The sequence below is a fragment of the Brachyistius frenatus genome, unplaced genomic scaffold (genome assembly GCF_029030835.1).
Source record: "Brachyistius frenatus isolate BFR_SWC_R1_liver_20210118 unplaced genomic scaffold, ASM2903083v1 Contig_91, whole genome shotgun sequence".
NCBI lineage: Eukaryota > Metazoa > Chordata > Actinopteri > Embiotocidae > Brachyistius > Brachyistius frenatus.
The window spans coordinates 131,382-262,500 of NW_027210690.1; the positions used below are offsets into that span (position 1 = coordinate 131,382).

Genomic DNA, 131,119 nt, shown 5'->3' on the forward strand with positions numbered 1-131,119 from the left:
TGCCAGGATTATGGTTTTCATAAAAAATCAAATTAATATGGAGCCATTTATACGAAACGTTTCAAACTGTCGGCTTCAACTTCAAAATGTATGGCGTCTGCAAAATATTAAATGTCACTGCTTTTCATTAGTTTTCCTTTAAATTTGCCCCAAACGTTCACGATTGGTCAAAAGCTCAAAGGTCACGGTGACCTCACAAAATAACTTTGTGGGCACAACTCAGGAATTTAACACAACTGTCAAATAGGCTGTAGTGATGGCATTTTGTATACAAAAGGTCAAAGGTCAGCTTCACTACGACATCTAAAATGTTCTGCGAAAAACAAATATTTTGGGGCCATTTTTCAGAACCGTAACAGATTTCACATTAAGTCAGATCCTGATTGTGTGACTCTGATCCAAACTGTGCTGTTTATAAAGATCTTCTGTGTTGTCATTTTAAAGATGTGTGTGAAGCATCCATCTTTTTAGAATTAGATTTGACGCGTCGTCTGTTGTCACATATACGCGAGGTAAACAGAAATGGATGTAAACTGCAACTCGACTGATTAGCAGAGATGGAGAACCACCGGGGAGTAATTCTAGTTGTTACATTGGTGAACTCGTATTTGAAGTTTGGATGCAAACCTCGATATTTTTAGGTTGTAGCGAAAGAAACTTGGAAACTAGTGTTGGAAACTTGCACCACAGCTACTATTACCACCGAGAAATGTCAAAAGAAAGACACTAAAGAAGCAAAAAGACAAAGATAACTGCAAAGTAAAGCAAGAAAATGTAGTAAAACAAAAGGAAAAATTAGCAAAATTCATATCAGAAAAATCTAAAGTGGAACTTTGTCTCAAACCAGAATAACGTTTTTGGCCACTTGGGGGCGGCGGACACAACGCTGACAATTCATCACCTTTTAGGTTGATATTGCAAACTTGTCCAGCTGATATGGCACAACTTTATCTTTAGAGTATTTGTGGTCAGTAGTTGCTCTCTTTTAGCTCCGTGTTTGGTCTCCACCAACTCCAGAAGGAAATATCAAGCTGCTAAATGCTACACGAAGCTCACCAGCAAGTGCCTGTCTGTCTGTCTGTCTGTCTGTCTGTCTGTCTGTCTGTCTGTCTGCTGCTGAGCAGGTAGTTTATGAAGGGGTTTTAGAGTTTTTATTTTTTGCTGACAGCAGCTGCCTGAATGATACCATCGGCGAGAGCGAACCAAAACAGTAAAGTTGTCGGCCGGACAGCGAAACAAGGAGCTGCAGGTTCATCAAATACATCTCTCACATTGTCACATTTTTGATTGATTGCTATTCAAATATTGACGATAGCAGCTCTAACAAGGCTACCATCAATCAAGATACACAAAATGAAACTGAGTGTTTCCATCATTGCTGTTCGGAGATGACTTTCACCAAGAGGAAATGACATAATCCTGAAAGATGCATCACACAAAAATCCTCTTTAAGTAAATTCTCTGCTTTGCAGGACTTCGTCAGAAAAACCTAAATTTCCCAATAAAAAGGCCTTTTGGTGCCAATTTCCTTCTCTTGCGTTTACTTTTTGGCAATGACGTTGTGCAGCCAGGAAGTTATAAAATTTAGGAATAACAGTGAAATAACAGTGAAATATTAGTGAAATAACAGTGAAACGGTTCTTCAAAACTCTAGAAATTCCTCATAAACAAAAACAAAAACAAAAACCCGTGAAAAGCGTCAGAAACAGAAGTGAGATTTCCTCCTGTTTCTGGTGTTTGAGCCACGTTGGGCTTTTGTTTACTCGTTTATCACTTTTGGTACATTTATTATCAATAGTCTGCTTCATTTGCACGCTTGATTTTGACATGTTTCCCAACCATGTTTTTTTTGTCTATTTTTATGTAAATCAAGACGCAAATAAGAACAACAAAGCGGAAAAGAGAAGATGATGATGTCAGAAAAAAGATTTTCTTCTTCTTGCCAATTTCCTCCTTGTGTAGTGTTCATTTTATTTCATATTTAGTTTTATTTGTGTGAACTAAATCTGATGAAACCAAAGAAGAAAGTGTGGTGAGGACATAACACTGTAAAGAGGAAGGAACCATTCAAATTTCTCAATTTGGTATTTTTCTGACCTTGCTACTCCTTTCTTTTAGAATTTATTTATTTATCATTTCTTTCATTCAGAATCAACTCGACAAAGGGGGGGGGGGGGGGGGCGGCCGTGGGCGTTGATGCTTGAACGGCTTGATGACTCAGGTGATGTGTCATACTCTACGCTATAAAAGGGAACTTTCACATTTTGGCCACACAAACACAATCACACGCACACACACACACACACATCCATCACACACACTGGACTCAGAAGGAGGTTTGTTTACTGCAGCAGCAGCACAAAGATGAAATGTAAGTTTGTTTATGTTACTTTGAGAGAATGAGGGAAGGTGTGTGAGTGTGTGAGTGTGAGTGTGAGTGTGAGTGAGTGTGAGTGTGAGTGTGAGTGAGTGTGTGTGAGTGTGAGGAGGAGTGGAGGGGGGAGTGTTACTACACGTGGTTTTTACTTTTACTCTAAGCCAGAAAGAGTTTGAAAATGAGTGAAAGTCAATGAGTGAATGAATGAATGATGACAATTCGTGGCTGAAACAAAATGTTTGCAGTGATTGAAAGTGTTGGCAATTTTTTTTTTTTTTTTTTTTTTTTTTACAAAATCTACAAATAAGCTGCTGTTTGGTTTCAGGTTGGGCTGTGATTGGCTGGTGTGTGTGTGTGTGTGTGTGTGTGTGTGTGTGTGTGTGTGTGTGTGTGTGTGTGTGTGTGTGTGTGTGTGTGTGTGTGTGTGTGTGTGTGTGTTAGGGGTTTCCCCGAGCAGTTTGAATTGGTCCATTGATCGTAGTAGCGCTCAGATCCTTTAGGTTAGGTTAGGTTAGGTTAGGTTAGGTTAGGTTAGGTAGTTACTTTATTAATCCCCAAGGGGACATTTTTTTGCTACAGCAGCATACAGGAAAACAATAAAATAATACAACTTTACTAAAAGTAGAGTATTTTAATATTGATGTTTCGCTACTTTTATTTAAGGTCAATTTTAAAGGCAGCACTTGTAATAAAGTACTTCAAGAAAGTATTTTACTCAAAGTTTTAGAAGAAAATAACCTTTTGTGATTAACATATTTTAGCAGCATTTTACTAGCTGCTCGTACTTAAGCTGGTTTGAACTGCTGTATATACAGTCAACTTTACTCCGAGGGTTCCCAACATGGGGATCGTGCTCCTCCAAAAGGTCACGGGAAGAGAAAAGATGAAAAAACCAAGACTCACACAGCTAGACACTGCTGTGAAGATAAATACAGTACAGTAAAAAGTCCTTGAATGTTGTAGTAGTAGTATAAGGTTGCACAAAATGAAAAGTAAAGTGCCTGAAGTTCTTAGTAAATGTAGTTCAAGTAAAATATAATATCTTGATTTGAACATTTGTGCTTATTTACAGTATCATTTTCTTCTTTTTTCTGAGCTCTGCTGGCACACGTCCATATTTACATGATGAAATGTTTTCACCATGAAAGTGTGGTCTTGTCATTTTGATGTCAGAGTACCACACAGTTGTCTTATGTTGCATCATTATAAGAGCAAAGAGTTCATAACTTCTCTCGGTTGGGAGACGTGTCAGATTACACATTGAACTCTGACTTCCTGGTTCCCTCTGACAGCAGCCGTGTCGGCTGCAGTTTTATGAATGAGAGTGAATCTTGAACGGTGTGTGGTCACCGGGCAGCGAAGGTTGGGCTTCGGGTTTTTCCTCTTTCCAGTCATCAGAAAAACTGCGATTGTGCACACAGACAGTCAAATTTTCAAATGTTCGCTGGCATGATAACAGTCGTGTGGAGGAGTGTTTATCAGCCTTACTGGAAGTTATCGCAGGAAGAGACAGTAACAACAGCAAAAATCAGAAACGCTGCTCTTTTTGTCGAGTCATCGCAGGTGTCCGAACAGGAAGATCACAGGTGTATTTAATAACACGGATGACAGCTGGAAGAACTCGCTGGGACGCTCGAATGAAACAAAGCCATTGTTAACTTTGGGTATTTTCTGGAGTTCAATTTTTCTATGAAATCATAGACAACGAGTCAGTTATTCAGTAAGAAAACACGATGACTAGTATGAAGTACAGGAGCTTTGGCACACCGTGTGTCTGAGAGACGTGAAACACACGAGTCAGGTCGGCAGACAGTGATGTCATCGTTGCACATCACCGAGGCACTTACAGTAATGTGATTTGCACACTTGCTGTGAGGGGCCAGATCACTGATGTATTAAGAGATAGAGTGAGTCAGGGATTCGACCAGTGGCCAAATGTGGTACTGCAAGTTAAAGACTGAATTTATAAAGAAAAATGTTCTCATTAAACTGGAATAATTAGGAACTATTTTTGGGATGCAGTTTCTTCCAATGAAGCCAATGAAGACGGTTGCATCCTGGAGTAATGTCACATCAGGAAACATGAAACTGCAGCAAGTTTACACAGTTTGTAAAGTCTGAGCTTAGTAAACAGATGTTGTGTTGATTTTACACTTATTAATGCACATTTTCTAAATAACATGCAAGATATGTTTTAGATTCTTGTATTTTATTGTGTTGTATTGAGTGGTTTCACGTCAGACTGAACAGTGAGGTGCTGCAAAACATTGCAAACGAGACAATTAGTCATGACAGGACAAAAGTTTAACACATCAGCGAGGAGCGATTTCGTAACAGAGCATGCTGCATTTAAATGTGACTGTAATGTAATCTGAAGTTATATAAAAATCCATGAAGTCACTTTCCAACGAGCCAAAACATGATCCAGGTTATATAATATTTGGATTTGCGCCTGCTCGCTTGTTGTTTGACGTTGTTTTCTTTGGCTTTACAGCAGTTTTAAGGAGATTTAAATCTATTTCTGTATCTAGTTAAACCTTTGGTTGTTATTTTTGTTGTTAGTGAAAATGTGAGGAAAACAGTTGCTTATTTGACACATCGGGAGTTGTGGTTGTGTCGGCCCGTTGAACGTAAGTCCAGTAATATATCGGCCTCTTTATCTGCTACATGCTCCTAAATATTCACCAGCTACTCTCTAATTGTGTTTGTCTGCTGTTTGCTGCTGAGTAGAGTTTATTGCTGAAAACAGTCGTCTGCTGCTGGTGGGAAAAAAAAAACAGGGATGGCAGCCAAACAATAAAGTTGCGTAACACCAAAACAGAGTCTTAAAGACTTAAAAAAAAAAAAAAAAAAAAACTTCCAGGGGATGAAAAGAACTGCACAGTCAGGTGATAACCCCCATCGCAATAATTTTGACCCATTGTTGATATAAAAATATTGTTTTCTAGCATTTTTCAGCTCCTAGACCAATTGAAATCTTTAAAATGAGAGAAACAGGGAATTTAAAGACACATTAGAAATATGTGTCCTTATGATATGATCCAAATATATCATGTTTGACATTCAAACCCAACTCTGGTGGCTCCTTCAAAGTTAAGAAAATGTGGTGGTTGGCTGTATCAGAGGGAATAAAAACAGGAAACTCCAATGTTTGTTTGGCTGACTCAGCCAAAAACGGGGGGCACGAACTCTGACGGAAACAGCGGAAGCGAGTGATTATGTGAGACCCTGCGTGCGTGTGTTGATGTTTTCGTGTGAAACACAACCTGTTAAACAGATCAAACACGGCCGGTTCACTCTGCTTCTTAAGCAACTTTTCTGTGAGCCGTAATGCTGTCATGGCGGTTTGATCTGCCAAAGACGTGACTGGACGCTGCTCTGCAGACGGAAGGCTTTTTAGCTGATGTCTTCTTCAGTAACTTTCCGATGTGAAGCTTTTTCCAAATTTCCAGTTGATGTCCTAATCTGACTGAAAAGGCTTTCAGTACGAGGCCTGTTGTTGCATGTGTCGAAGTCATGATAACAGACTGCTGCTGGCTGCTTTGAGAATCATGAAAAATGAGCTGTAATTGAACATCTGTTTTCGGTCATGTAGGGCTCTACTGGGACTACTTGTGTTAAGTGTTTAAAAGTGCAGAGACGTTTTTCTGACTGCTATTGAATCCGTTTTATACGTTACCAGTCGGGCGTAAAACTTCTCACCTCACCGGCAGTTCACCCCGATCCGTCTGTCCGACAGACAGACGCTGTCACTCATGTCTGGAAGTCGGTCTCTGACTCAGACTGAGAAATATATATGCTGGAATATTTCAGTTTTTCCTCTCTCGCGATAAGGGAATTATTTTTTCCAGACATGAAACTGTCAAAGTCTCGTAATAAGATCCAGACATGACTTTAAATAGGACGGGGGGAAAAAAAGATGATTTTGCAGCTGTTCATCTTTTCCGGTTTCCTAATTTAAAGCTGACGGTCTGCAGCTGCAACACGGACATGAACCGAGCAAAGAAACTGTTCGATCTTAGAAGGAGGAGTGCTTTTACAGTAAGTAATTAAAGAGGAAGGAGGGGAAACATGGTGTCGGCAAGGCTCACATCAACATCAGAAACGTTTGAAGACAGATTCAGTAGAAGGATAATGATGATGCTGGTTAATGATCTGTCAGATAAGCAACGAATACCTCCGGTGTGTGTCTTCTGCTTCCATCGGCACTGACAGACAAGCTACCGATTACACCGTTTTCAATTCAATTAAAAATAACTTTACACCCTAACTCGGGTGTAAAGTTAGTAGTTACATCGACACATTATGACACCAGCAGGTTATTTGGTGAGATATTAATATTTAAGGAGCAGCAGGAGCTGTTAAACACACCTGGGTTAATGATCAGCTTTGATGACAGCACTCCAGTTTTCTTTGTGAATGTTCACACACACACACACACACACACACACACACACACACACCCCGAATGCACTTCCGATACCTGACTGGAGGCCCACATGTGACTAACGTTAGCGGGCCAGCTAAGCATACAAAGCGTGTCAATATAAATATGACAAGCTTTGAAGTTTTTTGTTTTTTTTATGCGAGGAAGGGCAAAGTTTCCCGTCTTCGCCACACCTCCCACGCGCCAAACCGATCAAACGCCCCGTCAAGACACTGAAAACCGTGTTTATTGATCATAGTGAGAATAGTGATGGGAGATGAAAAGCGTTGCTCCAGTGGTTGCAACTTGTTAAGTAATTGCTGAACTTTAATTTGTAATGTTGTGCCGACTTTCCTACGTCGAGGTGTGAGTCACCGTCCATTCAGGAACCTGGACGCCCGTCTGGCTGCTGACGTCCTGCCGCTCCTATTGTCTTCCTGGTGAATTGGCGATATTTGATACTTGCACACTAAAAAGGTCACACTGGAAAACTGGGTCAAGGTTGAAACTTAACTTTTTGATTATGCGTCTTAAATAACCAAGAACATGTCCGCATGAATCTGCTGCCTTTCTAATAAATCCCATATAATAATTAGATAATAAACAACAACACAAAAATGAGCACATTTCAAAGCATAAAAAATTAAACGCATGAAATCAGACCTAGAATCAATAAAACATTAAACATAGGGAGGTAAAAGGGAAATCATGAATAAATTATGATTTAAAGGATATAAAATAAAATCCTTGATAGTCATCTATAGTGAACAGGAGATAAGTTTCTAAACATTAAATTGACATTACATGACAAATATATCTTTTATTCCAACAATAGTGTCCTTTTCCACATAGTTGACCTTTGAACTAAACATAAAAGTCTGAGATGGCAGTGAAAAGCGTTTAAAGCGCTCCGACACCCGTGACAAAGTGGATGTTTTCCCCCTGAAGACGGCAGCCGGAGGCGTCTGCCCGGTGATGTCAGCGCTCAGAGATTACTGAGTCACACTGGCTGCCCTCTCCGTTTCCAACAGGAGGCCCAGAGCAAGCTGGGGGAAAAAAAAGAAAAACGAAAAAGCCCACAGCAGCATACCTCTCATTCCTGATCCCTGATCTAACGCTAACGGACAGTTCGTCTCTTTGTTGCCTAGGGTTACAGGATTTTTGAAGTTGCATAGGTTTACAGACATGAACTAATCTTGTTATGTCCTTGAATGGAGATCGTCATTGATTAAGACGGCTTAAACAGACACAACAAAGGACGGAGGAGCGAAGGGAGTTATTCACTTTAAGATAGACTGAAGGAGTTCTGGATGAAAAGACAAATAACAGCTTGATGTTTTTTTTCTTTCTGTGGATTTTGTTAATTTCATTAATGCCAAACTTATATTTTATATCAACAATTAGTCCCTATAAAATGCCTTTAATGCTGAACTCATCAAAACTTCTCTAACAATAATGAGTCTCGTCAACACAAGCGACAAATCCACAAAGAATTATCTTTGAACTCCGCCGCTCCTTTCAGCCCTTTGTTTTGGTTTTTCCGCCCACAGTTTCCGCTTCATTAACCTCATTCCAGCTTCAGGCAGCTATTTTCAGTGAAAACCCCCTGATAGCTCCGCTGTACACAACTTACTCAGCACCAGATGCCAGACCGTTAGAAGGGGAGTTTGCAGCTAGATGGAGAATGTAGCAGCTGAACAGATTCATATTTTTCTCAGGGAAGTTGGCGGAGACCAAAAACAGAGCTTAAAGTAAACACGAATCGCAACCTCGAACGAAGGTTGTCTTCTGCCGGCTGCTAGGCAACCGTCCTCTCCTGCAAACAACATAACTTTAAGAAGGTGATACTTTAAAGTGTCTGCACAGCAATCAACCGTCCCACAAAAGTAAACTGGATGCTCGTTTCGTGCTCCATATGTTATTTGTGATTTTGCTGTGAACTCTGTTACAGCCATATTGATGTTGTTGTTGGGCAGCCAATCCTAAACAAAGCAGCTCGTCCTCTTGCCGTCATGTTGGTTCAATAGCTCCGTTGTGTGAGTCAGCTGTTTTGAGTTGAAGTCTGCAGACAATAAGTGTTTTGATGAATCCGTGTGGCCTCTACAGCTTCTTCTACTGCCCCCCAGTGGCAGAAAACATGCGTAATGCAGCTTTTAAAAGGACAAGTGGATGTTGAGAGTTCACAGGAGACGGGATACAAATGTTAAAAACTGAAATTACTGCAACCTGACAGGTTATAAAGAAGCCGACACTTTAGCCAGATTATAGAAATATATTTGGAAGTAAAAGGGAAAACAAAACACCCTGAAAAAAGGTCAAAGTTGAAGCAGGAAGTCAGTCTGACAGGACAGTTCCCAGAATAATTTGACAGTTTATACGTTTTCTCGTCCAGATAAATTTCGCTGTCCTGCAAATTTAAAGTCTTAATGCTCCTCGTCTGACTTTATTAGTGTCATTGCATTCACAGCTCTCCGCAATATTATTGTTGACAAATAGGAACAATGGGAAAAACTACAAACCAGGATTATCCTGTGATGTACTCATCTGTTCTATCAATACTTCCTCCTGAATAACAGCTGCTGTAAGACTACTGTAATCATTGGGAGCAGTCTGAAACAGTTGCTTTTGTTTTAAGTTTCACTTGAAATAAAATGACTCTACAGATCATTTCCCAGTGAAAAACGTTAGTCATAGATTATGTGATGCAAAATGTAAACTGACCTTTCATCTTGTTTATTTCCCAGAAATACCCGCCGTCACTGTACAGAAACTAATCCATTTCCTCGTCTCACACACTCCTGAGTTCAGCTTGTAAATAATCTACTAGTAAATCAGCATCTGACCTATTTTGGTGTCTGAACCTTCAAGCACAGACTTACCATCTTACATCTGAGCTGCTGATCTTATCTTATGTTTTAAATGACTGTAAATGTCTGGACCAGAGGATGTTCGGATATCCGAGTGTTGCACGGTAGCATTAACAGTTTTGGCAGCTTCTCAAGTGCACACGCATGTATTTCTGTTTGTTAGAAAGGAATTATAATGTTGTTTTGTGTTAACGTTCCTCTGGCAGGCAACAACAATTATGCCAATTATGTGATAAAGCGTTTAACATTTCCTTACTTGTCGTGACAAACACAGAGCTGCTCTTGTGGGTCGTGTGGTCTCGAATTAGGTTGGAAATTAAAAAAAAAAAAAAATAGAGTTTCCGTGCAGCTTTGTGGTTTTCTGTCTGATTCACACACAGCGGGTCATTGAAAGGGGAAGAAATAGAAGTTGTGATACTTTCCACTGCAACATGAAAACAGCCCAGTAGCTACCTGTCATGAGACTGTTGTGTATGCAGCTGAGAAACTACAGCTGATTGTTTTCTTCAAAATAACATGGATCTGATGCTTTATTTATATATATATTTTTTTTAAAGGATATAATATTGCATTTTTACAAATCAAAAATATTCCACTTAAAATCAGATTCTAAGTCCGTTTGTGCACCTTTTTTTTCTTGTCTTTGCAGTGATTCATGACTTCACCTCTTGTCTTCTCCACCTGCTGCTATTGGCCGAGCTGTTTGTCCACTCATCGTCTTATCCCACCCACAATTTCTCCTTCTGCGGCATGTTTGGCTCGATGAAGCATCAGCTGGACGGACTGATAAGCTCGTCCAAAAAGCTCCATGACTTGGTAAAGCAAAAAGGAATAGTGGCCCTGGGTACTGGAAAGGAGGCTGTAGGAGTACAACTATCAAAATGATTTTAAAAAAACTAAAGAATTGGACCCAAATAAAATCAAAGTTGGGGGTCTCTGGGATGGGGAAGAGTTTGAATTTGAGGAGGCTGAAGGGAGAAACTTTCCACACTTTTCCAGTAAAGGGAAAAAAAAAGGGAAAAAAAAGTCAACATTTCAAACATTTCAAACACACAAACACAGAAAACCACACAACCAACTGAAGGCGTTGACCGTGTGGAGACACTGAGCATCAAACCACGTCCTCATGTAACCTCCCAGTCAGGCTGATCACCTCCAGCTGAGGGAGAACAGCACAGGTGCAACTCATCCTCCTGATGAGAGAGCCTGTAACTGAGATCTGAGGAGCCCTCTGATCACAATAATATATAATCACAAACAGGAAGCACCTGACCAAAAGTTGGAGCGTCAGAGGAAAATTCTTTTGTCTGAATTCTTTTGTAAATGAGAGATTTTAGTTTTTGATCTTTGACAAATAAAAGAAAACACATTTTAACGTTGTCATTGTGGGTTATTGGTGGTAAACTGATGGGAAAACTTTACCAATTAAAATTGAAATCTACATAAAGTTTGTAAAAAGTGAAGGAGTTGAAATGCTTTGATGTGGTTGTAGTTTGCACATTAAAAAACATCTGGAAAACAAAAGCTGGTCAATACACAGGGAGAATAGAAAATAGAAATAAACAGACAAAAATCACCAACTGTTGCAGTAAACAGATGCTATTATGACTGTATTATATATTTCTGTATCATTTATATTCATCAAATAATTTAACAATATAAATAGTATGTTCATAGAAGCATTTAGGTCATTTCATTGTCTGGATATAACTTTCTTTAGATATTATATATATGTATTAGGCTTATTTTAATCCCAAAAGACCTCAAATATACTGAAGTTTGGGGTAAAAACTGTGGAAAATGAGTTTTTATTTATTTATCTGTCATTACTGTGTGGAAATATAACTGTTTTAACCTTCACTTCTCGTTTCCAACAGACAGATGAAGAGCTCGTAAACTTTGCTGCTATCGAACACAGACTGGACAGTCTTCTTCACATACAACACACCGTGACCGATTTCATGTCACTGAAGGTAAAAATCAACTTCCTGCAACATTTTGTTTGTAAAAATGACTTTTTATTTCTTCTTCAGTGTGTAAATCTGTGTATTTAATGTCCCTGCAGGCGAATGAGTCGCTGTCGCAGCTGTACGTGTACACTCAGTCCTTTAGGCTGCACGTCGACTGGTTGAAAACAGCAAAAGAAAACGTCAGTTTGTCCTCCCAGTCAGCAGAGAGCGCCAGCACTCACCTCCTGCAGCTGTCCAACCTCGTCAACATATCCCTCCACCAGGTGAGAGGACCAACGCCGTTTGCTTTATTTACATGAATTATTTGGGACATTTCAACCAAAAATGGAAATGAAAACCTACGAATGATAATGAAGACATTGATAAAAAAGACCACTTGCAATGGAAAATGTTATGTTAAATTGAAAATGTATTTAAAAAAAAAAAAAAATTTAAAAAAAATTCAGCTTAGAGAAAACGCTAACATTTGATCAAAAGCAAAGAATTTTAAATGCTAAAATATATTGCAAAATGTTTGTTGTCAAAAAAAAAATCGTTTACAAATTTTACGATGACACGTTACTGTGGTTGCTTACAATGATGGCCATCATTTACAATCATTACAAAAAGGGAAACATAAAAATGACGAAACTTTAAAATCCATTAATTTGTAAAGTAATTTATTTTTCACCTAAACGGTCTCATTTTCAGTCTGCTGTACGTCATTTGGCTCATTACTGTTTAATTTAGTCAAATATAAAGTAAACTTAATGGAATAAAGTGTGAAATACAGTAAATAATTATTCCTCTCCCCTCTAATAGTAGTAATCAACAAAATATATAGAATGAAAGACAAAGAACAAACCAAAACCAAACCAGATAAAAGTAAATAAATAAATGAGTCAGAATTGATAAAAGTATGCATTCATACAAAGAAGTGTTGAAACTAAAGCTGGGGAGCTAATTCTGTTCGCTGAGCTGCAGTTATTTCTATTAAAAGTGACCATAAGTTATAAGCTTTATAAATGAATAAATTAGATTTATAAATAATGAGCTCCTGTATTTTTTCACTTGTGTAACATCACTGTTGTTGTTTGCTGTCTGTCTTTAGATCAATGCGGATGTTCCTCAGTCGCCGTCTCCTTCCTTCCCCGTCGTCACGACAACCTTCGATGCTCTGAAGTTCTCCGTCGAGCTCTCCGAGCGGTTACAAGTCTTCTGTCACTGGTCGAAAAGAGTCCTGCGGCACCTCCAGAATCTTTCCAGCTGCTTGAGACATTAACCTTCAGCCTTCGACTCAGAAGCAGCTGCTATCGTCTTCCTACAAAACTACTGTTACCTTATTTAACTTACACAGCGACGACTTCTAGCCGGTGGAGACGGCGGTGGGTCCTCTGCTTCGGTCCAGACTGAAACTTCTCAACAACTACTGGATGGATTATACAGCTATGCAGGGGCCCGGGTTACATTTTTTGAATGCTGATCACCCCTTGATTTCTCCTGTGGCGCCACCTGTAGGTTAAATGTTTCACATACTGTATGAGATGTTTCAACGACGGATCGGGGCAAAATTTGGTTATCCTCTTGCACCGTCACATTTTTAGTTTTAAGAGAGATATATTAACAACTTTTAGGTACATTGCCATAAAATTCTGTGCAGACTTTCATGTCCCCATCTCGACGAACTGTAATAACTTTGATGATCCATTTAGGTTCATTGTTACATCATAATTTCCCTGAGTCTGGTACTTTAGTTCCTGACCAAAAACTTGCAAAACTAAAATATTCCATTTGTTAAAAGATTTTGTGTTTAGCGCTTACTAGTCGGTGTTAGCATGCTAACATGCTAAGCTAAGTTTGTGAGCAACAGTACATCTTAAACCTGCACAGCATCAGCATGTTGGCATTGTTACTGTGAGCCTTTTAGCCAGCAGACATTTGGCTTGAAGCCTCGATATAGATCAGACCGGCACATCCGGGAACTTTCAGAAACGTCCCCGCCCCCTTTTGGGTGAAAACAAACGACTCTCTCCGAAGACATCAATGTAAAACAGCGTTACAAAACCAATCCGTTGTAAATCACCGGATCAAAATGACTTTAAGAATGACGGATCACATTTCCACTCTGTCCGCCATAGAACACACTAGATGGATAAAAAAAGTTTCATTTGATCCCTCCCCCAAAAAGGGGCGTGGTTAGGATAGCCCGCCCCGGATGACAAAATGCCGGTCTGACCTATAAGTACAGGAAGGACAGCCTCCAAACAGATTAATTATACATCAGGCATCATGTACATGCATTGTAAGGGCTCTCTGTGCAGGTTATTATTATATATTTAGCACAAAAAACAACCAGAATGTACGTTCATCGCACGCGTGTCTGCCTTTTAAAATGTATTGTACTAACGCTGACGCACTGTTCACTGTCACCTTTGACCTTTACTCCCTCTGAGACTGTTTACATTCAGTGTCTGCTAAGTGTTCATCCGCTCAGTGAGCTAAATGACAAAAAAAAAACATTGTGGAACAATTAATATTTTTTTACCATTGTTGTTGTTTTTTTAACCTATTTAGTATGCTATTTATGACCTTTTATATTATGTATTATTGTATTTTAGTTGGAGATGCAGGCATCTCACTTTTTTCTATGAGTAATGTATTTTGTAATATTTATTAATATTAAAGTATTGTCATACTGTAGTGACTCATACAGTACTATTTATACATTTTGTTTGTTTTATTTGTTTTACATATTGGAACATGCAACTCAATCATACGGAAACAAAGAAAATATACAGGCGCAAAAATAATATTACGAGTGACACACGAGGTGGGGGATGGGGGGGGGGTGTACACAGACCACGGCTGTGATGCAACCGAGCGGCTCTGGTAACGTCGCCGTGTTGACACAGACGGATGATCTCTCACGCAGACCAACACTAACGCGGTGCAACTGCAGCTGTGTGGTTGGACTCTGGTCTCTGAGAGACGGATCTGAAGACCACAAAGGGGGTCTGAGAGAAAGACAGGGATCAGAGTGACGGCTAAATATCGGACCGGACGTCACGACAGAACAGAGAGAGACGGGTGGAGAATGTGGTTGGACATTGTTTTGCTGAAATAATCAAGACCTTCCCTGATAGAGATGTTGTCTGCATGGCTGCATATGTTGCTCCAAAACCTGAGTATATCATTCAGCATTAATAGTGTGCAAGCTACCCATGCCATGTGCAGTAATGTACCGTCACACATGCTGGATTTAGAACTGAGCGCTGATAACAAGCTGGGTGGTCCCTCTCCTTTTTAGCCCAGAGGATGCAGCGTCCACGATTTCCAAAAAGAAAATTTTCCAAGGTCCCGAGTGGACAGGACGCTACTTCGTCACTTAAAAGTTAACGTTAATTTGACCTTCTGGCTTGTAAATGACGTTCAAGCTCACTTTAATAGTTATAATCACAAGTGGGAAAGTTTCAAAACGTCCAATTTAAAAGAAGCACAGAAGTACCTGAAAAACACGTAAACACTGAGCCAAATTGAACCTGAATTAATAGAACGAGGGAGGTAACATACACTTTCTTACACACACACACACACACACACACACACACACACACACACACACACACACACACACACACACACACACACACACACACACACACACACACACAGAAACATGCGCCTCTCTACAGGATCCGCCCTGCAGGGGGAGGCACAGATCACTTTGGGATAAAAGTTGCAGCAGCAGCAGACATGAAATCCTGCAACGCGCCGGTTGAGCAGTTCGATGAGTTTCTTCTTTGCAGAGAGCTTCAGTTCAGTTGGTGAAAAGAAGACGTGGAGTGAAGGATTTCCTGACAGGTGCACCTGCCGAATGAGGAGCAGGACGGAGATTCATGTCAAACAGATTTCTAACTGAGAATCAACAACGCTGAGCTGAACTACAGCAGCGAGATGACAGTAAGTCGGAGCGGGAGCTGAGATTAACCTCCACTGCACCCAAACTAACAGGAGGAGAGTTAACGGAGAGCAAAGAGGAACACGTTTCATCTGAGTGATGCAGAAAGTTTGGTTTCATTTGCACCTGTTCTGAGATGCAAAGTGCAACTAACCTGCACAGATTAAACCCAGAGTGAATTATCTGATGTAGTATCCATGGAAACGATGCACAACGTGATCTAAAAAACTAATATTGGAATTATAACCGGTAATTTCTTCTCAGAAAAACAATTTGTGGTGATTTTAAGCCCATTTTATACAATCTGTATTAATTTTTTTCCTCAGTTAATGTTGCTGCAGCATCTATTAATAAAGCATCAAGTATTAAAGCATCTTATCCCAATAGATGTGTTTATTTCCTCATTGTTGCTTCTCTTTTGGTCACACAGCGTTGCCTCATAATGATGGACGAGCATCGTTTGTTAAAAGTGAAAAAGTCCATTTTGGACCCAGAAACCACAAAATTACAGCTTTGGTTGAAAATTTCAGTTTAACAATTAATGTAACTGCAAATAAACTGCACATTTAAATCATCTTCATCGATTTAATTGTCAGAAATTATTTAAATGTTTTCTGTTTTCTTCATAATAACCCTGAAACCTGTGGAAATGGATGATAAAATATACTGCAGTGATTTCACATAATTAGAAAATGTGTGTTCATGGTCATTTAAATTATCATTGAAGTTGGCTTTCGTGGATTAACACACACACACACACAGACACACACAGACACACACAGACACACACACACACACACACACAGACACACACAGACACACACACACACACACACACACACACACACACACACACACACACACACACACACACACACACACACACACACACACACACACACACACACACACACACACACACACACACACACAGGCTCTGACGGAACATTTCGTCATTCATCACTCCAGTGTTTGTGGGCCGCAGAGATTCATTTCCATGTAGAGGACATCGCCAGGACATTTATCTCTGACACTCTCTCTCTCACACACACACACACACACACACACACACACACACACACACACACACACTCCATCACAGGTCCAACCTTGGTTTATGTAACGTGGGCGTTCAGCCCGGCATCCCACTGAGACGCCGTCCGTGTTGCCGCCTCCTCTTACAGTCTGAACCCGACCAGCTCCGACACATCAGTTATGCTGCCAACTGAATCTCCTCCTCACCCCCCGATCCTCCTCACCCCCCGATCCTCCTCACCTCCCGATCCTCCTCACCCCCCGACCCACTGTTTTTTACATGTCTGTCAATCATTCCTGGAAAGTTTACAGAATATAATAACGTAATTTGGTGCAAGTAATAAAGAAAAAGTCCACTATTTGACTTCAAATCACTCACTTTTAGGAAATCACAGCCACTACGAGTTTTCATAGATAGAAAAATCTGCACAATGATGCATAAAAGTTGTCCAAATTCTTGGGAGTCGTTTTCGGTGTGAACAAAACCTCAAGTGAGGTATTGACGGTGTCTGAGTTGTTCCCTAACGAGCTGCAATGAGCTGCCTCGTTGTCTGCGTGGTTGTGCGGTGACACCGAATCCCAGCCGGCCCGGTGGTGGTGGAAACATCCACGTTCAAAGCAGACAAAACAAAGATCAGAGCGCGTGCATGCGTGTGTGTGTGTGTGTGTGTGTGTGTGTGTGTGTGTGTGTGTGTGTGTGTGTGTGTGTGTGTGTGTGTGTGTGTGTGTGTGTGAATTTCATCAGGCTATTAACAGACATGTTTATACCCAGGGATCAGTGCTTCCAGCATCACCATGACGACGATCATCACTGCAACAGTTGTGTTACATTCTGAAGAGCTCAGTTCAGAAAATGTTCAATCCCCAATAGAGCGTATCTATATATATATACATATATATATATATAGATATACTGTAGATATACTGTAGATATACTATAGATATACTGTAGATATATATATATATATATAGATTATCTGTATGAATCAATGTGTTACTCTAGCTGGAGGCGTGTGACAGGAGCACATGATGGCAACAGTCAAAACAAACACAAACACACGAGGAGTCCCACACTGAGATCGTTGACGTCCTCATCGCCGTGGCGCTCCATGAAGCGCGTCTTATTTCTGTCTGTAATGCAGTAAAATATCTTTAAAAAACACACACAAAAAAACGTTGACAGCTGATGATACGGTCAGAACCAAGCAGCAACCAGCAGCGACGTCACCCGTCGGGTTGTGAACGGCCGTTATGAAGCCTCCAGTTCGGGTTTTGTCCGTCGCCATCCTCCGAGTTCGGAGCAGGAAGTGACCATATTTGGACGGGCTGGGGGGAGGAGCCAGCAGTGGATCCGACTGATCTGATTGGAAACCCGACGATACTACGTCCCGCCCACCGATAGCTGTAACCTGACGGCACCATAGGTCTGTCAATCAATCAAGACACGCCCCCAAATACAGGTCTTCTTGAATCTTCTTTTCTAATGAATGAGGGATTATTTTCAGATGGACCTCCAGAAAACTAACAAGAAGGAGTGACTTTAGCTAACAACACCAAAATAAGTCACCACTCCCTCAACCACGCCCCATGACCACAACAGTCTACTGTCTGCACCCGTCTCAGAACCAGGACAACTGGAGAACGTATCGTGACATATTTAGTACCGATTCAAGTCCAAATCCTAATTTACTAGTTTGTTTCCTAGTAGTTTGTTTCTACCCACAGAAATCCCATCTATGTGATTTACTTTTGTCTCAGGCTGCCACAAAGCTTCTGGACGAGATGTGCCATCTGACAGCTCAGTCTCTGACGCCGATGGACACATCGGAGCACTTCAAGGTCCTCAAGCTGCTGGGCGAAGGCTCGTACGGGAAAGTCATGCTGGCCGTGCACAGGAAGAGAGGTGAGGGAGGAAACTTAAGGCGTTCACGATGGCTGCAAGACACCAGAATATAAACAGACCTACATGAGTATGTTTGGGATCCTGCAGGTACTCCGATGGCTCTGAAGTTCTTCCCTCGTGAGTCCACCTCTCTGTTCTCCTTCCTGAGGGAGTACAACCTGTCTCTGTCCTTCTGCACACACCCGTCCCTCACCAGAGCTCTGGGCATCATCTACTCCACGCCTTTGCACTACGTCTTCGCTCAGCAGGCCAGCCTCTTCGGGGATCTCTACGACGTCATCATACCGGAGGTACACAGATGTTTTTGGTGAAATGTGAATAATGACGTGGATTAGAGATCTGCATGAGAGAAATAATAATAATAAAAAACGTGTTAACTGCCACTCCAGGTGGGTGTGGAGGAGGACTGCTGCCAGCGGGTGGTGTCCCAGCTGTGCGGCGCTCTGTCCCACCTGCACTCGCTGGGCTTCGTCCACAGAGATCTCAAACCGGAGAACGTCTTCCTGTGCGACTCCGCCTGCCGATGGGTCAAACTGGGAGACTTCGGCATGGTCAGTATCGAGGAAATTTACCAGAAAATACTGTGCGCGGGCAAAAGGTGTTAAATAAATGAATATGTCGCCCAGGTGAAGGCCCGGGGAACCAGGGTCCCGGAGGTCTGGCACAGCTCCCCTTACTGCACCCCCGAGGCCGAGATCGCTCGAGAAAACGAGGACAGCTGGAGCAGCATAAATGGCGCCGATGACGGCGTGAAGGAGGATGACGAGACGACGAAGAAGAAGAAAAGCAGAGTGTGGGTGTCCGTGGAGCCGAGTACGGACAGCTGGGCGCTGGGCATCCTGACGTACGCCATGCTCACCGGCGGCCACCCCTGGGCAGAGACGGCCAGCGACTGCCGCTCATACCTGAAGTATCGCGAATGGTTCGACGCGGCCAAAGGCCCCGATGACGACCTGGACGTGTGGGCGGAGCCTCAAATGGCCGGCACGCAGGGCGACACCGGTTTAAGCGAAGCGGTGTCGGGCAGGAAGGACCTCCATCCCGCAGCGCCACAGTTCGCCTGTTTTACCCATCTGGCCCGCCGCTTCTTCCAGTCGCTCCTCGACCCGAGGCCGCGGCTCCGCGGGCGACCGGAGGACGCGCTGAGGTACCTCGGCGGGGACTGGATGATGGAGAAGGAGAGGGAGCGGCTGGAGGAGGAGAGGAAGAAGAGCAGAGAGAAAGGAGCGATCGGAAACGTGAAGGAGATGGAGGGGAGAGGAGAGCGGTAAGAAAAGACGGTTTATCAAAGAGACAGCAGCGGTGGCCTGTTGACCGCCGGTGAACTCCATAGCAAAGTTTATTTTACTATATCTGTCGACGGCTGTTTTTACTTTAGAAAACATGTGTTTTGTTGCTTTTCAAAAAGCCATCGTGGTCACGCTCCTCTAAATATGCCTACACTGATTGTTTAAGTCATTTATTAACAAAAAAACACAAAATATTTGATTTTTAGATGTCATTGCAAATTTATTTAATTTTGGTTGAAGAGGTGTTGATCCTTTTTTTTTTTTTTTGCAAACAGAACTAAACTCTTTGAAGCATTTTGTTAATTGGACTCTAACTGAAAGTGTCGGGTAGCGCATCTTAACGATTTTCACGTTGAATCGAAGTCTATTTAGCTGGAGGCTCTTTGGAGCTGACCTCTAGTGGCACTTGGTGGTATTGCAGTTTAAGGCGCTTCTGCCTCGGCCTAGTTTTTCAGACCAGGAAGCTACGAACCATGACAAGTTTCAGCTTTGGTTAAATCACAAAGATTTGGAAAAATCATAATCTCACCGATGGGTACATTGATTAGCAAACTGTTAGCCGCCATGGCAACTTCTATTTTACATTTTATATCTGTGAGGCTGGAGGTTTTGGAGGAAAAAGAAAGCAGTGATGGTATTTGTTGGACTGAGTGTAAAATTTTAAAAAAAAAATCCCCTCCCACGTTTAACTTCTTCAAGAAGAGCAACATAAAAAAAATCCCCCTTGTTAAATGAGAAAAACAACAACAACGTGGTTTGTGGGAAACTGTTTGAGTCCAACAGCTGCTTCGATCACCTTAAAGTAATTATAAGCGTTTATAACACGGACTGTTTTTAATTTAACATTGAACATTACTTACAATTGTGTAACAGCTGCAGTTCTGGGGATTTGTTTGTGTTTAGTAGTGCTGCAATACTATCGTGTCCTTGTAAAAGACACCGTCTTTAGCGCGTGGCATCTATATTTAGGTGTGTATGAATACGTCATAGTGGGCTGTGAAGTGTAGACTGCAGAGGTGCCCGTAAACATGGCTGAGGTCCAGTTTGGATGTGACCACGGTGGGATTTAAAGAAAATAAAAACTCTTTCTCTTTTCTTTAAGGAAAGTACAAATATATTTTTGAAAATAAGCTGAAGGGATTTTTGCATTTTGAGACATTAGCTTTTAGCTGTTGTTGTAGCACTTTGTACATAAACTAAATTTTCTCTTATTTTTATAGTTAAATGTTTCGTTAAATGGTATAAATGTATTAAATTCAATATTATATAACACGAATACTATTGACGTGATGTAATTGTACATTGTAAAGTACTTTTTTGTGTGCATCTGTAACTGTACCAGACGGTTTATAAAGTGCACATGAAAGCGCAATTAAAAAAACATATTTTCTTTAAAAGACTCCTTTTGTGTAACTTACCACAATATTTTATAAATATTAGAAAACAAAATTACAATGATTTTAAGGAAGTCAACCTTAAAAAACATGACCTATTTCGATCGTATCTCTGTAATGTCATCGTAAGATTAGACACACACACACTGTGAGGACTTTCTGGAGAGCTTCCCCAGGTGTTTTTTAAAAATAGGCCGACAGCCGTAAATCCGACACTACAACCTTTCAGCACCGTGAAGTTGCCGCGAACCCTGAACCTCTCCGTCTGGCCAAGTCACACACCGAACACATTTCTTCATGCGAGAGCAACCAGCTGGATGCAAAGCTGCATTTCAGCACCGAACATGGACTTAATACCCGTCTCAGAAGTGGAAATCCAATTACCAGTTTAAAGGTTCAGCAATGCAAACACTATTTCAGCTTCTTCTTTGGCTGCTCCATCTGCACACTTTGAGCAGCCAACGGCATCCTGGTTGGTTTGGGAAGGTGCACTACTGTACGATTCGTTCGCCAGAAAAACATTCGATCTTCCACACTTCAGTGGAAAAAGGGGAAAGTCAGCAGCAGCATTGACAGAGCGAGAGGAGGGTGAGGTCAGCGGGAGATCGCAGGACAAGCTGAACCGCTGCCAGGGCTAATAAAAACCGCAGCAGTTGTAAATAACAAGCGGAGGTGAAAACAACAATCTAAAACTGAAGCATTCAGCCAATGTAAGGATGTAAAAACTACTACAAACCACATCGCATGCCAGGAATTTAACACAGAAACATTTCAACATTAGGTCTTTATTTCATATTAATTTCCTGAAAACTGTTTTAGTGAGTCAAACCTATCAGAAATCTCTACAGAAATTCTCAACATTATGTTGCTCAAAGAAGCAACTGTGCTTTTTTTTTGTAGAGTTTTAAGGAATCTATTGGAAGTAATAGAATATTTTCAAAATTATTTTTTTTTACCAGAAATGTTTCATCCTCAAAGTCCTTTAAAACTGAAAGAAATCTCGCTTTTGAGTGGCTCAGTACGTTTCCGAGCCTCATTGTGGCGCACCGAGCTCGTTACTGCCCCCTCTGGCTGGAAGGCAGAAAACACCCGCTGGTACTTTATGATTGGTGAGAACCGCAGCAGCCACAATGACCCCAATTCATATAAAAAAACAACAGGCAGTTCTCTGTTTTACAAGATAACAAGGCTTCAAAGATGAAGACTCAGCTTGTTGGTTTGACTAATGTTAAATTCCCATAAATTTAGTGAAGTTAGTTAAAGACAGCAGCCTTCAGTCGGGAGTGACTCAGCATGACTCAGCTGAAAGAGGTAAGTCTTTGAGCTAACTGGGTGTCGGTGGTTTGTTCAGTCTGGTCTGTAATTAAAGCGGTGCAAAGAGGTCAGTGTGTAAGTTTTAGACAAAAAGATTACAATAAAATAACAGAATTATTATTATTTTTTTAAATCAACAGTTTACTTTGACATTTTTATTTATCTTGAATAAATGAATGAATCAGGACTGTCAGCTGTTATGTTGTAGTGCTGAGGCCTCACCTCACACATGCACACAGACCCTCCACATCCCGTCCAGAGGTGTTAGTTCGAGTTTCCCTGAATCATGAGTGACTCTAACACCTCGACGTCATCTCACCAACCGTCTGGAGCCAAAACTCATGAATTAGCGAGCTCGTTAAGACGAGACGGTTTGATCATTTGGTCCAAACTATTCCCATCCAGACTCCCTCTCCTGACATTTCACCTGATATGTTGCATTAACGCTATGTGTCCTCAGTATGCCGGGACTGTGTTACTTTGTCTATTTGGCTGACGAGCTGGAAGGAGGGCGAACTATAAATGTCTCTATAATTTTAAAAGGTGGTGATGACAGGAAACGACGTTTGAGGGGAACATGAAGACACAGAATCGGCCCCCGGCTTAAAAAATGATGTCCCGCAGCTTCACGTGAGGAGCTGGTAGTGGTGCATTCAGGCGCTGCTGGAAATAAAAGACTTACAGGTCAAATGCATAAACAGTCTAATCAAGAGCCACAAGATCATTTTTCATATTTGTGCATCCGTTGCAGAACTTAATGTTGAAAATGGTGTTATTTTCACACAGTTATTACTTTGTGAGATCAAGAAACGACAGCACGTCTCTGTGCTTTGGCAACAAGACAGAAATATTAAATAACTGATACCCAATTATTAAAATTAACATTAAAACAAAACGCGTCACCATTTTGTTGAGAAAGCTTCTGCAGTCACGAAAGTTCCGGTTTCACTTTGGCTCTCGATGACATTTAATGAAGATGTAAAAATCACATTTAGTTTTCACTCCCACAAACAATTTTGTTGAGACGACAAACAAACAGTCGGCAGGTCCTGCAGCATATTTAAATTGTTAGAAAAGCAGGAAAGTTGACTGGAGGAAAACAAAGGTAAAGTTTGTGTCACATTTGGATTTAAACTTCACTAATGTCTGGAAAATGTTATTTTTAATAAGATTATTTAACCCCTTTGTGACAGCTGCCTTTTCTCACCACCTTTCATTCACTGAGGATGCTCGACAGCTACAAACATTTTTTACCTTTCGGCCGTCATCAGTTTTAAAAACCTGACATTTTTAACTTCCTTAATTTCTGAGATCAGAAGGCAAATTAGTGTTTTTTTTTAAACTCAGTTGTTTTCCGGACCAAAAACAGAATTAGTTAAAAAGTTTGAATGCAAACACATGCAAAATTTGCTGGAGATGTTTTTAATCTGCTGACATTTCAAAGCGTGGTTTGAAAATTAAAAAAAAAAGAAGCAAATCCGTGCGGTGATGTTTTGCAGCTTGAACTCGACAGTAACTCTGAACCAGCATGCGGACGCACACCTGAGTCTCAGTTGGACGTGAAGGAGGCGAACGGATCTGCTGTCATGTTTTCTGACTGCGACGGCGTCTCTGGCAGCCGCCTCTGAATTCTCCTCATAACCTTCAGCCAGATCAAATGAAATGTACTCGTCTATTTTATGAAGTGCTGACAGACAGCTAAGATTAGACTCGGAGGCCTCTCGTCGGTCTGACTGACTGGGAGAAAATCGAATACTGAAGTTTTCTCACAAGAGTCTCAGACACACGAAGGTCCTTTAGGTTTAAGCACTTATAACCACGTGGTTAGAGGCAGAAAAAAGGTCGTGGCTTTTTCTTAGCAGCAGGTTCAATTTCGGACCCAAAAGCAGAACGCAGACAACGAGGTCGTTATCAGAGTCGAGGTGTAAGTCGAGGTGTACGAGCTGAGCACAGCGTTAACAGCAAGACGTGAGCGCCGATGAATAAAAGATAGACGACAGGAACTTGGTGATGAAGTCTGCAGGTGTTCAGCAGGTAGCAGCAGCAACACAACAAGCAGCCTAGTCAAGTTGTGTCCGTCAAGATGGAGGCTTTATATTATGTAAGTTACTTACTCAAACTATTTAAAGTACTTTTTCTTTTCCCGGAGTCTCACACTGCTCTGTCATGTGGAAGTGCCGCGTTCTTTCCATCCAATCAAAAAGGACCTCGTGCCCATGCTAGTTTTTCCCGCCAAATTAAACAGTCTGTGCAGTATGCTGACCACTTTCAGTGACTCCAGCATTATCCTATTTTTTTTATGGTTATGTTTGGTGTTAGAAAGTTTCAGCACCAATTTGAATGTGCCGTCACAGAGCTGATATCATTTCTGTGATTCCTAATCTTGTGTTGAAGAATGTGAAGATCCAAAGATTGAATTTTTCTTTTTGAAAAAAAAAAGCTTCAGAGATCAACAACAAAATGCTTTTTTTTTTTTTTTAACTTGTTTTTTATTTCAGTTTCAGCAACACATTCAGTCAAATTCACATCAGTCTTTCTTCTTTTTTTTGTCTGTTCTAACAGAAAACTGAATTTCTCTCCACCTTAAATATTTGTACCTGGAAGAGAACAAAGAAACAACTTAGAGAAGTATTACAAACAAGAATCCAAATGTAAAACAACAACAACAACAGAAAAAACAAACACCAAAACAGAGCAAAATGCAGGTTTTTTTTTTTTTTTAAACAAAATGTCCCGCTTTGTATTGGAGCTGTTGGGTGTCTCACACAGTTTATATCTGAGTTACAGGTTCAACCTTTTAAATGTGATTCCTCATCACCCTGAGGATGATCGATGGGGAAGTTCTGTGGAAGAGGAAACTGAATCTTCAGGCGTACCAAGTCTGAATTTCTCTGCAACTTGTGTTTGGCTGCGATCAAAGTGAGTCCATCAAAGTGACACATCGGGGCTTTAATCGTGGCAACGACGTGCCAGAAGCTGAGCGTCCTCCTGGTGCTGATTTCATTTCCTGAGAGTTTACAGAGTTTAAAACTCTTTCACGTGCACACAGTTCACGCTGCAGGTCGGCAGGAGAAGTGGAGTAGACTTCAAGTACAAGATGAAAGGGCAAGAACGAGCAAGATGGGTCAGAATAACCTGATGGTTCCTCTCTATAATGTTCTCAGGTTCTGTGTTGTCACGGTAACGACGAGTGCACAGATAAATGTAAACATCTAACAAAATTCCTGAGTAGTCGTAGGATACAAGCCAAAGTGTTTTTGATGTCTCAGATTTCGTCAGAACAAAAACTGGGCAATAAAACAAAACCTTCAAACATCCCAAAATATGAAGCGAACACCAGGTTTCCTTTCTTCCTTTCATGAGCTCATTGTTTTTACGATGATTCAAGGGTCGAGTAAAAATGCTAATTAACGTCAAGCAGAATAAAAATAATTCATATTATACTGGAGAGAAATACAGTTTCCTTCTTAGCGATATAAATAGAATTTAAACGTGTTTTTTTTTAACTTTGTAGTTTTCACAACTATTTAAAATAATGACAAGACCTCAGACGTCCTTTAAAAGGATTTATTGCCTCTTTCTCATTAAATTGGTCACAAATCAAAAGTGTTAGTGTTGATTTCACAGCCAGAGTGGAATGAGTGAGAAATGGGACTTTTTTTTAATATATATATGTATATATATATATATATATATATTTTAGCCAGCAATACAAGCAATGTAAACACAGCACACGTGTCAACATATGATTTCAATCAGCCCTGTATATCTTAAAGCCAATTAAAACACACGTCATGTGATTCGATCACATCAAAATCATTAAAACTCTCCGCAGACAAATGAACTCAGTCGAGAAACGTTTTTGTCGAAGTCCTGTAAACACTTTTAACCATCAGCTAAACAGAAACATTTCATTTGCTGCCATTAAGACATTCATCACATGAAGTATCACAATCATTGTTTTTTTTTTTTTTTTTTTTAAAGACAACGGATTTTAAAGAACTTGTTTGACATTTTGGGAAATGTAAAAACAATCAGTGCGTTTTAGAGGTGCAACTTTGACACAGCCAGGCTAGGTGTTTCCCCCCGTTTCCAGTCTTTATGCTAAGCTAAGCTAGCTGGCTGCTGGCTCCAGCTTCATTTTAATTGCACACGAGAACCGTTTCAGCAGGACAGTGAATAAGAACATTTCCCAGATTGTCAAACTGTTCCTTTTTAAATTTGTCAGACTGATCTGTCAAACTGCAGCTTCCCTTTTTTGTGCCTCTTAGAAACACCTCATGGTCATTTCACAAACATGAAAAAGCAGGTAGATTGATTGCATGAGCAGCTCTGTAGCGATCACACTCCTCCCACTGTTCATTCATTAAAAAAAACAACTAAAAAAAACAACCTTCTTTCTTTCCGTCTTATTTCTCTTTAATATAACTGATTTTGTTGAGAGGGAAAAGTTTGGAAGCTGCTTCCTGGATGACGTTAATGGTTTACTGCATGTTTTAATGAGCGTCGCCCACAGTAGCGCTTCCCTCTGATAATCTCAACAACAGTCCTCAAGGAAAGTAACGACCTTAGTTTTAAGACAAGGTCAAACACTTGATTGGGTTGCAGAAGGCCTGTCGGTATTGAAGTAGATTTAACTTACAGACAAACACCAGCAGTCTGATGGCAACTACGCAGAGATATATATTCAATTCATTTTGGCTTATTTCCCTCTTTAAAAATGTTTGTAAAACATGTAAAGAAACAACAGTGAAGAAAGCATGTCAGGGTTTGGCTACTGATCTCAGAGCTGATAACAGGCACCCAGAAGTAAACAAACATGATCTTTTTTTCTTTTTTTTTTACATTGTAAACATAAATTTGTAGATTTAATACAGCAGAAAGGAATATTAACGTGGCCTTTGACATTATTTTACCGACAGTATCTCATCCAAAAACACTGAATACTGGACGGTGAGTAGCTCCTGCTTCCTGTGGTGAAACAACGATGATGTGTTACAGTTAAATTCAGATTCAGAAGATTTGAGCCCCCAGTGCTTGGAAAATTGCATCTATAAATCAACTTCATCAATACGCAATCACAGCGCACATCAGGCCCAGCTGCTATAAATACATACAGTAATACACAAGAAGGTTTTGAGATGTATAATTTTGTCTGACTGCCTCTAGCCTGAAGTCTGCTCCGTATTTCACAGTGTGAGTGAGTCACGTAATCTCCAGTTCAGTTCAGCCTCTTCCCCAACGAGGTAAAACATCATTATGTGTCACAGGACTTAAATCTCAACCACTGCTGTAATTTCCTTTCATATAATAAACAAAAATACGATATAAGTGCTGATCTTGGTCTGAATTTCCCCTCGCAGCTCATGCAGCCTTCGACCTTAAGCTGAGTGAGTTTGTAGCTCTTTGATGATGAAGTGCAGGCTGCAGAAAGCGCAGGTGTGTTTCCTTGAGGTGTAGTAACTCTACGGTGCCTGCAGGGGGAGCTGTCGCACAGACAATATCATTCCGGATCAGAGATAAAAGCTCTGCTCGGGGAGCCCCCTGCTGGGGAGGCGATGCAGACACATAGAGGAGGGAACACCTGCTGCTACGTAGCCCTTATAGGTTTCATCAGAAATGGCTCATATCACGTGATGGCTTAACGCTTCATTTCCCGTCGGGAATATTTGGACGCGTCTGAAGGAAATTATTCTACAGCTCGGTGGTGTTTCGTGTCTCTGCTTTGGGACCAGTGTGTGTGTGTGTGTGTGTGTGTGTGTGTGTGTGTGTGTGTGTGTGTGTGTGTGTGTGTGTGTGGGGAGGGGAAGGGGGTGTGATGCACAGGAAGCGACGGACACAGATGCAGGCGAGATGAAAAAAAACAAAACACAACCGACGTGACCACCGACTCAAAACTGGATCCAGTTGGTGCCGTTCTGTGGTCGCGATGGAGGTGGAACAGAGCTGAAAACATAACGACAAATATTATTCATTTTCTGTTGTATTCCTACAACGTTGCATCAGCTGTTAAAGGACACGTCCAGGGTTTTTAAAAATGCTGAAATGACATTTCTTACTTTGCTGTTAATACCAATAATTTAAGCTACAATAGGATCCTGTGAAAGTGACCGACAGAAATGAAAAGTTCAATTAATACAATTAACTAAACGGGGTGAAAACAAGCTTGTTTAATTTTCCATTTCAGTAAATATTAAGAAACTATGAATAAAAACAAACTATTAAAGTAAGTAAGAACCCGTAAAACATGCACATCTAAACTTAAATTTGGTTCCCTATTTGTATTTATAATGAGTTATAAAAGACGAGTATGAGTGAGACTGTTTTACTCAATAAAATGATTCAAAACATTACATGAACATTATAAAGCCAGAAGGATAAGGACGCCCACACTTCCTCTCACTGTCAAGTCTGTCACTATTTTAAATCCCCTTTTTTAGAGAATTATCTGTTATATTAAAGTGTGTTCATCAATTCAACTGTTATTATTATTATGATATGATTTGAGGAAACCTATGGGTGATGTTTTTGCCCTCAACGTAACCCGCCCACAACCTGACAACCAAATCACAGGAGGAGCGTCCCTGCCGCCGATCCGATCTAACACCAGCCATCCAACACCAGTCATATCAGACAGTCGCTGCAACTAAAACTTCACACAAAGTCTTTCCCAGAGTCACAGCATGATCGGCCGTCCACATACTTTTGGCCACAACATGTTTATCACAGGGAGGTCGTTGCCTACCTTGCAGGAGCAGAGAAGTCACCCCAAAGATCTGAACTAGGGTTCGACTGAACCACAGTGTTAGAGTTACTACTGTCCAGCTCCAACAGGCAGCCTGTCACACAGAGAATGAGAAAGAGCTCACAGCTTCCAGGCCGACAAACAACAGAGACGTCAAAACCGCAAATTTAATCTGCCTCAATTAAATGTTCATGGTTTTATATTTGAGCTGTTGTGAAGGTGGATGCAGCTCATGTACCTGTCACTGTGCCGCCCGTCTGCGGGACTATGTTGTGATTGGACAGGCCTGACGAGGGAGGAGGGGCTATCTTGCCTCCGGGCGGAGGTGGGAGGAGTCCAAACCCACCAGAGCTTTGTGGGCGGGGCTTATCCCTCTTTTTTCCTTGCTGTGAATGGAGAAAAGAAAAAGTTCAGCTGATAAGAAGAATAAAATGTGCTTTGGGCACATTAATATTTTATAATTTAGTTTTAAGAAGTTTCCTCACATGACATTTACATTTACCAGTTTTTATAGAAGCTGGTATAAAGGGTTAGTTTACACAAATTACTATTATTGTCTTACTCATGATTTTCACATATTTGACTGTTTTAACTCGTATATTATATTGTACTATTTTGTAGCTTATATAGTGCTACATTGTGTGAATGACTAAATAATATTGACAGAAAAGAAAGAAAGGAGTGACGTGATTAAAATGTGTTTATGGGATAAAATTACAACTCTAATCTGTAAACTACAAATAAACTTTATTTGTAATTTTGTTAAAAAGTTATTTTAAAAGAGCCTCCTAAAGTTGGATAATTTCTGATTTATTATAAGTAAACGCAGGATAATTCAACGATAAAACCTCTTTCTTTCAACACCACTCAGTTTATTTAGAAAACATTTTAAGAATTAAAAAAAAAAAAAAATTTGATATTTTGATGTTCGACTATCTGCTCCTCACCCCGATGTTGAGTGTGATGGTCTGCCCCTCCTTAAAGCCCAAGTCCAGCTTCGGTCCTGAATCCCCGAGCTGGGCGCTTTTATTGAATTCAATATCCTGTTTCACCCATCTACAGGAAGCCAACACACACACACACACACACACACACACACACACACACACACACACACACACACACACACACACACACACACACACACACACACACACCATCAGCACTGGTACAGGAATAAACAAGGAACCTCAGCAGTTTCCAGGACAAACCGCAGCACGCAGCTTTAGAAAAGCGTCGCCTTGTTTGGGTGCCGACTGCTCGTTCTGCAGACGGTCGCAGTAAATAAATAAATAAATAAAGAGTCAACACAGTAAATATTCACTGAGGAAAGTTACTGAAGCACGGATGTCTAATGTCTGAGAATTTTACTTTATTGGATCCCTTAAAACTGGCTTTTGATGAGTTTTAATAAGAAAACAGTCTAATCTCATATAATGCAGTGAAGACTTCTGAGATGTTCCTGAGACGATAAAGGGACGGGATGGAGGTCACCGTAACCTTTGACCCCTGGTCACCAAAAGTTTATCAGTGCATCCCCGAGTCCAGGTGAACGTTTGCGCCAATTTTGAACAACTTTCCCTCGAGGAAATGAAACAAACATTATAACCATTATATTCTTCAGGAACAACAAATAATCAACATTTTACATCCTGCTTACTTGAAATGATCCTGCAAGGTCACGTTGAAGTCGAAGGCGTCCCCTCGGTCTCCGAAGCCGACGCCTATAAAAGCGCTGCGGCCTGCAGACGAGACGTGACGATGACTCGCGTGAACGTCGGATTTACGAGGGAAGATTTAAAGAAAATGGTTTGAAGCTTTTTACCGCGCCGTTTTTTTCACAAAACATTCAAAACTCTCACCGTTGTCATCCTGTATCCGCAGAACAAAGTACCGGCTGGAGTCGCTCACCGTTTCCACGGTGACGCCGGGATACTCCTTCACCGGTGCCTGGGCAAACAGCTCCCCTGTGAAACGAGTGACAAACGCTTAAAACAGCGAAACGGCGGAGAGTCGAGAGAACGAGCCGACGGATCGGCATCATCGGAGTCGGTGTGACTGTAAACTCGTCACTTACTGGAGCTTCAAGTATAAAAAATAAAAAAAGAAGCAGTCGTGTGGTACCTGAGACTTTGTCCTCCAGTTTGATGAACGCCACTTTGCCCTTGGCTGTGATCCTCATTCGACCGGACCAGTCCGGAGAATCCAGCTTCCAGTCGGCCGCCCTGCAGAGACGATTCAAAAACCTTTTTAGAGCTGCGACTGATAATTAAATCGGTGATCACGATCAAAACGCCGGTTATTTTCCACATTAATTACTTGGTGTCCACCAAACAGTCCAAAGATCATCAATTAACTTTCAAATGAGACAAAGAAAAGCAGGACAATGGTTGCAACTGAGAAATTAGGTCTATTTGGTTTTTTTTGGTTGGAAAAATGTCTTTGATGTTTTGGTGCCTTTTCTGTCAAAGCATCAGATCAACAGTGAGTTTAATTCTAGTATTAGTTCACAATACAAAGGTCACAAAGGTCTTCACATTTTGCTTGGTCAGATATAAACACACCAAAACACACCGATATTCTGCGATTTCAGGTCAAATTTGCTCAAAAATGTACTTAAAGTATCAAATAGTTGTTCATTAATTTGATGAACATTGACTAATAATATCATAAACAGTCAAGTGACAGAAATTAAACATTTAAAAAAGGTGACGAGTCGACTCTTTCTCTTGAGGAAACTTCGATCCTTCTGTCTGCTATTTTGCTTTTATTTGTATATACTCTGCATTTTTACATTTATACCTTTACTACCTCCATTTTTATTCTGTCATTTTTTATTGCTTTTGCCGTATCTTCCATGCTGCTGTAACAACAAAAATGTCCCCTTGCAGGATCAATAAAGTACACCTATTACACCTACCTACCACACTCAGATTCTCCTTTTTGTCCAACCAACAGTCAGAAAGCAAAAGATGTAATAAATTACCACATAGTGACTCTAGAAGCTGATATCTGTGAATCTGGGGCATTTTTGTAAGCATGTGGGGGGGGCCAACAACAAATCTTTGCCCCCTGGCCGCCCTTCAAGGGGTTAATCCGGCCATGCAGGATCGATAAGACAAACAGTGAAAAGTCCAAACGCTGCTTCGCTATTGGTCAGCGCGCCTGCGTGAAGAGGGACATCCCAGCTGTCACTCAGGACGAAGTGGGACAGTCCTATCGACCAGGCGTGATGATGATGATGACAAATAACCCCCACTGTTCACATCTGTGTGTGACAGCCACACACACACACACACACACACACACACACACACACACACACACACACACACTGAAGCCTTTAACCGTCTTTATCTGTAGAAACATCTGGAGCTGCATCTTTTCACCCCCCCCCCCCCCCCCCCCGCCCCCACCACAGCTGAACATAAAGCCGGCACTGTGTCCACCTCTTCGTGTGTTTGAAAGCGTGACGTGAGATGCCCCCCTCCTCCCCTCCCCTCCTCCTCCCCTCCCCCCTCCCACCCAATAAAAAAAAAAAAAAAACCAAAAAAAAAAAGAAAACCCAACAACAACACCGGATCGCCACCGGAACACCGTTAAACCCACATCATAAACAGCCTGTTTTCCTCCTCACCTGTACGCGCGGTTCGAAGCTCGCGGCGGGATGCGATAGACGTTGACATCGGGTTTAACGCACAGGATCGCCTCGTACTCTCCCTCGGCCGCCATCTTGCTCCAACTGTTATTGATGTGGGAGTTGTGGCTGTGACTCATTTATTCGGTTCTTTTCTTTAAAAAGAGGAGGGAGGAGGAGGAGGAGGAGGTGGGGGGAGGAGGTGGGGGCGTGTGTGTCTGTGTGGTCCTATCCGTCCCTAACCACCACAGGGTGCGCAAAATGCAACAGAAATGTTATTAACGTACTTTACTCTCGTGAAACTCCTTTATATATATATATATATTTTTTTTTATTTAAAATATTTTTATAGATAAAATATTAAATTTACGGCTACTTATTATTTTATTTTTTTTAGAGTAAAATACGCGGTGTTAGTTTAAATAAATGGATATTTAACTGTGGAGGAAAATAATAAAATGAACATTTATTCCGAGGGGGCGTGGTCTCAGAGGCGCTGGAGAAACAGCGGAAGCGGAAGCCGCGGACCCTCTCCTCCGAAGACTCCTGAAACATCCACTCACGGTTCGTGCTTTCTGGTTGTTGTTGTTGTTGTTGTTTTGTGTGGCTGTAAATACGCGTGTTTATCACACGAAACGACGCGAGGTCAGCGGGTGTTACTTGAGACGGAAAGCCGCCGGGGCTCCGCGGCCCGCCGCCCTCCCCTCCGGTCGCTCCGCCCGCCGCGGTGAGCTCTCGGGCCGTTAGCCATGTTGTCTTCAGTCGCTCTCCGAGGTCCTGAAAACACGAAGCGTCTCTTCTGACAGACACCGGCGCGACGACCGGCGGCTGGGACAGGTCACGCGACCGTCCCGTTGGGTTTTAAAGCTCACGTTTCCTTTTGTTATTTATTTATTTATTTTTAGCCCCAGGATGCTGGCGGCTAACTAGCTTGTAGCTTAGCCACATAGCTGGCTAACCTCGGTGAGGATCCGCTGTTTTGTCGCATTGTGTCACTTTGACTGACAGACGTCGTCACTTAAAGCAGGTGTAGTGCAGCTTTGCAGTCATAATGATGTGTTTGTCATTGTCCGCTCAGTGCCAGCCGTTGACTCGGCTCTTTTTGTGTGTGTTGACTGGTTCCTCCCTGCAGCTGTAGGATCTGGTTTCTGACGTCCGGAGACGAGAGAGCAGCAGGATGAACGCCCACTGACCCAGCAACAAATACACGTTAGACTTTTACGACAGAGGCTGATTATTTTTTAACTAAAAAGGTCCGTACGTGTGTTGTTTGTGTGCGTTGGGGTGGATGTTTATTTCTGTCTGCCTGCTCCTGGAGACAGCTGCGTGGTTCACATGTTTTTCTCTGACTCAGATCTCGTGGTTTGGTTCCCCGAACAGACACCATGACGTCCTCCATGTTGCGCCGACAGCTGAAGAACCTGGTCCAGAACTACTCTGAGGCAGAGGTCAAGGTAGGAGACGACGCGTTCAAGTTGCGTGTGATTACAAGAACCATAAAGCTCCCTATCTTTCTTTTTTTTTAATATCACCTTAACCAGTAAAGTCAATACTTGTGCATGTATTGTGCATTTTGTAGATGTATCGTGCATCATTTCATATTGAGCGATACAGTATGTGGAATATTACATTGTTTATTGACAAAAAAAACATGTGGAACAGATTTTGTCTGTTCAAAATGAGGTTGCCAGGATACATCGACCAAATAACTGGTTCAAAGATGTTAAAGATCAAACAAAACACAAAATATCCGTTCAACATTAACAGCAGACTTCTTGAAACACAGTGAGCCATTCTCATGTTTTGAATCGGGGTAAAAGTGGGGACTAATTCCTTGTTATAAAATGCTGAAATAATATCCTGGTAGAACTGATCGCCACTAGACGGATGAGAGGAGATGCTTCACTGCTCCTAGTCCATGAAAATCCTCCTGTCAGCTTTCCTTTCGTTGGCTGGTGTTTCCAACGTTCGGGCTGCCGCCCCCTCATCCTTCCTGTAGCTTGTTTCAGACGCCGACAGTTCACGCTTTGCTTCTCCTGCAGGTGAGAGAGGCGACGTCCAACGACCCATGGGGCCCGTCCAGCACTCAGATGGCGGACATTTCCGACCTGACCTACAACGCGGTGGCCTGCAACGAGATCATGACGATGCTCTGGAAGCGGCTGAAAGACGACCGGAACTGGAGACACATCCACAAGGTGACGGACAAACTCTGACTCTTCAGACCTGGAATTTATGAGCTTCTTCACCGTCGTTGCTATGGTTGTCATGCTCATCTCAAAATGTCAGCGTTTTCTTGAAAACAGGTCAATTTCAAACACTCTCCGTCCGTCTTTTCCTTCTACTTGGCATCACATACGTGGACTGAGCCAGGCTTTAAAAAAAACAAAACAATCAGCAGACAATACGTTTATGTCGGCATTTCAGAAATAACCATTATTTGCTGAACAATACAAAGTATGTTTCTACAGTATTGTGTCCTGTGTAGACGTTATGGAACACAACAACAATAAAATATACCTTTTTAAATGAGGGACTTATTTAGTAGAAACAGTAACATTAACCAAAAAGCAGAGAAATACAAATTTCATTGGAGGTTTGCTTGATTGTTGTCAGAAGTATCATTTCTAAAATGGCCTATGACCAGTGTGTAACCAAAGCCCAGCATCAGCTTGTTAGGTCCCTGCAGACATTTTTTAAAAGCTGCAATCAAAAGTTACGATAATTGACTATTAACAGAATATTCTTGATCAGAAAGTTTTGAAATTGAAAGCTTCACTTTGTAAAGTTTGGTAAAGCAGTTCTTCACTTTTATAGAAATGTAAACGTGACGGGTATCACCACCTCTGTAACAGCACAGACCATCAAAGCTGTTCTCTACAGCACGTTACGATTTATCCTTTTCTACTAGAACGATGAATAGAAGGAGATTTTGTTATTCCTCTTTTCACCGCTGCTGTTTTGTCCCACAAATTCCCCATTTCAAAAGAAAACAAAACACAAAGTTGCATCGTGAAAACAATATAGACCGATAGTTTATTTTAGTCCAGCTTGACACATTTTTGTTTTGTGTAAATTTGTTTCTCCCTCTAGTCGCTGACACTGCTGGAGTACCTGTTAAAAACCGGCGATGATCGTGTGCTTCTGAAAATGAAAGACAACATCTACATCGTCAAAGCCCTCGCAGAGTATCGCTTCGTAGAAAAGGATGGCAAAGATCAGGTGATACGAGCTTCATGATAATGTCCCAATAACGCATGCTATTCATTAAGGTTACCCGCTATTGCCGTTATAATATTCGTGTCATCATCACTCCTTTAACCTTCAGGCCACGGTCACTGAATATAATCCTTATTTTTTCACATTTGCCAGAGTTTTTCAGAATTTAGACCTTAGCTAGGTTTGGTCTCGTTTTGCCAGACCTGTATCATTTGGGTTTTGTTTCGGGGCTATGTTTTGTTTTAGGCTTTGATAGGATTATGTTCCAATGGTCAGAGCCAAATCAAAGTGTAATGTAGACATATCTGTCCCAGGGTCTGAATGTGAGAGAGAAGGCCAAGGTTGTCCTTGTCCTTATGGAGGACGATGACAAACTGAAGGAAGAGAGAGACTTTGCTTTCAAAACCAGAGAGAAGACATCAAAAGGTTCAGCAGGTGAGCCCTTCTGTCTGAAACTATCAGCACTAAATACCCATCGTTTCAACAGTTTTTCTTCAGGTATCTTTACATCTCTCTCACACAAATCTCATTTCCATCCCTTCCAACCAGCCTCATCCTCCGATGTTGTCAAGGATCCTACCTACAGGCCATGCTATGTTCCTGGGACCTCGGGGCTTCCATCCCTGGACAACATACCCTCAGTGGCTGACTTGACTGCCTCCTTCGCTGCCCGTAAAGAGGAGCGCATTAAACAGGAAAATGATAAGAAAGAAGTAGCGAGAAGGGTGAGTGTACAGCGTTGTTCATTAATTGATTACTACCAAATACTAGAAGTCATGAACTAAGTACAGTTGATTACTCGACTCAGACAAATCAGTGCAGTTGTATTTCTAACGGGAAAGGTGTAGTTACACCACTAAATAAACTCTTTAAGTGTTTCTGGATACCAATTTGCAATTTTTATATCCTAGGCCAATCTAAGTGAAGACGAACTAAAATGGGAGGATGCGGGAAAAGGCGATGTTAAAGATGATGCTTGGGGAGGAGACAAAGCTGAGGAGGAGGAAGTGACAAAAGACCTATGGGGTGAACCTAAAGAGGCGACGGACCCATGGGGAACACCCTCAAGACCTGACACAACCGACACGGCAGCCAGCAGTGACGCGTGGGGGGCTCCGACTAAAACCGAAGATGATCCGTTTGCAGCAGCAAAAACTGAAGAAGATCCATTTGTGGCACCTCAGAATGGAGAAGATCCTTTTGCGGCACCAAAAGACGGACCCGACCCCTTCAGTGCATCGAAAGACGATCCTTTCAACACCCCGAAAAACAGTCCAGACCCCTTCAATGCACCCAAAGACACCAAGGATCCATTTGCGGCTCCAAAAGATAAACCTGATCCCTTCAGTTCTTCTAATAGTGATCCATTTAATGCTTCAAAGAAGGATCCATTTAATGCTCCAAAGAAGGATCCATTTAATGCTCCAGAGGATGATCCATTTAATGCTCCAAAAGATGATCCGTTTAATGCTCCAAAAGATGATCCGTTTAATGCTCCAAAAGATGATCCGTTTAATGCTCCAAAGAAGGATCCATTTAATGCTCCAAAGAAGGATCCTTTCAATGCTCCAAAAGATGACCCATTTAGCACCCCAAACGACGATCCTTTCACTGCTCCAGCATCAACACCCCCAAAAGAAGACCAATTTGCAGAACCAGCATCGTCTAAAGATGACCCCTTCACTGCTCCCACAACACCTCCTAAAGAAGATCCTTTCTTTGCGCCAACCAAACCTGCTCAGGACGACCCTTTTGCTGGACCAACAACACCCCTTAAAGAGGATCCTTTCTCGACACCTTCCCAGCCTACAAACGACGACCCCTTTGCCGCACCAACGACATCACCTCAAGGAGATCCTTTCTCGACAACATCCAAAGCTACAAAGGACAAACCCTTTGTTGCACCAACAACGCCCCCTAAAGAGGACCCCTTCGCAGCGCCGTCCAGTCCACCGAAAGATGATGCGTCAGATCCCTTCAATGACCCTCCAGCGAGCTCCCCCCAAGGCAGCGCAAATGCGTGGGGAGCTCCGGCCAGTTCTCCACTCGGAACCGGGTCCGATCTTTGGGGGGAACCATCTGCTCCAAAGGAAACAAAGGGTGGAGACCCCTGGGGGAATGGAGCAAGTGCCTCCTTACCCCTGGATAATTCTGATCCATTTGGGGATTCATCCAAACCAGACGGCGACCCATGGGGAGCTCCAGGTAAGATACAAAATAAATGAATGCTTGAACGTTAGATGGCCATTCTTGGTACTCGAGAACACATTAACGTAACAAAATATTCCAAACTTAAGGTTCACTTGGGATTAGACAGCTGCTTTGGGTGGAGCTCAGCTATGTGAATAAACGCTACTAAACCTGAGGAAGCTCTCGGAAGAAGAAGGTTGGTTGGTCTATAGGCAAGACAGTGTCCCAGTCTGTTTAAAAGACACCCTGGGAAAAAAAAAAAATCACGATATAAAAACAGCCATTCGAATGGAAAAGATGCTGAATAAGTGATCAGAGCACCAGAGTCAAAGTCCCCGACCGGGCCAATGTCCACAGTCGCCCCCTTGTTCACTCATTCGCTCCTCCCTGTATATTGCACACTCAACAATAAGCAGTACGTAGAGATTTCCGGTTTCCAAACCAAATATTTTATTCCCACCTGTACATTACTGCTGTCTCCTGTTTGTGCCTCATTTATTTACCAACCTAGCTTCAGCTCCAGTCAGTACAGACGATGCATGGGGAACGCCAGCCCCCCCCTCGGACTCCCTCCCATCTAGTGACCCTTTTGGAGATGGGGCGTCGAAAACCAGTGATCCCTGGGGTGCACCAAGTGGCAACGGCACAGGTAAATCGACCTTGACCGTCTTATCAGAGGACGTATTTCTATGATCCATCCCTTCATCCATTATGAGCCAACCATCACCGTCAGCTTTGTACTCTGCAACAAAACGCTTCGTGCCTATTAAATCAACTAAATCTTTGTTCTAACTCGTCCGCTAAAGTTAATGCTTGTTTTTAATCACTAGGCGTCGGGCTGAAAACGGTAACTCTTGAAAACGGAACCGTGTTCCTGCCGCTGGGTTTCTGCATGAAAGCACATTCGCATTTGTGCGACTATTTCCCTCCATTTTTCTCCATTTCACCTCCACCCTCCCATCAGCCAGCAGTGGGCTAACAGTCTTAATCGATTAACCTTCTCTTCCGCTTTGCTCTCTTTTCCTCCCTGACCTGTCTCCTCCCTTTCTCCCCCCCTCCAAAAAGAAAACACCTTTTAGAGCAGAATCGGACCTTTATTTTATTGCAGGAAAGCGACCAGTGCAGCGAGAGGAGATGTACAGAAAGACGGCTTCGTTCTTGGGCTCGGCGGGGGCGTCGCTGGTCGACCTGGACGACCTGTTTTCCTCCGACCCCAAACCCCGACAGCGCCCCCTCGTCGACCCGCCCGCCGCCCGAACACAAGCCCTCGGTAAGGACAGAAAAAACGCTTCGCTATGGGTGGAAAATAACTTTTTTTTTTTTTTTTTGGCGAAGGCTTCGTGTGGAATTACTTGTGGTGCGCTTGAGTCCAACGGATGCATGATCAACCCTCAACAGACTGACAAACCATCGAGACACTTAAGCATTAGTCACTTCCTGCGGATGTTTTAAATGCACTCCTCGACTGCTCAGCCGAACTCTTTAGTGCACAGAGGTGGGGGGGGGGGGGGGGGTGGAGACGGTGTGACTGACGAGTAGATGTTTACCACTAGGTTTGTATGGAACAGCTTATCGTGGTGGTGTGTTTTTTCCTCCCCCGTGGTCTCTGTGCTGTGTAGATGTTGTGTATGTGAGCATTAGTGACCTATTGAAGTTACTCTCGTGTCTATTAACCAGCAGATGTACAGTATAACTCTTCTCACCCCTCTCTCTGCTCTGCTTTGGCGCATTTTCTCTTTGCTGGAATACTTTGAACTGTACCCCCCCCCCCTCCCCCTCCTCCTTCATCCCTCCATCCTCCCGTCACACTCTTCCTCGTTTCCCAGGCGCTTTCAAAGCGAGGGGCATGGCACCCGGTCCTGTGCTAAGATCAGGGGCTTTTGCTGGAACACCAGCTCCGCACTGCAATCCTTTTGGCTCCGCCCCCCCCGTGCCCTCACATGGCGCACCTTCTCCCACATTTGGAGCAGCCAATCCTTCCCCGTCACACTCTCTGGGAGCGTCTTATTCTGCCTTCAGTGTGCTTCAGGCAGCTCAGGTGGCTCCACAAACGGGAATGGTGGAACCCCTTTCTGGAATCTGGAATCCGCAAGTGGGACTTAACCTGACCTCCCCCTGTGGAGGAGTGGGAATGGTACAGTCTGGATATCCAGGCTCCTACTTATTGGGACCAGCAGTGGTTCAGTCCAGTTCCTTCGGGGGGAATCGTGCAGCAGGAGCGGGTCACTTCGGTGGTTCCACTCCTCCGACTACGAGCAAAGTCCCTCCAGGCAGCAGGTTGGACGAGACGGGGAACAAAAACAACAACCCGTTCCTGTTCTGACAACTTGAAGTGTAAAGTTTCTCTCCTTCGTCCAAATCAAACGTGTCTTTGATTTGGATTTTGGGCAGCTAGTTAAAGCACACAAAGAAGTTTCACATGTTTTAGCCCTTTATTGTAGTGTGTACTTTACTCTGTAGCTTCATAGGTCGCCACTGGTTTCTGTTCATCATGTCATGAACCAGGACTTATTTCACTGCATGAATATGAGTCTGGTCATGCTCCATAATGTATAGAACTCCACCCTACTGGGCCGAAAACCGGCCGACACTCTGCCACCTACGTGTTCAGCAAAACGGTTTTCCCTGATTACAGCGTATTTGTTAAATCGTTTGCAGCTTGACGAGGTGCTGAACGTTTATTCTGAGCTGAATGTTCAGCGATTTTCCCCCAAAAAAGCTTTCCAGTCAGTCGGAGTAAAAAAAATATCAACGCTGCACTCGTCGTTGTCACCAGCCATCCAATCACGGGGAAGGCGGGGGCGGGACAAACGTGGTCGCTGATTGGTCCGCCCTTCAGAGTGGCTGCAACCTTATTTAGGGATGTTTATCAAATAGTTATACATCTTTAAAGGGAAAACGTGGGGAAACGCTGACGGCATTAAAAGATCAGACTAAATTTAATTAACTTAAAAATAAGACCTTACTTTTTAAAATAACATAAAATAGTCCGACTTTTGACTCGGTGGGCTGAAATCGGTGGCTTCCTGAAAGGTAGGAAGCAATGTGAAAAATATATATTACGCTGTAGATGATGGACGGTGATAAATACACAACTTTTAAGGGCAAAAACATGCAAAACCACTTATTGGTCCTTTAATTAAACCCTCCAGCTCCTCAGATTATACCCACCTCCCCTCAGTCCTTCAGATCTACACACGTCCATCTATTAAAATATCCAATAAATTCAATATATGCAGCAAAACATATAAACTGAAATATTTGGAATAGATTTATTGGATTTTTGTTGTTGTTGTTCCTGCACAAGCCTGAAGAAGCAGAGCTCCTAACTTGGAGTCTGTGTGTTCTTGGAGTGTCGTCTGATTCTGTCACAGCACCGACTTTTAGGTTTTCATTACATTTATACATGGCCAGCTGTGTGTGTATGCTGTGACCTGTGTGCATGCAGCGGGTGTGCTGTGTGTGTTATATATATATGTATATATATATATATATATACAGTGGTGTGAAAAAGTGTTTGCCCCCTTCCTGATTTCTTATTTTCTTGCATGTTTGTCACTTAAATGTTTCAGATCATCAAACAAATTTAAATATTAGTCAAAGATAACAAGTAAACACAAAATGCAGTTTTTAAATGAAGGTTTTTATTATTAATGGAGAAATAAAATCCAAACCCACATGGTCCTGTGTGAAAAAGTGTTTGCCCCCTAAACCTAATAACTGGTTGGGCCACCTTCAGCAGCAACAACTGCAATCAAGCGTTTGTGATAACTTGCAACGAGTCTTTTCCAGCTGTGGAGGAATGTTGGCCGACTCATCTTTACAGAGTTGTTGTTGTAATTCAGCCACATTGGAGGTTTTTCCAGCACCAACCTCCTTTTTAAGGTCATGCCACAGCATCTCAATAGGATTCAGGTCAGGACTTTGACTAGGCCACTCCAAAGTCTTCATTTTGTTTTTCTTCAGCCATTCAGAGGTGGACTTGCTGGTGTGTTTTGGATCATCGTCCTGCTGCAGAACCCAAGTTGGCTTCAGTTCGAGGTCACGAACAGACGGCCGGACGTTCTCCTTCAGGATGTTTTGGTAGACGGTAGAATTCATGGTTCCATTTATCACAGCAAGTCTTCCAGGTCCTGAAGCAGTAAAACAGCCCCAGACCATCACACTACCACCACCATGTTTTACTGTTGGTATGAGGTTCTTCTTCTGAAATGTGGTGTTACTTTTACGCCAGATGTAACGGGACACACACCTTCCAAAAAGTTCAACTTTGGTCTCGTCAGTCCACAGAGTATTTTCCCAAAAGTCTTGGGGATCATCAAGATGTTTTCTGGCCAAAATGAGACGAGCCTTAATGTTCTTTTTGCTCAGCGGTGGTTTTGGTCTTGGAACTCTGCCATGCAGCCATTTTTGCCGAGTCTCTTTCTTCTGGTGGAGTCATGAACACTGACCTGAACTGAGGCAAGTGAGGCCTGCAGTTCTTTGGATGTTGTCGTGGGTCTTTTGTGACCTCTCGGATGAGTCGTCGCTGCTCTCTCGGGGTAATTTTGGTCGGCCGGCCGCTCCTGGGAAGGTTCACCACTGTTCCATGTTTTCTCCATTTGTGGATAATGGTTCTCACTGTGGTTCTCTGGAGTCCCAAAGCTTTAGAAATGGCTTTAGAACATTTTCCAGACTGATAGGTCTCAATTACTTTCTTTCTCATTTGTTCCTGAATTTCTTTGGATCTCGGATGATGTCTATCTTCTGAGGATCTTCTGGTCTCCTTCACTTTGTCAGGCAGGTCCTATTGAAGTGGTTTCTTGATTGAGAACAGGTGTGTCAGTAATCAGGCCTGGGTGTGGTGAGAGAAAATGAACTCAGGTGTGATAAACCACAGTTAAGTTATGTTTTAACAGGAGGGGGAAACACTTTTTCACACAGGGCCATGTGGGTTTGATTGTTTTTCTCCCTTAATAATAAAAACTTTCATTTAAAAACTGCATTTTGTGTTTACTTGTGTTATCTTTGACCAATATTAAAATTTGTTTGATGATCTAAAACATTTAAGTGTGACAGACATGCAAAAAAAATTGGAAATCAGGAAGGGGGCAAACACTTTCACACCACTGTATATATATATATATAAACATATATGTATATGTATATATATATATATGTGTGTACATATATATATATATATGTGTGTACATATATATGTATGTATCGTGCTGATGTAAATAGTGGAAGTAATTACAGATAAACCTTGAAATATACTGTATATCAGAGTGTTACAATCAGGAGTAACTATTTATTGAGCTATTTATTTATTGATTTATTGCTTGATTAAATTATCGACGCAGCATTCGGAGTCCAACGAAGATGAATTCAGGTCAACTTTCGTCGCAGCGTAATCGCCTGGTATTGATCGCATGGGCGACGTTGAGCTTCAATAAACACCGAACACGAACATTTCACCTTCGTCCATTCGTGCATGCCGTCTGAGCGCATCGCTCTCCTGTAGTCGTTCGTGTGTGTGCGCTTGCCCTCATTTATTCGCTGTGCGAGCGATTACTGAAAATATTTCAACTCACACTTTGACTGAAAGGGAAACAAAAGGCTTCACTTTTACTTCATGCAGCCACGTTGGAGCCGCCGTTTCATTCAGGTGAACAGCAGCCGGATGAATCGTGACTTTACGAGTTCGAGAAAAACCAGTAAACCGAAGCCACGCTGGAAGCAGTCAGAGTCGAGGTCGCGTAGTTTTTGAATCGTTCGCTTTGTTTGTGTTTCACGGACCCGAACGTTGGCGGGGAAATGGATCTAGAGACGTCCGTCAGTTGTTTGAGGGATCAGAATGACGACCAGTCCGCGCGACTGTTATGATTTTTTTCAGATTTAATTTTTGTATGAAATGGCTTTATTTTGCCGTGTATTTGAATTTAACGCTGTGTTGTAAGCTGTGACAGTATACAGTACATTTGAGAAATAAAATGGCACACTAAGCGACACGCTTACTGTTCTCACCGCCGACTTTTTCTGTGTCTCATTTTTACATCTTTTGTTTCTCAAGATTTGCTAAATTTTCTGTTCTATGAAATTGCAGATTCCCTTTGATTTCCAACCAGTACGAACTTCCTCACTGCCGCCACAAGAGGGCCATGAACACACATGTTTGCACGCAACATATTACAGTCGGTGTGTGAAACGCTTCATGGAGTTGATGCAATTTGCATATTAAAAGCAAAATATATCAAGAGATATGACTGAAACATTTCCTAATTGGTGCATCACAGTCTCCCTCCACTCTAAAATGTCTCATGCTAACTGAACAGAATTTGGTGAGAAGAGCAGGAACAGTATGATTGACAGCTGAGCCAGATCTGAGTCTCAGAGGGCGGGGCTTAAAGAGTCTAAAAACAGAAAGGAAGAGGGGGGGCGGGGCGGGGGGGATTGGGAATTCAACAAGTTAGTGTGTAACATTAGGACACGACGGCCGGTCGAGTCCTTGTGTTGCCTTTTCATTCACAGATTACATAAACCTTCTTATTTAGAGCGGCGCAGTTTCAAAATAATTGCAACTATAAATACTTTTTTTTTTCATGCTCTGCTGATCAAAGACCTTTTAAGTGATAAAAAAAAAAAAAAAAAAAGTGTCACAATATGAAACATTATTCTTAGTTTAAGAACACAAATGTGGGACGTATTGAAACCTTTAAGGCCAATATATCCTGAGTTTACATTTGTTTTTAACTGATATATTGACACAACATAATTATATTTATTCCTAATTATGACTTCTGTGTCTCTATAAATCGGTATAATCCCTCTAAATCGGACTGATCAGCGAGGCGTCACAGGATTAGTAAAAGGATGCAGTCGCAGCGTCGACATGTTAGTGCAGTAACAGAAACATACAGAGAGCTCTTTAAATATTAGCGACACCTTGTGTTTAGTTTTTATTGTATTCACCTGACTGATCTTTGTAACTTTGTTATTTTCCTCCTCTTTCCTCTTGGAAGGAAAGTTTACAACCCGTTCACACTCGAGTCCTCTTTGTTGTGTAAATGTGACAATTTGAACAGACTGAAGTCATGAATATATGGGAGTGAAATATTCAAATGTAAACAAACCGGAGTTTGTTAGCACATGAAGTCATTTTAGACATTGTGGAAGTGTGTTAAGCTGCAATACCAGCGAGTGCCACCAGAGGTCGGCTCCAAAAAGCCTCCGGCTCCATAGACTCCCATTCAACTTCTGTCATCAAATCCAAAGTGAATAAAATGTGTCCATCAGTTATCTCGGTGTTGTTAGCTAAAGTCACTCCTTCTTCTTAGTTTTCTGGAGGTCCATCTGAAAATAATCCCTCATTCATTAGAAAAGAAGATTCAAGAAGACCTGGTTTTCATTTTACTCCAAACGGGCCGTTTGGAGTAAAATGCGAGAGGGTCAAAGGTCACAGTGCATTTCTGTGATGAAGTGCTATGTCCCCATTGTATACATACTACATGCAACAGTACAGTACTTTTTTTTTTTAAGGGTATTTACAGTATGAACTTCAAGTAAAAAGCATTAGTGTGCAATTCGGTTTAGGAGATTCAGAAAAAGCGTCTCTTGTTAATCTCGTGGTTTGTTTTGGACATTTTATGCCCTCGATATAGAAACACAAACAAACAGTTTCTAAACGCTCCCCTGAATGTCACAGGTCAAGTTGTACGATTACATGACTTTCACAAATCTTGAGCAACTGTCACGTCGATTCTTTTTTTTTTTTTTTTTTTTTCTAATTCTGCTCCAAGCTTCCCTGGTTTTGTTTTTTTTCCAATCCCAGCATCTTTCCAGTCATTTCCCCGTGTGTGCGTTAACAAAGAGGTTGAAGTTTAAGGAGCTGTATGTAACACGAGGTTACAACACCATCGCACTCATCTCGAGCCGAGCCGAGCCGCTCTATACTATGCTGTCGGTTTAATCCCTATAGAAGCAGAGGTCATGGAGGTTATGAGTGACAGAAGAGGAGAGAGATGAAGAAAAAAGGAAGGGGAGATGGAGGGAGAGAGAGGAGAGAGGAGAGAGGAGGCGCTGTATAGGGAGGGAAAGTAACAGATGGACTTGGGAGGATTAGAGGGAAATCTGGGTGGGTTTCTGATGGAAACTCACCCAAGACGGAGGAGGGAGTGATGAGAGGGAAGGTGAAGGGAAAAGAAAAGAAAAGCTGAGTGCGTTGTTTCAAAGAAGAGAAGGTGGAGGAAACACTTGAAGAGTCGGTCCCTGCGAGACACGGTGAGTTGCGCTCTCTTTTTTGGGGGATATATTTTTTTTATTTTTTATTTTTTTGCTGTGAGATTCGTAAGCTGATCAAAAGTGCCAACGGCGAGCGGCAGGTTTTTTTTTTCAATCACAAGCATGAAGGGAAAGATTTCAGCTTATCATGATGAGATGACACAGAGCGGTATGTTCCTACAAGGCAGCGCGATAAATCACAACTTTTATTCACTGTGAACGTCGTGATAATTTCCTGTATAGTATTTAACATTCAGTATTTTCTTGTGTTTGTTGTTTGAATTTTTGACGAAAACCAGCCGCTAAAAACCACTTTGACTGCAGGTGTGTTGTGTTCATCATTTAATCTTTGGACGTTATTGACAACATGGATCATATTTTCACACCAAGCGCTGATTTGATGGACTAAATCAAACCGGCGAGCCGTGACGTAATGAGTTTATGACTGCAGTGATTTGAATAAAAAACGATGCTACGAGTTCGTACCTGTTGGAGTGCACACACAACAAAAACAAAAAAAAACTCATGCTGTGCCACCAAACGTTGTTCAAACATGCAGAACTTTATGGAAAATTAAAGCAAAGTTGGCAAAGAAATCAACATATCAGAGGGAATTTTGGGAGCCGGAAGAATCTGATAGAGAAAACAGAATGATGTGATTTTTGATTTTTAAACTTTAAAAGGATCAAAAGAGGTTTTATTGGGAGAAAAAAACTCTCCAACTGCTTTGTGTTCATTACTGGAACAAATTTACTGCATCATTGATCACAATATCATCAGATTTAATATGTATGAGACCAAACACTCGTGTTTACTTATTGTACTTTTTTTTTTAAATATACACAGACGTTATTATATTATTATATTATTTCACCTGTGGACTGTTGACAGACTTTTATTTTCCTTTAACATCTTTATTTTTTAATTTCAGTATTTGCTCCACATTAGTTTGTACGTTCCCACTTTCTTCTACTTTCGATCCTTTTTTAAGTTACATGTCTGTAAAGCACTTTGAAACTGACACATTGCAGGAATGATGCCACAGAGATAAATGTGCTGCAACTTAAAATAAATATTTTGTTTTTGATATGATTTCAAAACCTCACAGCTGAGTGAGAAACATTCATTTTTGGTGTCAAAATGTATTGAAACTAAAAAATCGGTCATTTATTTATTAGACTAAATGTACTCTTTTTTGTTTGTGGTTAAAACAAACTCACATTTGGTTTTCTCCTTTAATTTCTAACGTCAGGTAGCTTTAAGTTCTCAGCGAGGAATATTATATATTATATTATATGAAACTGAAGACTGTTTGGAAATAGTTCACTTTTTTTTTTTTTACTTTTACCCAAAATTTTGCCTTAATTATTTTGAAAATTTTGAAATTTTATATAAAGGAACATTTAAAAATATAGAAAAGAAATGAGATGCATAAGAAACAGATCAAATGCTTAAAATTAAACACAAATAGAGTTCAAATATAAAATAAGCAACATGCATTTTAAAGGCTCGGTGGTTCAATTTTAAAATACAGATATTGAGCTTGAACAATGTCATAACCAACGTTTGCAGGAAGGCCAAGATAATATCTCCATGAGTGTTTTGTTTACTTGAAATTGCTGTTTTTTTAGGTTTAATTACATAATTAATCATAAATCCATCAATACTCGCTGTGCAGGTACTTATTCTAAATCCAAAGGGAGGCCTCCACTGTTTATTTAACCAAAAGCAACAAGTGAAGTTTAATTGTCTTAATTAAATAGAAACAGAGTTATTATTATGAAACAGCACGTGAAATTGAGAAAAATCAAAACGCTTCCGCCAAAGTTTTAAAATCGTACGGAGTACAAACAACGAAAAAACAATAATGACAAATAACACCTGGCAGGAATTTAGTGCAATTTATTAATACTTGTGGCTCAACCTTTCCTGATGACTCTTAATCCAGATGTTTGCCTCTGTCTCCTGTCTTTTTTTTTTTTTTGTCCCTCTTAGGTGCTCGTCCAGACAAACACCACAAGAGAGTCACTGGGTTTAGAGCTCATCCACCTAACCCCGGCAAGATTAACACAGATTACCAAACCCGGAGGTAGGCCGTGAGATACTCAACTAAATCACTCCTTCGAGCTCAATCCCTCCCGATGAGGTGGAGGAACAGGTTCTGGAACGGGATGTGCTCTGAGAGCGCCGCTGATTAGTCGCAAAAGCCGCGGGTTTAAGATTTAGATATTTATCTTCATCCGTCGGGGACACGGAGACAGTTATGAGACGCGAGCGGAGACATGGGGTAAAGACGTGTCGAGTCAAACGCCTCGCCACGCCCAGGAGCTCGCTCTCCCTCGTCATGCCGATGATCTTTGACTGAAACGGCGGCGGGAGGAAGAGCCGGAGTTCCTCCTGCAACCTCTGGCCCGCACATCTGTCTCTTTTTCCCTCTTTCTCGCTGGACGTGATTAAATCCGAGCGCTTCATCCTTTCTCCACCGCGCCGTCCTCTGACCCCGCCCTCCGCCCATCTCTCCACCCGACCTTTCATCTTCCCCTCTGACCTCCGTTCCACTTCGCAAACATCGCTAATCCCCCCCACCCCCCTCCTTCCATCCCTCCCTCCCTCCCTCACTTTCTCTCTGTTTTCGACCATCGTCCATGAGCCAAGCTCAACCACCCCAACAACTGCTCGCCGTATTGTCACGGAAAAGCCCCTCGATCTTCTGATCCCCGTCCCGGTTGGTCAGCAGAACCTCTCGGGCCCCTCGCGGCCATTTGTTGAACCGGGATCAGTCTCGAAGTCGTGGGCCGAAGCACGCTCGCCAAAAAAAACACACAAAAAACATCGACCGCCCTCGTTTCTCCTTTCAGTCGTCGAGTCGAGACGTTAAACATGCTGGAGAACATGTCCCGGCGTAACCGCTCCCTTCTGTCCCTGTCCCTCACGTCTCTGGCCCTCACGCTGTCCGTCTCGGCCTTCTGCACCTCCTACTGGTGCGAGGGGACGCACAAGGTGGTGAAGCCGCTCTGCCTGTCGCCGGTCAAGATGAAGAACTGCGGGCAGAACAACAGCCAGCCGTACACCACAGGTGAGGGCCGGGGACGCTGTCGGCTTCAAAAATATCTTGTTTCCTGCAGCACATGTGACTCCGTACAGCTGCAATATTCGTTGTCTTTACTGGGAAGTAAAATGTGAAACGTTGTGCAGTTTCTTGCATTTTTTGGGCACTCAAATTGTCAGCTGACGATAAAAACAGAGTAAATGGGAAATGGAGTTTAGGTTCATACACTGCCGCTCACCAACTTCTGTTTTGAAGATGATCTATAATATTTCATTGGTATTTTTTTTCTGGGGTTTCAGCATTTCACACTTGACCGGCAGAGATTCCCGTAATCTCAGTTTTGTTGCTAATCTCGACGCTTTACGTTATCTGGACTCTCAAACCCGCTTTCTCATCGCTCCATCCTGTGCTTTTGTTCCCTTGTGTCGCCTTTTCTCTCGCATCGCATTCATCACTCTCTGTCCCGCCTTCTTTTTGTTTTCGTCCAGAGGCCCCGAGCCCGGACCCCAGGAACCCCAACCCCAACGTGACGCTCTCCCCGCTGCAGAAGGAGGAGCTGGCCAGGATACAGAGGAAGCAGCTGGCAAACGCCGTCCACTACCTCTGGGAGACGGGCGAGGACAAGTACATGCTGAGATACTTTCACACCGGCTTCTGGCTGTCCTGCGAGAAACACAATGAAGGTTAGCTCTCGGAGCGAGATCGTTTTAAACCGCAGGGACTTTCTACCGACGATGATGGATGATTGAATCGCCACAGATGGAGATCTTCATGCAAAATTGAAGTTCTTTCTCTAAATTGGAAGAGAATTAAGAAAACATCTTCACTGATTTAACAAGACATGTACTACATTTAGAAAAGGAAAAAAAAACAACGCGTTTTATATCCACCGTAAGCTGTTCCGATAACCGGGAGGGCAGTTGGGGTAATTCAGGGGTTGCTACAGAAACAGCTGACCAGCGGACTGTTTGTAGTGTCGGTTAAACATAATACGTGACTCACTATCCGGCTGATATACTGCAAACGAAAAGTAATCGCCGGCTTGTATTCTTCTACTATAAAACTTTGACAGATTGATTGTCAGCAGGTCAAATCAAGTGGACTTAAAGCAGATCTCTGTTCTGTTTCCAGGATTAATAATGTGTTGACATTCTTAGCATTGGCCAGAGATTATATATATATGTGTATATGACATGTGTCTTTCTACAGCAAAAAAAAACAAACAATCAATGTTGACCGTTGGAAAGACATTCAAAACGTTACAGATGGTCTCGACTCCAAGAACCCGCTGACTCGTGTTTCTGTTGGGATTGTCTCGTTGTCAGGTGAAGACCAGGAAGAGAAGTGTCGCAGCTTCATTGAGCTGACGCCGGGAGAGACGCAAGGTTTGGCGCCGCACCAGTTCTTCACTTCGCAAGACGCACAATGTACAAAATAAAACCTGACATTTTTTTATAATTTTTTTTTTATAATCAAACAAAATGCACGTCTTCGCCTCCAAGGTGTGCTCTGGCTGTCCGTCATCAGTGAGTTCATGTACATCGGCCTCCTGGCCATGGGCTTCCTGCTCATGTGCGTGGAAGCGCTGTGCCTCTGTGCCAAGAGGGAGATGAACGCCCTCAAGATCAACGCCTTCGCCGCCATGTGCACCGTCCTCTCGGGTAATGCTGAGATTTACTTCAAAAACCCCTAAACATCCATTAAACACGATTATCTAAAGAGAGAAACTCATTCCGATAATTTATCTCCAAAATAAAAGACCTGAGCTCTCTTTTATTGTTTTAACTCTCTCTCTGTCTTTCCTTCGGCCAGGTTTGATGGGGATGGTCGCTCACATGATGTACACCACGGTGTTTCAGATGACCGTGAGCATCGGACCTAAAGACTGGAGGCCACAGACTTGGGACTACGGATGGTCCTTCACGTGAGTTTTAGTTCTAACAAACCAAAGCAATTATCCCGTATGAAACCAAAAAGTTCAAATAAAATTTCAAGTTAGGCATTTAAAATGGCAAATTTTGTAAAATGTGTCACATGACTGCTATAGACTGCTCTACAATATTATGAGACAGGAGTCAATGGTACAAATACATATATATATATATATATATATATATATATATATATATATATATATATATATATATATATATATATATATATATATATAATAAGCTGTGTGACCCCGGTTGGGACTGACTGGCATTTTCCCAGATGTTTGCCAGGAAATTAGCCATCCAAGTAGTTGCTACGGCAACCAGCTATACTGCGTGAACATGTACAAGAACGTAACTGAACCCCTTTCTGGTTCGACAAGACCTTTAACCAACAAATTCTTTCGGCCGGTTGTCCGACAACGAAGTTCAAACCTGTTTTTTCCTAAATCTTTCGCTCCACCCAGCATGGCGTGGCTTTCGTTCAGCTGCTGCATGGCGGCCGCGGTGGCCACACTCAACTCCTACACCAAGACCCTCATCGAGATGAAGCATCGGGCCCGTGTGAAGCTGGATGAGGCTCGAGCCACCACCAGCGCCCCCTCCTACGAGGAGGTGGTCCGAGCCGGCGGGGCGGGGGTTTACTCCGTCAGCCAGCTGATTCAGCTCGGCCAGCAGGGGGCGCTCGTCGACCCACTGTGGCCCAGGGGAGTGGGACCGGCTGTCGGGCCGCTAGCGTGCGGGGGAGCGCTGCTCGTCGGAGGAGGAGGAGGAGGAGGAATTGGAGTCGGAAGCATGGGAACTGTTGGCGTCGGGATGGGGGGAGTTGGAATGGGAGGAATGGCGGCCATGGGAGGAGTCAGGGGGATGGGGGCCATGGGAGGAGTCGGAGGAATGAGGGCCATGGGAGGAGGAGGAGGAATGGGGGCCATGGGAGGAGTCGGGGGAATGGGTGCCATGGGAGGAGTCGGGATAGGCGGGATGGGAGTGGGAGTGGGAGCTGGGGGAATGGGTATAGGAACAGTGGGGGCAATGGGAGGTGGCAGAGTTGGAAGGCTGGTGGACCCTCGTGGCGTGGTGGTCGTGGAGGGATGCTGCGCTGAAGGATGTGAGGACTGTGAACGGGAGATGGACGAGATAGATTACGCTCTGCAGGACGACAGAGAGGACTCACTCTGTTAAGACTTTTGGAGGACGGGGGGGGGGGGGGTGCAGAAAACTGGGACTACAACACTTGAACACACACACATTCAAAAATCGTTGTGTTTTTATTTGTATATATGCAGTGTCAACGTTAATTGTGACCACTAGGGGGCAGAAAAACTCACGGAAACACAGCCTCCGATGCGTCTCTTACCAGGTAAGCTGCTACGTCAACATTATCATCCCGCTGCTGTCGTGTTTCTGGCCACTTGATGAATGTAAGTCCCAAAACCTCCATTTTTATACTGAAGGCTGGTGACCGGTTGAAACTCTACAGTCTGTATGCAGCAGAAGAACCAAAAGCGATGGGCTGAAAAAGTTGGGTGTTGTTGTTCTCAGTGGGTTCAGCACCACTAGTGACAGATTGATCGCTGGAGATTTAAAAGACAACAATTGAACACAGTTTTCAGAAAGTATTTGTAAAAGCAGCATTGAAAAAAAGAGAGTACTTGCTTCTCTGCCGACATGGTTTTATAGTTTTTTTGGAAACCCTGATAATATTTGTATCAGGACATTTTAAGGGAACATATCGAGGACCACCACAATGAATATACTACCAGCTGTTCCAGGCTGTATGTACGCAGCAATCAGGGGATAAAACAACTTGGTTTTGTAATGCTACGCAATGACAATTTTCTTTTGAATTTCAAAGATTAATTCACAACATCTATTTTGCTAAAAACGGCCCGGTATTACCAGAAATAGAGAAACAAATGTCAGTTATTGTTTTTGGTTTTTTCCAGTAAATCCAGTCTTACAGGGATTTTTTTTTTTCAGGGATTGCATGTAATTTCACGACTCATGAGGAGTATGACAGGATGTGACTGTATTCAAAAAGACATTTCAAAAGTTGTAAAAACATATGAAAATGTTCTTATTTGCATAATATCGTTTTTTTGTTGTTTTTACTCTGTGCATGTGATGAACCCCTACACTTCAGTAAGGTGACAAATAAACACAAACCACATTTGTTGCATGTCCTATTAATACAGAGTACCTGCAATCGTCACACATTATCACCTTTATACATTTTAGCTAATCAGGACCTACCTACCTAAGTAGGACCTTGTAATCTGTCCCGATAGGTTTCCGGAGGTGCCGGGGAAGCCAGGCCAGGTCGAAGGAAACCCTAAACAGAAGCCCAGTCGAACCACATGGCTGCATATGTATGACTCTGGTTCTGTCAGATGTTTCTTCCTGTTCCGATATATAATAATAATACGATATATTTGTTTTTTTCCACGATAGTAACTACAACAATTCTTGCCGTGTCTTCATCGGGAGAGTGGCAACACTACAAGTACGACCTGGACCGTTCATTATTCACCTTCATGCACGTCGTCAGGGAGGAGGGCTCAAGAAGCTGTCAATCATGGCTGCAGAGGCATTTTTTTCCAAACCATTGAATGAATATAAAAGTGGATGCAGCTTCCGGGTCTAAAAAAATCAGGAAGTGCCTCAAGCTGCAATACCAGCGAGTGCCACTAGAGGTCGGCTCCGAAAAGCCTCCGGCTCCATAGACTCCCATTCAACTTCTCTCATCAAATCCAAAGTGAATAAAATGTGTCCATCAGTTATCTTGGTGTTGTTAGCTAAAGTCACTCCTTCTTCTTAGTTTTCTGGAAACAACCCCTCATTCATTAGAAAATAAGGTTCGACAAGACGTTTTTTTGGGGGGCGTGTCTATGCCATTGACAGGCTTTTGGTGCATTCAGGTTATAGCTATCGGTGGGCGGGACGTAGTATGGTCAGGTTTTCAATTCAGATCCAGCACTGGCTCCTCCCCCATCTCACCCAAATATGGTCACAACCGGTTCCAAACCGGGTTCAAAATTCCGAACTCATATCGGCCGTTCGGAAACCAACGGGTGACGTCACTGTCGGTCGCCGCTTTGTCCGAACAGCCACATTTACAAATACTTGACAAAGGGAACGCCGTCATCCTGACGGTCGACGTCATAGGATACGTCAACAGTGTTAGCACTTTTCATCACGGTGCTGTGTGGTGTCCCCGTCTTCAGTTACGTCACTTCATAAGACCGGTTTGTCGTTCCCAACGTTCACATTCGGGAAATTTGTCGGCAAAGACTAAATCGGGCTGAATTATCTGAGCCCGGCTTAATGAATCCATTGTTGGTCAAGCACTTTGGTCGAGACTGAAACGCTCACGTATGTTGGATATATTGCCATTAAATTTTTATGTCCAAGTATTCATGGTTCCCAGAAGACGAATTGTACTGACTTTGGCTCGAAGATTACAGCAACAGAGAGATTTGCATGTGAAGACAGATGCTTTCAAATGCTGGACAGAAGATTATGTCAATAATCTCTCCAGTCAGGAGAACAAGAGAGCGGGAGGGAGAGATCGACATAATACAGACGGGCTGTCGGTTCACTGAACTGTATGTGGAGAGGAATTAAAAATATAGATCATGAGATTGAATTATACAACCATGTGGAAGGTGAAGGGTTAAATTCATTTCTTAATCATAAACAGGCCGGTACAACGTTTTTAACAGCGTATTTTACGTTTTATAATAGATTTGTTAAATGTTAGCTTCTGATTCACATCTTCTCTTCATTTATATTTAATTTACTTGCTAAAACTATAATAAATTTACTGCAGCACACTGTGTTCATGAAAGCCTCCGCAATATCTTTGACAAGTGCCGTTTGCTTAAGAGGTGAATATTTTATTTTATTAAATAAATTTCCTCTCTACCCTGAAACTCCTTTTGACTTCACAATGAAACACGCAGCATGTGTGCTCAAGAAAAAACAAAGCAGATGTCTCTCAGAAAGTGGAACGAGAAAGTAAACCAGGTCTTTCTTATTACGAAAGGATATTTTAAAGAGACAATTATCTGTGCTTGTGTTGTGTAACTCAAGCTGGCGGTCATTGTTAAATAGAACATCGGCAGATTTGGTTTGGTTTTTATTTCTAGGAACAAAACCCGAATTTTTTTTTTTTTTTAAAGAACTTCATATATTGAAGAAGGAGAATTTAAACATGTTAAATAATAATTTCAGTTCTTTACCCATATAATCATGTACAGTATGTTCACGCTTTTCACTCTTGATCCCACAATCAGGGTTGTTTACCAAAAAAAAAAAAAAAAAAAAAGTTCAAATTAGATTTAGACTTTATTAATAAGTGGGGAGTTTTTTTTAATAGTCTGAAGGTCAACATATTCAGACAACAGACAAAACAGTTGCTGCCACCGCAGTATTATACTGGGAATTTCTTTTGTGTTGAAATTAATTATCGTGTACATTTTTCAAATCTAATTTCTCTAAAATGTCTCAAAAAACTATTAATTGATTGCTAACAATTAACAATTAAAACCTATCCGGTTTTGAGTTGGTAAATAACTGGATTAGTGATGCTTCACGTCCGACAAATCCTCTCTTAATTAATAAATGTTTCTATTCTGGTCCAAGCAAATTATCTAACAAGATTCGGATTTGAGTCGTACATCTTGAAATTGGATTTGGATTTATATAAAATGTTACTGAACCCCATTTCCAGTTGCAATTTCCATCACTCTTGAAATTAAAAAAAAAACCTCTTCTGACAACTTCATTTTTTTATTACAATTTCATTGTTTTTGATTTATTGAAAAGGAAAATAATCCAGGACAAACACTTAGGTTTACATGTTGTTACATGGAACAAATCTATTTCACCTCATTCGCCATTTAACTACAACGTTACACGTGTAAGATTGTGCCACATGGATGAACTGAAGAGTGTAAAAGACACAAAGTTAGACAAGAACGTGCACCTACTGCAGTTACACCGTCGGTCGGTGATTAAACAGCGTTGGTTACCATGCAGACAACAGTGGTGGTTAAATATCATGGTTAATGATAATTAAACTAATGCATGTGACATGTTATCATTTTAAAATGTGTGCTTGACTTACTAAAGTACACCTTCATAATTTACTTTTTTTTTTTAAGAGATGTAAACTAAATAATGTAGGTGCTCCATCTATCGCAGTTTCGATGAAAAAAGCTAGTCTAAGCAGAAAAAGCTGAACGTGCACATTTTATTTTCGTCGTGTCGATTCTCACATGCATGAGGGAATATCGGCGTCTTCTTCGCGGTAGACAGACGCTGGTTAAACAGCACTTCCTGTGAAGCTTTGAAATTTGGAAACGGTTGCTATGGTAACCGCAATCTCTCCTGTTTTTTTGTTGTTGTTGTTGCTTAAACACTCATTGTATGCAGTGCAAACAGCTCAGACTTGCACACATGCGTTGGTAAATAAATGTTAGAAAAAAACAAAACCCGTAATGGATTCTGTATCGTTACTGAATTTGGAGCGATGAGGCGGCGACATCACACCCGATGTTTGCGGTCACGTTTTGTGAAGGTGCCGTCGGGTGGCATTGTGTGATGCAGAGTGAAGGGTAAAGCGGAAAAAAAAAACACAGGACTGGATAAGAGATACAGCGAATCTGTTGGATTGAAGGGTTATTTCGCAGGCGTATACTGAATCAGACGAAGAGCTTCTTCATTGTCCAACACTCCCTGGATGAACTCCCCCTCCGCCACCCGATCTGGACGCAGAAAGGGATGCGATCAGTTTAGATTATTACCAGAACATAACAACACGGCATGAAGTTTTTGGCTCTACAATCAGATGGGTTAACTGCACAACCAAGCATCTATTGCTGATAAAAAAAAACAACAATGTAAACAGTTTAATGAGGTCCCTAATACTTCATTATACTGCATTCATTTTAATGGATTTGACTTTCAAATGATTTGAAAGAGTTAAAATGTAAAAATATACTTTTATAACAAATGAAAATGTCCCACATCTTTTCTCTGTTTTGAAGATAACTACATTGAATTTGAGGATCCTCAAACATCATTATTGTTTAACTGTGACTCTCAAATATTTTGTTTTTGCTTGTGTTGGGTGGGCGCTAAAATAATTTGTTTTGGGGCTAAATCTGAATTTGTGTCTGTTATAAAGCATCTATGTCGGCATCATAAACCATATGACTGTCGCGTACCTCAGATACATCAGATCCTTCCATCTATCAGTAGCTACAAAATGTTGGTTGTATTTACAGTTATTTCTTCGAGGAAGAGCCTCATCTAATCATTTCACTATTCACACGATTTCGTCTCACCGTTGTCGCCCTTGTCGAAGAACTTCCAGAGTTTGTCTGCCCTCTTGTCAGCTGTGTTTTCATCGTCAGGCAGTTTAGCCAATTCATCTTTGGGAATCAGCTTGAAAATCGACTGTTGGGAAAAAGAAAAAAGGAAAAAAGGGTCAAGAACACAAAATAATTCAGGTTTCAGTTTGGTTGGCAGTGATTTTATTTGTCCCATTTCTTACATTATTATTCACTCTTTTCTCAGGTGTCATAGCTGAAATCAACATGAATTCTACTTTGGTATATTCTACTTCTGTGACAGTGCAGGGGAGTGAAACCCACCGAAACACCGAACACTGAAAACCCTCCTTTAATCACAACTGTTTGTCACATCTACGAACAAAAATAGCAAGAGCTGCTGCGGTGACGTGGATTAACCAACCAGCTCTTTTTGCCTATCTGGATTTTGTTTTGTGATTATATGAACTCTAATCTTATAAATTAACATTTTTGCTATAAATAGGCCCGCAAGTACAATTTTTAAAATAAAATAGGTAAAATAAAGTATTTTTATGTTTGTTTTTTTACGAGAATTAACATCAAAATTAAGCAGCCCTTTAAAAGTGAATTTGGGGTGCCCGTCTCTTTTTGTATTCTGTGGGTCAACAAAAAATTTAATCAACACCTGAAGCATTTTACATTTCAGCAAAGACTCAGAATGATCTAATCACATATGGAAGTGCAGTGAACATTGAAACTACAAACACGTTTCATCGCAGCAAGGCTTAAAGAAAAGCTGACGTAAGCTGAAAAAACAAAGGCCAGAAAATCAGTGACAAATTGTCTTATTCAGACACACTGCAAACAGACCAAACAAGGATCTGTTTGTTTTTTTTGTCTCAAATCATACTTATCACTGTCTCTTACTCTTAACATTACTCAATCTTTTGTGGTTATTTAGTGGACAAAATAAAGAAAGGAAAAGTAGTTGTTATTTTCAACACTTTTCTACCTCAAACATGTTAAATGGTTTAGGTTTAAGCAGGAAAAGCAGTGGCATTATTAGTTTGTCATTATAAAGAGACCAGCTGTGCTCACACTACAGTTTATAGTGGTCAAAGTGGGGAGATATAACACATTATTATTGCAGACATGTCTGAAAAATAACAATGACACACCTAAAAGCCACAAAGTGATTTGTCCCAAATCACCCTGTATGCAGATGATAGTCTTGTCTGTAGCTATTTGTCTTCAAAATAGAATTAGAAAATCTTAACAGATTAAATATTAAATGGAAGACAATTGTTTGATTTGTTCCAAGAAGACATTTAGATGTCGTCATTCTCCCTTAATTCTATATATATAAACTCTGTCATCCTATCGTCACTCTAAACTCTCTGATGGCTTAGGCCTTTATTTATCCTAAACTGTTTATCACGATCACTTAAAGTCTAATCCGGTGTTTAAAAGTCCCCGAAATGTTCCATAACTAAATTCAGGTCAGTACGTATTTGCAATACCATCATATTATCATTCTTAATCTAAAAATTGTTCTAAAAGATATAATATCAACCTCTACGCAGATGATGCGATTGTCTATACTTTAATTTGCTCCTGCTAATGTTGAGCCTCAACATAACATCTTTCCAAATTCAAAGTAATCAAACGTTCCTATAAACAGTCCCCAAATATTTGGGAAGTCAAAGAGTTTGCCAACTACCATGACTCGCTGTTTGCAAGGACGCTGCATCACTCCCCTTTCTCTAAAACTCACCGAGCAGATTTCCTTGACCTCCGACTTGGTGATGTATCCGTTCTTGTCTACATCGAACAGCGAGAAGGCCCATTCCAGTTTCCTGGTGGTTTTCCCTGTCGATGTCATGTGGAGGGCAATGATGTACTCCTTGAAGTCCAGTGTGCCATCGTCGTTTGTGTCGAAGGAACGGAAGACGTGTTGGGCGTACGTGTTGGCATCACTCTCTGGGAAGAACTTGCTGTAGATGGTCTGAAACTCCTCTTTCGAGATGCGGCCTGTTGGACACTGCTTCTTGAAGTTTTCGTACCACTGGACAATCTCGGTCTCCGTGAACTTGGTGTTGAGCCTCAGGTCCTCCAGGATCTCCTTGGACACAGCGCCGCTCTTGGTGTTGCCCATTGCTGGTGGTGTTGGCGATGTTGTAGAGCGATATCAGCCTGGGAATTTGCGGCCCTTTTGCTCTTTCAGGACCAATACAACTTCAACCTAGGGAGTTGCCTCCACTACGTTGACAAAGTGGTAAAGAGAAGGCAATCCCTGAAGTGTGGTTGTTCCTGGTCCTGTCCTGCAATTCACCTGACTGAATCAAATGCTGTGAAAAGAGCAGAAGCCACTTGGTAAGCTCATTACGCCAATCAACCCTCTTCAAAGCCAGCAAGAAGTGTAACGGACAAGGTTCACCTCGGGTCACGGCTGAAGCACTTGTTTGTTGACATTTCAAGTGTTGTGCTGCAGACATTTTGGTAACACGCCACCCCTTTTACTATTTTAGAATTATCAGCCAGCCGGGTTGATGACTGGAGTAGGCATAGTCACTCGCACGACAATATTTTTTGGGAGAAGGGGATTTTAATCCCATTTTACAATAGCATGCAAGCCACATAGGTCGGTGCCGTGCTACCAAAAATAATAGATTCTAAAGAGCCATTGAATAAGATTGCCTGACACGTTTTAAGAAATGCACTTCGTCCAAACGCACTCCAGCGACCCGACGCTGAAGATTTTTGCGACATGACCCTGAAGTTGAGGAAGGTTCTTGGTTGGCACTTAAAAATATTGATTGTTCCAGACTTGTTCAGCTTTTCTTTTTTTTCTTCTTTTTTTTTATGTGCTTTTCCTCATTATCAGTCTGGGGTCAAATAAAACTTCAAAGGAAATAATTTGAATGACAGTCAAGGTATTTTTTTTTTCCATCTAACCTGCTTTCTGTGCATCAAATAAGCATTGATGAGCTTTTTCTTTTCTTTTATGAGAGTGAGTCTGAAGACGGACTCTCTTTTTGCTGCTGTAATACAGCCGCTTTCAAAACTTTAATAATTGTATTATCATTTTTATTTTTAAGGTTTCAAACATGGTGGCCCAATTACTGTAGTGGCCACGCCCCCAATTATGAGGTAATAGCTCTGAATCCCTCTTTAAGTGACTCCAATTTATTTAAGAACAACATGGCCACAGATCTTCAGAGGGTTCAAGGTCACTTGTGTTCCACTGCCAAAACCTAATGCACTTAAAGCTTAACTTAATTCTGGTTTGATAGCCCGACTGACTGAAACTAAAGTAATTAAGAAGAACTTCATAAAGAAAAATGTATGTCCTTGTCACAGCACAACTGCACATGAAACTGTTTTCGGAAGAAATACAAAATGTAACATAATCTATTCAACCACAACAAAATAAAAAATAAAAAATAAATAAAAAAATTCTGATAGACTTAATTAAATAAGTAATTTAATACAAAGTAACCATCACTGGCAGGCACTTCCTACTTTGATAAACCACATAGAAGTTTGGGTTCAAACTAGAATAAAAACAATAGTACACCAAAAACTACAACGCAACGTCTCATCAATTAAAAGTGCTCTCTTCTCTCAAAATGCTTCTTAACCACAAGACTAGAAAAAGAATCTCATGTAAACTTGTTTTATATCAAATACTTCTAACACCAGTTGTCTGATGCTCATTCACAGTTTTCAGTGTCTCAAATCTTTAGGATAGTGATATTTAATGTTGTCCGTGTATCACAGTTTGGTTTGTGTCCTACCTGAGTGGTCGGCGGAGGAGTCCAGGACAAACAGTGATGCTCTGTCTGTGAGCAGTGGAGGAAAATCAGCCTCCACCTGCTGAGATAAGTCAATTAAAATCGATCATCCTGAGGCGGAGCCACAATAGCGCCCATGTGACGACTGCTGCTGCTGCTGCTGCTTCTTTTTTTTTTCCTTCCTCATCAAGTGGTCACATTAATCACATTTATTTATAGTGTTTTTCACAAACAGGCTTACTGTCGCTGTCTTCTTCAACTCAACTCAACTCAACTCAACTCAACTCAACTCAACTCAACTCAACTCAACTCAACTCAACTCAACTCAACTCAACTCAACTCAACTCAACTCAACTCAACTCAACTCAACTCAACTGCGCATCTCTTGTGCAGGCAAGAAAAACAAACCAGAACCTGATACAAACTAATTTGTTGGTTTGATGAGTATCTGTTCAAGCTCTGGTCATGTGGAAATCGAGAGGACATAACTGCACCATCAATATGATGGAACTATTACTGAATCTGTACTATTTGGGGCATTTTCCAGCATATTTTGAATGCATTTCTACTTCACCATGAATCACTCATTGTGTCTCAGACCTAATGTCATTCCAATATAGTCCTATAGAGGACAAATGGGCAAAAATGTCAAGTGATATGACAATACCAACTTCTGACACTAAAATAGACACAGCAAGGAAATTATCTTGGACATTTTGAACAGATTTTCCCTTAAAAGCCAAAACTTTTTTTTTTTTTTTTTTTTTTTTTTTTTTTAAAGTAGAGTTTATTTGGTTGTTTGTTTGTTCAGTTTTAGCTTCAATAAATTTTGGTTGTCATAGTACCCAGTTGTCCTGGATGCAGTCAGTTTTGTTTTTGTTTTCTAATAATTATAAAAATGACTTTTACTGAAATGCATAACAACAGTCTTGTGAGAACTAAATCATGTGAGGCTTGTGGTTTTATGAAATGCATTCTATAAAAAAATGGGTTTCTAATTTCTTTTTACAACATATACAAAAAAAACTATTGACAACACAAAGAAAAACTGGTTGAACAACAACCCAAACTACAGCCTCAAAAATGTGTAACATCTCTCTGAAGCAGTGTGAATAATTAAAGTGTAAATTTCATAGAGTTGATATTTACTAAAGGCTGCTTTATTAAATTATATCAACACAAGGTTTTCTGTTTTTATGGTCTGATAAAACCAGAGGGGGATTTCATCAGTCTTTTGAACAAATAAAACTGGAATTAATTAGATTTTTGCTTATTAAAAGTTATTTTTAGTATAATATTATATATCAAAGTTTTCAATAACTATAAAAGTGTTTATATAAAGTTCTCATTCTCATTCTTATTGGTTACAACATGTGCAGCGAGAGTGACGAGGAAGATGGAGGTCTGGCACGTGACTCGGGTCAGAGTTGAGGCTAAATCTGCAGGACTGCATGGATTCCCCGCAGCTCATCTCCACCCTCGACCCGAAAACAAGTCAGCTGACCGAACTTGGCACTGAAGGTTTGTTTGTTTCTGAAGGTTTTAAACTGTAAAAATAAACCCAATCGAGAGAAGTGACAAAGTAAAAGCAAGTCGTTTCCCAAAACTGCCAGGGAACCTTCAAGCGGGTCAAGACTTAGCCGTTTAAATCCAGCGGGTGGAGGTGGGTGAAGGGAGGCTGCGTTCAGCGGGGGATTGAAATGAGCTTAACTGAGTCTTGACTGCTGATCGTCCATCTGCTCCACTGTGTACATCCAAACCAGTACACCTGCACAGAAGGAAGCCCACATCTCCCTCTCAACGGGTATAAACCTGCCTGAATGTCTGGACCGACACGACCTTTGTTGTCCGACGCTCTTAAACCATTTCAGCTGATGCTCTCCCCTCTCTCGCCTCTGTATGTATTCAATAGATGCAAAGCTGCATTATTGCGAACGAGGCGCACCAGTCGCTCCCTGTGAAACTGTACAACTCCACTACAATTATTTAATAGCCTTAAAAAATTACAAGTTTTGCTGCACAAAACATATGAAAAGTGAAGCCAGTGTGGAAACGTCTTAACGTGCAATACCATTGAGGGCCACTAGGGGATGGCCTAAAAAAATAAAAAAAAATAAAAAGACTCTGGCTCCATAGACTCCCATTCAACTTTTTTCATCAAATACAAAGTCAATAAATGTTTTCCACGAATTATTATAGTGTCATTAGCAAAGTTTGGGTGCAGTCAGCTTGGCGGTATAAGTGGGCGGGGCATGGTGTCTTCTCGCTCCCCAGCTTGCCCAAACATTTTTTTTATAAATCAACGGCAAAAAGTTATGTTTTTCCTGATTTTTGTCACAGTATTGTTTTGTTTTAGTAAGTTAACTCTGAGCTGTTGATGGATGCTTCCAGTTGAGGTATAAATTTGGAAACTGAGCTCCATTGTGTAACACTACCACCAATAACAACAACAGCTCCTAATGTGTTTACATACAACCTGATTAAGAAGACATAAGAGGACATCCTCTCCGCCCACTCCCTTTTCTTCCAGACGGAGCTGCTTCGATATCTTTAGTCGGTCAGAGAGCCACATCACAGTAAGCTCTCTTACAGACAGCTGATCTGTCTTTTCTATTAAGTAAAATAACTTAAGTCCTGTGCTGACGTGCAGAGGCCAAACTTCAGCGCCCTCCCTCTTGGCACCGTCGACCAGGTGAATTGGATTTTACCTCCTGGTTGCCGCGGCTTTGCAGAGCTCTGCCACGCAGGACCAACATCACTTTTTAAAAATTTTAAGCTTCTTAAAGTGAGACGTTCTTATTCAAATGAAAAGAGAAAAAATACACCTTAGATCAATTAACATCCCACATGTTACAAAAAGTGGCCTAAATTCTCAACAACCACCCAAAACAATCCTTAAAATGTAGAATAAGGTTGAAAAAAAAATTGTGCTGTTAAATAATACTAATTACTATATTGACAGACAATGACAAGTGTGGCCGTTAGTTTGCTTTCTGTTTTAAATGTGATCTGCTAAAAACGACGAAGTGTGAAATAGATACGCCCGTCCGCTACGGCAAAACGTGAGATAGCAACGCTTTGCGCAATTTTTTCTTGAGTTGTTTCTTGTATTTTGTAACTCCAACCACATGTTTTTTGCAAAAAGTAAAATTGTCCTGTAAATCACATGGCTCAAAGCATGCAGTTAGTTTTGTTTTTTGTCCACTACAGGAAAACATGTAACTTTCACGCTTAGACAGCGCCCAGCGTGGCAATCTCACGTTTTGCTTGAGTGGATGGGCGTGTCTATTTCACGCTTTGCCGTGATGCGGGGTTGGAAGTGTCGTGTAAAAATAATAATGAACGTCTGAATCGGAGGTTACCAGATTGAAACTTTCCCACTTCCCAGCTTCATGAATGCACCATTAGTCTGGTCTGCCACCTTTAAAAAAATATATATATATTTCCCCCCAGATTGAACAAAGTATTTCTCCCAAAGCCACGCATAAACATTGTTTTACCAAAAAGGTAAATAATGTGCAACTTTTGCCTTCTACTCCTGAACTTGAAGTCAATGCCTGTATTTCCGCGTCTGTATTTGGCTTTCCTGTCGTGGTTTTTGGCAGTCGACACATTTTCGGAGCTCCCTGTGTTACCTCATCCTCCATTTATTGTCTTTCCTCTTTTAGAACGAGGATTTTCCCTTTCGGTCTCCAGATACTAAAGAGTCTTGGATTTACTGGATTAGCAGTTTCTGTCTTCTTTGTCTTTTCAAATCAAACCTTTCTACACTTGCAATCTCACCTCTGACCCTCAACCTGGTTTAGATTGGATTCTTGGAAGGGAATCCTCTGGCTGAAAGAAGGGGGAGGATTAAAACGACAGTGGAGGTGGGGACGTTTGGCAGCGTAAGGAGGATTTGGCAGCAGTGCAAAGCAGACAAGAGTCCATCATGGGAATGGAAAATGGGAGGTTACCTGAACGTGGCTGAGAGGTTTTATCAAAGCCTTGAGTGACCTTCAGGAATCTATTCTCGGTTAAAGAAAGTTTAATCTGGACGCAGAAATAATGGCTTCCAGCGTGCATCTCGTCGAGGAGGAGGAGGGATGACTGCGGGTTTGGACTGAGCCGAGTTGCCCAATGGCCAAATTTGGGCAGCACCATCTTTGATTGGCCCACGTCAGCATCGTTTTTATTTTCCTGGTTCCTACGTGATGTAAAATCCAAACCGTATGACGCCTAACCGTAAATTTTGGCAGCTAAAAAGTCCATAGTATGAGTTTTACAGTAATGGACAACACTAAGGTATTTACTTGCAGATAGAACGTTTTTGAAGGTTGCACAAGTGACTTCCTGTTCTCTTGCTGAGGTTTCTGAATTCAAGTCCCGCCCTTTTAAACTTCTGACTGTCCTCTGATGGAGCACACAAAAATATTTATTTTTCACCGTTTCATTCATCCTCTTTGCTCAAATCTTGTTCTTCTTGTTCAGTCCACTGATGTAGTTGTAGTTCCCAGTTGCCACCAGCAGAGGCCAGTGCAGGTTAGAGATTACTAACTGCTTCTTTTGACTGTTTATTGATCTCCTGACAGAGAAAACTAGATGGTACAAAACCACAACAAAAAAAGCAGAAGTACAACTATGAAATCAACATGAATTCTACCTAAATAAAGTTATTAATGCCTGTAATATATCATAAAAGATATAAAGTACCATCAAAATAAAATTAGACGTACAGCTACTGTATGTTTTCAACGATGACTCCATTCTCATTAATTTTTGCTGTTTGAATAGTTGAGTAAATTTCTTCTTAATGAAAATGTCTATTTTGAATTTGATCTTTTATTGTTAAAAATGTAAGAAAAACAGACAATTTATATGATTTATAAAATGTTTGTTTTTTTATTGAAATCCAACAGAAGACCACTGCTTTATGAGTCACAGTTAAACACTGAATAAAAATACTACTCTTAAGAAAACATTAAATTTGTAACAGCAACATTCAGGCAGCTGAAATGTTTTTGACATGCTTGTAACACTTGGTTTGTTTTAACACAAGTTTGTTTCTGTGTCTGCATCTCATAACAACACTGACAAACACAGGCTTTTAAGTTGAAAGGGACTCCTGACTTCCTGCTCGTTGGCTCAGCGGTTGTGGTACGAGCGGATCTTGCGGCTGAGGTTGCGGGCGAGTCGGTCGACGGCGCTGCTGATGTGTCCCAGCTCCTTCTTGGACGTCAGGCCCTCGATGTTCCCGCTGTACCACAGCACCCACCCGCCCAGGGACATGAGCACAAACAGGGCCCCTGAACACACCAACCGGGTGTTATTACGGCTTCAAAAGAATTCACATCAACACTGAGAATATGTTGCCGTGGCAACATTTGGATGGATGTCTATCACCCTGTAAACAAAATTCAACATGTTCAAACACTGATTCACAAAGCAAATGTGCAAAGTCGTCATTGATGGGAGTGAAACTTAAAAGACAATAAATGTAAATATTTTTGTTTTTTAACGCACTTCTTCTGTTTTCCATCATTTTTATCTTGTTTACATTTCAGTTTGTAAGATGTTTAATTTGAAACACAAATGTGTAAACTGTACCTTCTTCTACTGATTAATACAATTATTTAGACACATTGAATGGCTGTTATTACTTTGACTTTATATTGATTCACACCATCACAGTTAAAATAATTACACTGAAGTAAACAAAAGTCCTTCAGAAGACAATTCTGCTCCATTAAAGTAATAAATCAAAGACTTTGATTTAAACTAAATGTCTGATAAGTCACTGATCATCCCACCTTCAGTAGTGATTCCAAGTTCAGGGAGGGACAAACAAACATACCCGTGTAGACCAGCAGGTCTCCGAAGTCCTGTCCTCTGATCTCCAGGTGGGCGAAGACGCCCACCAGCAGAGCGGCTCCACCCAGGACATCCATCAGCACGGCAAAGGCCAGCGCCAGTTTACAGTGGGGGGGGGGGGGGGGGGGGGGGGGGGGGGGGGGGGGGGGGGGGGGGGGGGGGGGGGGGGGGGGGGGGGGGGGGGGGGGGGGGGGGGGGGGGGGGGGGGGGGGGGGGGGGGGGGGGGGGGGGGGGGGGGGGGGGGGGGGGGGGGGGGGGGGGGGGGGGGGGGGGGGGGGGGGGGGGGGGGGGGGGGGGGGGGGGGGGGGGGGGGGGGGGGGGGGGGGGGGGGGGGGGGGGGGGGGGGGGGGGGGGGGGGGGGGGGGGGGGGGGGGGGGGGGACAGGCCGTTGCAAAGGCCCATGATGCAACTGGGAGGGAGGAGGAGGAGGTGGAGGAGAGGAAAGATGGGTATTACCACAGAGGAACTGCAGCTCCACAAAAACATATTAAAACTGCAGCTGCTGTGGTTTCAGGTGTCACACTGATACATACAGTCTGCAGGACTCAAATCATTCAGTAAAAGTACCCGGACCAAACATTGAAGATAAACTAGAACTAGAAATCCTGCTTGGAAAATGTTACTTACTATAATTATTTTTTTTCTCAGTACTTATTAATTTATTTAAACAAAACGCATGCACTAAAAGTTCAGAAAAAAGTTATCCAGAAACATAAAAGTGACAATAAAATGGATGAAATCAGCTTTGAAAGCGATTCAATACAAATATAAGTTAATTTAAGACTTTATCACATCTGGACTTCTGGAAAGTTTCATTTAATGTTTAAAAAAAACAAACACTGAATAATCTACAAGTTATTTCTCGCAGGGAACCTGCAATCACTGCAGAGTCCGTCTAAATCTGACCATATTTTACTAATTGTGGAATAAGCTTAATCTCTAAACTCTACTTCACGCCAATAACACAAACGCTTTGACTTACTTGTTCTTACTGTCTGTTCGGCAACATGAAACTCCTCACTGGACGTGTTCCTGCCGTTTAAATCCTGTTTTTTATTCACTTCCGTGTTTACCTTCTTTGGCGTGGCGCTCTTCCGTATTTACCTGCGCCCAGCCTCTTCTGATGACGTCAGACATTCTTCTTCTTCATAAATTTGAACAAACGTCGAATAAACAAACATTAAATGCAGAATGAAATACTATGGTCATTTTTGTTTAAATACGTAGCTGCTTGAATTGCCTTTCTTTACTGTTTTGTTTTTTTGTGTCCTTGTTATTTCCTTTTTAGTGACTGTTGTTTGTTGTTTTTTTTTAACATTTTGTGGTTTGATAGAAATCTTTTTTTTTTTTTTTTTTTTTTTCATATTAAACACTTTTCTTTTTCTTTTTTTTTTCTTGGAGGTGGGGGGGGGGGGGGGGGGGCTGTCCTCTAACGGTGTACTCCCTTGAAACGGTTCTGCGCATGTGTGAAACGACCAAACCGCTGCACCTCCTGACGCCACTTATAATCAGGTAATTCCTGCGCCGGAGTGTGAGAGCACGTCGGTGGAGCAGCAGCTTGGGTTTCGTCAGGCTGTATTACAGAAGTATAACTGCTCACAGCACTTCTGGAGTCCAATTATCATTGTTCATCCCGACATTTTAGGTTTTAAGGCGACTCATCAGTTACCTGACAGAGTTTCCAGTCATGAACTCTCCAACCACCAGAGACGATGCAAACCCGCCAGGTAACAACAGCACTATGAATCCAATGATTCAGTGCATTCAGATAACCTCAAAACTTTTGCAACAATTGGCAAATATTTGTTCAGACCGCCTATAAAAAGCTTCCGCCCCGAAGAAATTGATGTATTTTGTTTTGATAATTGCCGCAAATCATAAAGAAAAAAGAGCTCTTCGGATCATTTTCTGCTTTTAAACTGCTGAAACCTCAACGTGGCTCATTATTGAACGTCCAGTCAATTACAGGCCTCCGTTTTATGTCCTAATATCTCATTTAGTTTTAATCTTCTTTTCTGTGTTATGACTGTTTTACTGATGATCTGTTTTCTTGATTCGTGTCCATATATGGCGAGTTTTTAAAGTCTGTAAAACTCTAATATAAATAACCTTGTGAACATTATAAGTTTGTTAACTTTTCACTGAGCTGAAACAAAAGTAATAAATCTGCAAAGCTTCTGACGTTTATCAAGTAAAAATACTCTTAGATGTGAATTTTTGCTGCTTTTCTCATTTCATATCATTGTAAATATTTAGAAGGACAAATTAAAACAGCTGAAAACTTTAACTTGTGTTTGGGGAGTTATGATTTTTTCAAATTTTTTTTTTTTAAGAGGGTTTCCTTCAGGAAGTTCTTTTATTGTCATTTTAATTGGTAGATCTGAGATGATAACAATGGACAATGTGAAATATATATATATATATATATGTTGTGGCCTCCACCTGCTCTAAAGCTTTATTATATCGACTTCATGTTTCATCAGTTAATGAAGGAAATAACCAGCTGATGAATCTTAACATCTTCTCCGTCTGTCTTTCAGAGCACTACGTGCCGCAGCCTTCGTCCTCGGTCGGTGGAGGTGGAGGTGGAGGTTTGTATCTGGACGCCTACGAGGTCTCTTTCCCGCTGGAGGGGAGTCTGGAGCGACCGGTCGCCTACCACCTGCACAACGGCCAGGAGATGATGGACGGTACGTCACGCGACCGCCGTTATCACGTGTCAGGAACTGAGTGGGTGGAAATTTCATGCAATGAAAATAGTCCAAATGAGGATTGAACTTCTGAAACACACATTGTTCAAAAATCAAAGGACCTTTTCTGTAAATTCTAATGAACTTAAACTGGTTGATAATTGATATTTATTATGATTATATGTTCTTTTGTCGTCCAGATTCATAATTCCTACCAAACTTTTAGAAAAAACAAAAAATAAAAACAGAATTGGTTGTTTTTCAAACATCTGCTTAAATGCATGAAAGTTTATGGAATAAAAAAAAATCTATTTCAGCCTATATATGTGATTTTGCACACGTTTGTCCTGCATTTAGCTGTATTAAGGGAAAATATTCAGAGAAATAATTCATTTTGATGCCTTGAACGCAGCAATCAACGTCCCAAAGTAGCTCATTGTGCTACATTGAATATAGCTTCAACTAAAAACCAAATTCAGCCTCGACTTTTGTTTTATTGCTGCGTTTTAAACTCAAATTAAAGAAGCAAATCATAAAGTTTCACTCCGTTCAAATAATCTTGTAAAACAGTCGATTTATATGATGTTTTCATACATAAAACCAGCTTTTATCCAAGTTATGGTGCTTTTTAAAGCGCTGAGGCAGCAGAGTTTCCTGTAACATCTGCTGTGTCAAAAAAAGTCCAAAATGAAACTGTAATTCTTGTTCTTCTTCTACCCTCTCTTCTTTTCCTCCGTATATCTGTCCTCCTCCTCCTCCTCCTCCTCCTCCTCCTCCTCCTGCTGCAGATGCCGTGGTGCAGGAGCCTCCTCACCCTCCGTACAGCCCGTTCATCCTGGTGTCCAACCTGCGGGCTCACCTCTACGTCTCCCTGGAGAAGAACGCCTGGCTGCAGAAGCGCATCGATGAGTTGGAGGAGGAGCGCAACTTCCTGCGCTGCCAGCTGGACCGCTTCATCGTCAGCATGAGGAGTCCCGAGGGTGAGAAAGCTCCATGATGGCCCTTTTAAAAAAAAATAATAATAATCTTTACTTCTTTTTCATTACGTATGATTGTTTCTGGTTTCGTTGTGATTGTTAAATGACAGAGTGGTGTGCGGACGCCCAGCGGGGTGTGAAGGTCCAGCCGGCCAGCTCTCCCTCCCCTCACTCCCCCATGACCACCCGGTCTGGGATGACCCTGAAACGTCTGCAGGGAACAGGACCGGGAACGGGACCTCGGACCCGCCGCAGCGCCGCCATCCCCGGTGAGGAAGACAGAAGGAAGCACAGATTTAAATATTTACACCTTGAAGGCAGAGAAGCACTTTAAAAAAATAAAATAAAATCATGTCCGGCTTACAACAGCTGAATAAAGAGGATTTCCTCGTGTTTTCTTGGCTGTAGTCAAGCAGGAGTTTCATCTGGAAGAAGACAAATTCTACACCGAGGACGAGTACGTGGAGGAGGAAGAGGAGGAGGAGGAGGAGGAGGAGGAAGACGAGGACTCTGCGGTGGAGAAGGGGTCGAAGAAGAAGGGCAGGGGGCGAGGCGGCGGAGAGCCGAGGCTGAAGATGAGGAGGATCTTCAGGATCACTCACAGCAGGGAGCGGCAGAGAGGTGAGGGGTCACGTGACGCGCAACACGGATTTTCTTATCCTCAACAAATCCCATAAAAACACCAAAAGCAACAATTCATTTGTATTAAAAAAATTATTTAAACAGACTTACTGAGCTGCGCCGAACCCTGATTATCACCGTGGCAACGCACCACACCGAAACACTGAATGTTTTTTGTGCGTCTCTGACAGTGTTTTGTTTTTTTTGTCCCGCCCCAGTGAAAGACCCGGACGGCGTTCTGATCCGGTACAAGAAGATCCTGTCCACCTACCAGCGGGTGAGGAGCATGTCCCGGGCCTTCCAGGTCCACGGAGTCGACAGGAACACCATGGCCTCCACCTCCCCCATCGCAGAGCTGCTGCTGGTGGCGCCAGAGAAGGTTGGAGTTCAGTTCAGTGTTCCTGTTCATCACAAGTAGTTTTTATCCAGACAACAGACTGAATGTGAAAGTGTTCCAGGTCTGAAAAATGAGGCCTTAGGCTGCAATACCAGCGAGTGCCACTAGAGGTCGGCTCCAAAAAGCCTCCGGCTCCATAGACTCCCATTCAACTTCTCTCATCAAATCCAAAGTGAATAAAATGTGTCCATCAGTTATCTCGGTGTTGTTAGCTAAAGTCACTCCTTCTTCTTAGTTTTCTGGAGGTCCATCTGAAAATAATCCCTCATTCATTAGAAAAGAAGATTCAAGAAGACCTGTTTTTGGGGGCGTGTCTGTTTGATTGACAGGCCTGTGGTGCAGTCAGGTTACAACTATCGGTGGGCGGGAAGTTGTATCACCAGGTTTCTAATCACATCGAGTCAGATCCCCGACTGGCTCCTCCCCCAGCTCGTCCAAATATGGTCACATCCGGCTCCAAACCATCCCGAACCAGCAAAAATCTAATTAAGCCAACAGAGCACCTTGTTTCTCTGTGGTTCGGCTCAGAGGTGGAAACAGCAGGCTGCAGGTTGTCAGAGCAGAAAGGAGGAAGCTAACGGATATTAAACGGACAGATGTTTTTTTTTATTTTTCCTCTGCTTTCCAAATTCTAATTTTAAAATCTGCAACAGGTTGAGTGTCTCGTTTCTTTTTCACCTTTTCATGATAAAACCGAGATGATGACAAAAAAAAAAAAAAGGAAGTTTAAACTTCCACATTAACGTTTCCTGCAGGTGACAGAAGTCGGCGAGTTCGAGGCGTCCAAGGAGAAGCTGCTGGATTACGCCCGGCGGTGCTACAAGACCATGGACGAGCAGACGCACGCCAAAGTCCAGACCATGAAGAAGACGCACAAGCTGCTGCCGATCTCCTACAGGTTCAGGAACTGAGGAGGAGGAACAAAGAGGAGGGAGTTCTCACACCACACACAGACAGCGAGTCTCTTATGCCTTTGAAATAAGAAGATATATTAAAAAAAAATGTGAGTGAGAAGATCAAATGCCAATCCAAATTTTTATATAGTTTATTTTCTGATTTAAGTAAACTTTCTCTTTATTTATTGTGCAGCTGTTGTTTTTTTTCTCTCTCTTTTCAGCTGTAGAAGAGATTTAAATGGAGATGTGGTGAATATTGTGAATTATAATGTCTTTGGACATTACTTTTTATTTGATAGTAGTCTGATAGTCGAGGGAGAGTTCAACTAAACGTGCCTTGAGTTTATTAAAGTCACTCATTCTTTTTTGTTGTTGTTTGAATGACAGCAGTATTACGTTATGTTATCCATTTTGTATTTCCTGCCTAAGTTATATATTTATTTAAGTTTGTAACATGGAAATATTGATGTTGCCGGTGTTTTTGAATTATGACAGCAAAAAAAAATAATTGAATTGTCATATTGGGGAAGAAATTAAAGGACTTAAAATGTACAATTGTTTATTTCTGTTTGTTTTTTTTATAGACAGGATTCTGTTGTGAGATGTCAGCAGGTGTGAACGATACATCAAAGTATAAATTTAGACTTTTGAGTCCAGAATTCATCGGAAAATATGAAAAATAGTACGACGGACCTGATTTACATTAAACTTTATTTTACATTTCAAGAATTCAGCACATACAGTTCTCCTGTAGAGAAGCTTTAAAAACTCTTTAAATTCAGTCGAACTAATTTAAATTAAATGTGATTCTGACTGATTCATTCTTGGGTGAGAATTCACTGAGCACAAGTGTTTTTTACGTGAAACTGACAGATTGTGCTGAAAATAAAACTGGTTCATAGCCTGTACTTTACTGCAGCTTGCGGCGCCCTCCAGTGGAAGGACGTAGTAATGCAGAATAAACAGCTGAGATCAGAGTCGTTGCTGCAGGATCAAAAGAAAAAGCTGAAATTATGATTTAGCATCTAAGAAAGCTTCAACTTTATTAGCTCTTAACACACAATTCAACACAACGTGGCATCAGTTGATAAATATTCCATGTGTGTGCTGTATATTTTGGTATTATTTTTAAAATACACTTTTAGTTATTGTTTATTTTAGCAGGGGCAGGCATATCGTATGTACCACACCATTTTTAAACAATATTTTGTTTTGTTTTTTTACTTTTTTTCTCTGATAGACTTGAATTGTGCTACGTAAATCAGTTTTGACCGACTTGATTGATAACTCTCATGTCCCTGGATGGGACTTTATAAAACTCAATAAAAAAAAAATTGGTCAAAACAAAAACAGAACAGGAACAATAATCCAATCCAGTAGATCAGTCGTCAGCACAGCCATGCCTTTAAAGGCTGATCAATAACTGGCTGTTTTCATCCATCACAGCAGCCGGATACAGGATAAAGTGGTGAGTATTATTTATCATAATGAGGGTCAGACATCAAGGAGTTAAAACAAAACACTAAATTATGAATCTCATCTTCCTTGAAACACTAAATCATGTCTCCATGTGGAAAAAAAAAAAAAAGTGACAGCAGCCAAGAGGATGGGAGCAAGTTGAAAAAAACATGACAGTATGTTTCTGACTTAGAAGCTAAATTAATATTACATTTAAAAAAAAGAAGAAGCAATAAGCAGTGATGTGTAAAAAAAAAAGTAAAAGTAAAAAAAAAAAAAACATAACTTCGTACAGAATTTTTAAATATTAACAAAGCAATTTAAATCAGCTTTTTTTGCTGTTGATTTTTGAGGAAAAACAAAACACGAAACTGAAATGAGTCCTCTGCTCCACTACATGAAGATATTAAATAAACCACAACCTCCTCAAATAAACAATTGGTTACTTATTTATTTAATGATTTAATAAACGTGGTGTTGTTCAGCTGCTTCGTGAAGGCAGTGGTCGACTACATTTCCCAGAATCCCTGCGGCCGACGGAGCGGGAGGGGGAGGGGCCGTAGAAGCTACGTAAAACAGAACTGAGTTTACCCTTTGACCTTTACGGAGCAGTCCAATCAGAGCGGGAGTCACACTGGAAGTAGTAAAACCAGTCTTTTCTGACGGACAGCTGCTGTTGGCAAATAGAAGCGCGGGAACGGTCCTAGTGGACCAATCAAAAGCAAAGTAGGCGGGACTCCTGTCCAACAGGGCATCGGAGGAGGAGGTGTTCCTGGTAGCCATCTTGGATGTGCGGAGTGATTGTTTAGCGAGAAGAATTGACATTTTTTTTTTTTAGAAAAGAAGCCTTTGTAGTGACTCGCTGAAGATTTACCGGACTGTGGCGACCGAGGAAGCAATCGTGACTCGGAAAAAATCCAGGTAAAATGTTTCTCAGACTCTTAAGGTGATGAATTTCTAAGCCTTTCCACCTCCCCCCTCCCCCCACCTCCCCCCTCCCCACCATATTTCTCCCTCCTGTCTCTCTCCCCCCTTTTCCAAATTGTGTCTCCCACATCAAACAGCGCAGCCGGTGGGACGCTGCAGCTCTTCGGACGCTGACACCAACTTATAGTCCGCCTTTTTTAAAAACGGGAAACTTCCCCGCGCGGAGCCGCGTTGTGCGGCTGTTCAACTCGGGCTCGGGAGTTTTGTTTTTGGGGGTGGTGGTGGTGGTGGTGGTGGTGGGGGGGACGTGCTCGGAGGTTGGTGCCCACCGGGCTGCTGCCACCGACGATGCCCGCGTTGTTTATAAACAGCTCGGCCGGAAAACGCGCTCGTCCCGCGGTCTGGAGACACCACCGGTGTAAGATACCGGAGGAGCAAACGGAGGAAGTGTCCTCGGGTCACAAACTCAGCCGGTTCAAGTGTGTCTCTCTCCCCCTCTCCCCTCTCTCTCCCCCACCAGGTGTGCGTGTACCTGTTTGGGAAAAAGCTTCTTAATGGCAGGACCTCTCAGACAGACTAGGATGGAGGTTCAAAACCACAGGTGGAGCAAGTATCCAGGTCCTTCGTTTAAGTGAAAGTACACTGGAAATACTCCACTATTAGTAAAAGTGTGTAAATATCAGCAGCTAAATATCTGTCAAAAGTGAAAGTAAATGCTTCCTGTCAGTGTTTTACTGTCATATATAATTATTGAGTTTGAAAAGTAGGAGACATTTTCTCAACTCGTAAAGGAACATCTAATCTAATCAGTTCATGCCGTAAAAATAATTCAAATTCAAAATGAGTACATTTGGATGTACCTGGTGTTCACTGTGAACTTCAGACCAAACGTAGTGGAGTAAAAACCTACGTTATTTGTCCTTGAGATTTCGTGCACTGGAAGTATGAAGTTACACAAAATGGAAATACTCGAGTAAAGTACAAATACCTCAACCCGTCGGACGTGCAGGCCAAGTTTCCCTCCGTGTTGGAAATCAAGATTGGGCTCAAAAATCAGTACAAGAAAACCTACACTCAGTTTACGAGACACTCGAGCTGCAACTGAGTCGCTCTAATGTGACATTTAGGAAACACATTTATTAAACGTGTCTCGGTTGCTGCTGCAGCATCATCCCAACTATGAACCCTCCCATACGGACGCTGGTCCTCTGATCATTTAAAATATATGCATCTCTTTGCATGAAATTCATTTGACACAAACCACAGCCTGAAAAAAATGGCCGCAGAACTAAGTGATCACATTTTTCTGCAGCTTTTTTTTTTTTTTAATCCAAAATCAGATGATAACCTGCTGGTTTATCGGCCAGAGCGTTTGCTCTTACTGTCTCTTACTGACACAAACTTTGTCTGAACTTACGACGTAAATTCAAAACGGTCATTTAAATGATCATTTCTGAGATTTACTTGTGGTGTCGTTGTCCTCTCTTTTCTTTTATTGATTATTTAACAGGATCCAAACACACACTTTCTTTGTAACGTACACGAGGAGCAGGTCGATGCATTCCACCAAATATTTAACGGTATTCTTCAAAATAAAAGCACTTCCCTGTGAAGCGTGTAATGTTGTTGAGGCCTGTTTAAATTACATCAAAAATAATGACGTGAAAATCAGTCGTTGCATGTTGTGACGGTGAATGAGAAGCTTTTTATTTTTAGGTGAGGTTAGCGTTTAATTTTATGGGTTATTTTGCCCTCCGGCGAGTGTTTCAGTTCAAGAAATATCAATGTGTTAAATTACATCATCTTACTGGCATATCGGGCGTTTATTTACCTTATTGCTGCGAGCCAAGGCTACGATCAAGGACAGATTTCACACTGTAAGATGCTTAAAAAAACAAAAAGAAAGTGAGGAAAAGCATAAAATGAGGCATTAATTAAAGAATAAATGAAAAATTAATTGTTCTTTCTTCTTAGAAATGCTGAGAATATGCAGATTAGAAACTCAAACGCCCCGTGAGAAACATTTTAACCCACTTAAGAGTCCTTTTTTTTTTTTTTTTTTACTTTTCGCACTCGTCTGTCAATGATGACTTAATGTTGGAAAGAAAGGCTTTTAGAAAAAAGCTCTATATTTACATGTTTACTGTTGAAGAACGGGAACATTAAACGGCCTCTTTATTCTATAACGTGCCGTTTTCTGCCGAACAATTAAAGTCATGAATAATATACACGAGAGAATTTTTTAGAGCAGAAATCAACGCTCACAAATCATTATACCTAAAATGTCCTCCTCCTACGACCTACTTCTTCCTTCTTACTTACACTACCGTTACAGTAATCTCTCTTATTTTGGCTTTCATTGTAAACTGGTGCTCGGTATGGAAACTCGGTTGGTGTTGAACCAAAGTATAGTTTGATGAATGCAGGATTTTTGATAGTTTAAAGATGCGATGATAAAACATCAGCTGGTATTGATGATGTTTTTCTTCATGAAACCCATAACACAAGTAAATAAATCAACATTTCTACAGGTTTCTCTTCATCTTTTAAACAATTGCAACTACAAAATGCCGTGCAGGACATTTTAAAGTGGAAAACTTGTATGTTTGCAGGTCTTTTATTGCACTGCTGACATTTTACAATAAGAAGAAGGTTTCTGCAAAAGGGTTTAATCCCTCAAGGTAATTATTAACGGTTACCTTGGTGACCTTGCTGCAGCTTTAGTTCACCAAATTGGAAACGGATAAAAAAAAAACAACAACAACCGCAAAACAGGTTTTAAGTTTTCCGTTTCGGTGCATTTTATTTTTTTAATTTTTTTAAGTCAGCTGTTTCCCATAGTGTGAATGAATGAGATCACACAATTGGCTGCAGCACGTCACACAGCAGCAGTGGAAGTTGGGCGTCCCACGCAACAGGAACAGACTTGTTCTCTGTCGGTTGTCTGAAAACAGGTCGAAAAATGTAGAAACCATAACGAGGTAAATTAAAGCAGAGCGGGAAGTGTGTACGACACATTAAAAGTGACTCCGGGAACACATTTTAATATTCGATAAATGAATGACATGCACGATGTAACCAGCTTCTTTTCTTTTTATTATTACAATAACGGTTGTATTTTTTTGATATTTTGTATTTTTATGTGACATCCATCCGGGTTGTTTATTCAAGTGTAATTAAACCAATGAATAAATACGATTTTTTTTTTTCTATTTTTTTTTTCTGCAGTAAAAGAAGGCATGAAGACATCATCCTAGTCATCAGCCATGGCCGATAAAAGGAAACTTCAAGGTGAGGTTTCTGGCTCTGTGTGTCTGTTTAAGTGTGTGTGTTTAAGTGTGTGTGTTTAAGTGTGTGTTTAAGTGTGTGTGTATATGTGTGTGTCGCTTCAAACACCTGAGCTGATGCAAATGGGCATCAGGGTTTGTTGTCTTTTCAGGTGGGGGAGGTTTACCACACATTTTAATCCTTGCTGGATTTTTTTTTGGGGGGGGGCCAATGTATGAAGGTGTTTTTGTGTCTTTTATTATGCAAGAAAAAAAAATTAGAGCGAATTTCTCCCCCTGCAATCAAAACTAAAGTTTATGAACTTAGAATGAAATTATTTGTGCTGCAAACTAATTTTGTCTTATAGTTTTGTTTTCCAATCAACAAACAAATACTTTTTTATTTATTTTAGCAACCAAATGTTTTTGCATATATTTTTACTTACAAACTTGATTTTTGATTCACGTGTGAGAAATTTCCTCTCAAAATGTTCGTTTCTTTTTGCATAATAAAGACACAAAAATACCTTCATACGATGCAGATACCGATATAAGGAAGTAAAATAATTCTGATATCAATATATTGAGTGAAATGTGGTTGTCAAACACTGTAGACGGGTGTGTCAAGTTCAAGTTTAGCAGTAAACTTAATTGTCCAAAGTGACATCACTTCACTGGGAATTTAATCATCATAAATAACTGTAAACACAAACAAAAACATTTTTAAATGGCTGTGATTTTACCACAGAAAGGCATTAGTGTCATTTTGCTGTGATTAATAAATTCCCTCATGAAAATATCACCTTTTTTTTTTTTTTTTTTTTTTTTTGCTGAAGTTGCTGGTTTCATAACAGAAGACCTGTAAACAAAAGTCACATGCAAGTAGCTTGTTTGCAGTGTTGTGTAAGCTGTCGTCCTGCCAGGTTGGAGGTTTTTTTAAATTTATTTTTTGGCTCCAGATGCAGTTAGAAATAAATCCTTTTTTTTTGGGGGGGGGGGCTCTTTCAAGCATCAATTGAGTTCCAGAAAAATCCTCAAAAGTGTTCACAGAATTTGTAGAAAAGCAGCTAAAACTTTCTAGAACGCATAAACAAAACAGTTTTGACAGCAAATGTCTCGCGCTACAATCAAAGATCCAGTTTGTAAGTAAAAATATATGAACTGAGAACAAAATCCTGTTTGTTTTGGTCACAGAATTCCCATTTGTTTGCCAATCAAAAACAAACAAAGATTTTTTTTTTGTTCTGCAACCAAATGTCTTTGCGTGTATTTTTACTTACAAACAACACACGCACACAAACACACACAATCTCCCTCTAAGATGTCTTCACGAAGAAAGATCAAGCGAGCAAAGCAGCGCTTCCCCGGCTGTGTCAGATTGTAATGTATTATTACAGAGGAAGTCGACTTTCATCTAAAAATAACGCTCCCTCAGCAGAATCTTCACGTGGAGGCTGTTTCAGGCCGAACTCCAACCGGAGTTTGCTCGGACGACGCGTTTGAAGCCGCGGTCTGGTCTCGCACGTCTTTCCTCAGCGCCGCTCGTGTCCTCGTTAGTGATTGCGCAACGGGTTAAGTCGGATCGATCGCGGCTTTATAAGTTGATATTAGAAATATGGGGTTCAAACAGCTGTTTGGTTTTTTCCTCAATAAACTGGAGAGACGTTGCAGAAACTTCTGCTGGATCTCAAACTGTCATTTAGTTGCATGTCAGAACAATTCTTGTTCAATGTCTTCCCGGTCCGTCCATGGTCCCCCGCCGGTCTGTCCTCGGTCCGTCCACGTCCTCTCGGTCCTCCCGGTCCGTCCATGGTCCTCCCAGTCCGTCCACGTCCTCTGAGTCCTCCCGGTCTGTCCACGTCCTCCCGGTCCGTCCACGGTCTCTCGGTTCTCCCGGTCCGTCTACGTTCTCTCGGTCCTCCTGGTCCGTCTACGTCCTCCCGTTCCATCCACGTCCTCTCGGTCCTCCTGGTCCATCCACCCGGTCCGTCCATGTCCTATTGGTCCTCCCGGTCCGTCCACGTCCTATCGGTCCTCCCGTTCTGTCCACGTCCTATCGGTCCTCCCGGTCCGTCCACGTCCTATCTGTCCTCCCGGTCCGTCCATGTCCTCCCGGTCTGTCCTGGGTCCTCCCCATCCGTCCGTACCAGAATAAATCCAGGTTACTCTGAAGTGTGTGAAACGTCCTCTCCGTGATACAGACGAACTGTTCCAGTTTCAGCTGCTTCTCTTTCCAACTTGTCTTCCTGCGTATGAAGCTGCTGACGGAGACAAACTGACGACTGTGCAAACTGTGACTTCGTCAATCACGGCTGCTGGTCAATAAATTTAGGAGGTGTGATGCTCATTTATACGTAAAACATTCCTCCTTGTTATGATGATACTGAGTTTGTTTTTCCCTGACCTTGAATAATGACACAAAACAAACAAGAAATTGGTGATTTTGTTTTTTTTACCGCAGTCACATGGCAGAAAATCAGAATTGGATGAGGTACAGGAGATCATATCATAATCTAATCTGGGATTTAAAGACGTGAACATCAGCTCTGGGAAGAAAAAAAACTGTGTCGGTGATGTGTTCCCGGTCAGAGATGATAAAATTAGACTCGAAATGAGCCGTTTCCTGTTTACATTTAACAACAAGCGGCAAATAAAATCTGTGTCACGCCAGAAACGTGTAACATGTAAATCTGGGACATGTAGACGTGTTTGTCTCTTCCTGTCACTCCCTAATCTGGTTCTGACTCCTCTCCCATCCAACATCTACTATTTATGGCTTGAAGATTTTGGGACTTCTCGCTTACAAGCATAATGTGCCTTTTACCGTATGCATATTTCATGAGATGTCAGCCACAGTTTGTAAAGTGCCCCGCGGTGTGGTTGTTGTTTTTCTGTGTGTCTGATATATAAAAGCGAGCACTTCAATGGCCTGTATTATTTTTTTATTTTAAAGCAGGTACTTAGCTGAGCAAAAATAAAAAACCTCTCAAACCTGGTACCCAGCGATGGCAGTGAAAATGTGGTTTTAATCCAATGCCAAGTGATAGCGGGGCCGAGATCAACAATATTAATAACCACATACCAAATAAATTAACAAACAACGAGGCAGTTATTTTTACTATTCCTCTGTTAATGACTCATTCACATGCGTGTTGAAACACAACACCAAAACAAACCTTTTGACACTTTGGGAACAAATCCATCCGTCTCTATTGGAATTATTTTAATATATTCTGGGTATTTTTTTTAATCCAATTTTGACTTTCTACTCTTTTTCTTTTTCTTTTTTTTTGTCCTTCAGGTGAAATAGATCGATGTCTGAAAAAAGTAGCGGAAGGAGTTGAACAGTTTGAAGACATTTGGCAAAAGGTAAGAAACGATTGTCGTGAAGAGTCATATGATTAGTGTTCAGAAAAATAAGAAGATGGTCACACATAGAGATGCCTCCAATCTTTATCTCAGCACCCTTTTTTTTTGCAGTTCACAAGGGTATACAACTTAAAAAATGAAATATGTCTATAAAACGGAAGAAAATTGTCCCACAACAAAGGAACCAGAGAATAAAAAATCCCTCAAAACAAATTGATTAATAAAATTGTTCTTCGTAGATTCTCCTTCAACCGTCTAAACATTTAACTGACTGTTTGTTTCATCTTTAATCATCATGACAGACGCTTTTTCTTTTGATTTTTCTTTTTTTTGGGGGGGGGGGGAGGGGGGAGGTTCACGGGGCTAAAAGTTGTGGGTATCGTCGGTACAATCGCTGCGTACGTGACTCGGGATGTCCCGCACAAACCCACTCAGTCGGTAGTAGCTGCCAGTTGTTTATTTTGAATCGACTGGACTCCTCGATTTAATGGCATCCCACCAAAACAACGCCGTGGCCAGCTGAGAGGGCGTCTGGTCGCCGATGGAAGGATTCCGTTTTCATGCGCTGTCGCCATAGCAACCGCAACCACATTATGATGTGGTGCAGGAGGGGGGGGCACAAAAATCCAGACGAGTTTCACAAGAACACACACACACACACACACACACACACACACACACACACACACACACACACACACACACACACACACACACACGGGTTGTTTATCGGCCCGTCTTTTCTCCCACGTTTGTATTTCGTATTTCCTCGAGGCTCCTGCCGCCTCAGCGGTTAAACAACAGCCATCGTCACGGCGACGGGCAGTACGATAGTCCCGATTACTTCTAATAAAGTGAGTGAATAACAGCCGTTATTAAAACGGCGCTCGGCCCCGAGCAGGCAGCAGCAGCACGGAGACGGTAGATCACTGCTACTAATAAAGAGGCAGCGCTTTACTTAACAAACATCCCAGTTGCCCTTTTGTTTTGTTTTTTGTTGTTTTTCCATCATTACATCGTGTATTTATTGTTTGGTAACCCCGGCACTTCCCCTCTTGACTTTACACCAGCTTGTTTACCCACATAAAATGCTCAAGTTCATTCTCAGTTACCTTTATTAGTTCAATATCTTATTTTATAACCCAGTCACATCTTACTTTTATCATTTTTTTCCCTCGTATTTTCATTTCCCCTAAAACTATAACAAATGTTGTATTGACAGGCTGATTAAACTTTCCACAGACTGCATTATCTTTTTTTTTTTATCATTATCATTACTATTATTATTATTATTATTATTATTATTATTATATGTTGAATTTTGAGCTCGTCTTTTTGGACCAGAACCTTTTTTTATTTTTATTTTTTAACCCTCCGTTTTCCTTTTATTTGTTTCTCTCTCTCTGCAGCTTCACAACGCAGCCAACGCGAACCAGAAGGAGAAATATGAAGCAGACCTCAAGAAAGAGATTAAAAAGCTACAGGTGAGAGCAGTGACAAAAAAACCTCCCTGCAGGGTGTTTTAAACCTCCCAGAGACAAAACTAAATTACTGTGACGACAAATCAGCATTTAAAACTTGATAACATCTATATCAGGACAATTTTAAATTATTCAAAGAGGCAATTATTATATATTTAAGTCATGTGGAGTTTAAATATTGTCCAGAATAGAGAGAGTTTGGAGCAGCAGTGTCTTCACCCAGATCTCAGCAGCTTTCTTTCCTTTTCAACACTTTTAGTTTTAGTTTTGTGTTTTTTACTGAAAAGTTGACCTAATTTTAAGACTCCAGCTGAGACCTGAAATGCTTGGTTGTCTCCCAGAGGGGAGAAGAAAAAAAGAAAAAGTGCAGATGGGTCCTCGGGGGAACATTTGGAGCCTCTTACTGAGTCAGTAAAACCTGCTCGTTTTTCTTTTAATTCACTGGTTCAGTGAAACGAGGAAACTGGGAAATCAGCCAAGAAGTGGAACGACACAAAAAACACACCAAGATTTATCTGCCCGAGTAAAAACATGCACGTTGTGTTTCCTCGCCGTTGTTTGTGTTTTTAAACCTCACGTGACCTGCAGCAGTTTGCATATGGAAACCAGGTGACTGCAGACGGACGAGATCCTCCTCATATCGATGAATATTCAACACCTTTTTATTTTAATGCCCATGTGCAGCATCCGTTTCTGTTTTGGGCGCCGACGAAGCCAAATGAAGTTAAAATCATCGTGGACGACATCAAAACTCACTAAAGGGCTTTCCTCAGATTATATTTTAGTTGTTCTCCAGTCGAAGTCTTTATCAGGTTTTGTCTTTAGGCTTTTTGGACGTTTAATTATTATCCACTCAAGCTTTTCCAAATTTCGGGAAATATTTACATACATACGGTAATATTAAGAGTAGAAAATGAATTGATGAGATCAATACCCTCCAAAACTCCCCCCACCAGATACGTGCACTCAAGTCTTAGTTAAAAATGATATTTCCAGTTTATTTCAGCCTGGAATATTTACCATTAATATGCATTATTGTGCGCGTGTGTGGTAAATCCACACGGAGGTCCTGAATGCAGTTGCAAAATATTTCTAATTCATGTGTTTAGTCGAGTCATGTTTTTAATATGTCCTCATTTTGTTGAGCAAAAGTGCTGCGTGACATCAGACGGAGGTTAAAACAAATCAGATACCTGAAACGATTCAGCGATTAAAGAAATGAAGAACAATATTAAGTCAAAACAGCAGCGTGTGTGTGTGTGTGTGTGTGTGTGTGTGTGTGTGTGTGTGTGTGTGTGTGTGTGTGTGTGTGTGTGTGTGTGTGTGTGTTGCCGTCTCCGTGTTGTCATGAGAACCAAGCCAAGCCAAGCCAGGCCGGTTTGCTGAACACAGACATGAATTTCAGCATCCATGACTGGAGGACGAGTCTCTGCACGTATCACAGAGTTCACCGATGTATCTACATCCCTTCCTCTTCCTCCCTCCCCCCCTCTTCTTCTTCTTCTTCTTCTTCTTCTTCTTCTTCTTCTTCTTCTTCTTCTTCTTCTTCTTCTGGTCCCTCAGCGTCTTCGAGACCAGATCAAGACGTGGGTGGCATCCAACGAGATCAAAGACAAAAGGCAGCTCGTAGAGAACCGCAAACTCATAGAAACGGTGAGTGAGCCGAGGACGGAGAGGATTTACGCCGCGGTCGCTCGGGAGGGAGGGAGGAAGGGGTTTGTGTTGAGCTCTTGACAAAAACAACAACAACAACAACAACAAATATGATAAACTGGTTTTAGTTTTTTGTCCAAAACATTTCTTGGTATATGAAAAAAAAAAAAGTAATTGTGTTTCTGCCACAGATTAGCAGACTTAAAGAACCATTTACCAACAATTATCAGATAATATTTGACTCCAACAGTCAAAAGTTTTCAGTAAATTACTGTTTTTGATGTTTATCTTGATATTTGTCCAATATGGACACAAAACATAGTTTTTTTTGCCATTTATTTTCATATAAGAAGTTAGCGCAGATTTTAAACTGACTAATTTTGTTCATTTAATGTTTTTCCAGTACAATCAGAGCTTAAGAGTCATGCCATTTTTATTTAAAGTTAAAAAAATCTTAGCAGACATAATGCCACACATTTTATTTTAATGCTGTGATAAGGAAGACAAACCACGACATGAATGCAGGTTGTTTTTTTTACTGCGTTCATGAAACTTAACTCGAGTGGAAAATGATATATTATACCTCCAGATATGTGCTGGTTTTGATCAAGAAATCTTTTCATCCCTTCCCCCTTTTTTCAGATTTTTTTTTTGTATCCTCGGTTTATGCTTTTATGTAAATTAAGGTTTTTTTGGTAACTTTGTAAAAAGCGAAATTTGAGCTTTAGCGTGATCCTCCTTTCTAACTGGATAAATAAGCATCTGTTTACTGATAAGTTGGTTACATCAACTTAAAATCTGCCAATTTCAAGCAAAAAAAGTCCTGTTTGATATTTGCTGGGAACCATGAGATGGTTGGCAAACAGCCAGTTTAGGTGAATTACTGCCACCTTCTGGCGGTAGTAGGGCATTACAAGCAGACACCGGAAAATGAAACGACGGTCCATTTGACCGTTTGATTTATTTATTTATTTTTATTTTATGGCTATTCGAAGGTTCCCGACTTAAAATCAGATTTTACGTCAATTCTGTTCACGACTTGTTTCCGCTGCCTCCTGGTGGCAATAAAGAAAACTTTTTATGGTAGATTTAAATGTGCAATTTTTTTTTATTCTTAAAGTATTAAGTGATGTTTGTCTTTTGTCTATTTTTCTTTTTTAATCCGCCTGCAGCAAATGGAGCGGTTCAAGATCGTGGAACGAGAAACCAAGACGAAAGCGTACTCGAAAGAGGGTCTGGGTCTGGCCCAGAAGGTGGACCCGGCCCAGAAGGAGAAGGAGGAGGTCGGCACGTGGCTCACGGTGAGCTGCAAAGTACAAGAAGACAGAAACGGCAGCATTTTTTTTTTCCATGTTACTCTTCTAAAGTGTCATATCGGTGTATTTATACTCTTAGGTTACTTAAATTGTGCAGAGAAGTGAAAGAAAGCTCAAAACTTGTCTCTTTACTGAGCTACTCTTGAACTACTGCACCTTTTATATGCATATTGCTTTATTTTGGATTTAAACTCTTATTTGTGTTTAATTTTATGCATTTTTATTTTCTATATTTTTTTAAAGTTCCTTTATATCTGTTTTAATGTGAAACACTGCATGTCATTTTCTTGTTGGAAATCCCTTTGAGGTGCATTTCTTGTATGATATTATTATTATTGTTATTATTATTATTATTATTATTATTATTAGGATGAGCATGTGAGGATTTCAAATATCAGCCGCCAACTTGAACCTCATATTTTCACTCAATCTGTGGAAAATGCGCTGCTTCCATTCTCAAAAAACAAGATATTAATATCTGTCGAGAGGAGGAGCTTTACAGGTCAAAGGTCACCTTTTTTCATGAGGGAGTTTTCTGCTGGGATTGTTTCTTTAGATTTTTTCTTTTAGAAAAAGTGAAAGTGACACTTTACTGGAACCAAAATTAAGATAAAACGTCTCGACTTTAAAAAACCAACAACAAAAACACCAGCCTCTTCCACCTAAACACGGCTGTCTATCACGAGAAGCTGATCACACTTATTGCCATGTTTCATCGGTGATTGACAGGTGAATTCATCTGCTTTTGCTTATCGATTAGCGTCCTAACGTTTCGACCCCCTTTTTGCTTCCCGTCTGTCCTCAGAACACGATAGACACGCTGAACATGCAGGTGGACCAGTTCGAGAGCGAAGTGGAGTCTCTGTCGGTCCAGACCAGGAAAAAGAAAGTAGACAAAGAGGTCAGTCGGTAAAGCGTCGGACCGCCTCGGTCGGAGAGCTTCAAAGAAAACGTAGCGCTTCCTGCTCGTCACTGACTTCGAATTTTCTGTCATGACATGAGAGGTTTTTAAATATGGCGATAAACAAAACAAAAAACGTCTTGGTTTGTTTGTGTTTTCAGGATGCAATAGCGGAGATAAAAAATGAACATGCAGGGATGAAAAGAAAACATCACTAACCACCTCTGACACAAACTCTCACTGGATCTCTGCTGGCACTTAATAAGAACTAACACAGAACAAACGCAACTTTCTGGGTTATTTACTGGGTTATTTTGGATGAATTCAAAGTGTCTGAGGTTAAAATCCAGTTTCCCCTCTTCGCTTCTTGCACGACGCCTCGCATGCACGTCGGCATTCATTAGAAGTGTTTCAGCAGCCACACGAAGAGGAAGATGGACGCTCTCCTCCGCTCGGATGAGGGAACACCTTTTCTTTTTGTGATTGGCTGTTTTGTTTTAACGTTTTAAAGGATAAATTTAGTGACTTTTTTTTTTTTTTACAGTGTAGAAAAACAACTCAGAGCCGCACAATTATTCTTCAATTTAGAAGGTAAATTTAATGTAAAATACATCCCATTCTAATGAAGTGTAATTTCCCATCACGTAAACATTTCTTTTTGGCCCCCGGCTCTTCATCCAGATTCATTTCTGAATCTTCGTACAGATGAACTCTGGGAAAAAAAAAAAAAATGGTTCAAAACACACCAGCGAGCTGCACTGTTGCACTCGGGTGACATGTTCCTGCATGAACACGAACACACACACACACACACACACACACACACACACACACACACACACACACACACACACACACACACACACACACAGTAGTTGATTTTGTCCTGCTGCCCCAAATACTCACCAGAGCACCAAATGTGTTTTAATCTTGTTTCAGTAATGTTCACTGAAAACTATCGTTGTTTTTGTTTTATTTATAAATAACACCATGTGGGAGCTTTCAGTCTTTTAGTGGGATTTCAACAAAACAACAAATGTGCACCATTTCTAGCTTCAAAACAGAATTCAACAAGTTTAATCTGACTACTTCCTCTTATTTTATCTTAATAAATCTGGAGTTTATTCACTGAAAAGAATCAGAATAATAACAACAACACTTTCTGAACGTTTGAACTTGTGATTTGTACGTGAACACAGAGGAGATTTATTTCCTATATTTCTGAGGAGTTTCTGGACTGTTTGATGGTGTGTGTGTGTGTGTGTGTGTGTGTGTGTGTGTGTGTGTGTGTGTGTGTGTGCGTGTGCGTGTGCGTGTGCGTGCACTCAGCAGACCGCTTCATGTTCGTGACATGTGCTGCTGCCGCTGCAGCATTAATAAGTACTCGGATGAAACGCATTACTTCGTTCCACTCGGCTGAATCCACTCAACGCCGTCCGGCAGCCCGACGACGTATCGATCCAGAAGTGTTTTAACAGCTGCTGAGTTTTTTTATAATCACATCATCAGACAGTCACATGTGCACTCTTTTCCTGAAGTGTTTTTTTTCTTCTTCACCCTCCGGAGACGTCTGGATATGTTTAGTTTCGTCCAAATCCGCCCCGAGCAGCACTTTCAGACAAAAGACGTCCACAATCTGCGACATTAAGACCGCACGAGAGCTTCAGAGATGAAGAATGAAATATTGAAATAAGAAGTGCTGCTGTGTGACGCATTAAGCCGTGAAGTGCACATGTAGCAGCGCCTCTCGTATGTTTTTCTTTTCTTTTTTTTTTTTCAATGTTTGCAAACTGTAGTGCTTGTTGTTGTTTTTTCTAAATGTGGTTTTGTTTCCTGCTATTTCAATAAATAATTTAGTTTTGGGATGAGGTGGTTTTAATCTCTGCACGGTAAATACGGAAAGTTTTATACCGGAGATACAACGAGCGTCAAAACGAGAACTAATTTTGCAATTTGTGCAAAGAAATGTGATTTTTCGCTGTCGTCCGACTAGACTAAAACTCTTTTTGTTGTTGTTTTCCCTCCCCGTATTTGTTCCCTTCATTTTCATGTAGAAGCAGGACCGGATTGAGGAGCTGAAGAAGTTTATCGAAAAGCATCGGTACCACATCCGGATGCTGGAGACGATACTGAGGATGCTGGACAACGACTCGGTGCAGGTGGATGCCGTCAGGAAGATCAAGGTTTGTGGAAGAGACATGATATTTTTTTTATTTATTTTTTTATGGAAAGATTTATTAACCGACACATTAAAACATAAACGTGTGACTTTACGGAGAAAGTTGACGTCCCTGTAACGTCGTCTCTTAATTGTTTACGCAGGATGACGTGGAGTATTATATGGACTCGTCTCAGGATCCCGACTTCGAGGAGAACGAGTTTCTCTACGACGACTTGGACCTGGAGGACATTCGTAAGTAGACAAAATACATAATATATCAAATGTGGAAAAACGCACTACAAGGAAGCATTTTGAAAAGATACGATTTGACACAGACACGTTTTTGTTTGAGCTCCAGAGAGAAGCTGAAGCGTCAAGATATAAAACTTTATAGAGAAGTTTTTTAAATTGATGTAAAAAATAGCTTGAAGGCCGTGAACTGATATGACTGAACTGTCCTCTCTGATCTCCCTGCAGCTCAGTCGCTGCTCGCCACCTCCCCACCGGGACACTCGCACTTGGAGGACGAGATCTTCCAGAACTCCAGCAGCACCCCCACCTCCACCACCTCGTCCTCGCCCATCCCCCCGTCGCCGGCCACTTGCACTACAGTAAGAAAACTTAAACTACTCTTAAACGGTTCCTCCTCACAGAAAAGTATCAAGAGTAATTTAAAACGTCCTAGTTTCTCTGTTTCCACTCCAAAGATTGACGCGACAATCCCAATTAATAACGAAGCTTCTCACCTCTGGCACCTAAATTAATCAGATTATTATCTCTTCATTGTCATTAATGGTAATCGCATGTTATTAAGAGTGTAGCACGTTCACCTCGGGTCGATATGTAAAGTATAAAAGTAAGATAAGTGCCTTTGTAGCTGCCATCTGCTCTCATTGTTCCGCCGCGCTGCCTTTATATCATCTGTTCTTCCTCGTGCGCCCACATGCAGCACACAGTGAGAGCGGTGATTACAGGTCTGATGGATGTGAATAGAAGGCATGGTGTTGTGAAAGGGAACCCGTGAAGGACGCTGCAATGAATCCTGGGAAATGAGGAAAGTTCACTGAGTGTAGTTAAACGTTTAGATTTTCCCGGGAATGTTTTTCTGAAAATAATACGGTTAAATATCGACTTCTGATGAAAGTGTTAAAACGCTCAGTCCACAGAGAAACAGAGTTGATTGGACAGCCAGTAGTTTGTGATGTCACAAACCCACGCTGATGTCATGTGTCTCCCTTCAGCATGGCACATTGTCCAACTTTTTTTTTTTTATTATTTTTTTTTTTTTTTTACAAAAAAAACCCAACAACTACACAAAGTGGACATTTTGTTGTGGCACAAACGAGCTATAAGACCAAAGAGAACCTGTGATTGGTCGAGACGTACGGCAGAAAGAAGTCAGCCAATCAGAAGAATGAATGTGCTTTAAATACAGCATGTTTTTGTTTGAGCTCTGGAGACAAGCTTTAGAGTCAAGATATAAAACTTTATAGAGATGTTTTTTTAACACTTAAAACCACAAAAATATCTGCAAATAAAACACCAGAATATTTTTAAATATGGGACCTTTTTAAATTGAGGTTAAAATACCAAAATACCATGAAGCCTGTAAAATGTATTAAGAAACGTATAATATAAGAACAAGAAACTGGTGAGACAATAAAAACACATATAATACAAATAAAAGACAAGAACTCGTCCTCTGGTTTTAAATCTGCACTAACAGGCTTCTTTGGATTGAGTCGTTGTTGTTGTTGTTGTTCTTTGTCTTCGTGCTCTTATGCCACGAGTGTGTTTGTGTTTCTCAGGAGAATTCGGAAGACGACAAGAAGCGTGGACGTTCGACAGACAGTGAAGTCAGTCAGGTGAGTGTGACGACACGGAAACTTCCTCAGCGAGAAATTCAGAGAATAAAAAAGAAATAAATTTAAAAAAGCTCCTGGAGAATCTGCATCGAGGACTGTAGAAGAGCTGCAAACGATTATTTGTCATAATTGTTCTGATAGCACAAATACAAAAGACGTGCAAAAAATGTTCAGCTACATCTTAAAATAAATATATGAATTTTAGTTTTTGGGCTGTTAATAAGCTCGTTGGAGCATTTCTCACTAACTTTTAAACATTTAAGTAAAATAATCTTTAATACATTGATCAATATTGAAGGCGATAGTCTGAATATGATGATAATATAGTCGCCCGGATATGTTGTAATATTCTCACAGATTTGATTTATCTTATAACAGCAATCTAGTTGCCTCAACACCTTGTTTCTAAAACATGCTCGTTATTATATTTTCTTTTGGAAGTTCATTTTACATCTTCACGTTTCTTTCTTCTTTTTTTTTTTTTCCAGTCGCCCGTGAAGAACGGAAACCCCTCATCCTCGTTATCTTCCTCTTCTTCCTCCTCCTCCTCCTCTTCCTCCTCCTCCTCTTCTTCTTCTTCCTCCGTCTCGGGACTGACCTCATCCTCATTGGTCTCCATGGCGACCATCGCCGGGGGAGGAAGCGGCGGCTCCGGGGGCAACGGTCATCACGGCAACCCGGGGAGTCTCCTCCTCTCCAACACCTCCGCTGGCAGCTACAGCAACGCCACCCAGCAGCAGCCGTCAACGCAGCAACAGCAACAGCAACAACAGCAGCAGCAGCAGCAGCAGCAGCAGGCCAAAAACTCCATCACCTCCTCCTCCCCCTCCTCAGTGCCCATCTCCAACCCTAGCACCTCCACCAGCAGCTACCCCGTCTCCTCCTCCTCCACCTCGTCCTCTCCGCCCAACGCCACCACGCAGGGCCTCTTCACCTCCATCTCCCAGCTGCAGGCGCTGTCGGGCTCCACGCCGACCTCCAACAGCCTGGGCCTCAGCCTGGGTCTCTCTCTGGGGAAAGGCGGCATGTCCGGCTCCATCACCACCAGCCCGATGTCCGGGGGCCTCGGCCTGTCGGGGATGCCGGCGTCCCTGAGCACCATGGCGGGCCTCCTGTCCAGCTCCACTCCGGCGCCCTACGCTCAGGCCGCCGCCTCGGGCGCCATCGGCTCCGGCCTGCCGGGCTCCTTCGGCGGCGTCAGCGCCGCCACGACCATCGGCGGGGTGGGCTCCATCGGCGGCGGAAACCTCACGGTCGGCGGGCCGACGTCCTCGCCGGGCGGGCTGCTCGGAGCGGCGCCGGGGCTCGGCAGCATCGGCTCCGGGATTCTGGGTTTGGGTTCCGGTCAGTCGGGGATGCAGGGGTCCTCCCTGGTGTCGCTCAGCCCGGTGGGGGGTTTAGCGCCGGGTAGCGGAGTCGGAGTGATCGGGAGCAACGGAGGCAGCTCGGGCTCAGCGGGGGGCGGAGTCACGGGAGGAAACTCGTCGCTCTCGGTCCGACCGCCGAGCCGACAGAAGCAGAACGGTAGCACAAGTGAGTGTCGGATGTCCCGACGTCTGCACAGGCAGCAGCGAGCGGTTACGGATCCACACGAGAACAAAACTCTCGTTAGTGTCCTTTAGTGAGTTCAAGAGATCGACCGACTGAGAATATGCATTTATTTTGAAATTTATTCCGGCCGTTTCCTGTTTACATTACAGGTTACAGCGCTGTGTTAGCAGACAGCACAACAGACTCCGCCCTCAACAGTGCCAGCCAATCACAAAGCAGCCAACCATTGTCTTTGACCTCCACAGCCAATCAGCCGTAAGTTGTTGCATATAAAAATCTTTATACTTTATAACCCTTTAAATTTCTGAATCACTGAGTGTTTTAAAAGCCCTTTTTGTCCTCTCCATGCTGCTCACCTGTCCCTCATGCTCCTCCTCTCTCCTCGTCTCCCAGTAAGGACACGGGTCCCAGTTTACTGGGCTCTCTGAGTTTGTCGTCCAACTCCCCGTCGCCGGCCTCCTACGGCGAGGCCAAAGCGGTGAGCGGCGGCAGCCTGCTGAACGGACCGCTGTCCTACTCGCAGTCCGACAGCATCAAGGTGAGAATCACACTCGAACACACTCCCTCCTCCTCCTCCTCCTCCTCCTCCTCCTCCTCCTCCTCCTCCTCCTTCTCCTCCACCTTCACACCATCTCAGCCTGATAAACGGGTGTCTTTGGGATTTTGTAAACAAAATGTTTTTAAAGCCTCCCAGATCTCCACAGACTCTTTATTTGCTTGCAAACACGGCAATAACTACTTTTTCTTTTCCTTTAATTAAGTCTGCCAACAGTTAAATCCAAAGGGGGGAAGATTATTGTCTCATTACTGCAGTTTATTGTTCAGGCAAACCGTTTCAGACACCGTTATCAAGTTTTAACTAAACTGAAGAGAATAATGAGGGAAAAATCCAGATTTCACCTCCACGCAGGTCGACATGTTGTTTCTTGGAGGAAACATCTGGAATCACGTGCGTCATCCATCATTTCAGGCTCATTAAGTGGATGTTAGATCGCACTAAAAATTGTCACATAATTACAAATTGTAAAAAAAAAAAAAAAACTGAAACACAAGGAAGTGTGCCAACAAAATAAAATTAATAAAAAGTCTGAATGCTGTCCAAAGTGGCCGCTTCGTTACGGAGATTTAAGCCCTTTGAAAATAATCCCTCATTCATTAGAAAAGAAGATTCAAGAAGACCTGTTTTTGGGGGCGTGTCTGTTTGATTGACAGGCCTGTGGTGCAGTCAGGTTACAGCTATCGGTGGGCGGGACGTAGTATCATCGGGTTTCCAATCAGATCGAGTCAGATCCACCTTTAGCTCCTCCCCCCAGCTCGTCCAAATATGGTCGCTTCCTGCGCCGAACGAGCAAAGGTGGCGACGGACAAACTCCGAACTCCACGGCTTGTTTACAAACGAGCGGGTGACGTCACCGCTGGTTGCCAGGCAACACGAAACTCAGAAAACAATTTCTATACGCACCTGACTGTAACCGCTCAGTCGTGGTCCTCGTCATTCTTTGTTTCGCCCGATGTTACATCACATCTTTGTTCTGTTTGCTCCCGTGTCCTCAAAAAAAATACAAAATTAAATTTAAAAAAAAATACAAAGTCAAAGTGATTTCCATGACAACATCCTCAGCGACGCGGGAACTCGAGTGCCCACGTTCGGGCAGGTACGATACGTGTGTGTGTGTGTGTGTGTGTGTGTGTGTGTGTGTGTGTGTGTGTGTGTGTGTGTGTGTGTGTGTGTGTGTGTGTGTGTGTGTGTGTGTGTGTGTGTGTGTGTGTTGTTTTCACATGAGTCTCCTTGTCTGTCCCCATCAGCCCCAGGAACCTCTGTGCAGCCTCAAGTCCATGGCCGAGCGAGCAGCACTCAGCTCAGGGATCGAGGGAGACGTGTCCTCCCTGCACCTCAACCCAGGTAGGACACACACACACACACACACACACACACACACACACACACACACACACACACACACACACACACACACACACACACTCCCCTTTGTACCCTAATAAAAGGAGGGTTGCCACAGAGCAGAAATAGAACAGCTGTAGTTTTAATGGAACAAAATGTCATCTCACCTCCCACTCTCGGCCTCCTCTGAACAAAAACGCTGCTGATGATATTATCATCCCTGACTCAACTTCTCTCCCTCCCTCCCTCCCTCCCTCCCTCCGTCTCTTCAAACCCTGAATCGCCTCCTGACGTCCTCGACTCCCCCGTCGCCCTCTCAGACATCTTCCCCAGCAGCACGGCGGCCCCCTCCGGCCCCCCGTCGGCGCCTCAGCCCTCGCTGTCGGAGGTCAGCATCCCCCCGTCGTTGGGGGTGTGTCCTCTGGGGCCGGTGCCCCTGTCCAAAGACCAGCTCTACCAACAGGCCATGGAGGAGGCGGCGTGGACGCACATGCCTCACCCGTCCGACTCCGAGAGAATCAGGTGCGGTTTTCACACGGTCTGCAAAAAAAAATCACTGTTACGGATAAATATTCAAATCCTAGTTCAAAAAATTACAAAAATGTCCCAACAACTTTCACTGTCTTTTATTATTATTATGATGTATTAGTGGATGATTGTTGGTGGTTTCTATTTTACATTTTATTGGTTATTTTGTAAAACTGCCTTATATTTTAATACTCTGATCACTAGTTTTCTATGATTAAAGTGTAGTTCACCACATTTCAGAGGGAAAAAAATACTCTATTTTTTTGTAATAAAAAAAAAAAAAAACTTGAATGAATTAGTTTATTTCCACTCATATCCACATGAAATAACATTAAAACACCAGAATTCATCAGCTTTTATTTTCTAATTTGAAAAAATGAGAATCTGATTTAAAAAAGAAAAAAAAAAAAAGTTTCAACAAGGATTTAGTTGAATAGTTTGTTTCTAGTTGTTTGTTTGTTTGTTTTTTACTATTTTTGGGGTATTTTGTTGACAATGAACACCTCGTTTAAATGTTGATGTAAACTGCAAATAATGACACATGAAACTAGTTTAAAATCAACTTCGAACGATCTGCTTGTTTAATCGGCGACAAAAAAAAGTACAAATGGAACGGCACTAATGAGCCGCAGACTTCGATCCGTGGAAACGATCGTTTTTACCTTCGATTGGTGAGTTTCCATCGTTGATTAAAGTTTCCATTAAAAAATAAATAAATAAATAAAATTGAAAAAACAACCACAACAGGAAGAGACGGAACAGCTGCAGCACAAAGTCCTGTTAATACTGTACACACACACACACACACACACACACACACACACACACACACACACACACACACACACAGAGCAGAGTACACTGGTTATGTTCCTACAATGCAGTCAGCCCACACAGATACAATTGACATTTAAATCCAAACACTCAAACCCTCTTGTCCCACAGTACCTGTTGTGATTTACAGCACAGGTGACACACACACACACACACACACACACACACACACACACACACACACACACAGAGAGAGAGAGAGAGGCAGCCAGCAGGGAGTTTTTCTTCTGTGTTTAAAACTGTCGTCGACAGTCGAGTGAAATAAACACACGACAGCCTGTTTCTAAACAACTTTAATTCACCTCCAGCACACACACACACACACACACACACACACACACACACACACACACACACACACACACACACACACACTTATGCTGACATTGAACGCAGCCCTGATTGGAAACAGAAAAAGGACAAACGGTCCATCACTGATCTAAAAATACTGGATTCGGATGGAAAAGTGCGTCTGAGCCTGTGACCTCGCTGTGCTGGATTTTCCTACTTTGTGTGGATCCATCAGAGAGAACGAGTGTTTTTCTATCGGTTCGTTGTGTCCCAGTGAATTTCAACAAAACATCGGTGGACGACCGACTGACCCGCTCTTCGAGGTGTCGGTGTTCTTCAGTTACAGGAGACGGTTCAACGTCGTTGACTTGTTGTCGTCTCTCTTTTTGAAGAAATTGTGTTTTTTTTTTTTTGTAATTAAGTTGTAAAATATGAGTTTCTTCCATGAGAATATGGCTCAGCGCTATTAAGTGTGATAAATGTCTAAAAACGCTGATTTTTCACGCCTAAATAATGATAAACATCTTATTCATATTGACGGTGATGTGATGCACCTGTTAAAAAACAAACAAGCAACAACTCCTGAATATAAGTGGAAGTCGTTGATCGGCTGCATCTCGTCCGATCGGTTCATTTTCTGAGTTTGATATTGTTTGCTGCTTGTGCGTGTGGCGTTCACTGACCCTCCCTCCGTGTCGGTCCGACAGGCAGTACCTGATGAGGAACCCCAGCCCCACCCTGCCTTTCCACCACCAGGTGCCGCCGCCCCACTCCGACACCGTGGAGTTCTACCAGAGGCTCTCCACGGAGACCCTGTTCTTCATCTTCTACTACCTGGAGGTACGTGACGTCATCGGCGCCGTTACCACGACAACGTGCTTATTTAGACGTTTTGAAGGCTAGAAAACAGTTCTGTGGTTTGTTTGTTTTGTTTTTTAGGGGGAATGTTTTGATTTTTCAGCAGCTTTTGTTTAAAAAAAATTAATTAATTAATTAAACTTTTTTTTTTTTTTTAACCCAGAAAATTACACAAAAAAAAGTATCGTAGTTTTACAAAACAAATTGTGGCGTCGGTACGAAGGCTCCGTCGGCTGTAAATGTGAGTGCTCTGAATCCTTTTAAAATCTATAATTCAACAAAACCGCACACATTAAAAGCATCAAAACATCAGGCTAAAGAAAAGGACACTTAAAAATGTAATTAAAAACAAATGATTCAAACATTAAAATAAAGCAGGGTAAAAGAAAATAGGATAAAAGTTATAGTGCAGCGGAAAGACGGGAATAAAATACAGAACCAAGATCCTTCCATCGATGGAAAAACAGGAAACTGTTTATCTTCATTTGATTCATCTCGGAGTTAAAAACAAACAACACTTCTTCAGTTTAAGAACCAGAACTGTGTTTTCTGCATCACAACATGTTTCTAACCTCGTTCCTCCTGTCTGTCCTCCTGTCTGTCCCCCCCCCCCCCCCCAGGGCACTAAGGCCCAGTATCTGGCAGCCAAAGCCCTGAAGAAGCAGTCGTGGAGGTTCCACACAAAGTACATGATGTGGTTTCAGAGGCACGAAGAGCCGAAGACCATCACGGACGAGTTCGAGCAGGTCAGCAGCTCATCACACACACACACACACACACACACACACACACACACACACACACACACACACACACACACACACACACACACACACACACTACGCTGTCTTATAGCATATAAACAATAAAAAATAAAAAAAACATAAACGTGTCAACAAGGTTAAAAAGTTAATTTTGCCAAATGTGAAACCGGAAAGACGTGGAAGGAAAGTGAAAGTTTCCAGGAGTTGTTTCCCACGTTGAAGCTCCTTTTGGCATTTTAATATTTGAATTTGGATGAAAGGTGGATGCTGATTATCCAGTACGTGTTTCCTCCACAGTAACACGGCGTGTCCTTTAAGATTTATTTATCTTCTGTTTGTTTTCTGAAGGGAACGTACATTTACTTTGACTACGAGAAATGGGGCCAGCGGAAGAAGGAAGGTTTCACGTTTGAGTACCGGTACCTTGAAGACCGAGACCTCCAGTGACCTGCAGGGAGGACGAAGACAGACGGACACGAGAGACGGACGGACGGACGGACACAGAACGAACAAACGAACGAACGGAGATCCGCTTTGCCGACATTCCTGGATTTGACCTCAGCTCGCTGGGGGGCGGAGACGTGCGTTGCCCGAGTGGAGGGGGCGGAGCTGATGGGTGAAGCCCCTCCCTCCTTCTGACCCTCCGAACCTCATCATTCTCACCCTGGCACTGACACCTGCCCCTCCCCCGTCTCCCCCCTCCTCCCCCTCTCTAACCCCTCCATCCTCTCCCGACCGGAACGACAACACGGAATGAAATCACGCGTGTTAATAATCCGTGTTCCTCCGCTGCGTTGGCTTTATAAAAAAAAAAAAAAAAAATTAAAAAAAAACTGTTGCTTATTTCAGCCCTTTAAGGACCAAAGATCGTCGGCCGATGGCTCTCCGTCGCCCGTAGCAACGCACGAAGGAACCAGAATCAGCGCTTTCAAACTTCGGTGCAGCAGCAGAAAGTCTTTAGATGGAGACGGTCGGACAGGAAGTGAACCGACTCGGATCTTTTCTGCTTCCTGTTGTATCTTCTGCCTCGTTTTATAAACCAGAACTGTTCTGGATAAACACTCGGTGGTCAGTTTATTAGGAACACCTCCCGGAAACTTTACAGCCTGAAAAATATAAAACCAACTTCATGGAAGGTTTTGATGTTGAACTTTTTTTAGAGAGCAGTTTAAAACCATTTCAGAAACGATCTGACTCAGCACTTTTCTACGTCACATTATAAACAATCATGAATTTGGGATTCATTTCAGGACTCTTGTCTCAGACTGCATTAAATTTTTACAATCTAGTCCAGTTTAATATACATTAATAAACGATGACATCATAACTTTAAGGTGATTTTATTTAATGTTTTTATTTAAAAGTGTTTCTAATATTCTGAAACCCTCGTTTACGTAAATTTACCAACTTTAATTCGACGATTTCAGTCATAAACTTGAATTAAATTCGAACATTTGCCACAAGATTGAATAAAAACTGAACTTCTGGAACGACGGCTGTTCTGTTAAATCTTTGTTAGATTTTATTTGACCATTTAGGAGTAAAACTGAAATCTAGATCCAAAGAACTCGACGTAAAATCTGTCGGTGGTCGATTTCCTGTCGTTAAAAAGTGGTTTAATCTCTAAATAAGTTTTATTTACCAGAAAAACTCCCTCTGACGTCCCGATTTCAGTGTTAAAGATGCTGCTGCTGCTGCGAGGGTTCGTTTCCGCCTCAGAAAACTTCACCTCGGACCGGTTCTGTTGGGTTTTTTTGCGACTCCGTCATCGTTTCGGGATCCAAACCTTTTAAATTCGGTCCGGTCGGCTTCGTCTCACCCAGATTACGTTAAAAATAAAAACTCCATGTTTTGTATTTTTCTCTGGTTCTGGTTCTGCTTCAGGTTTTTCTGCCTTTGACCCGAAACACTGGAGGTGAATGAGGCTCGACAGAAACCATAAAAACAAACATCTCAGTTCCTGTGACGACTGCTGAAAGCTGCGTGCTGATTGGTCGGGAGACTTTTTCAATTTGGATAACGTGGAAAACGTTCTGAACAATTTTATGAGTTCGTCACAAAAAACGTCAAATTATTAAAAAGGTGACAGATTATCAGGTTGAAACTCTAAAACCGCACTTATTATTATTATTATTATTATTATTATTTCTTTTTTTTTTACTCAGTGATAATGTTGACTTTAAAAAGAAAAGAAATCTCTTCATTTAAATAATATTCAAATCAAATCGTTTGGCAAAGTTGGATCATGTAGCTGGAGCCGATAGCATCTTAGCTTAGCTTAGCACGGAGACTGGACGCAGCTAGCACAGCTACTTATTAGCCTGTTATTTTTTATATTATTTGTTTAATTTGTACAAAAAGTGCCGGACGAGTAACGACTTCCTGTCTCAAGAAGAGCCCCAGAAACCTGTTGTTGTTGTTGTTTTTCACTCTGCAGATTCTTCTACCGAGTAAACAAACAGGATTTCTTGTGTTTTCCAGTCTTTCTTTTTTTTTATGCTAAGCTAAGCTAAACGACGCTAACCGCTATCGAACGTCTCATTTAACTCCAGTGGATCGTGTCATCAGCTGACCGGGGGGGGAAGTCCAAATTAGGGCGCGAACTGGTCCTTTAAAACACACACACACACACACACACACACACACACACACACACACACACACACACACACACACACACACACACACACACACACACACCTCCCCCTCCACCTCCCCCCCACCTCCTCTCTGTGCACCGAAGAGCACAAACTGAGCAACACCAGCACCGCTGCCTCCGTCTCCCTCCGTCTCCCTCCGTCTCCCTCCGTCCTCCAGCTCCATGTTTACACACTGACGGCTTCCACTGAGTCCACAGTACACACACACACACACACACACACACACACACACACACACACACACACACACACACACACACACACACACACACACACACACACACACACACACACACACACACTCTCTCTGCCCGTGTCATGTTTTTTTCACCTCCAACACCCAGCAGCTCATTTTGTCGTCTTTTGTTACTATTTTGTTTTTATTATTTCTTTTCTTGGTATCATCCAGACCCCCCTCCTCCTCCTCCTCCTCTTCATCCCTCCCTCCTCCTCCTCCTCCTCCTCCTCATGCCAGGTAGATATTTCCTTTATTTCTCAGGAAGTATTTGATAAACCATTTTATGAGGAAATCTATCCGCCAGCAGCTTCCCGTCACACAACAACAACAACAACAACGACCTTGTAATCGTTTTGTCAATAAACACATTCACAACGGTTTTAATCCCCCCCCCCCACCACCACCACCACCACCTCCCCTCCTCCTCCTCCCTCAGCGGCCGTTTTCATTTCACACTTATTCTTTTTTTTTTGTACACAAATACAAATATCCTCCAATGTTTGGAGCCGAACCGAAGACGAGATCATCTTCCTGTTTTGTATTTGTCGGTAGATTGTGTGACGGCGAAGTGATTTTAAAGAGCCGAAGGAGAACGAGGACCCCGGTTCTTTTTGTTTTTTGTGTTTTTATAGCCAAACAGACAGACACACAAACTCGACACGTCTTCACTCGACTGACAGTCCTGCTTTTAACCTTTTTGTTTGTTTACTACGTTTTTTTTGATAAGCGTGAAGGGATGAGAGGTCGAACCGAGAGCCCAAATGTGAATCTCTCTGCCCCCCTTCGACAAAAGTGTTGTATAGACTCATTCTTCAAACCTCTCCTTTTGGTTTTTTTTTGTTTTCTTTCTTTTGTTTGTTGTTGTTGTCGTCAGACAGCATGGAATAATGACACTTGCAAAGTGGAGCTGAAAAAGTAAATAATGACATAACCATGAATAAAGGATTGTAAAATATTAATAAAAGAGTTACTTTTCAGAAATCTGCGTTTTTCCGTGTTGTGATTAACGAGGCGGAAACACGACGTGAAGTTCGCCGATTAAAGACTCTTAATTCTTCTTTCGTCCAACGACCGGGATTATTTAACCGATGTTCAGGTTTGGAGCAGGAAGTGACCGTATTTGGACGAGCCTGGGGGGAGGAGCCAGTCGTTGGATCTGATTGGAAACCATGGCGATACTACGTCCCGCCCACCGATAGCTGTAACCTGACTGCACCACAGGCCTGTCAATCAAACAGACACGCCCCCAAAAACAGGTCTTCTTGAATCTTCTTTTCTAATGAATGAGGGATTATTTTCAGATGGACCTCCAGAAAACTAAGAAGAAGGAGTGACTTTAGCTAACAACACCGAGATAACTGATGGACACATTTTATTCACTTTGGATTTGATGAGAGAAGTTGAATGGGAGTCTATGGAGCCGGAGGCTTTTTGGAGCCGACCTCTAGTGGCACTCGCTGGTATTGCAGCTGAAGACACTTCTGGATCAGAACCATTTTTCTACAAAAACTTTTCATATGCAGTCGACAGTCAAAACCACGGATGGTTTAAATATCAGGCTAAATATATTCTGGCTGATTAATATTGATGACAACAGTGTTATTATCAATATTAATGGCTCATTAATAATACTAAAAGAAAAGAGGAATAAAGCTCCAGAAAATGTTTTTTGTTTTTTTTTGCTTCGCAGAAATTAATCTTCACTTGAATTTTTTGCCATTTTTGTGGAACGTGGAAACTCCTTAAATTCATAAATATGAAGAGTTCAAACGTTGAAGGATTTCTGAACCCGTCACTGCTTCCTCTCGGCGTTTAGAGGGGGGGGGGGTGATGGTGATGGTGGGGGCGGCCTTGTCCTGTCCGTGTTATTAATGTGACTGCATTATGTGGCGCCGTATATGGAACAATAAAGCTTTTATGAAGCTTTAGTGGAGGAAATGTCTGCAGGGACGCCCATTAGCAGCGGACGACTTTGTTTTTCAAGGTCGATGGTGAAAATCCTTTTAATCGCTGTTGCTCATTGGCCCGTTGGTGACCCGTCAGCAGAGGCACAAAGTACACCTACTTTTATTATTTACACTTATATACAGTTTGCAGGAGGGTTTGTTTTTTTCATTCTGTGCAACAGAACATTTCACTTATGAATACTTTTACTTTTTATTGTTCAGATGGAGTTTTACATCATTTTGCTTAAAACCACAAAGTGTAGAATTTCTAATTTCACAGATTTAAACGAAGGATATGTTAGAAAATAAAAGAGTACATGAAAGGTGTAAAAATATGTACAACAAATGCAAAAAAAAAAAAGACTTGATCACGGATTTATGTGTGAGAGCTGCTTATTATTAATTATTTTCATGACTTATTTATCTTATTATTACAACAGGTCTGTCAATCAAACCAGACACGCCCCCAAACATACGCCTTTTTGAGGCCTGATACGTAATTACTGATGGAATTGATGGAATAAAAATGTTTTGACTTTGTATTTGATGGGAAGTTGAATGGGAGTCTATGGAGGCTTTTTTGAGACGACCACTAGTGGCACCTGGTGGTATTGCAGCTTAAGACACTGTATTGCTTTCGCTCTTCAGACCCGGAAAGACCTCTGGGGCTGCAACTGCCCCACTTATTTACACTCCCGCATGCTTTGGTGTACCGGAGTGATGTTTGTTTACGCTTTCACCCCGCGTAAACTGCAGCGCGGCATATGGAGATGTGCCGCCATATGCTCGTGTTTTGCTTTTCGCAAAATGTGACGGCTGCAGAGACTCTCTCTCTCTCTCGCTCTGTCTTGGATGACTGGCCGCCTGTACACCACATCATAACATGACTTAACCCGGGTCAGTGCCTGCAGTTGTGTTGTTTATTTTTACATTTTTTCAGACGGGGGTTGAGGGGGGAGGGAGGGGGGGGGGGCGTTGGCACATCCCGAAGTCCCGGGCCTGGACATTGTCCTGAAGTAGGCTGTGCGTGTGCGAGGGATACTGAGCTATATATAAGTACACAGCTGTCGGCATGGTTACTTGTGACTAAGCGTACGCAACCGTACGTCACGTCACAAGCGCCGTTGTGTCTATTTTTAGGTTTTGAATTCATAAACAAATTTAAAGTCAACGGGAATCGAAATATCCCGAGTTTCAGTCCCCCGAAGCTAAAAAAAAAATAGTTCAACCAATAACGCAGCCGATACCGCGTTCACGCGTTAGCGTGTGCTGGAGAAGAGCGAACGCTGCCCTCTTGTGGTCACGATGTCTGTCGGTACTCTAAATTAGTAGAGTCCCGACTATCGTCTGCGTCTTTGTATTTCCGACACTGTTACCCGCCTGTCAAGCAAGTTGACTCCGCCTACTTCCTGGCAACGACAAGACTTTACAGCCACAAAATCTTTTTCACGTTTAACTTTTTCTACAAAAATGATACATGATGTGTTAATTTGTAAAAACGCTGGTTGGCATGTTATTATTGATTTATTTTACCTCTCAACAGCGCCAGGTTAGCCGTTTCTTTATGCTACGCTAAGGTGTCAATCAATGGTGTCAATCATCTCATCTCAGTGAGCTCCAACAAATAACTGTTTTTCCTAAAATATTTCCCCACATGTCGAACCTTTAACCCTCCTTGTCTTGACTTCGTGACCGCGGAGGAATATTTCTCCTGTAAAACCTCGAACGAACCCGACGAGCTCAACGTTTGTTTTTATTTCTGGCTGAACAGAAAAAAAAAGCTTTTTGGATCTCTGACAAGTTGACATTTTGGACAGATTGGTACCTTTGCATGAGTTGTGTGTGTGTGTGTGTGTGTGTGTGTGTGTGTGTGTGTGTGTGTGTGTGTGTGTGTGTGTGTGTGTGTGTGTGTGTGTGTGTGTGTGTGTGTGTGTGTGTGTGTGTGTGTGTGTGAGTGACGCACTCTCTGCTGGCCAGAGGACACTTTGACTCATCCCTGTCTATTGAGCGTACTGAGGTCTGGCAGGACCACCACTGAGAGCGGCGCTGCAACGACTGCAGCGTGAACCCCCCCTCCCCTCCTCCCCCCTCTTCCCTCCCCTCCTCCCCCTCCCCCCCCTCCTCCCTCTCCTCCCCCCCCTCCTTCCCCCCGCTCAGGTTCCCGAGCGTTGCGTACCTCGCAGCGTGCCGGCATTCGTGCGAACGCCATCTTTGCGTTGACCTACATTCTGCCCGTCTTGATGTTTATCCGTTCATACATGTTACTATGGAGACGACTGTCGGTGCAGAAGTCGTGGAAAAAAACAGCCCCGAGAAAGTTTCCCCGTCCCGCCATCAAACCCTCGAACGGCCGAAGGCTCCAGAACAGCTGCTCGCTGCAACAGACCGGGGTCACTTAACGTCCCCGCAGAGATTCACAGGGCAGGGTTGTTGTTGTTTTGTTTGTTTTTTGGGGGGGGGTTAACAGACAGTCGAGTCGAGATGGGAGACAAGGATGAGATCCAGAATCAGCCTGAGGATGAGGACGAGGATGAAGATGAGGATGAGGAAGAGGATGAGGATGAGGAAGAGGATGAGGATGAGCACGAGGATGAGGGTGAGGATGAGGATGAGGATGAGGTTGAGGATGAGGGTGAGGATGAGGATGAGGGTGAGGATGAGGATGAGGGTGAGGGTGAGGATGAGGATGAGGGTTAGGATGAGGATGAGGGTGAGGATGAGGATGAGGGTGAGGGTGAGCGTGAGGATGAGGATGAGGGTGAGGATGAGGATGAGGGTGAGGGTGAGGATGAGGATGAGCAAGATGATGAGGACGAGGATGAGGTTGAGGATGAGGTTGAGGTTGAGGATGAGGGTGAGGATGAGGGTGAGGTTGAGGATGAGGATGAGGATGAGGGTGAGGATGAGGATGAGGGTGAGGATGAGGGTGAGGGTGAGGGTGAGGATGAGGATGAGGTTGAGGATGAGGATGAGGATGAGGGTGAGGATGAGGATGAGGGTGAGGATGAGGGTGAGGGTGAGGGTGAGGATGAGGGTGAGGGTGAGGGTGAGGATGAGGGTGAGGGTGAGGATGAGGGTGAGGATGAGGTTGAGGTTGAGGATGAGGATGAGGGTGAGGGTGAGGATGAGGATGAGGGTGAGGATGAGGTTGAGGTTGAGGATGAGCACGAGGATGAGGATGAGCACGAGGATGAGGACGAGGTTGAGGATGAGGAAGAGGATGAGGATGAGGATGAGCACGAGGATGAGCAAGATGATGAGGACGAGGATGAGGTTGAGGTTGAGGATGAGGTTGAGGTTGAGGATGAGGGTGAGGATGAGGGTGAGGTTGAGGATGAGGATGAGCACGAGGATGAGGGTGAGGGTGAGGATGAGGATGAGGTTGAGGTTGAGGGTGAGGATGAGCACGAGGATGAGGTTGAGGATGAGGATGAGCACGAGGATGAGGGTGAGAATGAGAATGAGGATGAGGATGAGGGTGAGAATGAGGGTGAAGATGAGGATGAGGATGAGGGATGAGCATGAGGATGAGGATGAGGGTGAGGATGAGGATGAGGTTGAGGATGAGGATGAGGATGAGGGTGAGGATGAGGGTGAGGTTGCGTTATTCCAGCCTCCGGATTGGACAGCGACGTGGAAAACAGCCTGCAGGGGAAACTAAACGATGACTCATCACATCAGAGCAGGAAAGCAGAAGAAAGAAAGAAAGCAACAAGCTGTCCTACAGTCAACAGTCTTCTGACACCGAAACGAAGGTCCAGAAAAGACTTTCTTTGTCCTGAGCAGCTGCAGGAGCAGAAAATAGCATCAGATACTCCGTGACGGAGCACGAGGCCTTGAAATTGTGAAATTTGTCAAACATGAAAGACACTGAACTCCTTTCTGAAATAAAAAATGACACCTGGTCTGACGAAATGGGATGAAGTGAAGAACATTGAGGAGCGTTCTTGAAGGTGTGATTCATCTGGAGGCTGTTTGGATTTCATTCTTATGTTTTAAAGGACAGAAGGAAATCATTGTTTTTCAAACATGACTGAAATAGTTTTTTCAACCAGACCCAAATATTACTCACGCAATGAATTTAGGTCTGGCGACTCCAGGCTAACAAGTTCCCTCCACACTATTTTGCAAAGACCGTTCGCTGCATTGGACGTCTTGCGGTCGGTTTAAAGACAAACAATCCAGAGCGTTTCTTTCTTCCCCGTGAACCAGACGTTACACCGTCGGATCGCTACTAGCTTTTAAAGGTGAATACCAACCCCGACACCGAATGTACCTTTCAAGTCTCCGGTTCTAAACGAAGAACAGCACCGAGGAACTCTGCTGTTTATCTAACGGACCTTTTTTTTCTTCAACTCGTCAACCAGAAGGAGAAAAGGTGTAAAATAGTAAAACGAGCGATGGCTGACTTCCACGTAGTTGCTCCCCCGAGAGTGGACCGACAGAATAAAGCCACCATTGTTGATAGTAACACCTACGCCTTTTTTTTTTTTTTTTCCTGCTACGTCTGATATCTGCTGTGAAAAAAGCCAAAAAAAAACAGACAAACTGGTGGTGGTCTGTTGTTCTACCGTTGACTCTTATTAATGCCAGACATCCTTCGTGTTTGTTAAAACCTGGCGTCTACATTACCCACAATGCAACCTGGATGCTGTTAACTCCACACCGTCCTTTTTTCTTCCTCATTTTCGAACTCGTATTCTTCAGACGGCTTTAAGTGGCTTAAACGTTCGGTGTGAAGCGTTTATGAGGTTCTATTGACAGAAATTTAATTTAGTATTTATGCTGTTATCCACCTGAAACTAAGAATGAATGTGTCTTAAGCTGCAATACCACCGAGTGCCACTAGAGGTCGGCTCCAAAAAGCCTCCACAGACTCCCATTCAATTTTCAGAAAGGCCGGAGAAAACAAATGAGGTGTTCGCTGTCGGCCGAGAGTTTTGACCTTCCTCGTCTAATCAGAGTGGCGGCGGATTCCCTCCTCGCCTCCCGAGGGAATCATTAAAGGTTCATTTCTTCCAGAAGTGCCCCCCCCCCCACCCACCACCACCACCTCTCTGAATCATATCTGCTCAGCCACATCAACCTCCTCCACACGCTCTGATTTTTGCTCTTGAAAGAACATCGCTGTGTTTTCTTACGTTTTCGTCCAGAGGAACGTGTTCTCGGTTCTCTGCTGATCGAAGCGCTTGTTTCCGGTTTCCTGTGAAGATACTCCTCGTTACCGATCACCTGCTCGATAACGGGCCGTCGCCTGGTGGGAGGTTCGACTTCCTCCTTCCTCCGCTTGGCTAAAACAAAACTAAAAACACAGAAATGAAGCCAAGATCTGTGTTTGATCACAACACGTTTCCTCCAGTAAAATAAATCATCACCTCTTTTGGATTTAATAACTATGTTTTTTAATAAGATGTTCACATTCAACTCATAAAACCTCATTTTACATTTTAAACTTCAAATCACTTTTAGGTCTATTTTTTTTTTACTATTTGCTTACAGGGTTTATACAGTGAAACAAAACTTTGGTTATATCGCATTTTTTTTCCAGCACAAGTTATAAACTGCCTCAGAGCAAAGAAACCAAAAAATAACGTTACTTTTCTGCTAAAAGTTTAGTTAAAACTCCCTTCAGCACTGTAACATAAAGAAAATGATTAGTGAACCTGTCTCAGCATACAGGTTCTTTACTTCTGTCTTTATTATGTTATCATTGGAAATTAGTGTGATGACACATCTGGAAACTCCCACCAATAGCGGACACCTGACTGCACCACAGGCCTGTCAATCAAACAGACACGCCCCCAAAAACAGGTCTTCTTGAATCTTCTTTTCTAATGAATGAGGGATTATTTTCAGATGGACCTCCAGAAAACTAAGAAGAAGGAGTGACTTTAGCTAACAACACCGAGATAACTGATGGACACATTTTATTCACTTTGGATTTGATGAGAGAAGTTGAATGGGAGTCTATGGAGCCGGAGGCTTTTTGGAGCCGACCTCTAGTGGCACTCGCTGGTATTGCAGCTGAAGACACTTCTGGATCAGAACCATTTTTCAGACCTGGATAATCAACTCGGATAAATAACTCAAATATACTGTATTTAAATATTGTGTTTAAGTGTGTTCAACACTTAACATCACGAGCAACCAAACAACCGCCTGATCAAACATTTTAACATCAGAAGAATTCTTTGTGTTTTGGTGACAGCTTCTCTTCTATAAAGAACCTGAACGGTGAATATCTCGTCATTAATTATTCATGAATGCTATAAATAATTAATGACAACAATTGACGGCGAATGATTGAAATCAAAACCTCCTTATGAGCACTTAACACACACACACACACACACACACACACACACACACACACACACACACACACACACACACACACACACACACACACACACACACACACGCATGCACGCAGAACAAAGCCCCGCCCACCTATTTAATTCAGTGTGCTGCTCAGATTGATCTCCTGCAGTTTTTGATTGATTGATTGATTGATTGCAGGTTTATTGAAGGTTATTGATCTATCGATACGTTCGGCTCTTATTATAAACATTAATAATAATACGTCCATCTACCCCTGATCTGTCTTTGTGTTTTTGTGATATGAACGTACAACACGGTGGAAATATGTATCAGAGGATTTATGGGAGTCGTCTTTGTTGAGGGAACAGCTGGCTCGATGTGTGCCAACTCCTCTGGCTATTCCTGCAGAGACCAACACGGAGCTCCTCCATCTGCGGTTCCTCCACACGCCGCTTTCTGCTGAACTCAGGTCAGCGCCGCTTTCTCGCTCGCTCTCCGCTGAAACCTACAGACTTGGAAATAAAATATTCATCTGCATGAAGATGGCCGATAAGTTGAAGGCAGTTGGAGACGAGATTAACAACAACAACCAAAAAAAAAAAACCCAGATTGGAGGGACGAGATGTGATCCGGGGATTTAAACGGTCGCCTGTTTTTCAGGCTGATATCGGTTACAGCTTTCTGAAAGTGGTGATGATATTTAATGTTATTGTCTAAGTTTCAATGACAGAAAATCACAAAATATTCAGGTTAAAAACACAAAAATGATCTTTTCTGAGCAAGTTAACAACCAACTGGAACGTTTTGCAACTTTCTCACTTAATGCTTTCTGTGGAAATTATGATTTCTATAAGTCTATAATAATCATAATTACCACCTATATCAACTTATATCTTTAAATCCAGGTTCTTTGCTTTATATCCTAAGATGGCTCCGGCCTTGTATGTCATTAGTTTTTTTTACGAAATTAAAAGAAACAACATACCACAATGAAAAACACGTTTAATTACAAGTAGAAGTTACACGCTGGACTGATGCAGGACAAACTTCAGAAGTATATTCTGACCAACCAAAGTCCTGCACTCAAAGTTTTACCAAAGTAAAAGTACATCAGTATTATCAGCAGCATGTATCAAAAAGTAAAAGTACTCATCATGTAAAATGGTCCAAATGAAAGTGTTTTATTGATCATCTATACTTTATTGTTTCATTAACATGTCAATATATTACACGTGAAAGAAATGCACAAAAACTGCAATATTTCCCACAGAAAATGGAAATACTCAAATAAAGCACTGCTCAGTTGTACTTAGGAAGAGTTACTCGAGTAAATGTACTTTCAATAACCAAAATCTTTTTTTTTTTTTTAAAGAAACATATTTGAAATGAAAACGCTGGAACAACAGTGAAACCACTCATGGTTGCACTTATTCAGCCAAAAGAAAACCTCTGAGACCTACAACGCCTTTAAAATAAAGTATTCATCTGCATAAACATGAATAAATAAAACGCTCGGTCCCGTTTCGTGTTCGCCGAAGAGGACGAGCCCACAGACGGACTCGCTGGCAAAACGCATCAAAAAATATTTAATTACGTGTTAAATTCTCAGAAAACATAATTCATTAATTAAACCTTGTGGGAACGTCTCCGGGCCGACGCGTATCCACGGTGACCCGATATCCACGCGCGTGACGTAGAGGACGAAGTGACGTTAAAAACACTGATTTCTGATCACTTTGGACAAAAAGGTCTAAAATAAAATAACTTTATTCTTTTCCTCTTTTAATTAAAGTAAATAGTAGCTAACATCGCCGCCGCGGTTCAGAGCATCAGGAATATAAACCGGAGCTCGACGCACAGCGACGGAGAGATTTACATTTTATATTTCTCTCTCTTGTTGTTGAAGCCAGCAGTGAGTGATGGAGGCAAAAAGAAAGAAGAGGGGCCGGGGCCAAGAACGAGGGGGGGGGGGTTGAGGGTGGGGGGGAGGAGGTTGGGGGGGGGGGGAGGAGGAGGTTGGGGGTGGGGGGGGTCTGCTAATTTTCTGGCTAAAAAAACAAATCATAATTAACGCATTTAGATGTTAGAGGCTGCGGTTGTCAAGGTAACTGATGACACCGCATTATCGCTTCTGCATCCTCCATCCTCCCGCTTCCCCTCCCATTCATCAAGCAGCCATTGAGCAGCTCCTGGCAAAGGGGGAAGGAGGTGGAGGAGGAGGAGGAGGAGGAGGAGGAGGAGGAGGAGGACCACCTAAACTCATATCAAGCTGCTATTTATTCACAGAGGCGAATTCACACTTTTATTAGTCTGGAATTAATCCGGTGAAGTCACTTACCAGGAGATGATTGTGATGAGAGCTTCTTATTTATTTTCTTTTTAAAGGCTCACTTCAGCCACATTATTAAAACAATATTTATTTTCTTTTTAAAGGCTCACTTCACCCACATTATTAAAACAATATTTATTTTCTTTTTAAAGGCTCACTTCAGCCACATTATTAAAACAATATTTATTTTCTTTTTAAAGGCTCACTTCACCCACATTATTAAAACAATATTTATTTTCTCACCGGCCTCTTGCTCAGTCATCTGTTCAGCTGTGGTTTTATTATGCCCCAGTTTTAGCTGCCTTCAGCTCTGTTCAATAAATGCGGATATAAGTTCGTACGTGGTGCTCAAAGCATTGAAAAATTTAACTTTTTAACTTAAAAAAAAAAAGCTGAATGAAACATTTTAATTGAAAAATGCTCATGAGGCGCATTAGCATTAAACTCAGATCAATAATATCTATATATAGACTATTCATTTAGTCAGATATAGAATATATATAACCTGATTTCATGTTGCTGATGTTAATCAATCGCATTAATATTTATATATCAAGTTTGCGGTTTCAAACATGACTCAGCCAATCAGATGTTCTTATCGGAGCTGTCTGATTGGTTGATCAGAACTGTCGCTCCAGAACCGCTAGTTCGGTCGCATATAAAATATACATGGTAAAGGCTATGAAGTGACGTCATGTTTCCGTAGCCGACGAGGACGGCTAACCGGGTTTTTTTTGTTGTTGTTGTTGTTGTTGTTTTTTCCCCTCCGGTAAGCGCATTGATAACGTGACCACGTTAACGGTCAGCGCGTTATAATATAAGCGGTCACAGGTGGCGCGCGTGCCGGGAATTTACCGACGGTTTTCGAACGCTCCTCAGCCAATCAGACGCGATCACCCGGAGCCGTCCGCCCCATGATTGGCCGATCGTTCCCCCCTCCTCCCTCCCCCCCTCCGTAACTTAGCAGCGCGTCGACGTGACAGAGGGCAATCACTGTCCAATGAGCGCACGCGACCCGCGGAGCGCAGCTTCCAGTGAAGAGAGGAAGGAAGCAGCACGCGCGAGGGGGGGTCACAGCGCTCGAGACGTTCACCGCACACCGACCAGAGCGCGGCAACGCGGCGAGATCAAACATTTTGTAAACTCGTCCTCGCGCTGATTTTATACGCCGTTGTTGTTGTTTGTTTGTTTGTTTGTTTATTTTTTTGTACTGGAGGAGAACAAGCTCGCGAGGCTTCGCTGCGGCTCATCAGTTTTCCTTTCACCAGACCGGGAATTACAATGAAAAATGTAGGTGACACATTTGCCTTCACAGTCCAGGAATCACAATCGGACCTCCACGAAGACCACGAAGAAGAAAGCAGGTAAATAACAATTATTACAAATAAATAAATAATAATCCTCTTTATGAACAGCGCGTGTTTAAAATTAGGAAGTAGCATTTTGGTGGGTTTTTATTATTATTTTTTTTTCCAACCCTGCGTAACTTCAAAGCTCGTCACATTTGTTGAGGGAAACGGGTTCAGTGAGTGTTTACATGATAAACATCTTCACTCAACCTTACGGGCTTTTTTTAATTATTATTATTTATTATTATTATTATTGTTTTTCTCTGACGGTTAAAATGAACTTACAGCGTCAGTGATGCCACATTTCCCTGGTTTTAAGGCGCATGTGTGCCACTGCGCTTTAATGGTGAGCCCATTGAGGGGGGGGGTGCGGGGTGGATTTATTTATATATATATTTTAATTCAATTTAAACGGGGCATGATTTCTTCTCTGTCTCTTACCCCCTCACCCCCACCACCACCACCACCACCCAAAAAAAAAAAAAAAAAAAAAAAAAAAGGGGGGGGGGGGGGGTGACGATGCCGCATCTATAAGGATCAGCATCCTCTCTGGAGCTCCTGCTCAAAGGAAAAAAACGTGTATTTTTGCTGCCTTCATTTAGTCTGTTTTGTGTTGCTGCGGTGTCGTAGACAGGCGAACACTTGTGGGTTTTATTTTAATTTCTTTATTTTTAATTTCTTTTGATGCTCTCTCGTCTGCTTGCTACATACAACACAGTAACGCCTCGGCATAATGCAACAAAACACTCCCATTTTGTGTCTCTGTGATGCACAGCAGCAGCAGCATCACCCATACATGGAGTCACCTAGCCGCTTGAGGGGGGTGGAGGGAGGAGGAGGAGGGGTGGTGGAGGAGGAGGAGGAGGAGGAGGAGGGTAGGGGGGGTGATTGGTGTGTTTTTTTTTGTGGTCTGCATGTGTGTGTGTGATCAGTCTCTCATGCACACACACATGACTGCCTCCAACGTGAGCATAATTGCCTCATGAATGCATCATGCTAATGCAGGAACGCTGCAAACACACACACACACACACACACACACACACACACACACACACACACACACACACACACACACACACACACACACACACACACACACACACACACACACACACACACACACACACACAGCCTCTAGCACTGCTGCCTCATGGGCTCACAGGTTGCTGGCTAGCCTTACCTAACTTACTGTGTGTGTGTGTGTGTGTGTGTGTGTGTGTGTGTGTGTGTGTGTGTGTGTGTGTGTGTGTGTGTGTGTGTGTGTGTGTTTTGGCCATGCATGTGTGTAGGTGTGTGTGTAGGTGCATGTTTGTGGATGATATCACCTTGCATACAGTTGCAGGGCCCCTGTGTGGTTCGAGGATGTGTTTTTGAAACACCTACACCTGCCTCACCGTGGTACTAAAAGTGAGGTGTACATCCGAGTGCCCCCCCCCCAACTCCCCCCCCCCCCATAGTTTTACGCTCTTAGATTTTGGCCACTTCAAAAAAAAAAAAAAAAAAAAAAAAAGTACTCCTGTGATACTTTCACCTGAAAGTGAAAATCAAACCTGAACATGTAAATCATGTGTAAAAAAGAAAATATCAGCAAACTCTGAGTGTCAGAAAGTCGCTGGAAAAATATTACAAAAATATGATTTCACAAAGTTCAAAGTGAAGTCGGGTTACTTTTTAATTTTTATTTAAAGTCCAAACTCAAATGTATACATGTAGTCACATCTGAGAAGCTGGAGCCGGAGAACGTTTGTCATTTCTTTGGTTTGATAAATGACTGAAATGGTAATTGAATGTTAGAATAAATGAGAGTTCTCTGATTTAATCAATCAATCAATCAATCAATCAATCAATCAATCAATCAATCAATCAATCAATCAATTTAACAACATGGACAGAAAACAGACCAAAAAATGTGTCTAAAATGGTGAAAACGGTTTAATTGTTAGAGGACAAAGTGGCTCGTTTGGTTTGTCCACCATCTTAAAACTCAACTACATTCAATTGACAGTTTAAAGCTGCAGTTGATAATAATAATAAACCAAAAAAATCTTAAAGATGGCCGTGATGTCATGAAATTACAGTCCAAAACTCTCAAAGATACTCCATCTGCAACGATATAAATGTAAAAAAAAAAAAAAAAATCTGAAAAATGGTGGTTAAATTGAATAAAATTCATAAAATTTGGTATTTTGTGAAAAAACTAAGGCGAAAGCTTCAAAGACATAAAGAGAGAAAAGACATCTGCTGTTGGAGAAGCTGGAACCACTTCACGGCCCGATTAAATGAATTCATTGATTTTTGTCTGGTTTGTTTCGCGGGTCGATCTTTTAGCGGGTCGAATTCAATTAAAACTAATATGTCGCGGCTGTTTGACGGTAATAAACCCTCAACTTTAAACATGTGTTCGCTCCTTCTGATCGAAGTGCGTTAAAACATTTAACATGGAAAGAAATAAAAAAATAAAAGAAATAAAACCCACCGGGAGGAGGAAGCCAGAGCTCTCCGTCCGCCCACGGCCGACCGCAGTGCAGCCACGGGACGCGATGCGTTCAAGTCGAAGGGGGCAGCGCTGCGATTGTAGACGTGTGTGTGTGTGTGTGTGTGTGTGTGTGTGTGTGTGTGTGTGTGTGTGTGTGTGTGTGTGTGTGTGTGTGTGTGTGTGTGTGTGTGTGTGTGTGTGTGTGTGTGTGTAACCCTTCAAGCTTGCATTGAGCGATCCCACTTTTTCAAGCTGTTTTTTCCGTGCCTATAAACACGCCTACCTTTTCATTTATTTTATTTATTTATTTTTTTAAGTGAAATCAACAAGTTTCCCGCCCACTCTCTGGGGGCTGTTGAAAGGCATTCTGGGAAAAAAAGACCAAAACCAGGGGAATCACTGATTGAAGTGGAAGCAGGTGAGAGAAGTGGGAACTTGAAGATAAAAACCAGCGAGCGCTGGCACATCACAGAGGGATGATATAACCGAGGGTGTTCCTGTGTTTCGGTGGGTATTTATCTGGTTTTTTAGTGATGGATTGTTTCTATTAACGACGAAGGGACTTCAGCTCGCTCTTGGATGTTTTGGCCCGGTAGCTCGTTCCCGGCGCGGTTCGGAGGAGGTGGAATCGTCTGCAGCTCCGACTGTCCGTCGTGGTTTGTTTCATGAGTCAGCGGTGATTAATCTGATCGGTCACTTCTTCCACGGAAACCGGGACTTTTTTTTTTTTTTTTTTTTTGCGTTGCCTTGAACGCAACCTGGCCGGACGTTGGTGGGTTTCCACCGCCGGCTCTCTTTTATTTTTTCAGAGGAGTAGAGTCTCAGGTGTCCACGTCATCACCGGAGATGTGGGTACAAATAAATGATGGTGTTTCTCACATAAACAAACAAAACAACAAAAACAACCTTCGGGAATAAAAAAAAAGCATTTTTAAAAAAAATTTTTTTTAATTTTTTTAATTTTTTAAAGGATGTTTAAAGCCAAAACCTTCATGAAATTACTCTGACAGATATTTTCCTTTTTTAAAGTGACCTGACCCATTCAGGACATGTGGCTGGCTGTCCCGGTACCAGCTGGGACCGTAGACCGTGATACTGGAGCGGACTCGCTAGCCTGCGTGGAGTTTATTTTTGAGTGACGATCTCGTGTGCACGGGTCGGCCCGGTGGACTCCACCGAGTGCCTCAGCGAGGTTGTTTTTTTGTTTTTGTTTTTCCTCCTGGTTCTTCATTAGAGTCCAAAGACACGCGTGTTCGATGGATTTGGTGATTTTTAAATTGGCCCTCTGTGACCTCTGTGACCCCGTTCAATATAAACGTGGGTATAATAATGGATGGATGGATGGAAAGTAGCCTGTTATTCAGCGACCTAACTAGCGGTTCTGTCATATATATATATATATATATATATATAAAATTATTTTTTTATAACAGCTTGAAGAGCATTTGATTTTTACATTTATACATTTGTATAACTACGAGCCTTCAGGAACACTTGAGATCATCTGCTGCTGATTTATTTAGAGGTTCAGCAGCAAACAGCCGAAAAAGACAAAACTACCTGTTAGATATCAGCTCAGTCAATACTTTTAAAAGAAAGATAAAAATCTGTACATTTAAGCTTTTAACTGGTTACTCCTGAAGCTCTCCTGCTCACTACCGCTCCTTTAAAATGGATATTGCTAATTTTATATTTTACTATTTGTGTTTTATGCATTTCATCTGTTTCTCTTGCGTCTCATTTCTTTTCTATATTTTTTAAATGTTCCTTTATTTCTGTTTTTATGTGAAACACTGCATGTAATTATCTTGCTGTGAAGCACTTTGAGCTGCATTTCTCTTTTGAAAGGTGCTACACAAATAAAGTTTATTATCATTTATTGATAATATGGATAACAGTGTCCATATTACAGCAGGTCCTCGTCTTTTCACCCCGACTTTTGCCTGCGCTGGTTTTTCCAGGTCCGGCCATCTTTTTTAGTTTTACTTCTTTCTTACTAAGAAGTAGGAATGAACGTTGGTTACCGAGGTAACCCCCGGGTCTACCAGGTCCTGAAAGCGGTCACTCTTTTGGGTTGATCCCCTCAAGTCATGAAGCAGAATTTGAATGCGTGAGAATCCTGTAATTACAGTCTGGAGCCACAGGGGGCGCCGTTTCCTCCTTCTCGTCAAACGTTACGCGTGTTTGCTTTCAGTGACTCTTCTTCTCCTGTTACGTTTTTAAATGACATGAGCGCTGAATGAAAAACCAGCTGCTCTGGTGGACCTTGTTTTATTCTGTCCTGTAATAGATCCGGATTAGATGGTCGGGCTGGACAATGAATCACATCCGGCGTGTACCTGACATTATTCATCTCCCGCTGGATGACATTTTTTTATATCATACATTTTTCTTTTAATGGAAAAAAAAAAATAGACTGAATCCATATTCAATTAAACTGACAACAACAACAACCGGTGGCTTTGAGGTTGCGGAGGATGGCAGCGTGACAAAATATTGTGAAAATAGTGTTCAATGTTAAAAAAAAACAACATCTTTCATTCAAAGCATGAATTAAATAACATATTGATCAGGTTGTTTTTTTTATCTATTTAAACTTGCTCACATAACAACAAAAATCCCTGCTGCTATTTAAAATGAGCCCGTACAGCGACGAGGGTTTTTACTCCACTAGTTCATCAATAGGTCCAAAAATAAGTTGTTGTTGTTTTTTAAAGGAAAAACATTTTCCAGTTGCAGCTTGTTATTTTCATGAGGATTTACGTGTGATTATGAATATCTGATTGTGAACGTTAATTATTAAACCATAAATTCAGCCACAACCAATAAGTCCCCCCCCCCCCACCCCGAGAGGTTTGTCATCTCGGAGAACAAAGTCCCTCCCTCGCTGGACCGACACCTTCCACTTGGCTGTGAGGGAGGTGCAGCACTGCGAGGCCATTTTTTTATTATTATTTATTTATTTTTTTCCCAGTCTGATCCGCCACCTTCAACAGATGGGACTCGGTGGCAAACGTCCCACTGCTGCACATACATGACAGCAAAACATTATGTTTCATTTACGCCTTCTGAAGCTGCCACAAAGAAAAAGAAAGAAGAAAAAAAAAAACTCCCGTGGAGAGGGGAATAATTATCACCTCGATCAGATTGACTAATTACACAGTTGGTAATCTCTTCATGAGAGATATATTCAAATTGGTTTCGCAGGTCGGAGCGGATCAAATAGATCCGTGAGACGTCTCCCGGCTGTCGCTTTCCGCTTCACAGTTACTACGAGAGCATTTAAAAAGCTCATTTACATCTGAGTTGAACCCTTTAGCACCAGTTTGAAGGTCGTTCCAGGGTTTGTTTATTCCAGTCGGATTGGAGTAGAAATTTGCGGAGATTTTTACGATCTTTTTAAAGACGTTATTATAATTGTCTCTTGCAGGGGACTCTAACTTTAAAACAATGCAGTCCTATATTGCTGCAGTGGCCCTTTAAGACATGACTGGACCATCTTTCATACGGTTACGAATACTTTAAACCTCGACGCTTCCTGAACGATACTTTTTTAATTTTTTTATACAGTTTTAGTTCAGTGCAGTTTAGATGGAGGAGACTGTAACCTACGTCGTTTCCCACGTTCCCTGAACACCTCACATGATATCGGTAGTTTGGCATCAAGTTCGACTGAGCAAAGTAGGCGGAGTCATCATGATGTCACCAGGTCTATTACCATAATAAACCTGGTGACGTCATGATAAGTAGGCGGAGTCATCATGATGTCACCAGGTCTATTACCGTAATAAACAAGCATAAGCTACGTTTTATGATGAAGGCTACCGAGGAGCTACGTGACTTTTTAAAACACTCCCGATGTGCCGGTCGGAAAGGCGTTTTTCTCCCGATGTCTCGATACAAAACACAAACTTGTTTAGTACAATTTAGGAAAGTGCAAGAAATGTATTATTTTTCTTTTTGCGACACAAACATTACGTTCACACACACCGTTGGAGAGTCTGTAAAACCGAGCGCTTTGGGGCCGAAGTCAGTTTTGTTTTTGTCTTTTTTTTAACTTTGCCTACCGCCTCGTCCTGCGAGTCGTTCCCCTGATGTTTGGAAACGGCACTTTAGCGGCGTCTGTCCTCCAGAATTGGGGCAGGATGTTACACAGGGAGAGAAAGTGGGACAGATGGACCGGCGCACCGGTGAAAAGCAACCGTGGTCTCCTGCAGAACCTCGGAGAAGGAGTTCAATTCACTTAGACCACATGTCCGATGATGAGAATATACAAATCTGATAAATTATTGAAGTGTTTCTGAAAATATTCACTGTCGTCTGGGGCAGTAACGGGGACGAGATTTGGGATTTTTTTGAGTGACATTTCAATGTTTGGTTGATTTTTGTCTGCGTGATTATTCTGACTTCCTTATTTGGTCATTTTTCTTAGATTTTTATTATCAAAGTGCTTTACAGCAAGAAAATGACATTGCAGTGATTTTGTTTGTCGTTAAACGTCTTTTGTTTTTGTCTGTTTCGTGTTGTTATTTTCGACTTTGTTGTGTTGTAGCCGACAGACGAAGTCGACGCTGTTTGCTGTGATTTAGTTGTTAAAAAAACAAAAAACAAAACAAAAAAAAACCACTCATTCTCTTCACAAACAGTTTCCGTGGTGAGATAAAAAAAAAAAAAAGATTTTTGTCACCTTAATTCACAAGTTGTTTTTCCTTATATTTCTTACACCTCATTCTTGCTGCACTTCAGGTTAGGGATGCTTATTTCCAGCAAAAAAATACCATTCAAAATTCGCTTGGCTTTAAAGTGTTAAATGGGAAGAGTTTGTAAGTAAAATGAAATAAAATCGCTTCATAATATCTGTTGTGAAATGTTCTAGTGACGTTTCAGCCCAACGACCATCAGCTCGGTCTGAAATAGATCACGATGACATTATTTAGCGTCGTTCGGATGAGAGTTACCGAACCTATAGTCCTCCGTACGCAACGTTATCGTGTAAAAACTGGGGTGCATTAATGGATTTTATTTACAAACCGGTTTTATTCCACCGCCGCCGCAGCATCCCCGTGTCAGGACCAAGGGCAGCGCGGTGACCTTTATGGACAGAGGTCACCGCGGTGACGACTCTAACAGCGTCGCCCCGAGCTCATATTACAATACAAAACCCTGCTGCTGCTGCTGCTGCCCTTCTGCACTGGCACTTCTCCGAGCATACTTCAAGAGAAGGGGGGGGCGGAGGAGGAGGAGGAGGAGGAGGTGGTGGTGAAGGTGAACATAGATGAGGAAGGAGGGTCAGAGAGAACAGATGGGAGACAAAGGAGAGGAGGAGGAAGAGGAGGAAGAGGAGGAGGAGGAGGAAGAGGAAGCTGTTGAATGAGGAAGAGGGAGGTGGATTCACGATGTAGACGCCAGCCAGCCGGGATCGACTGACACCGGTTGTGTTATGTTACAGAAAAAGACTCGGGACACATAAAGGGATCCGGAAAACAACAACAACAACAACAGGAACACATTTAAAAAAAAAAAAATTATTGTCATCCTCTTGTTTTTTTTGTTTTTTTCAATGCTGCAGTGCTATTCTGAGAGAGACGCTTCAGCCCACGCACTGCCAGAGAGGGAGGGAGTGAATGGATGGAGTGAGGACAGTGTGTGTGTGTGTGTGTGTGTGTGTGTGTGTGTGTGTGTGTGTGTGTGTGTGTGTGTGTGTGTGTGTGTGTGTGTGTGTGTGTGTGTGTGTGTGTGTGTGTGGGGTGGTGGAGGGGGGTAGGAGGGGGGTAGGGGGGGGGTCTGCTGCACTAACTCGCTGGCTGTCAGGGAGCTTCTGTGTCATTTAAAGCTCATGTGTGTTCCTGCGAGGGGGAAAGTCAGGCAGGCGTGCAGCAGCGAGACGGACATACAGGCCAGCGCATTACAGCACAGCGTTGGCATGGCGACGGATGGCCAGGCACGTTAACAATACGTTTCCAGTATCGACACGTTATTTCACCCCGATAAAACTATTAAATCTGACTGTTCAACACTGTTACACTGTGTTGTGATCAGGGACGAGCGCATTTGAAAATAAAACGAAAAGCAAAAAAAAAAAAAAAAAACTCACCATGAATCAAAATCAGCTCTAAATTGTTGATTTATTGTCAATCGACTTACAAACGATCTCTCGGGGGAGAAAAAGGTTGTAATTTAAGACAAAAGTATCTTATAAACCAATAACATTGAATGTATAATATCATCATGGACATCCATAAAGAGACCGAGTCGGCGTTGCATCCCTCCGTAACCACGGTTACCGGCTCCGTATGGGCCTCCTGAACTTCTCGGTCGTCGGGCTCCTCGTGAGCGAAGCGCAATATGTCAGCGAGTCAACAAACCGGCACCACGTCTCCGAATGTTTGAATCACTCAGGCGAGCGTTACTCATACATTTAGGTTTTATAACACGGGGCTGAAAATAACTGCGTTTTGAAGGAGAAGTTTCTGTTGGGATTTACTGCAGTTTGTAGGAAATTACTGTCGATGCAGTGGGATGTTTCTGTAGTTTGAAAATCACAACAGCAGGGTTTTCCCTACTGTTATAACACTCGGGGGGCAGCAGCTTCTCCAGCTTCATTACACGCTCTGTTTTACCAACCTGGTTGTTATTCGTTTGTGTTTTTGAAGTATTGTAATTATAATAGTTTTCTTTTAGGGAAGGCAAGTTTATTTGTAGAGCACATTTCAACAACGAGGCAATTCAAAGGGCGTCACCATAAAACCATTAAAAGCATCAAAACATAAGAGAAAAGAAAAAGGACAATTTAAAAACAATTAAGAACGAGTGATTAAAACATTAAAAACAGTCATTAAAACATTAAACAAGCTAAAGAAATTAATTAACATCCTTAAATCTGGTTCTGGTTTTCGTCAACCTCGAGCAGCCCTCCACAAATTTAAATCCCTTAAAAAATACTAACCAAATCTACTTAAACATCACATATATATATATATATATATATATATATATATAATACTAGTACACCAGCTCTTGGCAGGACGACAGGCAGCAGGACGACAGGCAGCAGGACGACAGGCAGCAGGACGACAGGCAGCAGGACGACAGGCAGCAGGACGACAGGCAGCAGGATGAATCCATACATGTGTGCAGCAGCAGCCGGCCTGAGATCAGCAGGGAGACGGAGCGCGAGCAGCAGGGGTGGAGGAACACCGACAGGTTGGCAGGAAACAGTCCAGGGCCAGGACAGGAAGACAGGGACGGAGGGACAGAGGGAAGGACATCGGAAAGGGCTTTTTTTTTTGTTTTGTATTGAATTAATTCACCGACTGCCTCGAAAGCCAGTCAGCTGTTTGTCCGGGCGGGGGGAGGGGGGCTTCTTTTAATTACGACATCTGAGGAAGCGAGTCGGAAAAGCCCCCGGAGGGCTGATGTGAACCCGGGCTGTCAGGGCAGCGCAGCGCCCACAACTTTCCAGAAGAAGAAGAAGAAGAAGAAGAAGAAGAAGAAGAAGAAGAAGAAGAAGAAGCTATTTAGGTTCCTGTGATTCAGGAAACAGGCCCCCCTCCCCCTCCCGCCCCTCCATCCCCCCGAAGCTGTACAGCCAAACCCAGGAACATCCTGTTCTCATATCTTTGTGCTCCTCAACTTAATATTTGAATAATGAATTCTGCACCTCCTTTTCATTTCTCCTGCTGTCTTGTTGCATCTTTCTGCCTTCGGAGCTGCAGCTCTTCACGTCCTGTCAGCTGTCCGTGTTGTTGTCGCTCCAGGGACTCCAATCTTGTCTTTGCTGGTGATCTCGTTTTTCTTCTGTTGGCTCTAGAAATCAGTGCGTGCGGGCGACGGCTTTATTTTTTTGAGTTAAAGGTACATTTGAGACTGATTTTAAAATCTCCAGAAAATACGCTTTCACTCGTTATTTGATAACTTCACTGTGATCAGCTGCTGTCGGAGGAAAAGCTTAGAAATGCTGCAGCTGTTAGTGGCAGTTAGTAAATGAATGAATGAACCTAATTACCACAACCTGTAGCTGTGATAAGAAGCAAGAAGATATGAAGTGTTGATTGTTGATGGATGTTTTTTTACACACAGATATCAAAAGTGTCTTTTACACCTTATTAATCCCAAACTAGATGAGCTAATGACATTAATGAGCTCAAAGTATTGATTTGATTACGCATAAATAATGTAGCTGGGAGGCTAATTGATTGCCACGATAAGGTATTTAAAAGCATTTAATAGCTGGCAGAAGCCAGCGTTACGTGTAACAGGTACATCCCCGATATCTGAAAGATTTCAATCATCAGCTGGGTCGAACTTAATGTCGACTGTCAAAGCAAACTGTAAAAGAAAGAGGGAGACGGGTGATGGAGATGTTGGAGAAAGGAGGGCAGCGCAACGTGTAGCAGCCAATCAGCAACCAGAGGTGACGTCACCTGTTGGTTTGTGAACGTTACGAAGCCTCCAGTTCAGATTCGGAGCGGTTCGGAGCAGGAAATGACCATATTTGGACGAGATGGGGGAGGAGCCAGCGGTGGATCTGACCGATCTGATTGGAAACCTGACGATACTACGTCCCGCCCACCGATAGCTGTAACCTGACTGCACCACAGGCCTGTCAATCAAACAGACACTCCCCCAAAAACAAGTCTTCTTGAATCTTCTTTTCTAATGAATGAGGGATTATTTTCAGATGGACCTCCAGAAAACTAATAAGAAGGAGTGACTTTAGCTAACAACACCGAGATAACTGATGGACACATTTTATTCACTTTGGATTTGATGAGAGAAGTTGAATGGGAGTCTATGGAGCCGGAGGCTTTTTGGAGCCGACCTCTAGTGGCACTCGCTGGTATTGCAGCTGAAGACACATCTGGATCAGAACCATTTTTAGCTTCTGGTACCATCAAGTAGAATTTTCTCTAAACCGGAGACATTTAACTTCGTCTCAGTCAAGTAAAAATTAAATTAAATTTACGGTATGAAACTGTAAATTAAGAGTTATTGATGCCGTCGAATATCTGACATGTTGGTCAGAAACGTGTTATTACAAGTCAGTTTTAATGAATGAATTAATATTAGATGGGAAGTCACTCGTTACATACGTTCATGGAAACTGTCACGAGTAAAGAAATCAGGGTTTTTATTTCCTGACAGCAGTGTTACGCCGAGCCCTTCCTGCTGCAGGCCTCATTCTGTAAACAGAGCGCACACACACACACACACACACACACACACACACACACACACACACACACACACACACACACACACACACACACACACACACACACACACACACACACACACACACACACACATTTCCTTTTGACTGTCTGTCAGATGACTCCATATGGCATCTGTCATGTCGCCTGCTCTCTTTTTTATCAAAGTCACATCACGGCTGCTCCCATCTCCCCTGTCAGCTGATGTTTTATATATAAGCGTGTGTGTGTGTGTGTGTGTGTGTGTGTGTGTGTGTGTGTGTGTGTGTGTGTGTGTGGTGCAGCTCCCTCAGTTTAAGCAGAATTTCAGTTTCCAGACGAGCCGTATTTAAAGCTGCTCTGGGCCACATTATTGTTATTGTTGTTGTTATTATTATTATTATTATAATAATATAAAATCCCGTCCGACGTCTCTGCATCCTTAATAAACAGACTTCCTGCTTCCTGTCTCCTTCCAGTAAATCTCGCAGTGGGAAACACGAACGAGCTGCATTGAGATCTGTCTGTTCTTTTTATTGGTTTACTTGTCTGATACTTCCCGCAGATAGAAACTGAATTTCCAAAAAGACGACAAGAAATTGAATGAATTAACTGACTGAAGATTTTGACCTTCAGGAAGCTTGAAGCTCGAAGTAATGCATCTTTAATTATTGATTAAACGTTTGACATTTGATTCATTATATTTTTTAACGATGCCTCTAAAGTCTGAAATAATCGATATATTGCAATAATTCACGTTTTAAAAGTAAAAAGTTAGAAATGTAGCTCGCTGAAGAACGATCAAATTCAACCTTTAGATCTACGTAGCGACCTTTTTTTTTTTGGTGGTCATTTATAAACTATTTTAACTTTTACATTTGAAGTCGGTGGCGAGGGTCGTTTGTTTCTACCCCCAAAAGTGGGCGGGGCATGCTGCAAGCCAAAGTTCCCGCTTAAGCTCACGCTTAAAAAAAAATCAGTTTTAATAGAGTTTTATTCGTATTAGGAAAATGCTTTTTCGGGGAAAATAAATTGTACAGACTGAATTAGTCTTTTCAACGATTAAACGTTAGCTCGACTGAATGTGCTGCTTGTTGTGTTTTTCTTCTCTTTCAGTGTGAAAGCTGGCGAACGAGCGGCCGTGAAGCGGCGACAGAAAACAGAGACTTGAAGAATCTGAGCGAAGCGTCCGACCGGGACTCTCGCTGCGCCGGCTGGACGTTTCTCAGCTGCTTTTCAAAAAGCCGAAGCTCCCCACTAACTCTTCCTCCTCCTTTTCCACCGTTGTTGTTTTTTTATTCGTTTCAAAGCGGGTTGGGATCGGAGTTTCGTTTCCCTTCCCGTCTGCTGTTTTTTTTTTTGTTTCCAAGCAAAGACCAAAACCAGGTGCCAAACCGACTGTGTCAAAAGAAGAAGCAAAAAAAAACAAAAAAAAATCTAATTTCTATGAAACTACACATCCTCAAGTCATCGTATATAGAAGAGTTTATTTAGTCGCGTACCTTTAATATACACAGAACACGGATTTATTGTTTTTTTTCCTCCACGTTACAACATCCCATTAAAAACCGTAATTAATCCTGTAAAAACAACAACAACAACAACAACAACAACAACTTTATATCCGCTGTCTTCGCTCCGTGTTTGCTGCTCCGCGTGATTTTATTGTTTTTATTTGTTGTTTTCACCCTCGGGACGACGATCAGTGCATTATTGGTTCGAAGTGCTTTATATAACCAGATTCCTCCGGAGCTCGTAGTTGCGCGTAACCGAGGAGATTTTGCACGGCGAGCGGCGATAAATCTCCCGACGTTTGATTGACAGGCGACGCGAGCCGCGTCCGACCCGATAGAGACCGTCTCCGTCTCCGCCGCCGCTACCGTCTCCGTCTCCGCTACCGTCTCCGCCGCTCGGAGATCCGCCGCCGTCTGTGAAACGCTGTCGACACTCTGCCTCCTTCTTCCAGAAACCTCTTGCGCTTCTTTTTTCCTCCGTCGTCTTCTGTTTCTTCCACGACCTTTATCTTTACCTTTACCTTTACCTTTACCTTTATCTTTATCTTTACCTTTACCTTTACCTTTATCTTTACCTTTACCTTTACCTTTATCTACTCCCGGTGACCTCTTCGACCCTTTTACTTTTGTTTTTGCATTCTTCCTTTTATTCTATTAAAAACATGCAATTTAAAACCTTCCACTGTACTTAACATTTTCTGTGGAAGGACATCGAGTTTGTAAAAAAACATAAAATAAAATAAAATAAAAACCGACGAACACATAACTTAAAGCCATACCGAACACCAGCCATAAAAAAAATAAACCTTTACATTTACAAAAACCTCCTCGCGATGTTTGAGATTTCTCCGACGACGTGATCTTCAGCCACGTTCAGGGAGTCCATGACGAGAACCGCCGACTCCGAACGTCCTTTTCAGCCGGCGTCTCGGTGCGGCGCGGCCGCCGTCCTCCAGTTCCCTCCGCCGCCGTCGTCCCTCCGCGTTGACGGATGAATCCGGACATTTTCATGTCCGTTCAGTGGGCGGAGCCGCGCTGCCCTGCTAGAACCGGGCCCAAGCCCTCCTTCGTTCTGTTCTGTTGGGCCGAGCTGAACTCCGAGCAGAGACACTCGCACGAGGAACGCACATAGACCCTCGCTCGGCCGTCGCTTCTTATCGTGAATGCCTTGACGTCTCAAAAACGACCCGATCTCCGTCCTCCAGTCGCGACCGGAAGGATTTTTTATTTATTTTTTTTTCCCTTAAAGATTTTTACGCTGCTTTAAACGCTGTCATTTAGCAGCACTTTCTATTTGTTTATTTTTTGGTCTCCACGACGTTTAAATTCACCCTCCTTCTTATTTACACCAACACTTCAAGCATCGTGACCTTTAACTGATCCTCCTCTTCCTGTGAAGTCTTTAGAAAAAAGAAAAGAAAAAGGGGGAGAATTAGGAAAAAGGAAAAATTAACAGTGACGGTTCCTCTCGGCTCGTTCACCAAACAGCTGAGATCTGTCGGGCCGCCGGCCGCCGTTGTTTACAGACCCAGAGCTTCACATTTGATTTAAAAAAACAACAACAACAACATGTTTTGTTTCCATCTGTGATTTTACAGATCAGTTATCAGAAGTGCCAAACTCCCGAGACGACTCGATCCGACGCGGAAAAAACCCCGACAGAAGTTTACATGCATCGCTAAATGTTTACAGACGACACGTTTCCATCGACGTTTTCTCACGCGAATCGTAACTTTCGTGCCATAAACGCCCGTCGGTGGGAGATATAAGACTCCTCCCTGGTTTGTTTGGGGTTTTTTCTTTTCCTCGGGCGGGTCGTTATATCACGAGTTTACAGTTTTTTCTTGCGCTCATTTTGTTTACATAAAAAAAAAAAAAGTTAAAAATAAATACTGCCTGATTGAAACACTAAATAAGCGTAAACAGGCCCATATTATCCTGTACGTTCCCATCTGATTCCACCAGAGCTACAGCCATCGTCCAGGACGTTCCTACAAAAACACTCTGAAAGACCTCAATGTTTACAGAAGCTCCTTCTGGGCAGGATTTGTATTCGGAGAGAGAAATGTTTACATTCAGGTGAGATGCTGAAAACACCTTCATGAAACATCGCGTCAACAAACTGAACCTGCTGAAGCCCTTTGGATTAACTTCGTCGGATTGAAGTTGAAACTTTTCACACCGAAGGATTTTTATAAGCGAAGAAGCCGCCGTCTTGGACGAGAAACAGTTCACCGCGGAACAGGAACCGCTCCTGATTTACTTTTTACATTTTTTTATTTTATTTTTTTTAAACGGAGGCTCGAGAACTTTGTGATTTCAAAACAATGAGACCTACAGTTTCAAAAGGGATGCTGTGCTCGTCCCTTCATCTCCTGCTTCTCTCCTGCCTTGCTGTTTCCACGGTAACCATCACCACGGTGCGACGCGCTGCCAACGGCGATGTGAGGACTCTGACCGGCGGCGGCGGCGGCTCCTCCTCCTCCTCCTCCTCCTCCGCCACCGCGGCCGGTAAAACGAGCACCGCCTTGTTCCTCCTGACCGGCTACAAGCCGGCGCTGCCTCCGCCGCCCGCCGGGCCCAAAGTGGCGCCGAAAGCGGCCGAGGTGGCGGACGGGGACGACGGCCCGCCCGTCGTGGCCGAGCTCCCCCCGAAGCCCCTCCCTCAGACCATGCTGCCGAGGAACGTGACGGCCGACGCCCTGAAGCCGCCGCTCGGCGCCGCCCAGGTGGCTCCGCCCCCCAGACAGCTGGTGGACGTGGACGTGTGCAGGTACGGTGATATTGCGGCTTTTTATTTTAAAGCGTTAAAGTGACGAGTTTAAGAGAACATGTGGGCACTTTTTATTTTAATTTATTTTTATTTTACTTAAGACGAGCGTTCAAATTTCACCCCCTGAAATTTAATTGGATTGTGAAGGAACAAAAAGTGGGAGCAGCTCGGTGTTTCTAGGACTCGATGTGGAGCTGTAGGACCGCTCGCCTCCACACACACCTACCTCACGCATTGTTGGACCAGGAGAAGGAGGAGGAGGAGAAGTGTTAACTTCACAGATTAAAACCCTCAACCGTGTTCTCTGGAAATGTAAACAAGTTGTTTTTGCCAGCTGGAATCTGAACACACGTCCTACTAGGATATTTCTCCGCAGCCAGGTTTTAATATGAAGGCGAAGGTTCAACTAATCACCCCACCCCCCACCCAAAGAAAAACCCCACTGGAGTTAAGATTTTAATATAAAACAGGATTATTGACACATATTTAGCACGGAGCAAAAGGTAAACAATAAACAAAAGGGACACGAGAAGTAAAGTTCAGCGCTGAAGGAGCTTCTCGTCTCTCGCCGATTTTATTTCCGTCCGTAAAAATGTAAAATGCGTCCATCATACTTTGGATGCATCATGATTTATTTATTTTTTTTCCATCCTCCTGCAGCTCTCATCTCCATCTCCATCTCGCCGGAGCTTGTGTTTCTTGCACTGAGTTGGCGTCTGGCTGTTGCTAGGCAACGCGCAATCAGCTCTAAATCAGCTGTGTGTCGGCGAGGCCGGGCGCCGCGAGCGTTCGGCAGCGGTCGGAAAAAAATCTAAACGCTAAACGAGACGGCCGCGATGTTTCCTCTGAACTTTGCACGTGATTCTGGTTTGTTTTGTGTTTTCACCGTTGGATTATTTACTCGGAGAGAAGATGCGACAGTGACCCGAAGCTTTTTATGTTCTTTGAGCCGGAGGAGCACAAAAGGCTTCAAACCCGGCAGAACAATAGTAATAAAAACAGCCGCCTAGTTAAACGGCTTCGTCATAAAAACTTTGACCCACTTTGTCGTATCCATGGCGATCTGGTGAAAGGAAAAAGGAGGTGATTTGGAACGAGTACGCTTCATTTGGATGCTTCTTCTTCTTCTTCATTTTGTGGGCGGAGCTTCAGCGCCACCAACTGTCTCGGTAGATGTGACGTATCATAATAATAATAATAATAAACTTTATTTCTATAGCACTTTTCTAAACTCCAGTTTCAAAGTGCTTCACCTAAAATAAGCCATTAAAACAGGTGAATTCTAACAAACACGATGACTTCATAAAACAACCATAAAAACAAATTAAAACAGGATATAAAAGAAATAAGAGTTGATCACTTTTAAAAAGGAGCTCGTTCTGTAACTTTTGACTGAAAATGCTTTTTCACCCTTCAGATTTAACACGTAAATGGATCAAGTTTTTTGTCTTGAGTGTCTCAATGACCAAAACAAAAACAAAAAAACGCCCGGACGTAGTCGAACCTCCTGGTACTTTTGGCGTACATGTAAAGGTTGATGTGTTGAACCCACCGACAGGGGCTACTTCGACGTGATGGGGCACTTCGACAGCACCTTCAACTGCTCCCAGGGCAGCTACATCTACTGCTGCGGCACCTGCCACTACCGCTTCTGCTGCGAGCACCAGAGGAACCGGCTGGACCAGGACGCCTGCAACAACTACATCTCGCCCGTGTGGGCCGAGCCGCAGGTGCCCGTCACCCCGCCCGCCGGCAACAAGCCCGACCCGGACTTCGAGACGCTGCAGCTGCAGAACAGCAGGTCAGCCGGCGCCGATCAAAAACCCACCGGAGGGGGAAGTATTTTAGAAGAAGTAAAAAATGTTTTCTGTGCTTTTAAAAACGCGACGTCTGTAAATAAGACTTTAAATGTTTCATTTTGAACATCACGGTTTTTTAAATATTGAATGTAGAAGAATTAGTAGAAATCATAGTGTGATTTATTATTTTTTTTTATTCCCAGCTGTAAATCTGAAGTAAATAACATAATAATACTTTAATACAATGCATGATGGGAAATATTAGACTTGATTACATCATCTGGTCTCCAAAAATGTTCACACTCGG

At 42.3% G+C, this 131,119-nt stretch overlaps 10 protein-coding genes and 1 long non-coding RNA gene across 18 annotated transcripts in view; 8 read left to right on the forward strand and 3 right to left on the reverse strand.

The window, feature by feature from the left end:
* The first annotated feature begins 8,886 nt into the window (after positions 1-8,886).
* On the forward strand, positions 8,887-12,901 carry LOC138627781 (uncharacterized). The gene is made up of 5 exons (XM_069710356.1): positions 8,887-8,944; positions 10,320-10,486; positions 11,548-11,643; positions 11,736-11,903; positions 12,731-12,901. The coding sequence occupies exons 1-5, from the start codon at positions 8,887-8,889 to the stop codon at positions 12,899-12,901; spliced, it is 660 nt and encodes a 219-aa protein (XP_069566457.1).
* A 2,491-nt stretch (positions 12,902-15,392) lies between these two features.
* On the forward strand, positions 15,393-21,168 carry LOC138627767 (serine/threonine-protein kinase SBK2). The gene is made up of 5 exons (XM_069710333.1): positions 15,393-15,579; positions 18,371-18,515; positions 18,603-18,805; positions 18,905-19,066; positions 19,142-21,168. Exons 1-5 carry the CDS (start codon positions 15,574-15,576, stop codon positions 19,784-19,786), a joined length of 1,161 nt encoding a protein of 386 aa, XP_069566434.1. The 5' UTR covers positions 15,393-15,573; the 3' UTR covers positions 19,787-21,168.
* A 6,190-nt stretch (positions 21,169-27,358) lies between these two features.
* On the reverse strand, positions 27,359-33,040 carry necap1 (NECAP endocytosis associated 1). The gene is made up of 8 exons (XM_069710400.1): positions 32,895-33,040; positions 31,382-31,482; positions 31,120-31,224; positions 30,918-30,999; positions 30,205-30,313; positions 29,496-29,643; positions 29,258-29,351; positions 27,359-28,458 (listed from the first exon to the last, which is right to left on the reverse strand). Exons 1-8 carry the CDS (start codon positions 33,032-33,034, stop codon positions 28,404-28,406), a joined length of 834 nt encoding a protein of 277 aa, XP_069566501.1. The 5' UTR covers positions 33,035-33,040; the 3' UTR covers positions 27,359-28,403.
* Positions 33,041-33,174: 134 nt separating this feature from the next.
* On the forward strand, positions 33,175-34,059 carry LOC138627810 (uncharacterized). The gene is made up of 3 exons (XR_011311414.1): positions 33,175-33,621; positions 33,800-33,921; positions 34,027-34,059. It is a non-coding gene; the product is annotated as an uncharacterized lncRNA (long non-coding RNA).
* A 1-nt stretch (position 34,060) lies between these two features.
* On the forward strand, positions 34,061-48,746 carry epn1b (epsin 1b). Of its 5 annotated transcripts, none has more exons than XM_069710397.1 (10): positions 34,061-34,147; positions 34,249-34,348; positions 34,937-35,092; positions 35,988-36,116; positions 36,428-36,548; positions 36,663-36,838; positions 37,025-38,318; positions 38,815-38,952; positions 39,412-39,573; positions 48,558-48,746. In XM_069710397.1, exons 2-10 carry the CDS (start codon positions 34,280-34,282, stop codon positions 48,653-48,655), a joined length of 2,343 nt encoding a protein of 780 aa, XP_069566498.1. In that variant the 5' UTR covers positions 34,061-34,147; positions 34,249-34,279; the 3' UTR covers positions 48,656-48,746. The 5 variants fall into 5 exon arrangements, with proteins under 5 accessions (XP_069566498.1, XP_069566499.1, XP_069566495.1 ...); XM_069710398.1 differs by lacking the exon at positions 48,558-48,746 and adding an exon at positions 44,389-44,548; XM_069710394.1 differs by lacking the exon at positions 48,558-48,746 and having other exon boundaries at positions 39,412-41,833.
* Positions 48,747-49,429: 683 nt separating this feature from the next.
* On the forward strand, positions 49,430-55,413 carry LOC138627809 (germ cell-specific gene 1-like protein). The gene is made up of 8 exons (XM_069710401.1): positions 49,430-49,638; positions 50,100-50,294; positions 50,937-50,996; positions 51,114-51,272; positions 51,424-51,535; positions 52,013-52,404; positions 52,504-53,914; positions 53,997-55,413. The coding sequence occupies exons 1-7, from the start codon at positions 49,443-49,445 to the stop codon at positions 52,725-52,727; spliced, it is 1,338 nt and encodes a 445-aa protein (XP_069566502.1). The 5' UTR covers positions 49,430-49,442; the 3' UTR covers positions 52,728-53,914; positions 53,997-55,413.
* A 991-nt stretch (positions 55,414-56,404) lies between these two features.
* Positions 56,405-65,682, reverse strand: LOC138627765 (recoverin-like). Of its 2 annotated transcripts, none has more exons than XM_069710332.1 (5): positions 65,613-65,682; positions 61,660-61,735; positions 59,637-60,210; positions 57,896-58,007; positions 56,405-57,313 (listed from the first exon to the last, which is right to left on the reverse strand). In XM_069710332.1, exons 3-5 carry the CDS (start codon positions 60,015-60,017, stop codon positions 57,228-57,230), a joined length of 579 nt encoding a protein of 192 aa, XP_069566433.1. In that variant the 5' UTR covers positions 60,018-60,210; positions 61,660-61,735; positions 65,613-65,682; the 3' UTR covers positions 56,405-57,227. The 2 variants fall into 2 exon arrangements, with proteins under 2 accessions (XP_069566433.1, XP_069566432.1); XM_069710331.1 differs by having other exon boundaries at positions 61,660-61,738; positions 65,613-65,672.
* Positions 65,683-66,538: 856 nt separating this feature from the next.
* Positions 66,539-68,574, reverse strand: tmem238a (transmembrane protein 238a). Its single transcript, XM_069710387.1, has 4 exons — positions 68,489-68,574; positions 67,884-67,915; positions 67,490-67,615; positions 66,539-66,941 (listed from the first exon to the last, which is right to left on the reverse strand). Exons 2-4 carry the CDS (start codon positions 67,906-67,908, stop codon positions 66,781-66,783), a joined length of 312 nt encoding a protein of 103 aa, XP_069566488.1. The 5' UTR covers positions 67,909-67,915; positions 68,489-68,574; the 3' UTR covers positions 66,539-66,780.
* A 619-nt stretch (positions 68,575-69,193) lies between these two features.
* Positions 69,194-73,102, forward strand: LOC138627782 (coiled-coil domain-containing protein 106-like). Its single transcript, XM_069710358.1, has 7 exons — positions 69,194-69,233; positions 70,047-70,196; positions 70,985-71,176; positions 71,284-71,442; positions 71,582-71,794; positions 72,013-72,173; positions 72,947-73,102. Exons 1-7 carry the CDS (start codon positions 69,194-69,196, stop codon positions 73,100-73,102), a joined length of 1,071 nt encoding a protein of 356 aa, XP_069566459.1.
* A 5,595-nt stretch (positions 73,103-78,697) lies between these two features.
* LOC138627763 (CCR4-NOT transcription complex subunit 3-like) lies at positions 78,698-102,092 on the forward strand. 2 transcript variants are annotated; one of them, XM_069710328.1, is made up of 18 exons: positions 78,698-78,763; positions 82,040-82,107; positions 83,517-83,591; positions 85,152-85,241; positions 86,414-86,542; positions 87,363-87,458; positions 89,513-89,641; positions 89,781-89,871; positions 90,097-90,230; positions 91,428-91,484; positions 91,973-93,017; positions 93,185-93,290; positions 93,429-93,573; positions 94,842-94,938; positions 95,259-95,460; positions 97,299-97,431; positions 98,070-98,195; positions 98,562-102,092. In XM_069710328.1, exons 1-18 carry the CDS (start codon positions 78,739-78,741, stop codon positions 98,658-98,660), a joined length of 2,847 nt encoding a protein of 948 aa, XP_069566429.1. In that variant the 5' UTR covers positions 78,698-78,738; the 3' UTR covers positions 98,661-102,092. The 2 variants fall into 2 exon arrangements, with proteins under 2 accessions (XP_069566429.1, XP_069566430.1); XM_069710329.1 differs by having other exon boundaries at positions 89,519-89,641.
* A 25,592-nt stretch (positions 102,093-127,684) lies between these two features.
* LOC138627790 (protein shisa-7-like) overlaps positions 127,685-131,119 on the forward strand; it is an 18,495-nt gene continuing 15,060 nt past the window's right edge. For both annotated transcript variants that reach the window (XM_069710367.1, XM_069710368.1), the window contains exons 1-2: positions 127,685-129,013; positions 130,572-130,814. In XM_069710367.1, coding sequence (XP_069566468.1) covers positions 128,568-129,013; positions 130,572-130,814 — 689 coding nt within the window. In that variant the 5' untranslated portion in view covers positions 127,685-128,567. The remainder of the gene's footprint in view (positions 129,014-130,571; positions 130,815-131,119) is intronic.

What these genes read in the sequence shown, in the direction of transcription:
- LOC138627781 (XM_069710356.1), top strand. Translation starts at nt 8,887, where the DNA reads ATGAATCCGTGTGGCCTCTACAGCTTCTTCTACTGCCCCCCAGTGGCA. An exon ending in CCCAGTGGCAGAAAACATGC is followed by an intron (nt 8,945 to 10,319) that starts GTAATGCAGCTT and finishes TTGTCTTTGCAG; the next exon opens with TGATTCATGACTTCACCTCT. An exon ending in TCAACATATCCCTCCACCAG is followed by an intron (nt 11,904 to 12,730) that starts GTGAGAGGACCA and finishes GTCTGTCTTTAG; the next exon opens with ATCAATGCGGATGTTCCTCA.
- LOC138627767 (XM_069710333.1), top strand. An exon ending in ACGACGTCATCATACCGGAG is followed by an intron (nt 18,806 to 18,904) that starts GTACACAGATGT and finishes CTGCCACTCCAG; the next exon opens with GTGGGTGTGGAGGAGGACTG. An exon ending in AACTGGGAGACTTCGGCATG is followed by an intron (nt 19,067 to 19,141) that starts GTCAGTATCGAG and finishes TATGTCGCCCAG; the next exon opens with GTGAAGGCCCGGGGAACCAG.
- necap1 (XM_069710400.1), bottom strand. Translation starts at nt 33,034, where the DNA reads ATGAGTCACAGCCACAACTCCCACATCAATAACAGTTGGAGCAAGATG. An exon ending in GCGGATACAGGATGACAACG is followed by an intron (nt 31,000 to 31,119) that starts GTGAGAGTTTTG and finishes TCTCGTCTGCAG; the next exon opens with GCCGCAGCGCTTTTATAGGC. An exon ending in ACCTTGCAGGATCATTTCAA is followed by an intron (nt 30,314 to 30,917) that starts GTAAGCAGGATG and finishes GGCTTCCTGTAG; the next exon opens with ATGGGTGAAACAGGATATTG.
- epn1b (XM_069710394.1), top strand. Translation starts at nt 34,280, where the DNA reads ATGACGTCCTCCATGTTGCGCCGACAGCTGAAGAACCTGGTCCAGAAC. An exon ending in AGAAAGAAGTAGCGAGAAGG is followed by an intron (nt 36,839 to 37,024) that starts GTGAGTGTACAG and finishes TTTATATCCTAG; the next exon opens with GCCAATCTAAGTGAAGACGA. An exon ending in CGACCCATGGGGAGCTCCAG is followed by an intron (nt 38,319 to 38,814) that starts GTAAGATACAAA and finishes TTACCAACCTAG; the next exon opens with CTTCAGCTCCAGTCAGTACA.
- LOC138627809 (XM_069710401.1), top strand. Translation starts at nt 49,443, where the DNA reads ATGCTGGAGAACATGTCCCGGCGTAACCGCTCCCTTCTGTCCCTGTCC. An exon ending in CTGCGAGAAACACAATGAAG is followed by an intron (nt 50,295 to 50,936) that starts GTTAGCTCTCGG and finishes TCTCGTTGTCAG; the next exon opens with GTGAAGACCAGGAAGAGAAG. An exon ending in AATGGCGGCCATGGGAGGAG is followed by an intron (nt 52,405 to 52,503) that starts TCAGGGGGATGG and finishes GAATGGGTGCCA; the next exon opens with TGGGAGGAGTCGGGATAGGC.
- LOC138627765 (XM_069710332.1), bottom strand. Translation starts at nt 60,017, where the DNA reads ATGGGCAACACCAAGAGCGGCGCTGTGTCCAAGGAGATCCTGGAGGAC. An exon ending in AGGTCAAGGAAATCTGCTCG is followed by an intron (nt 58,008 to 59,636) that starts GTGAGTTTTAGA and finishes TTTTCCCAACAG; the next exon opens with TCGATTTTCAAGCTGATTCC. An exon ending in CTTCGACAAGGGCGACAACG is followed by an intron (nt 57,314 to 57,895) that starts GTGAGACGAAAT and finishes TTCTGCGTCCAG; the next exon opens with ATCGGGTGGCGGAGGGGGAG.
- tmem238a (XM_069710387.1), bottom strand. Translation starts at nt 67,908, where the DNA reads ATGGGCCTTTGCAACGGCCTGTCCC. An exon ending in CCTTTGCAACGGCCTGTCCC is followed by an intron (nt 67,616 to 67,883) that starts CCCCCCCCCCCC and finishes CCCCCCCCCCCC; the next exon opens with ACTGTAAACTGGCGCTGGCC. An exon ending in AGACCTGCTGGTCTACACGG is followed by an intron (nt 66,942 to 67,489) that starts GTATGTTTGTTT and finishes TGGTGTGTTCAG; the next exon opens with GGGCCCTGTTTGTGCTCATG.
- LOC138627782 (XM_069710358.1), top strand. Translation starts at nt 69,194, where the DNA reads ATGAACTCTCCAACCACCAGAGACGATGCAAACCCGCCAG. An exon ending in CCGCAGCGCCGCCATCCCCG is followed by an intron (nt 71,443 to 71,581) that starts GTGAGGAAGACA and finishes TCTTGGCTGTAG; the next exon opens with TCAAGCAGGAGTTTCATCTG. An exon ending in TGCTGGTGGCGCCAGAGAAG is followed by an intron (nt 72,174 to 72,946) that starts GTTGGAGTTCAG and finishes CGTTTCCTGCAG; the next exon opens with GTGACAGAAGTCGGCGAGTT.
- LOC138627763 (XM_069710328.1), top strand. Translation starts at nt 78,739, where the DNA reads ATGGCCGATAAAAGGAAACTTCAAG. An exon ending in CAGACAGTGAAGTCAGTCAG is followed by an intron (nt 91,485 to 91,972) that starts GTGAGTGTGACG and finishes TTTTTTTTCCAG; the next exon opens with TCGCCCGTGAAGAACGGAAA. An exon ending in TCCGACTCCGAGAGAATCAG is followed by an intron (nt 95,461 to 97,298) that starts GTGCGGTTTTCA and finishes TCGGTCCGACAG; the next exon opens with GCAGTACCTGATGAGGAACC.